Source organism: Mycena indigotica (assembly GCF_014461135.1).
Source record: "Mycena indigotica strain 171206Taipei chromosome Unknown Mind.scaff0001, whole genome shotgun sequence".
NCBI lineage: Eukaryota > Fungi > Basidiomycota > Agaricomycetes > Agaricales > Mycenaceae > Mycena > Mycena indigotica.
In genome coordinates this window covers 4861329-4973833 of record NW_023503000.1, presented here as the reverse complement: position 1 = coordinate 4973833, position 112505 = coordinate 4861329, and the positions used below count along the sequence as shown (strand labels likewise).

At 52.5% G+C, this 112505-nt stretch overlaps 36 protein-coding genes across 36 annotated transcripts; 17 read left to right on the top strand and 19 right to left on the bottom strand.

The window, feature by feature from the left end:
- Window positions 1-6441: 6441 nt before the first annotated feature.
- Window positions 6442-7615, bottom strand: MIND_00138000 (WD-REPEATS-REGION domain-containing protein; the record flags this gene model as incomplete). The annotated part of the gene is made up of 2 exons (XM_037358310.1): window positions 6442-7461; window positions 7508-7615. 2 exons carry the CDS (start codon window positions 7613-7615, stop codon window positions 6442-6444), a joined length of 1128 nt encoding a protein of 375 aa, XP_037226220.1.
- Window positions 7616-12714: 5099 nt separating this feature from the next.
- MIND_00137800 (NAD(P)-bd-dom domain-containing protein) lies at window positions 12715-13768 on the top strand (the record flags this gene model as incomplete). The annotated part of the gene is made up of 2 exons (XM_037358309.1): window positions 12715-12786; window positions 12839-13768. 2 exons carry the CDS (start codon window positions 12715-12717, stop codon window positions 13766-13768), a joined length of 1002 nt encoding a protein of 333 aa, XP_037226219.1.
- A 185-nt stretch (window positions 13769-13953) lies between these two features.
- MIND_00137700 (uncharacterized protein) lies at window positions 13954-15547 on the bottom strand (the record flags this gene model as incomplete). Its single annotated transcript, XM_037358308.1, has 5 exons — window positions 13954-14610; window positions 14656-14782; window positions 14829-15181; window positions 15230-15389; window positions 15447-15547. 5 exons carry the CDS (start codon window positions 15545-15547, stop codon window positions 13954-13956), a joined length of 1398 nt encoding a protein of 465 aa, XP_037226218.1.
- Window positions 15548-16595: 1048 nt separating this feature from the next.
- MIND_00137600 (uncharacterized protein) lies at window positions 16596-18043 on the bottom strand (the record flags this gene model as incomplete). The annotated part of the gene is made up of 2 exons (XM_037358307.1): window positions 16596-17770; window positions 17824-18043. The coding sequence occupies 2 exons, from the start codon at window positions 18041-18043 to the stop codon at window positions 16596-16598; spliced, it is 1395 nt and encodes a 464-aa protein (XP_037226217.1).
- Window positions 18044-19097: 1054 nt separating this feature from the next.
- On the top strand, window positions 19098-20497 carry MIND_00137500 (Mitogen-activated protein kinase; the record flags this gene model as incomplete). The annotated part of the gene is made up of 6 exons (XM_037358306.1): window positions 19098-19376; window positions 19429-19489; window positions 19543-19865; window positions 19915-20175; window positions 20231-20357; window positions 20412-20497. 6 exons carry the CDS (start codon window positions 19098-19100, stop codon window positions 20495-20497), a joined length of 1137 nt encoding a protein of 378 aa, XP_037226216.1.
- A 374-nt stretch (window positions 20498-20871) lies between these two features.
- Window positions 20872-24243, bottom strand: MIND_00137400 (uncharacterized protein; the record flags this gene model as incomplete). The annotated part of the gene is made up of 22 exons (XM_037358305.1): window positions 20872-21661; window positions 21713-21798; window positions 21846-21893; window positions 21944-21982; window positions 22032-22139; window positions 22192-22214; window positions 22265-22318; window positions 22369-22395; window positions 22441-22705; window positions 22754-22794; window positions 22842-22859; window positions 22913-23060; window positions 23109-23242; window positions 23291-23345; window positions 23380-23478; window positions 23525-23587; window positions 23637-23672; window positions 23722-23760; window positions 23809-23833; window positions 23890-24005; window positions 24056-24098; window positions 24146-24243. The coding sequence occupies 22 exons, from the start codon at window positions 24241-24243 to the stop codon at window positions 20872-20874; spliced, it is 2355 nt and encodes a 784-aa protein (XP_037226215.1).
- Window positions 24244-27745: 3502 nt separating this feature from the next.
- MIND_00137300 (Chch domain protein) lies at window positions 27746-28342 on the bottom strand (the record flags this gene model as incomplete). The annotated part of the gene is made up of 4 exons (XM_037358304.1): window positions 27746-27772; window positions 27823-27890; window positions 27943-28288; window positions 28337-28342. The coding sequence occupies 4 exons, from the start codon at window positions 28340-28342 to the stop codon at window positions 27746-27748; spliced, it is 447 nt and encodes a 148-aa protein (XP_037226214.1).
- A 195-nt stretch (window positions 28343-28537) lies between these two features.
- Window positions 28538-30154, bottom strand: MIND_00137200 (uncharacterized protein; the record flags this gene model as incomplete). The annotated part of the gene is made up of 1 exon (XM_037358303.1): window positions 28538-30154. One exon carries the CDS (start codon window positions 30152-30154, stop codon window positions 28538-28540), a length of 1617 nt encoding a protein of 538 aa, XP_037226213.1.
- A 755-nt stretch (window positions 30155-30909) lies between these two features.
- MIND_00137100 (uncharacterized protein) lies at window positions 30910-33673 on the bottom strand (the record flags this gene model as incomplete). The annotated part of the gene is made up of 5 exons (XM_037358302.1): window positions 32443-33673; window positions 32371-32394; window positions 31880-32323; window positions 31492-31832; window positions 30910-31440 (listed from the first exon to the last, which is right to left on the bottom strand). The coding sequence occupies exons 1-5, from the start codon at window positions 33560-33562 to the stop codon at window positions 30910-30912; spliced, it is 2460 nt and encodes an 819-aa protein (XP_037226212.1). The 5' UTR covers window positions 33563-33673.
- A 25-nt stretch (window positions 33674-33698) lies between these two features.
- MIND_00137000 (uncharacterized protein) lies at window positions 33699-35020 on the top strand (the record flags this gene model as incomplete). Its single annotated transcript, XM_037358301.1, has 5 exons — window positions 33699-34068; window positions 34113-34227; window positions 34277-34468; window positions 34516-34741; window positions 34796-35020. The coding sequence occupies exons 1-5, from the start codon at window positions 33708-33710 to the stop codon at window positions 35018-35020; spliced, it is 1119 nt and encodes a 372-aa protein (XP_037226211.1). The 5' UTR covers window positions 33699-33707.
- Window positions 35021-39745: 4725 nt separating this feature from the next.
- On the top strand, window positions 39746-41245 carry MIND_00136900 (uncharacterized protein; the record flags this gene model as incomplete). Its single annotated transcript, XM_037358300.1, has 4 exons — window positions 39746-39777; window positions 39838-40373; window positions 40423-40745; window positions 40796-41245. 4 exons carry the CDS (start codon window positions 39746-39748, stop codon window positions 41243-41245), a joined length of 1341 nt encoding a protein of 446 aa, XP_037226210.1.
- Window positions 41246-41857: 612 nt separating this feature from the next.
- Window positions 41858-42810, top strand: MIND_00136800 (uncharacterized protein; the record flags this gene model as incomplete). Its single annotated transcript, XM_037358299.1, has 3 exons — window positions 41858-42032; window positions 42087-42244; window positions 42298-42810. The coding sequence occupies 3 exons, from the start codon at window positions 41858-41860 to the stop codon at window positions 42808-42810; spliced, it is 846 nt and encodes a 281-aa protein (XP_037226209.1).
- A 364-nt stretch (window positions 42811-43174) lies between these two features.
- Window positions 43175-44872, top strand: MIND_00136700 (uncharacterized protein; the record flags this gene model as incomplete). The annotated part of the gene is made up of 9 exons (XM_037358298.1): window positions 43175-43194; window positions 43240-43258; window positions 43301-43616; window positions 43677-43735; window positions 43785-43807; window positions 43864-43885; window positions 43940-44410; window positions 44776-44798; window positions 44863-44872. 9 exons carry the CDS (start codon window positions 43175-43177, stop codon window positions 44870-44872), a joined length of 963 nt encoding a protein of 320 aa, XP_037226208.1.
- Window positions 44873-47145: 2273 nt separating this feature from the next.
- On the top strand, window positions 47146-49897 carry MIND_00136600 (uncharacterized protein; the record flags this gene model as incomplete). The annotated part of the gene is made up of 7 exons (XM_037358297.1): window positions 47146-47162; window positions 47216-48207; window positions 48251-48337; window positions 48390-48437; window positions 48494-49006; window positions 49058-49377; window positions 49430-49897. 7 exons carry the CDS (start codon window positions 47146-47148, stop codon window positions 49895-49897), a joined length of 2445 nt encoding a protein of 814 aa, XP_037226207.1.
- A 101-nt stretch (window positions 49898-49998) lies between these two features.
- MIND_00136500 (uncharacterized protein) lies at window positions 49999-50487 on the bottom strand (the record flags this gene model as incomplete). Its single annotated transcript, XM_037358296.1, has 1 exon — window positions 49999-50487. One exon carries the CDS (start codon window positions 50485-50487, stop codon window positions 49999-50001), a length of 489 nt encoding a protein of 162 aa, XP_037226206.1.
- Window positions 50488-53151: 2664 nt separating this feature from the next.
- On the top strand, window positions 53152-55012 carry MIND_00136400 (uncharacterized protein; the record flags this gene model as incomplete). Its single annotated transcript, XM_037358295.1, has 7 exons — window positions 53152-53316; window positions 53369-53453; window positions 53501-53832; window positions 53883-54050; window positions 54103-54456; window positions 54503-54661; window positions 54710-55012. Exons 1-7 carry the CDS (start codon window positions 53170-53172, stop codon window positions 55010-55012), a joined length of 1548 nt encoding a protein of 515 aa, XP_037226205.1. The 5' UTR covers window positions 53152-53169.
- A 452-nt stretch (window positions 55013-55464) lies between these two features.
- MIND_00136300 (uncharacterized protein) lies at window positions 55465-57165 on the top strand (the record flags this gene model as incomplete). Its single annotated transcript, XM_037358294.1, has 11 exons — window positions 55465-55547; window positions 55595-55749; window positions 55804-55905; window positions 55955-56197; window positions 56253-56482; window positions 56538-56626; window positions 56677-56705; window positions 56757-56827; window positions 56875-56932; window positions 56986-57083; window positions 57139-57165. 11 exons carry the CDS (start codon window positions 55465-55467, stop codon window positions 57163-57165), a joined length of 1185 nt encoding a protein of 394 aa, XP_037226204.1.
- Window positions 57166-57295: 130 nt separating this feature from the next.
- On the top strand, window positions 57296-59729 carry MIND_00136200 (Zn(2)-C6 fungal-type domain-containing protein; the record flags this gene model as incomplete). The annotated part of the gene is made up of 10 exons (XM_037358293.1): window positions 57296-57394; window positions 57446-57489; window positions 57540-57670; window positions 57722-58099; window positions 58147-58259; window positions 58309-58355; window positions 58408-58544; window positions 58590-58643; window positions 58694-59375; window positions 59429-59729. Exons 1-10 carry the CDS (start codon window positions 57308-57310, stop codon window positions 59727-59729), a joined length of 1974 nt encoding a protein of 657 aa, XP_037226203.1. The 5' UTR covers window positions 57296-57307.
- A 1300-nt stretch (window positions 59730-61029) lies between these two features.
- MIND_00136100 (uncharacterized protein) lies at window positions 61030-61459 on the top strand (the record flags this gene model as incomplete). Its single annotated transcript, XM_037358292.1, has 3 exons — window positions 61030-61042; window positions 61084-61379; window positions 61430-61459. 3 exons carry the CDS (start codon window positions 61030-61032, stop codon window positions 61457-61459), a joined length of 339 nt encoding a protein of 112 aa, XP_037226202.1.
- Window positions 61460-61619: 160 nt separating this feature from the next.
- MIND_00136000 (SHSP domain-containing protein) lies at window positions 61620-62202 on the bottom strand (the record flags this gene model as incomplete). Its single annotated transcript, XM_037358291.1, has 3 exons — window positions 62042-62202; window positions 61771-61990; window positions 61620-61718 (listed from the first exon to the last, which is right to left on the bottom strand). The coding sequence occupies exons 1-3, from the start codon at window positions 62182-62184 to the stop codon at window positions 61620-61622; spliced, it is 462 nt and encodes a 153-aa protein (XP_037226201.1). The 5' UTR covers window positions 62185-62202.
- A 2225-nt stretch (window positions 62203-64427) lies between these two features.
- MIND_00135900 (RING-type domain-containing protein) lies at window positions 64428-66355 on the top strand (the record flags this gene model as incomplete). Its single annotated transcript, XM_037358290.1, has 5 exons — window positions 64428-64437; window positions 64487-65569; window positions 65619-65666; window positions 65714-66085; window positions 66132-66355. The coding sequence occupies 5 exons, from the start codon at window positions 64428-64430 to the stop codon at window positions 66353-66355; spliced, it is 1737 nt and encodes a 578-aa protein (XP_037226200.1).
- Window positions 66356-66711: 356 nt separating this feature from the next.
- On the bottom strand, window positions 66712-67962 carry MIND_00135800 (uncharacterized protein; the record flags this gene model as incomplete). The annotated part of the gene is made up of 3 exons (XM_037358289.1): window positions 66712-67103; window positions 67151-67319; window positions 67366-67962. 3 exons carry the CDS (start codon window positions 67960-67962, stop codon window positions 66712-66714), a joined length of 1158 nt encoding a protein of 385 aa, XP_037226199.1.
- Window positions 67963-70398: 2436 nt separating this feature from the next.
- MIND_00135700 (Extracellular GDSL-like lipase/acylhydrolase) lies at window positions 70399-71980 on the top strand (the record flags this gene model as incomplete). Its single annotated transcript, XM_037358288.1, has 6 exons — window positions 70399-70566; window positions 70617-70965; window positions 71015-71102; window positions 71153-71263; window positions 71324-71445; window positions 71505-71980. Exons 1-6 carry the CDS (start codon window positions 70432-70434, stop codon window positions 71978-71980), a joined length of 1281 nt encoding a protein of 426 aa, XP_037226198.1. The 5' UTR covers window positions 70399-70431.
- Window positions 71981-73245: 1265 nt separating this feature from the next.
- MIND_00135600 (uncharacterized protein) lies at window positions 73246-73561 on the bottom strand (the record flags this gene model as incomplete). The annotated part of the gene is made up of 3 exons (XM_037358287.1): window positions 73246-73313; window positions 73367-73511; window positions 73559-73561. The coding sequence occupies 3 exons, from the start codon at window positions 73559-73561 to the stop codon at window positions 73246-73248; spliced, it is 216 nt and encodes a 71-aa protein (XP_037226197.1).
- A 145-nt stretch (window positions 73562-73706) lies between these two features.
- On the top strand, window positions 73707-74640 carry MIND_00135500 (uncharacterized protein; the record flags this gene model as incomplete). Its single annotated transcript, XM_037358286.1, has 3 exons — window positions 73707-73815; window positions 73858-74003; window positions 74053-74640. 3 exons carry the CDS (start codon window positions 73707-73709, stop codon window positions 74638-74640), a joined length of 843 nt encoding a protein of 280 aa, XP_037226196.1.
- A 3009-nt stretch (window positions 74641-77649) lies between these two features.
- MIND_00135400 (Signal peptidase subunit 3) lies at window positions 77650-78380 on the bottom strand (the record flags this gene model as incomplete). The annotated part of the gene is made up of 5 exons (XM_037358285.1): window positions 77650-77773; window positions 77820-77929; window positions 77979-78055; window positions 78109-78173; window positions 78226-78380. 5 exons carry the CDS (start codon window positions 78378-78380, stop codon window positions 77650-77652), a joined length of 531 nt encoding a protein of 176 aa, XP_037226195.1.
- A 221-nt stretch (window positions 78381-78601) lies between these two features.
- MIND_00135300 (uncharacterized protein) lies at window positions 78602-79773 on the top strand (the record flags this gene model as incomplete). Its single annotated transcript, XM_037358284.1, has 5 exons — window positions 78602-78853; window positions 78903-79309; window positions 79362-79551; window positions 79608-79718; window positions 79768-79773. The coding sequence occupies 5 exons, from the start codon at window positions 78602-78604 to the stop codon at window positions 79771-79773; spliced, it is 966 nt and encodes a 321-aa protein (XP_037226194.1).
- Window positions 79774-80562: 789 nt separating this feature from the next.
- On the bottom strand, window positions 80563-80992 carry MIND_00135200 (Copper chaperone; the record flags this gene model as incomplete). Its single annotated transcript, XM_037358283.1, has 5 exons — window positions 80563-80589; window positions 80639-80742; window positions 80792-80852; window positions 80901-80930; window positions 80990-80992. 5 exons carry the CDS (start codon window positions 80990-80992, stop codon window positions 80563-80565), a joined length of 225 nt encoding a protein of 74 aa, XP_037226193.1.
- A 334-nt stretch (window positions 80993-81326) lies between these two features.
- On the bottom strand, window positions 81327-83690 carry MIND_00135100 (F-box domain-containing protein; the record flags this gene model as incomplete). The annotated part of the gene is made up of 1 exon (XM_037358282.1): window positions 81327-83690. The coding sequence occupies exon 1, from the start codon at window positions 83640-83642 to the stop codon at window positions 81327-81329; it is 2316 nt and encodes a 771-aa protein (XP_037226192.1). The 5' UTR covers window positions 83643-83690.
- Window positions 83691-84039: 349 nt separating this feature from the next.
- Window positions 84040-85735, top strand: MIND_00135000 (uncharacterized protein; the record flags this gene model as incomplete). Its single annotated transcript, XM_037358281.1, has 13 exons — window positions 84040-84122; window positions 84172-84235; window positions 84304-84320; window positions 84375-84478; window positions 84535-84777; window positions 84828-84877; window positions 84939-85058; window positions 85108-85196; window positions 85243-85271; window positions 85323-85396; window positions 85443-85500; window positions 85557-85654; window positions 85709-85735. The coding sequence occupies 13 exons, from the start codon at window positions 84040-84042 to the stop codon at window positions 85733-85735; spliced, it is 1056 nt and encodes a 351-aa protein (XP_037226191.1).
- Window positions 85736-94173: 8438 nt separating this feature from the next.
- Window positions 94174-94844, top strand: MIND_00134900 (SHSP domain-containing protein; the record flags this gene model as incomplete). The annotated part of the gene is made up of 4 exons (XM_037358280.1): window positions 94174-94196; window positions 94254-94424; window positions 94476-94695; window positions 94746-94844. The coding sequence occupies 4 exons, from the start codon at window positions 94174-94176 to the stop codon at window positions 94842-94844; spliced, it is 513 nt and encodes a 170-aa protein (XP_037226190.1).
- Window positions 94845-98253: 3409 nt separating this feature from the next.
- On the bottom strand, window positions 98254-101014 carry MIND_00134800 (uncharacterized protein; the record flags this gene model as incomplete). Its single annotated transcript, XM_037358279.1, has 3 exons — window positions 98254-99263; window positions 99314-100633; window positions 100678-101014. 3 exons carry the CDS (start codon window positions 101012-101014, stop codon window positions 98254-98256), a joined length of 2667 nt encoding a protein of 888 aa, XP_037226189.1.
- Window positions 101015-101212: 198 nt separating this feature from the next.
- On the bottom strand, window positions 101213-102133 carry MIND_00134700 (NmrA domain-containing protein; the record flags this gene model as incomplete). Its single annotated transcript, XM_037358278.1, has 1 exon — window positions 101213-102133. The coding sequence occupies one exon, from the start codon at window positions 102131-102133 to the stop codon at window positions 101213-101215; it is 921 nt and encodes a 306-aa protein (XP_037226188.1).
- A 217-nt stretch (window positions 102134-102350) lies between these two features.
- On the bottom strand, window positions 102351-103922 carry MIND_00134600 (Longevity assurance proteins LAG1/LAC1; the record flags this gene model as incomplete). Its single annotated transcript, XM_037358277.1, has 9 exons — window positions 103694-103922; window positions 103322-103644; window positions 103216-103270; window positions 103007-103169; window positions 102878-102956; window positions 102757-102833; window positions 102642-102707; window positions 102459-102596; window positions 102351-102411 (listed from the first exon to the last, which is right to left on the bottom strand). The coding sequence occupies exons 1-9, from the start codon at window positions 103719-103721 to the stop codon at window positions 102351-102353; spliced, it is 990 nt and encodes a 329-aa protein (XP_037226187.1). The 5' UTR covers window positions 103722-103922.
- Window positions 103923-104238: 316 nt separating this feature from the next.
- MIND_00134500 (uncharacterized protein) lies at window positions 104239-105378 on the bottom strand (the record flags this gene model as incomplete). Its single annotated transcript, XM_037358276.1, has 3 exons — window positions 104239-104718; window positions 104773-105011; window positions 105072-105378. 3 exons carry the CDS (start codon window positions 105376-105378, stop codon window positions 104239-104241), a joined length of 1026 nt encoding a protein of 341 aa, XP_037226186.1.
- Window positions 105379-105894: 516 nt separating this feature from the next.
- MIND_00134400 (SHSP domain-containing protein) lies at window positions 105895-106545 on the bottom strand (the record flags this gene model as incomplete). Its single annotated transcript, XM_037358275.1, has 3 exons — window positions 105895-105993; window positions 106044-106263; window positions 106310-106545. 3 exons carry the CDS (start codon window positions 106543-106545, stop codon window positions 105895-105897), a joined length of 555 nt encoding a protein of 184 aa, XP_037226185.1.
- Between the last annotated feature and the right edge of the window lie 5960 nt (window positions 106546-112505).

Here is a 112505-nt window from a genome sequence, read left to right as displayed (position 1 = left end):
CATACCGGCCGATATGGCGAGACATCTGAGGCCACCAGTAGTTCCGGGAGACCAACTCCAGGGTCTTGAAACGACCTGCGTGTCCGGCGACTCGGGTGTCATGGCAGAGCTCGATGATGCGTCTCCGGAGGTCCTTGTCTTTTGGTACGACGATCTTTCCTCGGAAATGGAGAAGACCGCCGGAGACGGCCCATTCGTCAGAACGTGAGGAGCGGGGGCCTCGAGCTTGACCTTGAACCTTAAGAAGTTGCCGGGCCGCTAGTGCGACGGGCTCCTCCAGGTCAGGCTCACCGGAGAGGGCATCACGGATGTCACGGAGGAGTTCAGAGCCGGGACCGGAAACGGAAACGCCCTCGAGTGCGCGGACGTGGAAGAGTTCAGGCCGCAGAAGGACGACATCGGAGTTGTCGGAATCGACTCCGTGGTCGGGTCTCCGGGAGACGGCGTCAGGCCGACCCATATCGCGGCCAGGCTTGTGGTGCAGCGTGAAGTCGAACCGGGAGAGGTACAGAGACCACCGGGCCTGTCTCCGGTTGAGGTGCTGCGTCTTCCTGAAGTACTCCAAATTCTTATGGTCAGTCCAAATCTCGACGGGATGCGCGGCGCCCCCGAGGAAGTGTCTATACTCCTCGAGTGGGATGATGATCGAGCATCTCCTTGTCGTGGATTTCGTAGTTGCGCTGGACATCATTTAAGCTTTTGGAATAGAATGCTACAGGGTGCCACTTCCCGTCCGGGGCGGATTGTGAAAGAACCGCCCCGTCGCATAATCAGAGCTGTCCGCCTCGAGTCGGAAAGGCCGTGTGTCATCCGGAATCGCCAGGACCGGTTCCGAGGTGACCGCGTCCTTGATCGCTTGGAACGCGGGAGGCCTCCGTCGCGCCCCAAGTCCATTGCTGGTCCTTCTTGGTGAGCACGAAAAGAGGGCGCGCAAGGGTCGAGAAGTCCCGAATGAACCTGCGGTAGAAGTTAGCGAACCCAAGGAACTGCTGAATGTCCTTCTTGTTTTCCGGAGTCGGCCAAGCGGAGACGCCTGCAACCTTGACGGGGTCCATTTCGACGTGGTTGTGGGAGATGATGACTCCGAGGTACTCGATTGACGATTTTTCAAAGTCGCACTTCTCCGCTCGAAGGTACAACTTGTGCTCCCGGAGTCGCCGTAAGACCTCCTGGACAATCTGCCGGTGTTTCCAGAGGTCGGAATGGGCGATCAAGATGTCGTCAAGGTAGATCATGACGTCTCCGGAGAGGATGAGGTCCTGGAAAATGTCATTCATCATCGTTTGGAACGTCGCGGGAGAGTTTGTCAGGCCGAAATACATCACCAAGGGCTCGAACAGGCCTCGGTTAGTCCGGAAAGCCGCTTTCCACTCGTCACCTTCCTTGATCCGGACGTTGTTGAAGCCCCAGTGGACGTCGAGTTTGGTGAAGTAACGAGCGCCTTTGAGCCGGTTGATGAGGTCGTTGATCAGCGGAAGGGGGTACCGGTTTTTGACAGTCATCGCGTTGAGAGCACGGTAGTCCTGGACGAAGCGGAGTCCGCCGTCCTTCTTCTTGACGAAGAAGACCGGAGACGCCATCGGAGACTTGGAGGCGAATCCGGCCCGTCGAAAGCCCTTCCTCGATGAACGCGTCGAGCTCGCGTTGCTCGAGGGGCGAGATGGGGTACACCTTGCAGTTGGTGGGCTTAGCGTCGGGGACGAGTTCAATGGCGTGGTCCCAGGCTCTCCGCTCCGGTAGCGTGTCGAAGGACTCCTTGTTGAAGACGTCCTGGAACTCCTTAGCCCAGTCCGGGATCTCGGAGGGCGGAGGGGCAGAGTTCCTGGCAAAGGCTTCGGCCAGGCGTTGCGAGACAGTACTGCCAGCGTATCTCCTCCGAGGGGCGGAACGAGGTGTAGAAGATGCGGTCACCATCTTCAAGCTGACCATCGTCATCGTCCGTCGTCGGAGTCCGGCGTCAGATCAGGCAGGCCGGAGTCGTCACCGGAGACGGAATCGTCTCCGTCATCAGACCCAGAAAGGTCCATGGCGCAGACCGAGGGGAACGGGCCGGAGCGGAGACGCTTCTGAAGCGACCGGAGTCGCCGCAACTCGGTCCGTTCGACGCACTCTTCCTCACGGCAGGTCGAGCAATTGCGGGGGCACCGTGTCATCTTGACCTCCTTGGTTTCCCAATTGATCTCTGGGTTATGTTTCCGCAACCAGGAATACCCCAGGATGAGGTCTTGCTTGCCAAGATGGGTGACGGCCAGCTGAACTTCGCTCGGCATGGCCCTTGTAGCGCAGGACCAAGTCCGCGATCTGTTTGATGGAGCCAGCGTCATTGGGGGTGCCATCGACATTGAAAACCGGAATCGGCTGATCGAGGGTGCGGACCGGAATGCCATTCCGAGCAACATAGTTCGTGTCAATGAAGTCGGAGGTGGCACCACAGTCGACAAGCCCAGAGAGTGAGAGCTTCAGCGCTGGTGGTGGACTCGAGCTCTAACGGGAGGTGGAGGGAGTTCGCCCCAGGGGCAGCGGCAACGGTGTACTGCTTGGGCAGTTTCTTTTCCCAGGCAGTGAGGCGGCGGAGGACGATGACCGGAGTCGCGGGCGGAGTCGGAGACGGAGTCAGCGGGGGCAGGAGAGGGTGTGTCTTTCGTTTCGGGCTCATTGTAGGGCAAGGAACTGCATTCATCATACAAAGAGGCAAAACGATTTATAGACGCGAACGAGGGCACACCAGTCACTCGTCGCGGGGACAAAATCCTCTCCGGCCATCGACTCCGCTGCCGTCTCCGGCAGGGCAGCTGTGTCCGTGTAGCGGGCGATCAACTCCGCTAACATCTCGTCACCGAGTTGTTGGATCACCTCGTCGAGGATGTCCATTGAGCGGACATCGGCGGGGAGGGGGCAATCCCGGGCGAGATGGTTTGGGTCGCCGCACCTGAAGCAGGCGCGACGAGGGGCACCCCGAGCCCTGGTGCGATCCAACTCCATAGGGACGGGAGCTGGAGGCGCCGGAGGCGGGCGCGGGCCGGCGGTGGCACGACCGGAGCCACCGGGCGGAAAGGGGCCGGAGCCGGGATGCGGTTGACCGGAAACGGAGTCCGAATCAAACCGCCAGGCGTCTTGGGGGCGGCTGACTTGATCAGCTTGGCTCGGACCAGGGCCTCGTATTGACAGAAGGCCCGGGTGCGCCAGCTAAGGTAATCCCGGAGGTCCGGGGGGTCGTTCGAGGACGTGATTCCGTTATTGATCAGGGGGTCAAGTCCGTGGCGGAACTTGGTCACCTTGACCAGCGCGTCTTCGAATCCGGCGAGGTCCATCAGGTCCTCGAAGTCGTCGGTGTACTGGTAGACATCCTTTGTACCCATGTGATAGGCGGAAGTCTCCAGCTTGGAGAGAGCGTGATCTTGCTCATTCTCCTCGACGAACCGGAGTCGAAACTCGGAAACGAACGAGCCCCAGGACGGAAACGGAAACGGGGCTTTGCTTCCGTGGCGCTCCGCCCATTGCTGAGCGGGTCCTTCTGCCATAAACGACATGGCATAGCGGACAGCCTTTTCCTCGCCGCCTCTCCGTTGACCACGAAGGCCTCAGGGGCAAGGCGGGCGTAGGTGCGGACCGCGTAGAGGAACGCGCGGCCGCATTTCCGGTCGCCGTTGAAGGTGAACGGGGGGTTTGGTCGCAAGACCAATTTTGAGGCGAGGTTGATGTCACCAAAAAGGGCTTCGGAGTCGCCCTGGACCGGAGTCGGAGTCGGAATCGACGTCTCCGGCGATGGTGTTTGGGGTCCGCCAGCATTATTAGCGGCGGCAGCGGCAGCGGAAGCCTGGTTGGTGAGTAAAGCAAGGGCCTCAGTTAGGCTATCGATTTTCGCCTCGAGTGAGTCCAGCCGGGCGTCTGCGGTAGGAGTGACTCCGGACGGCATGACGGGTGCGGGGACCACAGGAGTAGAGGAGGAGGGGACAAGTGGCAGGGGCGGTGACGAGGGCGGAACGGACTCGTACTCCGAGCCTGAGTCAGCGCCGAACCTGGCAATCTTGTCCGGTTGATCCCGTAGAGAGTTTCTTCTGCTGTAAGGGCAACCCCGGAGGCCTGAGATCAAGGTCCTAGCAGGGGAGGATCCAAAGGCGTGAACATTGGTAAGTGAATACAAATGAAGCTGACCTAGCAGGGGAGGATCCAAAGAGAAGAAACTCTAAGGGTCCGCCTGCTAGGTAGCTGACTATATACTGCTTGTCCGTAGCTGCCGCTGTCGGGCACAGAAGGCTTGGGCGGCGTCGCAGGCGAGGTCCCAGGGCGACCGTCGGGAGGGCGTTGACGGATCGGTGATTGTGCGGGCGAGATGGAGGGCCGGACCGGAGACGGAACCGGAGTCGGACCGGAATCGGAGGCGTCTCCGAGGGGCCGAAAGGGAGGTTCCCCTGACAGTACTTCAGTTTGTAAATTAACGTTGCTGGTCTCTATCTCCCAGCGTCGTCTCGACTCCGCTCTTCCCTTCTTGTCTTGTCTTGGTCAACTGGAAGCCCCGGTCACCCAAACATCCTTCTGTGGTGTTCCGCCCCAAGTGCTCTACGACTTCGATTCCGTTTCTGATTTCGACTCCGTCTCCGTCTCCGTCCCCGTCCCTTTGGTCGACACGGCACTTAACAATAGGATATAATGCAAAGGTAATATATATTAAGAAAGAAATTTAAGCATACATTGTATTTATAGTGTCAGATATCAGAATTAAATGAGAGGGAATTTCTATATCCCCATAGGGCAAAAGGCTGAGTGTGCCCAGGGTGCAGGTGTAACATCCCCCCATGTAATATTGAAGATCTCCCTAGGGACATGTTATTTATGCACAGGGTGCTATTTATTATTTACCCAGTGTAATTGTAGAGATGTGCCCTGTGGATTCAAGGTGAAGTGCATGCGACAGGCCTGTCTCATGTCTCATGTCCCATCACCAGATCAAGCGGTTTTCTGGGGCTATTGATGGTGCATATCACGGGACTGATGAGTCTCATTTCTGGGCTACCCTAAACACAAACGAACTGCGTTCTGTTTGTGAACTACTACGCAGGTTCAAAATCTGGCTGAATATCACCAACAAGAGAGCCAAATACATCTCCGATGTAATTCATGGGTTTCACTCCTGCAGCAAACCTACCATCCCACTGATGATTCCCTCCCATAATGTGTCCCATTGATTCCAACGAGATAAAGGTTCGTCAGCGACGACGCGAAGCCCGGCATAGGCCCCAGCAAATTTTCTATGATCTTTTGCGTAGCGTATGGCCGGTCAAGGTCAGATCCGGCGCTACGTAGTACGCTTCCGATCCAGGACCATTGCGGTCATTTCAGAGACTGTACTTGCGCTACTTGCGCTAATTATGCAGAATCCTAGGGGCCGCAGACAGGAGCCAAGGCAGTGCTAAAACTCAGCCGTATATAAAGATAACAACTCAAGTGTCTCTCATTGAACGAATTTTCCCTCCACAATGGATATCGATATGAAGACCTCGGCTCGGCGTCTTGTCCTTCTGATTATAGCCACCCAGCCGGTGCTCCAACTCTCCTGGGTGGCTCTAGCAAAATGTGTTCTTGCTCTGGTTTTGTCAACGACAGCTCCCTCTTTCCGTATCCGGCGACTATATCCGTTTTGTTTCATTTTGCTATACTGCCTTTACATCGGTAGGTCCCTGCTACTCTCGTGTGTCGCCAAAATGACCCGCCACAGCTGATCTTGCCCAATTTTGTTCTCAAAAAGGAACAGAATGGTGTGGCCAGCATTATGTCGATGTTATCATCCTCACCCTCACTATCCATCCGCTGGCTTGTCTTACTTTTGTCTTTGCCATCACCACGATGAACCAGATGGAGGATCTGGGAAAGCTGGGCGAGTTTCTTCTCATTTTGCGCAACTCGCGAGGTATGATGTTCAGCGCATTTTTAACGGTGCGTGGTTGTCTCCGAAATGTGTCATACCGTTTATCCACAACCAGTCCTGCGAAATATCTCAGGAAAAGCGAGGCTATTGCCACTGCGATAGATGTCTGTCCAACGACTCTGTTGAAAAACCCACTGAAGATATCAATTCGGCGACCAACAAAGTAGAAAGGGCGGTATAAGACAGTCAATATTGTTTTGTAAAAATTGTTGACCTTTCAAGTCCTTGCTATTCTTCATTTGGTCGTTGTGTCCTGTAGGCTGTGGGTCCTGGTGAATATAACAGACAACCAATAATGAGATATAGTTATAGTGCGTCCATTGTCAGTTTCATTGCAGTTTTCTTGGCAAGAGGAGCAGTAGGTTTGATTTCAGGCTTGTGTGGCGGGAGCGTGGAGCTGGGCTTCAAGACAGCCTGAGGCACTTAAATCACGGGACCACTCGGTCTCATTTCTGGGTGTTCTGTTTGGTCTGTCTGTTTGTGAATGCGAATTAGTGAATGTGAACCAACTCTAGCTATTGATTACTACATGCAGTGGGTCCAAAATCTGGCTGGATATCACCAACAAGGGAGCCAAATACATCTCCGATGTAATTCATGGGTTTCACTCCTGCAGCAAACCTACCATCCCACTGACTGATGATTCCCTCCACCACCTTGATCCCAACGAGATAAAGGTTCATCAGCGACGGTGCGAAGCCCGGTGTAGGCCCCAGCAAGTTGTCTATGACCGTTTGCGTAGCGTATGGCCGGTCAAAGTCAGATCCGGCGCGCATGACGATGACGCGACTAAAATCCAGCAATCCCGCCAATGTCGCCCGGAATAGAACGTTCAAGGTCGCGTTATCTTCTTGCTGGGTCGTGCAATAGACCGCATTCCCATTTGTGAGCACTTTTGTTGTGTTTTCGACCATCTCACCAAGTAAATCGCCACTCCAATATGTGTCTGATGTCGCTGTGTCGCATAGGACAATTTTAGGGTCGGTCGCGCCAGGCGCAAACACAGATGCGGTGCTATACGGCGCTCGGGCAGCTTGAGCAGTGACACTATCGTTTAAGATAGCAGGCATTGTCAAGTTGAAGGCGGCTTGTCGCAGAGCATCGTTCAGTTCGAATACCTCTGTTCCGTACCACCAATCAACACTAGGAGGTTGGCCAGGCCCAGTCGATCCTTGAGCAAAATAGCCAGTAGAAAAATTGCTTGGAATCTGTCGTGCATCCACCTCAAACTGTACGCCAACCTGAACCGCATATCTCGCAAACGTCACTGCGCCAATTGTCGCTAGCTTGGGGTTTATTCCCGCAACGCCTGCAACGAGGAAGTAGGTTGAAGTGAGGTTAAAGTTTCCCGAATAAACAACGGCGGAGATTGTGGACGCTGCGTTGACTTCGGCCTGCCCGGTCGTCACAAGACAGATATTCCCGTCGTTGGTGCAATTGACACTGGGATATTTCGGCGGGAGTCCAGGAAAGACGAGTTTGCGGTCAAGGGTGAACTCGGGGATATTGAACCATACTTGTGCTTCCAGGTCGAACTAAATCTAGTCAATCTCGTCGATAGTCCATTGCGAGGCGGCGCACCATCGTTATAATGAACACTTTAGGATGGATTCGCCCATTCTCGCAGGCATTGCTGCGCAAAGCAAGAACCAGGCAGAGAAAAAGGGCAAAGAACACCCGGAAAGCCATGGAGGCGATGGGCGGCGCACGTAGACGGCATAAATACCCGTCTCAGCAGCCTCAATTCCGTGATGCTTTCCTCTAAGAGAACAGGGGCCGGTTCTGGCGGCATTTTGCTTTAGGAAAAGGTGAATCTTGTGGGCTTCCAGAGTCAAGTATCGATGAGACACCATGACGATACCCATTAATAATTCCCAGGCATTTTTTTCTTGAGAATTGGCTTTGCTGACCGCCGCTGGAGATAAGTACAAGGCACCGCATCAGAAAATCCTTCAACCTCCGAGTCCGAGAGCCTTTGCGACACAGTTGGTAGTGCCAAAGTTCGGTTTACTATCCGTTAGGTATGGAGTGACGTTCGACATAATCGGCCCCCCCGCGAAAGCCTTTAGAGAGCTCTTCCCGCAACTAACGACTGTCATGACGTTGGACGGGCTTGCTTGGTTTTCCCTAGTCTGTTTGGTCCAACTTTAGTTTCAGTGGAGTTTCAGAGTAATGGACCAACCAACTATTTGACGTTCTGTCAATGGACATGGAGGGTGGGATCAAGCGGACAATCGTGATGAACATCAATTTTCTCCAAGTGGTTCCTGACCCTTGTAGGTGGAGACGAAAAAGGTAATCTTTATGAGTATTTCTTGCTGGTTCTACACTAAATATAGGGTAATATGATACAAAAAACCGTCCTGCCCAGAAGTTACAGCCTATCCAGAGCACATCAGGCAGTCCTCCTTGTTCTCCAGCGCACAGAGTAGCTTAGCTTCGTCAAGCTTTCGCTCCTCCAACTTCTGAAGCGCCGCCGCGAATTCGGGGTCTTCAGCAGCCATTTTGGCAAGCATTTCGTTGGCCTCGGCTGCCTCGTCATTGGCAGTCGTCTCCGCAGGAGCTGCCGGAGTGGCCGGAGAAGCATCATGCGAAGATGAGGACGTTGATGGGGAAAGTGCTGGTACGACTGTCGAAGGCTTCGCCTTTACTGCCTTTGCGTTCTGCAATTTCGCGTCGTTCAAAATAGACTGATCGACGGTAAACTGAATCGCCTGGGCCGCGGGCTTCGTCCGCAAGTAGTACATGCCTGTCTTGAGTCCTCGCTTCCAACCGTAGAAGTGCATGGATGTCAATTGGGAAAGCGTCGGGGCTGCTAGATGGACGTTCAAGCTCTGACTTTGGCAGATGAAAGCCCCCCGGTCTGCCGCCAGCTCAAGCACTGTCTTTTGACTGATTTCCCAGACCGTCTTGTAGATCGCTTTGACGTCGTCGGGGATATTCGGGATGTTCTGTACCGAGCCATTGTGTGCGATGATAGTGTTCTTCATATGCTCGCCGTCCCACAGACCCAGGTCAACCAGTTCGCGTAGTAACCACTGGTTGACTACCTGGAATTCGCCAGACAAGACACGCCGGGTGTAAATGTTGCTCGTATATGGCTCAAAACATTCGTTATTGCCGAGGATTTGGCTTGTGGACGCCGTCGGCATTGGGGAAGTAAGCAGGGAGTTGCGTAGACCGTGTTGTGCGATCTTGGTTTTAAGTGTGCTCCAGTCCCAAAGCGAGCTTGGCGTAACGCCCCACATGTCGTACTGAAGAACGCCTTCGGACGCAGGACTGCCTTGATAAGTCTCGTAGGGTCCATCGGTCACCGCCATTTCCATGCTTGCTTCCAACGCTGCATGGTAAACCGTTTCGAATATTTGCTGATTCAACAGTTTCGCTGCAGGCGAGTCAAAGGGCATGCGTAGAGCCTGGAACGTGTCTGCAAGCCCCTGGACACCAATGCCGATTGGGCGGTGGCGCATATTCGACCGTCGAGCCTCGGGAATTGGATAGTAATTGACATCGATGATGCGGTTGAGATTGAAGGCGACAACTTTGGTGATATCGTGAAGCTTCTTGAAATCGTAGACACCATCAACAATGAAACTGGGAAGAGCAAGAGACGCAAGGTTGCAGACCGCGGTCTCATCCGGCGAAGAATATTCGATAATTTCGGTGCAAAGATTGGACGATTTGATGGTCCCGAGATTTTTCTGGTTTGATTTGGCTGCGGCACTTGTCAACGAAATATTAAGAGGTGCCTGAGACGAAGACAGACCGTTAGCAGCGTCTTTGTAAAGCATGAAGGGTGTGCCTGTCTCGATCTGAGCCTCCATAATAGCGTACCATAGCTTTTGAGCAGGGATGGTTCTGCGAGCACGACCCTCCTGTTCATAACGCTCATACAGCGCTTCGAATTCGGCGCTATGAACCTCATGCAAGCCGGGGGCCTCGTTAGGACAAAATAGAGACCAATCACCGCCAGCTTCAACACGCTTCATACTGTAGTCGCTAAGCTGATTGCTAGTTCAAAAGATGGCTGCTCACAAAAGATCCGGAATCCATAAAGCAAGGAACAAGTCGCGAGCACGCATTTGCTCCTTTCCGTGATTCTTGCGAAGGTCGATGAAGTCGAAAATGTCATCATGCCACGGTTCGAGATAGATGGCAAAGGCGCCCTAAAACCAATCATGATGAGTTGTGTTCCCTGAGATGGAGTACATCCATACGGGTCGTTTGTTGCCACCTTGGTCAACGTATCGGGCCGTAGCATCGAAGTTTCGGAGCATTGGCACTATGCCGTTTGAATATCCATTAGTCCCAGCAATGTAAGAACTGAATGATTAGCCGGAGCCTCGAGCAAGGAAGAAGATTGACCAACCCTGTAGCGCGTATATTGTGAATATTGATTCCAATTCCGCCAGCACTCTTGCTTATCATGGCACAGTTTTTGAGAGTGTCGTAGATGCCTTCAATCGAGTCATCCTTCATGCACACGAGGAAGCAGGAGCTCAGTTGAGGATGAGGTGTCCCTGCATTGAACAAGGTTGGCGTTGCGTGAGTGAAATACCGTCTTGACCTTGGTATCGGATAGATCAGAACACGTGCAAACATATAGGAAAGGCAAACATTAAGTCGTAGGTCTCAATAACCCTGTCCACATCGGTACCATGGATGCCGACAGCAACGCGCATCAGCATATGTTGTGGCCGTTCGACGATTTTCCCGTTGAGGCGGAGTAGATATGAACGCTCAAGGGTTTTAAAACCAAAGCTATACCAAAAATCAGTCCCGCAACGAGAAATGCTCCAGCACGCACAAATTGTAGTTGAAATCCCGCGAGTATATGATAGCGGCGTCTAGTACAGCCGCATTTTCCATGACTGCATTATAAGTCTCGTCTGATATGAGTGCCGCCCGTTTGCCCGTCTTGGGGTTCACTAACCACGTCAAAACAGTAGGGAACGACAAGACTACCACTCACCGAAATGATAGAGATCCGATATTACTTGGGAGAAGTTTTTCTTGGTTTCCTTGTGGAGATTTGACACAGCGATTCGAGCTGCAAGGAGGGCGTAATCGGGATGCTTCGTCGTCAAGTAGGCCGCAGTCTCTGCAGCGAGATTCTGAATGATTGTCATTTGGAAGGCACAAGGGGGTTCAAGGTACACATACATCAAGCTCCATCGTGGTGATACCGTTGTAGACGCCGGCCACAACCTTTTGTGTCACTTCCTGCGGAACAACAAAATTTTGGTTGAGGCCATAGATGAGGTTTTCTATCCGCGACGTGATTTTGTCAAACTGCATCTTCTCTTTGCGTCTGGGTACCCATCAGGACGCGTTTTTGGCGCGTATTTGCACGCACCCATCTGAAAGAGAGGTCAATGGTAAAGCAGCTGAGTGTCATCGTTAACACCTCTTTTAAAGACGAAGGACATATTGCCGGTGATCGTTGGCCTCTTTCACAGTTGGCTTGTAAATCAGCGTTGACCAGCTGATGAAGGCGAAAGAAAGAAACGTGTATTTGGTCTTGTTGACTCTTACGCGACCACGGTCTCCGCACGTGACTCCAATCGAAGCGGACAGCAAATTTCGAGTACATATGCATGTTCAGGATTGTATTATATATGCATAAAATAGCTCATCGGCAGCACTGTAGTCCTTCAAAACATCGGGTATGAGTGGAATGGGATGTGGAGCCATATTAACTGCGAAATTGGGATGACTCGAAAACGAGCTAGGTTTCGAATCTAAGGAGTCATTCACAATGCTCGTATAGTCGTCCACTATCGTCCCCGAGAAGCCATCCAAAGACATATCCGGTTGAGAGACGTTAATGGGCGATAAGACCCTCGGAATGCGATCCATTGATCGACTTGTGATACTGGATGGTAGATGGGGTCGACGGGTGTTCTTGGGGCAAGCTCCTTGTAGATCTAAGCGATGGCGCTTGCCTGTGTGAATTTGCGGTTTACAGCGCAGTAGCTGGATGCGATGCAGTAAAGCAGCACGAGCGTCGGCAGGTTCGAGTCTTGGTGAGCGCGGCATTGAATGTGGGAAGAGCTGGAATTTTCATGCGACTTTATACGATTCCACGGAAGCAAGTTCGCTTTGTTACTGAAACAACCCTTTATGCAAGTAAGGCGGGAAAAGGAGTATGCACAAGCTTTAACGACAGTCAAAAGGATTGCGAACGGCAGCTTTCACTGCCTTTCAGGTTGGAAAATCGCGTCTTTGACTCGCAGTTGCCGGTGAGAACATTTGAAAGACCATGAGAACATCTTTCTTTGCTTCTGGAGCTGTCCGTTATACATCTGCTCTTTGTCCTGGGTGCACTTGCGATGCAGTGAAACGGTCAAAGTCGTTTTGATCAGATCAATCAGTGATCATGACACGTGACATCATGTTCTTTTCCCCCTCGACTTCGATGTCTAGGACATACTTCCACTTGCATCTTTCTCGGTCTTGCCAACATATCCTAGAACCAACATTAAGTCTACCGATTTGTCATATGCGCCGATTAACCGGAAAACCTGCTCGCTGCATGCAGCATGGGCCACGCTGTTAATTCGTCACTTTTTTTCAGTTGGGATCCGCAATTATAAGCTTACGCATTGCTACGACCGCCCTCACATGCGTGGCATCGCTCACCTCAGACAACACGCAAGCCTCCTGTCTTCGGCATCTCTGGTTGATGACTCAGCCTTCAGCATATTGCGCACCGTTTACCCGACTGTCGACTACATAATCCGGAATCAAACTAGCATCGTATCCCTCTACTCTGTTTTCAACCTCTAATGTCTCCTATCTTCGCCAAAGACCAAGCAACCGGATTCTCTAATCGCATTGAGAAAGTCGCCATCGTTGGTGTATGTGCTTTTATTCAAGCTTTATCCGAGTCAGATTCACGTGGCTTTCCAGGCTGGCGGCACCATCGGGTCATACTTCACAAAATACCTCCTCGCCACTGGTAAACACCAAATCACGGCCCTAGCCCGGGAGAATAGCAAAGCCCACATCCCCGATGTTGTTCATCGTATCATCATCGATTATGACGACGAATATTCACTTGTTGAAGCCCTGAAAGGTCAAGATTTGCTTGTGATTACTCTGGGCGTCAGTGCCAGAGAAGAAGGTGGTGCCGTCGACACCAAGCTTATCAACGCAGCTGCGAAGGCTGGTGTGCCCTACATTATGCCTAATGCATATGGCCCAGATCCCCTCAACGAAGGTTTCGTTCGCACTGCTCTTACCGCTCCTGCTGCCCTCATCGAGAAACTCGGCGTGAGCAAGTGGATCGCCTTGTCAACGGGGTTCTGGTACGAGCTGTCGCTTGCGAGTGGGAGTTTTGGAATTGATGTCGAGGAACATACCGCAAAAATTCTCGACGATGGCAATACGAAAATCACTGTCTCGACTTGGGACCAATGCGGCCGTGCCTTCGCCGCCTTGCTCAGTCTCCAGAGGCTACGAGAAGACGAGAACGACAAAGCTCCGGTCCTGGAAGACTGGGCGAACAAAGTCGTCTACTTCTCCAGCTTCCGCGTCAGCCAGAATGATATCTTCGAGAGCGCCAAACGTGTCACAGGCACATCCGAATCGGACTGGAGGATTGAGTCTATCCCATCCGCGGTGCAGTACAATGATGCTTTGGAGGCCGTAAAGAAGGGCGACAGGTCGGCGTTCACTCGTCTACTCTATGCGAGAGTCTTGTTCCCGACAGGCGAGGGTGATCACACTCGCCATGGTTTGGCGAATGAGGCGTTGGGACTGACGGAGGAGGACTTGGACGAGGCAACTAAGGCTGCTTTGCGGTATGGCAAGGCAGCGGCTCAGAGCTATGGCCGTTGAATCTCCCAATCACATGACCAAGTCAGCCACTGTTCCATCATCTCTGGTTTCATTGTAAGCTTCTAATAGGAATACAAGTAGGTAAGGATAATTGCAGGGTGTTGTACAAATGCGTTTCCGGGTTCCAAAAGGGGGGATATAAGAACGAAGGTAGATGCCAAAAGAAAAAGAAGTCGTTCAGTAAGCTACGTGATGCGCAGGAGCACTCGTGCTTTGAGCTCATCAGTACCCATTGACACTGAGACTTCAAAGAAGTATTTTAGGGTGATTCCGCCCCAATTTATGCTCGGGAGCATATCTGGTTTGAGCGGGATTTTGTCTTTGAACAAGCCGTCTGGTAGCGAACGATGCGCGTCCAAAGACGGGTGGGCTTTCCCATTGCTGCCGTGTCGTGGGCGCTTGGGGAAGCCAATGACCATGGTCTTGTGCACGAGCTGAGTATCAGAGTATATTGACGGCTTTGGCGGAGGCGGAGGCGGCGTGAGTGACGGCAAGGACTTGAGCTGCGGTGATTCGCTCATAGAGGAGGAGGCCAGTGATTCGTCCCCATCGAGATCCACGGAGCGATTGGACCAGAAGGTTGTTGCTGATCGCATGCGCTTGACAACTTTTCTTTTCATTCGCGACGAACGCGAATCTGATGAATGCATTGTGGCAGTCGGGTCAAGGGCCGATGGCTGCTCCTCCTCCCGCCAGAAGAACTGGGACGTTACAGATATTGAAATGGTAGCATCCGTTGCGATCTCACGTGCCAGAGAGGCGGACCGTGGAGTAGTTGTGAATACCACGAAGAAAGGGATCGAAGACGTCCGCGAAAATGTGAGTGTGCTTGGGAGGGTGATCTAGCTAGAGTTCAACTAGAGGGTAACGAAAGAGAAGACACTAACAGCACACCGAACGGGTACAGGTCGTTGTGCCTTGAGCGGTATTTCGAGCCAGGAGTCCTGTTTTCCGGGACTTCCATCAATTGAGTGGAACTCAGGATCGGGTTGAAGGATGATGGGGATTTGTATTCTGTAACAAAGTTAGGAGGCAGGAGGTCGTTGTGGCAGCGACCCACATTGAAGATTGATAGGTCAGTAGCGAAGGCGTCCAGGTAGCCATGAGCTGATAGGACAACTCGACAGGCATCGAGGTGGAACCGGAGGAGCAGAACGTGCCCGGCAACATCTTCTCTGGGTGGTTTTGGCCCAAATCGAACACGAAAGGGAATGTACGCGTCTCAAAGCTTGCGGTACTGGCTCTGCCTTTCCTCCTAAAGACAGAGCGGAGACTGTTGGGAGAGCTGGGGGCAGAGTCGGATGTCACCTCTATCGTGCGTGAGGCGTAAAAGAAAATGTATCGCTGGGGTTCAGGTTTCACGTCGTTGATGGTTTTCTGAGCCACTCGTCTAACGGAGAATGTCCCAGTTAACTGGGTGGAGTCAGTAAATTGGTTTCCGGCAACTTGCAGATGACGCACCACAAGAGAAATTCTCCCGGAGCGACAACTTGGGTCCATAATGATCTTCCCACTGACACTGTCGTGGTCGGCGTATATCGGCACGGTCCGGTTCATAGGCCAAGACGAATGCTCGGTGGCAACATGCGGAGAATACAACAGGACCTCGAGTTGTGGTGAGCTTGTGGGCTAAATTTGAGCACCGGTGTGTTCTAAAACGGGCGATAACGTTGTTTACCGGAAGCTAGAGACGCGCGGATAGCTTGGCGTGTACGTCGGGGCCGGTATGGGTGACTTCGGAGAGTTGTGGACAGGGCTCTGGATGGTACTATGAGGCATGACGAGGGCAAGCGTGTAGTCGACGGAGAGAGTCCGTTCGCATAGTAATTATAGCCGGCTTGCGCGATGGCAACCCACCAGACTTTCGCATAGCTGTGATCGTTTGGCAGAAGCAAGTCCACAAAGGGCAGAGATCCGGACAACTCAGTATGGTCACCCGATTCCGCTTTTGTTGATCTGTCAAAAAAAAAACTTTTGAGTGTGTTTATCTTTGATGTTCAAGTTCACCAACAACTCCCAGCGATGGCCAGGACGATCCGACTCGAGACATAATTGACTCTCCATGAACGCCCTCCAAAACCAACTCGGGCATACGTCGGACTGCAGAAGACTGAATAAAACACTTCTTGACCTCCGCGGCTCGTCGGCGCGGTCCGCTTTGTTGAGTTTTCTACCTGTCCTTTTTTTCTGCCCGATATCTATCCCGCGATGACTTCCGGAAGACCTAGTTGATGCGCAATCCACACGCACGAGCTGCTTCCCCTTCCCACTTGTCATCGAGCGTGTTTGTGTCTGAGCCGCAGAATCAGCTGTCTTGAGGGAAAACTCACAGTACGAAGGCGCGGACCTATTTCTCGCTGGCCAAGCAAGGCCCTGGCAATTGTGAGCGCCTTCTCTGACTAATCCCCGCTGTGCTGACATGCGAGAATGAGCGCTACTTGGCCCGAAAAGCACCGACTTTCAATTAAGAAAAAGTGGCAGGTGGTACCTGGTTGGACGTCGGGATTTTCAGCTACGCCGGGGCCTGCCAAGGTTGACCGGCGCGGACGATGGAAGGCAGAGCGAGGAAGGGTCCTTGGGCAAGGGTCCTTTGCCCGTACCAATGCCAGAACGCCGATACGGTACGACTCTAATCGTGGAGCGGTAAGATCCATTCAAAAAAGTGGAAAGAGAGAGAGAGAGTTATCACGGACCCGATAACGGTCTGATCAAGATATTAGCCTGATCCTAGACTAACTTCGTTTTAAGCGACAACTACTACGACGAATTTATGTAGGGTGGTCCATACAGCTATTTTTTTTTTACTTTTTTCCGGCCAAGAAAAGCTTCATGCACGAGCCGCGGTTTGATCTACTTTCCCCACGATAAAGACGCCTGTGAGGATGCTTGCAGCAGCCAACATAACTGAGCAGGCGCTGAGAACAGTTGTTCGTGCTCCAGCACTCGCGACACCAGTGAGAAGACTGACGACCACGAAAATGTTGAGTGGGACACGGAAAAGAGCACTCAGTGTTGCGCGTTGTTCGTTGGCGATCAAGGTGCCACGAAGCATGCCTTGTACAGGGTAGTACATTCCAACGCAGGCTTCAAAGAGGCAAAAGGCCCAGAAACGAGTGCGTTCATCCTGTTGGGAGACGCTAAGAGCGAGCGAAAGTCCGGCAAGTGCGCAGACTGATGACGATAGTTTAGCGTGGGTTATGAGCGTTCCTTCTGACGAAGAAGTGGAGAGGAGAGTGTAAAAGAGCGACCCAAGCATCATGGACAACATGAAAGCCGAAAATATGTAGCCCAATGGAAGGAGGGTTAGAGTCGAGAACTCCTGTAGAGATGGCACCCAAAGGAACACGAAAAGGTACATGGAGCCTTCGAAACATGTCTGTGTGACGCCGAGAACGAGGAGACGTGTGTCTTCCGAAACGATGCGAAGGGCAATACTCAGACGACCGAGTTGGAAGGGATCCGCGCTGGCCTTGTCCGAGGCACCACCAAAGTTTTCTGTCCACATTGCGCGAATGACGAACCACGCGACGATAAGGAGGGCACCACTAGCGATGAATGGGGAGGCAAACGATCCGGAGATGCCGACAAGTTGGTTGCTGAAAACCCCAGCAGCGGTTGCGATGAGCCCGTTGACGAGGGTTGCGCGACCCATGATGAGGGAGAGGTCGTTTTGGGGGATGGCATGCGAGTTGGCGGAAGATATGAGCCATGATTCGAATGCAGAGAAGAGAATGGAGGTCGAAATACCACCCAGCACTCGACCAAAGAGAAGAACGGGCAGGATTGGTACAAGAATGCAGAGGCAGGCGCAGGTGTAAGAGGCACAAAATATCATGCAGAGGCGTTTACGGCCATGCTGATCCGCCCAAACTCCTACCAACGGCGCAGCCAAGCCAGCAGAGATAAATCCCGTTACGAACAGAATGGCGACCATGTTTGGTGCTAGCTGGTATTGCTCACTGTAGAGGGAGTAGACGTATGGACCTTGCAGCCAGTCCGCACCTTCGTGATCGTCAGTTCTCCCTTACGCGAGAGGATAAAGTACGACAACTCACCCATGACGATAGCATATACGGTTAAATATTGTCTTGTAAGCGAAGCTAACGAGCCAGCTGTTCCAGCGCTACTAATCCCACCCTCGGCACGTTCGTCTTTCGAATCTTTGACGGTTTCACGGCGACGACGTGAGGAGGCACGGTGGTCGGCTATGAGAGCGATGAAGCAGCCAATCGCCAGCCACAAGAGTTGGTACTCGTAGAAGTAGTGGGCCTGCATATCTACAGGCGTTCCTGGAGTTGAATCGAGGACAGCGAGCTCACGGCGGCTTCAGGTTGTCTGAGTTGAATCACGGAGGATTCGGATTTGGGAGAGTGAGGTGGCGCTGTTCCTAGTACATGACCGCAGAAATGTTCGCACGCTGTCGTGCACGTGACATACATAACGCGGGGTCAGCAAACTCTTGCTCTTGACGACCAGTGGTCGCCCTAGCAACTCAGCAACAGGTTAATATTAATAGTGCTATCAAGCTGGCATACGATGTTCAACAGATCTGGCGGATGTGTCTCAGGCTTTCAGAGGCGTCTTTCAACTTTCAAAGCCAACGTGAGGCAATGCTGGTCCGAACATCTTATGAAAGATCTGCACGGAAGGAAACTCGTTCCGATAGCTGATAGGAGCTAAAGCAGCCCAGTCGCAACGCAACCTCCGTTTGACCTTGGCTAACGTCGAAGAGGTAAAGTCGAAGAGGCAAAGTCTTCCTAACCGCAGCATCAACATCTCTTACTCATCGACTCCGATCTGACTGCAGCATGTGTGTGTCAAGGGTCTTCGACAGCAGTAAAGTAACTCAGACTCTGTGCTCTCACTGCCTATCATGGGGTTACCGCCTCCAATTTCGCCTTGAACACAGAAACAGCCGCCGACCCCGTGTTCTGATCTGGTTTTGAAGCAAACCCGGGCGAATTGGGACTGAATTTGGTTCCCGATCTTAGACTGAAGGCCAGCTATCTTCATCCCCAAGTTTATCGCGATAGAATCGCTGTCATTAGTTGTGGATCAAATCTTGTTGTCTGTCTTCACAAGTTCGTCGTTGAAATGCGTCTGGGACAAACATAGTGACTTGGGAAGTTTGAATCGCGTCGCGAAACGTCCGACTTTTAAGTCGTTTCAGTGCGGCATACATATGGCGGTGTTATCGCTGGCGGAATCAGTGTTGGGTCGATGGGAACTAAGGCAAAGGGATCATCGCCATGGCAGAAATTTCTTAGCACGCGTTTTGTTGTCCCTTTTATTGACACCATCATCTAATTCTTGTTGTTCTCTCCCCCCCATGCCTGAAGCCGCTACCCAAGCAAAGAAGCCGGCAGCCTCCGCTGCTGCCGCCCCAGCCCCAAGAAAGGTTCGCTTCAATGTGGGGACACAATACCAAGTCCTCGATGTCGTCGGAGAAGGCGCCTATGGAATCGTATGTTCCGCCGTCCACCGCCCGAGCGGTCGCAAGGTTGCCATTAAAAAAATCGCCCCTTTCGAGCACTCGATGTTCTGTCTTCGCACTCTGCGAGAATTGAAGCTGCTCAAGTTCTTGTCGGAGGCCGGGGTCAGTGAAAACGTGCGTAGTCCGTTCATGCTCTCCCCCATTTCCCTGCATTCAACGCCTCAAGATTATATCCATCCTTGATATCATCAAGCCTCCGTCCATTGAGCAGTTCAAAGAGGTCTATCGTGCGTGGAACGTTTGTTACCCTTCCGGCATACTGAAAACAACAACTTCCCAGTCATCCAAGAACTGATGGAAACCGACATGCACCGTGTTATCCGAACGCAAGACCTTTCCGACGACCATGCCCAATACTTCATATACCAAACTCTTCGTGCTCTCAAAGCACTCCATTCCGCCGATGTAATTCACCGCGATCTCAAACCATCCAATCTCCTCCTCAATGCCAACTGCGACCTCAAGGTCTGCGACTTTGGGCTTGCCCGATCGGTCAAGACTGCTGAGCCCTCTGGGACGGAAACCGGCTTTATGACCGAATACGTTGCTACACGTTGGTACCGGGCTCCGGAAATCATGCTCACATTCAAACAATATACCAAGGTTCGCTGTTAGCCTTCAATCTGGCCTTTAAACTAACAAATGGTTATAGGCGATCGATGTGTGGTCTGTAGGCTGCATTCTCGCCGAAATGTTGTCGGGAAAACCACTCTTCCCTGGACGCGACTATCACCACCAACTGACGCTTATTCTGGACGTGCTCGGCACCCCTACCCTTGACGAGTTCTACGCGATTACCACCCGCCGCTCCCGCGACTATATTCGTGCCCTTCCATTCAGGAAACGCCGACCATTCTCACAACTATTCCCCAACGCGAACCCCCTGGCGATCGACTTCCTCACAAAAACGCTGGTGCGTCTTTTGCGCAACGAGTCTAGTAATTGATATCAACATCATTCTTCTTTAGACCTTCGACCCGAAGAAGCGCATAACAGTCGAAGATGCGCTAGCCCATCCTTACCTCGAGGCATATCACGATCCAGAGGACGAGCCAGTGGCTCCCCCACTTGATCCCGAGTTCTTCGAGTTTGACTGTGAGTTGTCAACTGATTTGTTTACTCTGTCGGACGTTGAGAATTCTCTCTCAGTGCACAAAGACGACATCAGCCGCGAGCAGCTGAAAGAGCTGCTATACGAGGAAATCATGTCGTTCAACCCAGTGTCCATGACATGATGGACGGGTGTGTTTTCGTTGGATCTCGTATGCAAAATCATGTGCTGACTATCTTCTACTTAGCCGCCGATGGTGACTAACTCCGTGAAACGACTGCGACGACAACCCTCTCTCTTACTTGCACTTTTGCTATCTCCCATGTAACTCGTATCTATAGAAGGAAAGAAATTCAAGCACGGACAATTTGTACTTGTTACAGTGCCGGAAATCAGGAACAACTGAATGACTGTACGTAGGTTTCTTTATTCCAATGACAACAAGCTTCAAAAGTTCAAACAGAAGAGAGATTACAGTGCAACGTTCATACAAGTGTTCTACAACTTCTCAAGTTTTCTTGTTTCCGAGTCTACACCTTCTTTCTGCATTCGCTTCTTCTACCACCCCTGGCCATACGATGGTCCTTGTGGGTACCCTCCACCCTGCGCATTCGGGAACTGGGGAGGCCCGCCATAACCCTCAGCACCAGGGAAGCTGGGACCCGACGAGGGGAAACCCGGTCCGGGGCCCCCAGGGAAATTCGGCGCTGATCCGGGGAAACTAGGACCAGATCCGGGGAATGATGGCGGCGCATTCCCATATTGATCCGGCCCACCAGGGAATGATGGCGCACCGCCATACCCCGCAGGCGGAGAATACGATGGTGCATACGACCCGGTTGGCTGCTGGCCCGGGAAAGACGGAGGTGGTCCGGGAGGTGCTCCATAGGAAGGTTGCTGCGACTGGCCTGGGTAGCCCGGCGAGCCGTGGCCGTGGCCGTGATTACCATGAGCAGCAACGGGAGGAGGAGCTCCACCGCTACCACCAAAGAATGTGTTTGCTTCACCACCACCACTTCCTCCCGGCATATCCCGACGGCCATGCCCACCACCACCGCCAGACCCAAAGAGTGCCGCGGCCTGAGCAACACCCGGAATCTTCCCTTGTGCCTGGCCAGCGAGGTAGTTCTGGAATTGATGTGCTTGGCCAGCAGCGAACGAGCCCTCTGCCTCGTTTTTGCCGCCCTCCCCGGCAAGGCGCACGTTCTGGTGGTTGCGCACAGCGTTCTTGGTCAGCCGTTGAATAACAGTCGTGCGTCGTCCACCAAGTCCCTCCACCCATGTCCGCATGTGTTGCATCATCTCGCGCTGGATCTTCGACTGCGGGTTGTGGAAATCAGGGTGAAATCTTGGGTTGATAGAGTCAGGGTCGTTTTTCGCAAGAGAACGGGTATCTCACAAGCAGGACAGGATTTCTTCGCTCATGTGGTGCACATTCACAGAGTTATCATCCCAAGCCTTGACCACCAGCGTCACCGTATGGATCTATATCGCGTCAAGAGCACGCTAATCGGAAGCTCTGGCTTCCTTACCACAATAAGTCGTGCAATGTGACCAGCAGGCTCGTTCAGAAGCAGATTCTATAAACACAAGTCAGTGAGGCTGTCTCAACTTGAAAGTGCTGTCATACAAAATGATCTTTGCTCAAGAATGAGTGTGTAGGGTCCGACTGAAAGAAGAAGATGAGAAGGTGGAAAACACGAGAATGTTCAACATACCGCGCGAGGGTCATCGAAAACTTGGTATTGGTCGTGTGAATCAATGACCTCGGCCGAAACAGATGAGAGTTGCGTGGTTGCCGTCTTCATAAGCGGACGGAGGAAGGGCTGCAGTGAACGAAATCAGCGACCATGCTACTAACAAGAGGAAACAACAAACTTCGAGGGTGGTAAAAACGAAGACTTGGCAAGCGCAATCAACTACTGAAGCAAACCGTGGTTGCACAACCTACCAGAGATCGAATCCATGAGCTTGTCAATGAGCGGGCCAAGACCGGGAATCTTTTCTAGAAATATATGTGTTAAGCCTGACTGTAAAGGAAAGCGAGTGCCCAACCGATCGTGTTCGAAATTTTCTTGGAGACTAAACCGGGATCAGTATAGTATAGAAGAATGCAAGAAAGCATACTTGAGTCGCGGAAACTCAGTACCTGCCATAGAACACTGTGCAACTCTTGTGGAGTCATATCTTCAGGCCGCTTGCCGCCTTGCGAGGGTCCCGCACGAATTCGCTCGATACCCTCCATCTCTCTCGACATTTCAGTTCCTCCGCCTCCTGGAATCGAGAAGAGCAGATCCCGCAAAGTGTTGCTAGGTCCACCCGGTCCTGAACGAGTGTTTGATGCGCGAGCTTTCTCGAGCTCTTTGTTTAGATCGGAGACTGACGCTTGACTCTGTTTGAAGGGTGAGATAACGTTTCAAACATGGGAGTAGCGGCTAACCAAATGGTCGCCAGCTTCTCCAAGTAACGAATGGATGAAGTCTACCAGATTGGTTGATAACGAGATGTGAATGCACACAAGTATTCACCATTTCCTCCGAACGAGCCTACAAATGAAAATGAGACGTTCTCCCGATATATTGCAGTAGGGGGTGCGCACCGGTTACAAGTGGTGCAACCCACTTTCCTTGGGGCGACTGGATACGAACTTGATCGCCGACATGGACAAACACCTCCTGGTATCCCATCGAAACGAGCGAGAGCTCACAGAAATTGGAATGCGCAGAAAAGTCCTCCAAAGTATGGAGCTGTCAGATAACTGTTAAATGAACACCATTAAGAACAAGAAAACGAACGAGTTGACCAAGAAGCCGGTATGCCTCGTATTCATCTTCTTTTCGCCCAGAGGAGCGATGTTGGCGACCAAAATGGACGCATTGGTCTAGTGTTCTCCGCACCAATGCTTTGGATGTGTCCCAGTGACCGTTTTCTGCGGAGGTTTATTTCAAGTAATGGGAAATAGGGTAATCAAGCCTACCGTTGGCGATATAGTTCTTCATACCCGTTCGAGGGTCTATCTCAAGCTCAACTGGCTGCAAAAAATTGAGTTGAAGGCCAATATAAGACTGTTGTTAGACATGCATCGACAGGTCCTCTCAACTGGGGATGATATTTGCGTGGATCTTCGCCCTCTCCATAGCCTTTAGGGTTGTCTATGTGTTCGGTCTATGGCGGATTTTAACCAAGAACCATGCGGCATTCGAAAACCCACTGGAAGATATACGCCCAGTCGTTCAAAGGTGACTTCAAACTCGGCAGTGGCATATCCATGAGCCTAAAGTTGGTTGTTGAACGCTGTTTCAAGAAGCCGCAGGACAACTAACGAGGAAGCCCAGAACCATGCAGAGGTTGAGGATGGTCTATCAATAGATCAACGAATGGAGAGGGGGAGTGAGCCGGGAGCGCGACCTGTGGCTGAACCTTCTTGAGAGCCGCAATATCCATAGCCTAGAAAACCTGAGGATGCGAAGGAAGGGCGATAAAGAGACGACTGACTTGACTATAGTCCCGAAGCCAATTGCTAGAATGAGCACCTCGTCAGGATGTTGACAAACACAACAAACAGTCCGAACGCACCCAAAGTAGACGCGTTTAACATCCAACCCTCCGAATTTGGATCCCTTCGAAAGCATATTGGCAAGCGCAAAGCCCCCGCCACTCCCGCGTTTGATCAATTCGCTCAGCGCATCTTCCTAAAAGCAGTTATTGAGCAAGCCAGAGATCGTGGGATCGAGTGACGGACGATGTCTCCATGCCGGAACGCGCGGCCTTCGGAGTAGGAAAACCTGGGCGAATCAGCCAGATGCTAGACAAATGAGCAGCAGAATCTTACGAGGGGATGTTTCCTGCTCCGAACGCGTAGACGCCCGACGACGAGAGGCACACAAAGAATAAGACGAGGAGAAAGAGCACGGTGGTCGCTTTCGGCATGGTTGTGGATCGTTGCTGAGTACCCCCACTTCGATTTATCTGGAGCTCGGGAGCAAGGCAGTGTTTGGCACAGGACCTGACGTGTAGGAGGAGATCTGTGCTACTGCAATTGAGTATATGTCAGCATCGCCAACGGAACAAATGGCGAAAGCCGCGCCTCAGAGATGCAGTCGTTCCCTGACCTCAAAGTTGGTCGGAGGCAGAATATTGTTGGGTGTCACGTATCTCACGTCATCGTACCATCAGCGTTAATTTAAGAGTCGCGTTTCAAGTAAGTAAAAGTACAAGGTTCGTTAAGATACACAAGATAGTCCAGAGTCAAAAAAATAAAGTAAGCAGCCTACTTACGATGGCGCGAACCTAAGGTAGATCGGCTGGGACAAGTTGAGCAACAGTAGAGGTGATTCAAAACTTTTTCGGCTTACCGACGAAGGACCATAAGCAGTGGAGAAGGCCTGAATATCTCCCGTTATCAGGACCTGATTGAAGGGCGCATACACGAGGTATGTCTCAGCGGTGCCTAGAACAAAACTATCAACGACCTGCATTGCAGAGAGGTGGAAGTGCTCACTTCCGTTGGTGTTGATCCAACGCGGCGCGATAATGCGCGTAACGGGGTCATAAGTCCACTGAGACGGGTGATTATTCAACGGAAATCATGAGGAATGAGACTCGACGAACGATGGCCGACTCAGATTTCCGCGCGACTGGATAGGAGTTGGGGACAGATTGAGGCGGGGCCCCAGGCCGAGCTGTGGCGTGCAAATAAGCAAAGAGTACTCTAGCTCATGAGGTGCTCACTCTGTGTTGTGCCCTGAATGAAAACGTAGCTGTAAAGCGGATTAGCTTTTAGCAAATAAAATGTCAAGTCAAGATCTGCGTACTTGGAACTTCCGTTTGAAAGGTCATCGGAGCTACTGCGTGGCCCTACGATACCTCCAGCATATGGGAAGTTGCTTGCATATGTAGTATTCTAATTAACCCATTAGAATCAGGCGAACGCAATTATTATCGTGATACAGACCACAGCAAAGAGATCCAACTGAGAGCCTGCGACTGAAAATCCAGTCGCAGGTTGGAAGAAGACAGCATTAGCAGGGTTTGTGTCCAAGCCCAGATGGTTGAAACCAGAGCCCATCGAGACGAAACCCAGGAAGGAGTTGTTAGTAATCTGGAAAGCGAGTAGCCTTCTGCTGTTATCAGTCGTTATTGAGGGACTTGGCATCGGAGACTGAGAGGATGTCGGCTGGACGGAAGACGAAGAAGGGCCCGGTCGGGCCGAGCTGGAGGGGCGGAAAACAGGAGGGCGTTGAACAAACTCAAAAGACAAGTCCGCTATCGAAAACTTCAGTTTCAATGAAAGACAGAGTGATGAGGGACTCACGGCAAGCACCATTTGGCGCCTGCATGCACGTCGCAACTGGATCACATCCCTGACGGGTAGCAACGCATCCCGAGCCGGAGCCACGGCCCGAAAACGGCGTCGATCCAGAGCACTTGTAGACAAACGAGTTGTTGTTCTTTTTCTTCGTTGCCCAGCCACAGCATGCACCGCAAACACCCCTCATGCCGGTTCTTCCGGCAAAGCGACCCGACGGAGCGCCATAACAAAAAGTTTTTACCAGCGTCTAAGGAGTTGATTTAGTCCACATCCAGATTGTTTTTTGTTGTTGGATACACACAAGGCTGGTAGCTCCCGAGGTAGCACGGCAGCTGCGAAGTCGCACCGTCAGTGGGAACGTAGCTTCCGTTGCTGGCCTTTATGCACGAGGTTTGACCAGGCGCTGAAAACCAGTTAGAGCTCTAAAAACTAGGATAACCGCCCTCAAACCTGGTTGGAAAGTGCCACTGGTGCATTGTTTCTTGCTTGCGGTGTTGCCAGCGCAGTAGTGGCCAGGCTCACAGCGCTTGCATGCGCCGCCAGTTGTAATTGTCGTGTTGAAGTAAGTCCCTTCTGGACAAGGCGCCGCACGCCTCGCAATGAGGTCGTCCGTGCTGGAGAAACAATGTCAGCGACGAGATAATTAAGGTGAGGAAAAACGGACCTTGGGAAAGCGGAAGTGGTGGTTGTGGCCGCAAGGAAAACAGCGGCAAAGCCGAAAAACGATGTCGTGCGCATTTTTCTTGCGGATTGTTGGTCGTTAGCGGTCGTTCCTGTGAGCCCTCCCAGAGAGGAACCTGAACTCGTCTCCCTCAATCATTGAGTTGTTTTATGGCTGCTCCGGAAGTCAGAGGTCAAGACAGCGGATACGGCGGAAGTGATTTAGTGCATTTGAGACGATGAGTGAAATGGACGAGGCCAGACAGAATATCGTCATTGCCATTCAGTTAGGAATGGAGGACCATCCATGCGGAAGAGGGTACATAGACTGTTGGTTCAGGTTGGTTCCGAATTGTTGTGTCACAAGCGTCACTGTTGTCATCACCCTCAAGTTGATCCATCATCCAAATCACAAGTCTACTCACGATGCCCAAGTTCAACAATCGAAGGTCTGTTTAATATACTCTTCTAGTACTTTCTCCACCTGAGATTTAGCCAATCCAACAAGGCCACTGTCTAAATCAACAATTGCGAGGGTGTCTACTTACCCAGAACCACGAGTCAGGCCAGGGCATGATGTCTGCAAGTATAAGACAAAGAGCTGAGATAGCTATAACGCAGGCACCGCCGGAGATCCGCTCATCGATGTGAGTGGCGGTAATGCGCGCCTAAGTGAGTGGAGTGAAGAGGTCTCAAACCACGGTCACGTGCCACGAGGACAGGACTCTGGGTAGAGTTGGACTTGCCATTATCCGAATCCCTGAATCTCCTTCGCCGCCTCGGAGATTTTGTTCATAGGTCCACCCAGTAGTTTTCCCTGGCCATCTGACGAAAGTGCGGGCCACCGAAGCTCTGAGCTGACGCGGGAGTTACGCAGATGCCTGAAGTCAGCGACACACGAACAACAGCTGTGAAATATGGAGACCAATATCCTTTTAGCATCTCGCTCTTCGGGCAATGAGTCGGGCCAGTCAAGGAAAATATCATTTTTGGGATTCAGGGAATGAACACGCTGGCCAACATCTCACGCGGTTGGGTGCCAGAAGTACTCGTTCACGTGAGCACCACTGGAACGGAATTCAACACAAATCGAGTGAACATATGGACCTTTACATACTCTCAGTGTCCACTTCCAAGCAGAAGCCGAGGGCGGTTGTAGCTTCAATAAGATACTTGTGAGCACAAGAGAAAGAAAGAAAAACAAGAAAAAAGTCCAAGATAAACTGTGAAAAGCATGACAGCCAATGGTAGTGATGAGCACTCAGGGTATTGCGTAGGAAATTTGGGCCATCACGATGCGTAACGCTAGCCAATTGAAGGCTTCATAGGCGAAGCTGCCTAGGTATCCTGTGGCAGGACATGCCGCAATGAATTCCAAGCTTCTTAACGAACGACGTTGGTCACATTGAGTAGAGATGATTTTGAGCGATGCATTGAAGTGTACCAACAAACACCGTCTATCTAGTAAGGCTTGGCAGCAGCCTGGCACTACACGCCAATTCAGCTTCCCAAAAAAACGAAAAATCGATAGCACTCACAGCCTTGAGCTGCTCAAGATACCACGTGCACGACTGCATATCCGCCTTCTCAAGACAAAGTGTGAAATCTGGCATCTTCGTCAGCGGTACGGTCCTCCGTCACCCAAATCAAGCACTTACCCTTCGCGGGCTGTTCACAGCTCATAACACCCTGTCCCTGTTGAGCTGCAGCCGGCGCTGCTTGCTCAGCAGCCGCAGCCTTGTCTCCGCTGCCAAAGAGGACGTTCGACAGGCCATGGCCAACGGTGCTGCCGATTGCTACCCCGGCAGCAGTCGACGCAATTTGCCCGAGAATTCCCGGGCCCTGACTGGCGGCCCCAGTTGCAGGGGGAGCGGGGGCGGCAGGGGTCTGGTATCCGCCAGCCGGGGCAGCAGCGGTGGTCGCACTCCGGGTTTGTGCTGGCGCTGCCGCTGGCTTTGTTGGGGCGGAACGGGAAGTGGAGGTCGAGCGGCCACGGGATTGACGCTATGAGGAGATTGGCACAGGCTATGCATGCGAAGAGTAGAATCTCACAGGCATTGAGGTGAGTGGAAGGACAGAGAAAAAGTCGAATGCCGAAGGGACGCGTGACCGAGTGCCGAAAATACCGCCGGCTTGATGGCCGATCACATTTGACTTGGTCGTCAATGTATCGACATCTTCACTCATCTTCAACACTTTACATAAAACAGAATGTGATTTGTTTGTGCATATGTAGGGATAGAGATATGTCAACTACTTCCTTCCACCAAGCGCCTCCCCAAACGACGCAAACGAAGTTACCTGGGCAGACACAGGCGTAAAACACAACGTCTGCTCCAACACTGGGCTCGATACCTGTGCAGGACTCTGTGCCAGCACCCTTCTGAGTTCGCTCGTCGACACACCGTCCTCTTCCATCTCCGCAATCGCCTTCCGACCCCGACCCCGAACTGGCGGACTTTTCGCTCTCTGAAGCTTGTCGGGACTAGCCGCGCGTTTCTCCGGGCTTTTACTCCGACTGCGAGCAACACGCATCGGAGCAGGCGTGTAATTGTCCTTCTTTTGCGATTTGACAGTTGGCCACCGAAACACATCCGCCCCGCGTTCCTTTACAGGCGACTCGCTCATAATCCTAAACCCCATCCCAACGCCAGATGAAGACGCTCTTGAAAGCACACCCGTTGTAACTTTTGAAGTCATCCGTGAAAGATCAGCCTGCGCATCGGAAAGTAGAACATCCGAATTGTGTCGTCCATGAGCTGCCCAACTCGGTCGTCGAGCAATCCGAGCATTCTTCCCATCGTCACTGTCGTCTTTCAGTCTTTCGAGCATGCCGCGTTTAATACTCTTATGGCGCAATGACTCCCAAGGAACACCGTCATTGACGTCAGGTAAATCAAGATAGAGCGAAGTCCTTCCAGATGGTGTTGGAGACGTGGCGCGAGTCGTCGTACTAACAACGGATTTATGTCGCATTGGAGGATTCAATGCGGTTTGGGGGTGAAGAAATGCTCGCGTTTCCGGCTCTTCTTCTTCAAGTTCTTCCTCGTCTCCTTGAGATCGGCGTTTCTCCTGCAGCAGCCCTCTGCGACTGAGCCACTCTCCTTCCTCGCTGTATTCTTGCGGCATTGATGTGTGGTATTCTGGTCCAACCTCCAATGTTCCGTAGCTCTTGCGACCGCGTCTTTGTCTTGGCTCTTGATCACGAGCTTGCGAACGCCGTTTGATGCAGCTATAGACCATCCAGGCTGTCATTCCACCAAGAAGCAAGCCCCCGACCGCAGACCCAGAGACGATGTAAATAAGGTGTGCGGAAGACATCATGGCGAGCTTTTGTGGTGCATGGTACGCAAGGGTCGAATTGGTAGCTGGAAGCGCCATTATAGTCGACACAGGAGTGGAGATAGCCGGAGAGTCGCTTGGAGTTGCAGAGGAAGGAGCGCTGGTGGGAGTCATGATTGAACTTGGCGAAGGAGGGATGGTGGTGGCGTCTGCGAGCGAGAATGCGAAAGCAGGTGTCGTTGAGAGGAAAAAGGCGGCTTGGGTCGGCGTTGCGATGGCGATCGGTATGGTAGTTGGGGTACCCGCTGGAGGATAGGGCCACCAGAAGTCGTAAGAACTCGTCGGGGAAGGTGGGAATTGTCCATTTAGATTGAGCTGGCGGGCGAGGTGGTGCGGGTCCTGCATCAGCAGCTGGCGGGCGTAGTAGTGATTGACGTGATATAGAAAGTGTTGCTGCCCATGGAATTGCCACTCTTGTTCTTGTCGATATTGAGCGTGCTTGTTGGCGGTTGTAGTCGTTGTGGACGCTGAGGCGCGCCCGTGACCAGCGAGGAGAAGGGCGAGAAGCACATGCATTCGGGCGAGCATGATAAAAGAAGGACAGATAAACGAGTGTGGGTGTGGTCTTGGAGGGAAGAAGACAAGTTCTGACTGTGTGGCTGTGTGATCGATGCTCCTACAAGCGGCCATGCAAGTCGATCCTTACAATGTTACGCAAGAAGGATGCATACCTTGGCCATAAGAGCAGTTTGAATCAAAGGAAATGCCCAAGAAATGCCCCAAGTCAATTCCCCAATACGGGTATACACTAGTAGTACATCCAAACAATCAAGATTTAAGAGAATTCACTCTCTTTCCACTTCGTCAAGGCCTCCAAATAACGTCTTCGTTATCTTTGATGTCGCGGATATCATCGTGTGCATTCCACCATTTTGTTTTCCCAACGCCGAAAGAAAGGTTCACATTTGCCTTTGTTGGTTGCTAGTGCTTGACACAATATATCGGGATCATCCGAGTCTTGGTGGAAATTTGCGGCCCATCGAGCCACAAAGAAGCGAGCGTAGAGGTCGTTTACAGGCGAATGAAGATGTGTGAGCTGAGCCGACATGAATTCAATACCCCAGAAATTTATTGGTGAGCACATAGACCATGATGGGTGTTTAACGACGCGTTTCGTGGGGCATTGAAGCCATACCACTTAACTGCGTTTTGGGCCTGATGGTCGTGGTTCTGGTCCACCACCAACCGACAGAAGTGGTGTGTTCCTCGACACCATTCCGATGTTGATGCCTTGACTTATGAGCTTGGTCCTTTCGGCACTGCTTTCTCGTAGATAAGATAGATTACGCGCCAGAACTAGGAATCATAAGACCCATGTAACTTCCCCACTCTGCCAACACTTCCATGAAGTCAGCAACCCCACAATAAGCGAAAGTCATAAACAACAACCGCATCAGTTTCTCCTGTTTGTCCTTGTCCTTGTCCTCGTCGAACAGTTTGTAGATTTTGATCCGTGTAGCTTTGTACGTTCTCCTTAAATCCGACAACTTGGCATTCCAGCGTGCGAGGAGGGGTGCACAGTCGCATAGGAATCTCCCATAACGCTCCAAGTCTCGATCATCGTCACTGCTCAGTTGGGCGATCGTGTTTGTCGCTGTCTCTCTGTCTCTTGTTAATTTCTGGCGGAGCGCATCGGCATATCTTGATTTCTCTCGGAGCTCTGGTCGTGACGGCGCATCAGCATCACGATGGTAGGCGGCCGCCCACTGGGTGACGTAAAATTGGGCGTGGAGGTCGTCCACAGGCGAATGTAGATGGTCTGTGTCTGACTCCAAAGTTTGCCGTAAAGCCATCGACATGAACTCGAACGTTCCCTGGGAGGGATGATAAAGACATGAAACAAATGACAATCGTTGAATCCATACCGAGCGGGTTGCATTACGAGGAGAACCAAACTCGTGCCATTTGACAGCATTGTCACCGTCAATAATAAAGCCCAGTACCTCAGATTCCACGTCCAACGTCCCCAGCAGTTGTGTGATGCGACGGGAGTGCATAGCATAGTTTAGATCGATGATTGGCTTGTTCTTTCCTCCCAAGGTAAGCTGGTCGATCATTTCAGCAAGACCATTGTCTGCAGAGTTGAACTCGACAAGCGTGTGGTCTAGCTTGAATGGCGCCATTTTAGCTGCCTTTTGCAAGCGGAGTATGTTGCCCATGCTTGGATCGCGGTGGAGGAAACCCAATTGGAACATTCCTAGCCACCCTGAGCCCCGTCAGATACTATAGAACCTTTGAGATCAAAGTACACACCCAGCATTCCATGCAGGACTGACATGGCAAGCAGCCAGGGTGTTTCGCAAAGCACAAGTGATGAGCCAACCAGAGAGGAGATGTGCAAAGAGACGCTGCGGAATTCGGGTTGGTCGGGGGGCTCCTGGTCGAATATCTTCCAATGAAACTGGGCCTTGTCATTCAACACTTCTTCGGGGGTGGGCAGATAGAGATGGTTTGTAGCGGGGGACCCATCTTCATCGACTGGGAGGAACGAATAGTGATGGTTGGGGCAGCCAAACAAAGAGCTGCACGTTTTCAGAAGTTGGTCCTCGATTGACTTATGTCTTGGGTCATCCTTAACGAAACTTCCTTTGAGCACAACATATTGTATCTGCTCGTTATCGACAAGACCGCCGGAAAATGCCACGTCGCAGAACTTGAATGGCCCAAGAGGATGACTGGCAAGGTCGTGGCGAATCTCTGGAACGAAAGTCAACGATGACAGTGCCCATCAGAATTGAACGCACGATCATTCACAGACACAACTTTTTCTGTGGCCAAAGTAAGCAGACATTCCCGCAGGCCTGTTGTAATTGTACCTCTCTTGACTTTTTCTTGATGATTTGACCATGTTTCCGCACTTGACGATAAGGAACCGCTGTCGGAGTCGATTAGAGGCAGTTTTGATTTAATGGTTGAAGGTGGGAGATTAACGGTAGAAGGAGTCAGTGAACAGGTATAAGATAATCCGAAAACATGAGTAGCTCGTCCGCGAGAACGAACGTCAGCATGTAACATTTTTTCGACGACGGCATCGACGAATCGTGTGGCGTTGTTATTGCTGTCGATTGTGATAGGTAATTTGAAGGAGGCCCCGTTGAACCACGAGGGCAGTCCTATGTCGCGATGTGTCTCGCAGGTACTGAGCGCAAGCATAAAACGCATGCAAGCTTCTCGGCCAGATCGTTCTCGCAATTTGAGGGCACGAGAAGAGGTGAGACCACCGCGGTGGAAGATGAGGAAACGCAGTTCCAATGTGCTCTGGTTGAACCCAAGTACAAGAGCCGATCTACGAAAGGGCGAAGCTGCAAATACCGCTCGGGAGTAAGCGACAGCTTTGAGCACCAGCGCTGGCCAAGTGGCCTTGACTTCAACAGGAATATCGATCAGGATGTCTTGCTCCTCCTGTTTACTCCAGAACAGTTTTGTGTCGACGGAAACCTGCAGGGTCTCTTCATCATGGGGAGTGGTCGAGTTAACACCGGCAACATCTGGTTTCAGCGGCGTGGCACCGGAAATACCGTCTGCAGTTGGTCGATTATAGACAAGGAACATGAGTTTCGCATATGAAGAGGATTCGAATCCCGGCCAAAATTCGCGCGCAAGTTGTAGGCAGAGGTTGAGGAATTTGCTGAGGGCAGTGTAGTGGACGAGACCTTCTGCTTCCCCCGTTGCTTCCAACAACTCTTGTAAAATGGATTCACAAGCCGGCTCGGGATCTTGGCAGCATTGGGAGAGGGCCGTTTGGAAGGCATCGGTGTCACTTGCGCAGGCGTAGAATTCCAGCCTGTCGACCTTGGATGACATACCCTCCGTCCAACCATTTTGCTCCATTACCCCCTGTATTAATCTGTCCGAGTACCTCGACTTTTTACCCAACATGCGTGCAACTCTGTCGTCCGGAAGCTGCCAAGTATTCCCATTAAGTTCCCGAGTCATTGAGCTTATAAGGTCTTGCTGGTTGTTGGAAGCAGATGAGTCAATAATCGCTGGCAACGTGCCGCAAGTTTTGTCAATTCTAGGAGGGAACTTGAGTTGAGCGCGAAAAAGCTGAGAGTCACGTGTCGATCATTCGGCAAATTCTATGCTCACTTCGACCGTGTCTGCAGGATGCTCGCGCAAGCTGAGGCTCGTGCCGGTGTTTTTACCTCTGCAAAGATGCTACGCAACCACTTCCGCGGCGTCGAAGAAGGCGAAGAAAAAGCCCCCACCGTCCCCGACTCCGGCGCCGAAACCGTCAACGAGTAAAACCAGCCTGAGGAATAGGATGCTGCTTGCAGCATCCAAAAACTATCAGGCCGTCAACCGGCGTCCACCTGAGCCTGAGGCGAAAGAAGATATGAATGAGGAAGAGCAACTCAAACATGTTGAGGCACTCACCGAACAGCAAAGGTGGCTGGAAAGTCAAGGAAGAGAGGTGCTGGGTGTGCAAATGCCTATGCTTGGTGATCCTTATGTTTCCCTCCCCTTCATAGCTGACATTTTTTAGATCTTATGGTGCCCTACGCCGCCGGTGTTCGCAATTACTCAGAATATGGCTCAATACGCGCACTGTACCGACAATGGCTGCAAAATCGAATAAATGACGGCAAGAACGCGTTCTCGTGCGTGGAAAAACTTCTTCCAAAAGCCTTTTCATTCATTTTTTCCAAGAATGCGACATATTGCAGTTTCGGACGCGTTTCCTGGGGTTGCTATAAACCGCCAGATGGGTTGGCTTGAGTCTTTTACCACCTACTCGCGACGGGCATTCCAAGCACAATCTCTCAAGGCCAACGCATGGGTCGCTCCGATGCGGCAGGAGTTTTTGGATCGGTACATCAAGCTGAACAAAGCTATCGTCCTGTGCGACCTTTCGTTCCTGTGGGATTTGCTATCTCACTTCTAGCCAGGAAAGAGCCTCTGAATGAGCTTGCGATGCGTCCGTTTATTGATGAGTTCTCTGCCATCGTTCGCCAACGTGCGCTGGACAACACATATTTCTGGAACTTCCATCGCGAAGTGTCCCCAACGAGGATACTTTCCCTTCGAGCAGTGGATGGTGATTTTGGGAAGGAGATGCCCGCGACAGGCTCACGTATTGCCATCCAAGCGTTGGTCAGATTCGATACCGAACAGGTGAGTCTGAGTTGTTTAATCCTGCGTCCAATGAATGAATGACATGTTGAACAGAGCGTCGAAATCTATGACCGGCACGGGAAAGCTCTGCATGAAGTTGGACCTGCGGAGGAACAACAGCAGTCCGGGAGAGGAGGGAAAACGTTACATCGAGTGGCAGCAGTCCCGAAGCGGGTGACAGAATACCTTGTGTTGGACCGTGCGATGTATTTGGTGGGCTCGCGGTGGCGATTTAGAGCACGAATTGAGGCGTTGCCGGGTCGGACAGTGGCTATTTAGGAATAGACTTCGGACCACGTTGCCGGCTAACAAGATTTTTGTCCTCGTGATTGCCTCACACCTTGCACGCTGCTTTGGTGAGGTTGCAGTTGTCTACCAACTACTTCCATGGAGTCGTAAAGGCTCCCTTCCTCCTTCGTTCGCTTTACCACTATTCATGCGCAGGCAGCTAACGTGGTATAGATTTATGCCCTTGGTGGTTCTCGCACTTCCCCTTCTGCCATTTCCTATTACGCCCAATCTCTCTCTGACGACCATGTTCCTCTGGGTCTTCGCGGTGCTGGCCCTCTTCCTGGCCGCCACCCTCCCGCGTCTCCGAGCTATATCTGCCTTCGTTCGCGCCAGGGTCCGGTTACCCGTCTTGCCTCTCATTGCGGGGACTGCCCAGTCAACTGCTGTCGTCCACGTGCCTGCACCAAGAGGCCGACAAGAAAGACGATTCAGTGGCCTGCTTGCTGGCTTGCGGAGGGCACGTAGTCTTGACGCCGTCTTGCCACGATATCACCCACCCGCGACGCCTCCCCCAGATTTACCGCTCAGTCCAACCGCAGTCCCGCTGGTCGACCTATCTGAGCACGGTCATACCCGGAGAGCCTCAGAGGGTTTGTCACGCAACAGTCTCAGCTGGGCCTCAATTTCGTCGGTTTCGCTTCATTCCACCAACCGAGAACACGACCTTGCGTCAATGCCGACTTCGCGTGCGGCCAGCCCAACCCCTTCGTTCACATTACGGCCACCACCTGCTGCCCATCGACCCAGCCATCCTCACGGTGACAAACCTGAGCTGGATCTGGTTGATGCACAACTGGTTGACTATGACTACGAGTTGGTGGACGTGTCTGTCCCCGCCTCTCCCGCGCCATGGGCTGCAAAGGCAGGTGAATGGGCCATGCTTGTTGCTCGCAAGAGTGTAGAACAACGCGTCGAGCCAACGGCCTTGGTCAAAGACGAGAAGTTCCCTTCCCCAGTCCAACCTCAAAGCCATCTCCCTTCGCCGCCCCAGTCGCCCGTGTTACTTCCTTCTCCCATTACGGTTGAGATTGATAGTCATTCGGAGACAAAGCCGGAGGACCAAGATGTGCATCACGACGACGACGTGGATTCTATTCCTGACGAGCAAGAGTATCAGCACCTGCTCGACACGGGAATTCATGTGGACTCTGAGTCGCCGCCAGCTGGGCCGGTCTCTGCGATGGAGGATATTCCAGACGAAGTCGAACTGGTTGTGGGCACACTTGTGGACGTAGAGGCTTCGGATGATTACTCCCAAGAAGCATCAACAGAAATGGCAAATCCCATTGACGAGCCCTTTGACTTGGATCATCCCGTTGTGGAAATGAGCACGGGGACTGCTGAGGTTTCCGAGCCCATTCCAATGGATATCGACAACTTCAAGTTTGCCATGGACGCGGTTGTTTCCGAGCCAGAAGCCGATCTCGACGTTGTTGATTCGAAGGCAGCGGATCTTCTTGACGGCCCTCTGGCTTTCGACGACCGCGCTGAAGAAGTCCACGAATTCCGTCCCGAGGTTGTTGACGCCTCCAATGTGTTTGAAGAAGCAAAACCGACTTCCCCTCCGGCCATTGACACGACCGAACAGGAAGCTGAGCATGACGAAGCGGGCATTAACGACATTTATGAACATCATGACAACAACAACGACCAACCAGAACCAAAACTCGAACCGCACGAGTATGACTTGACCTTGATACCGGATATTCCGACACCCATCGAGGCCACAGTCGAAGACCCATCGGTTCCGGAGCTTCCCCCTTTTGCCACTAATTCTGGAAGAGAGTGTACCAGACCCGGAGGAGCTGCCATTGCCGCTCCCGCCGGTGGTGACGCTGGCGCCAGTTCCTGATCTTCGCATCGACACGCAATCCCCTCCATTGAGCCCTATGGTTCTGGAGCGAGAGCTTGTGTCTGCAATTACGGTGGCCACAGAAGATTCTGAGGCACTCGATCCTCTGGTGCCAGACGCGAATGATGGCGTTTCGCTTCTTCGCCAACGACGCAAGGCCTCCTCTCAAAACTTGAAGGAAGCTGTCTTGTCGGAAACGGCACCAGAAGCTGACTTGCCCGCTGAATTAGCCGTAGCCTCGAAGCCAGCCCCTCCTGCTCCGACTTCGCTGGTAGCTGCCTTTGTGCGCCGACGCTCCCCGCTGGATGCTGCACTGGCAATGCAACTCCGGCCCGGATTCGGCATCGGGGCAGACGGCGCCTGGCTTGTGCGGTTCTTGATGAGCTTCTTTGGGTGGCTCGCGGTTTTGGTCGCGGGCGGGCGAGAGGGTGGCATCATCGCGGATGCCATTCGGTAGAGGTTCTACTTATTTGGTCCTTTTTTTGCTTTCTGTTTTATCGCATTTTTTTTTCTTTGCATGCATTCTTTTCGTTCTGTGGATACGTCCATACCTATTTGCACTGGCGCGGAAACACATTTGGTCACTTAATCGCACACTTTTTTGCATGTAGATACAGCTTATTGGTACATACGCGAACTCGCAGTAATTTAATGATTATGAGGGCGCATGCATGCTGGGAACTTAGTACAATCTAAGCATCTGATGACGTAGAACGATCTGCGCTGAATCGAACTTGATGCCAACGCCCACCAATAGGTCTGACCCAAAACGGAGCCTGAGGCCCACACTTGGGCCCACAACAGAACCGAGCCTTCCGAAAGCTAGCGAGCAGAATTTCCGCCCTTTGGACTCAGGAGAATCACAACGAGGCGGGAGTGCTGGTCAAGGTGTAAAACGTCAAGCGTCAGCCGAGTATTCTGAGGAAAGCTCAGAACCCAATAATTATAAGAAAAGCAAGACTCACTCTGTCCGCCTGGGATTTACGAATGCAGCAAGCCGAAAAATCAAAGCTTCTGGGGAGGGGCTTTGTCCCCAATGTCTCGTCGTCGTCGGCGAGCACGGTCAAACGACTCACCTGGTGAACGCAAATGTGTCCATCTCGAAGAAACAGGCCCGTTGATATCTCTTTGAGTTGGATACAAAGTTGATCCTCTTTGCAGAACTCGTTGGCAAGAAAGCTGAGGCTGATGTCGAACGACCTCGACCCCACCGCTGCCACCAATGGGCTTTATAGTGCGTAGCCTTCGACTGATTATTAGTATTCACGGTCCTCAGTGTGCCTCACATGTCATCATCAACTCGACCACGGTTTCTTCACATATACCCCCCCACTGAAGATCGTGAAGGCTATCGCTACCGAGTGGCTAGCGATCCCATACCAAGAGCGTCCGCTTATGGGTGTCTGGATTACCGAGAACTTCGGAAACTTCGGGCACCTATATCACTGCTTGAAACTCTCTCCTGAATACCTACCGCGTCTTCGCCGACCCACCTCCCAAGAGGCTCCCCAGGTTTTGCGACCACAAGGACAGCCTTTGAAGCACTTCAATGTATTTTCGACCCATATCAAGCATGCGAAATATCGCTTAGCGGATGGTGACGGCGCGGATCCCATGGACCGCGTCAACTTCGACGACGAGCATCATCAAAATCGACTGTGGCATCTGCCAGGAGTCGATTTCCTCAATATCCTGGCCTTGCTGTTCTACACTGTCAACAACGGTGATTATCAACCCGAACCCAACACGTTCAGTTCTGCAGTTTGGCGATACATCGATGCAATCAGAAGCGTTGTGCAATATGAACGCGCAACCCAATCAAGCCTCCATTTGCGGCCGCTACAACTCAAAGTCAGCCTTCCAACTCCAACCATGGCAGACGACTATGTTAGTGATGCAGATGCGGAGCCTCGGTTTGTTGGCCAGCCTGGAACTCTGACGAAAGACCTTGGAAACAACCCAGGAGGCCGTGGTGGAGGTGATGACGAAAGAGATGCTGGACGTGATGGCGGTGACGATGCGGCTGGAAATGGGGGCAGCAGTGGTGGTGGTGGCAGCCGTGCTAGACGCCCTGGAGGGAACGATGCAGGCGATACTGGTCATGATGCCGCTCAAGGAGGGGATGGTGCTGAAGGAAGTGTTGATCAAGCCGGAGCAAGTTCACGTTCATCCGCTTCAGAGGAAGATGCAGTATCGGCAATGACAAAGCTTGGAGAGGAAGATGGTTGGGTTTACAAGCCAATGCATTGGCGGTGGGGTCCGCAATCCACCGCGGAAATGGCAGTTGCGAAACATCTCAAAAACAAAGCGACGGGAATAGAGATATATTAGGCTGTTTTTTTTGAACTAACCACGAGTAACTCTTCATAATAGATAGAATACCAGAACCAGTATATGTAGTATGTTGTAGTGATAATGGCACTGTTGTCCGAGCGGACAAGAAGACGAGCTCAAAAAGCTTTCGTTGCACTTTGGCGCAACTCAAATGCTTAGACTACTCACCGACCATTCAGCGGTGTTGACCATCTCATTATCAAATTCAATATTCTGCCTCCTGCTCTTCTGGCTACCGTACACGTCGAAACTGCGTCCCTAACTCTCCGCCTTGATGCGATATCGGCCCGCCCACGCCAAGCACAGGTCCGAACTTGCAGTGTTGATTGGTCATCCGCCTGTGTTCCCACAACTCATTTTTTGACCCAACTACTTCCCATGGCTTCAACTCTGCGAAGAGCCGCTTCTCCATCGCAGTATAATATAATCCAACTCTCTAGATCCCAATTGTCTTTGCCACAACCTCGACTTTCCTGAAAATCGATGCAAGATCCAACTCCAAGTTCTTTCGATGGCCGTTGGACAGAATGACAATTTTATCGATGCCCTGGACCTCAAGGTGGGCATACAACCCGGCCTGGCCTTCGCCACGCTTGTCGCACGCGTTAATTCCTCGTAGTGCTTGCCAAGCTCAGGCTGATGCAGCCAGAAGAAAGTCACTCGACTCGTCTCGAACCTGCCGGCTGCTTTTTCCGCAGACCAAATGTACCCCACGACTTGAAGCGGTTATGGACTCTTCGCAGATCGTGGAACGGAGGATGAAGCAATCCACACCTTATCATGTCGAAGACGGGTTGTGCTTGCGGGGCCATACTGAGGGGAGCTTAGCGCTGAACGATACCTGGGTCAAAGGCGACCCTGACGGGAAGAGCATTGAAATGAAGCCGAAGGACGTTTGCCGCGACTCATTTGACTGCCCTCGGCACTGTTATTCGATTTCCCCAGCAGACGGAGACGATGTCTACAACACGAACCATCTATACCTTCCCGCATCCGAGCAGAACAGGGACGAATTTCATTGGAACATCTCCAAGCCCAAGCCCCAGCCAGCATACCGCGGCATTTCTCTCCGTCTTCCCGAAATCCAAGGTCGATCTCTCGTCCTCTGCGAAACTCCGTCGTCTCTTTTCACGTCAATTCGTCATGCGATGCTCGGTATGTCCTTCCGTTGCGTTCGATATGACAATAGTCAATATACTCCCAGGTTGGCTCTCGATGTTCCAGAAAGGCTTTCTCCATCGTGACCCTAGCATCAACAACATGCTTGCCCTCGAAACAGCAGTCGAAATACCTCCCTTCGAGATCAATCATACCTTGCTTGCACACGGTTCGAGCATGAAAGATATCGAATTTCCCGCGGACCTCAGACGGGAGGACCATGACTATCGGGCGCAAGCAGAACGCGTCGAAAAACTCATTCGGATTTTGGATGTGGGGACACAAGCGACTGGGATTCTAATCGGCATCGATGACGACGAGGCGGCGAAGTGGTTTGAATCCAATGCGCCGCAGAAGGCGTCGCGTTCAGTAAGCATTTATCGTGCACCTTATCCATACGCTCACCAACAAATTTCTAGGGCACAATCGAATTCATTTCGGCCCAACTCACGGACGCGATCACCTTCAAAAGAACACATCTTCGTTCACCTGTGGACGACCTCTACGCTTGCTTTTTTGTCGCTCAATGGGCCGCGGTACATCACAATTCCACCGGCATATTCATCGGGGATTTGCGAACACAGTTCAACACCCACAGAGAGATAGCGACGGGCACAATCAAGGACCTTTGCTATAGGCCCGGATCACAAGATTTTGAGGACTACGGTGGCTTCCTCTGCAAATGCGGGCCTCTCTTTCTAAGCTGGGACGACAAGATATCCAATATGAGACGCAGCTACAAATACGCACTGCGGTACATCTCCGACAACGAAGAGCCCCTGAAGTCGTTGTTCATCACTTACGCTTTTCGCGGAGTTGCCGACTACATGGAGGTCTTGGCGGAATGGAAGGAAAGTCAATCCGCCTGATTGCTTGTATATGGCCTCTTTGAAGTTCGTTGTTGTTGTAGTTATTTGCTGCCTGAGTTCAGAATCCAACTTTCGCTCTTCATCGTTCCGCCGAACAACACTCTGACGCTCGTGCCCTTGATCAAATCACACTACGACAAACGGTGTGCTACTTAGCAGGATATGAACGGGAGTCCACTCAAGCCTTCCATCAACACGTGACGCGCACAAATTCTTCCAATAACCTGATTGACGATGGTTTTTTTCGCAGCCTCAACGAGGACAGGCCCTACAATATGATCTTCCTCGGTCAAAACACTCGGCCATCAACACCCACTTCATCCTTGGCTTTGTGGAACCTCGACTTCAATGTTGAGTTCGGACTTCAGCTGGAGGCTACATAATGGTTTTTCCCTTGCAAGAATCAAAGGATGCTGAACGATATCATCTTCTTACTGAGCTCCGGACCTCCAGGTAACCACCGGCCTCAACTTGTACACGCTTTTCTCGTGTATCGAGTTTGCCTTGTGCATTCCGCGCAGCTACTGTTCACGAGCCTCACAAAGCGAAGAATCCTGTTTGTTTCAGAGGGCTGACTGCTTTAAAGACGAGGCGGACGAAGCTTTGGGTGACATGTTGCAAGACGGGACTGCTGTTTATCCCATTGAACATCGCGAGACGCAAAAAGGCTTGAACGAAACTACTCTCCAAGACCCTGTCAAAGAGCAAGGCGTAGTGCGTATAGCTAAGAACGATCCCGAACGGAAGAGCATCGGAATCGAGTGGAGGAATGGGAGATGCAGGCTAGGTGTGTTTGCTTGACTGCCATTTATACCACTCACTGGCAAGTATGTCATTGCAGACGTTCCGAAACCTCTCAGACGGAGGGACCATGACCATGCGGCACAAGCGGCACGCGTCAAAAAGCTCATTGGGATGTTCAATGCTGGATTGACTATGGATGCGGACGACGCGTTCAAGTGGTATCAGTTGAAAGGCCCGCGAAACGCATTGCGTTTGGTGTGTGCCATTGTTCCCTCCAAGTTCAATGTGCTCACGCCGTCAAACTATAGGCCACAATCGAATTCATGTCCCTTGAACTGAGCGGAGCTTTCACTTCCCGTCAACCATATCTTCATTCCCCTGTCGACGACATTTACTCTCACTTCTTCGTCGCTCAGTGGGCAGCGGTGTTTCACCGACTGCCGGCGGAACATGATGTCGACTCGATCAGCTTGAATCGATTACGAACAGAGTTAAGCACCCAGCAAGCTGCAGCGACGGATAAAATCAGTGGCCTTGCCGTTCATGCCCCAGATGTCGTGAAATATGGCAGCTTCTTGTGCGAATGTGGATCTCTGTTCAAAGCTTGGAAGGCCAGATTAAGCACGTTGGACACAGACTACAGAGGAGCAATCTACAAAGTCACAGACCTGAACAAAAACAACGAAGAGCTCTTGAAGTCGTTGTTTATGACTTACGCGTACCGTGGAGTTGCCGACTACATGGAGGTCTTGGCTGAGTGGCGGTTGACGAAGGATGATGATTTGTCTGACGTCGAGTCGGAGCCTGAGCCTGAGGATTAGTATCGTTGACATGGTCGTTGTTGCAAATTAGTACTACTCGCAAATACATTTTGATTGGGCTTTGGAAAGCAACTTTTCCTCGCAAACTAGATCACCACGTGACGCGCGCAAATTCTTCCAACAACTCGATGGCTTTTCCGAAGTCTAAGCTCTACTACGGCGACAGGCCATAAAATATGTGGCGTGTGCATAGGTCAAATAAATCTAAACCCAGACTCAAGGCCCAAAACCCACCGACATTGTGCGGCTGCCTGTTTGTCTTTATTATGGCTCTTCCCTTGCAAGCACTCGCATCCAGTAAAACACATCATTGTTTCCCTACCGAGTTCCGGATTTCAAGACGTTCACCGGCCTGAACTCCTCCATGCCTTTGTCGCGCGTTAGGTTTGCGTTGTGCATTCATTGCTGCTGTTTGCTAACCGCACATAGGGAAGAATTCTGTCCTGGAGTGGCTGGTTGCTTTCCTCACAAACCAAACAAGACGAGGTAGACGAAGCACCGCGGGAATATGGATGATATGTTGAATGACGGGACACCTATATTTGGCGGCGATGGTATCCTCGAAGCTGCTACACCCCCCACTCGTCTCCCGTCTCCGGCGCTCTCCACAATTCCAAATTATCATGCAATTAATCGTTGGCCGAGTAGAAAATTCAACGCGCGGAGGAACACTCACGTTGATGTCCAAAATCTCGAGGCCCAAAGCGAAACCAGCCTCCAGGAAGAGCGAGGCGTCGTGCGGAAAGCCAAGGACGACCCTGATTGGAACAACATTGGAGTTCAGTGGAAGAATAGGCGCAGGCTAGGTGTGTTATTTGACTGCCCTTTATTCCACGTAAGCTCAAGGTATCTGCTCGTTCTGGCAGATGAAAACGGAGACTGCGTGTCCGCCACCAATCAAGAAATCAACGCGAAAATCCAAAACGTTCGTAAGCATCTTAACCGATGGGACCATGACCATACAGCGCAAGCAGAAAAGCTCACTCGGAAACTCGACGTGGGTTTCACCCTGGGCGCCGACTTGAATAAGACCAAATGTATTGGGTTCAACAGTCCACGAATGGCGTCACGTTTGGTATGCACCATTGTTCCCTCTAAGTTCAATATGCTTACGAGGCAATCTTTGCAGGATACAGTCAACTTCATGTCCCCAGGACTCACAACAGTGTTTGCCTCCAAGGAACCATATCTTCATAGCCCTGTCGATGACTTTTATGCCCACTTCTACGTGGCTCAATGGGCAGCGGTCTTCCATCCAACTACTGGTACTTTCAAGGGAGAGAAACTTGACGCATTGCGAACGCAATTGAGCACTAACAACAGTAGAGATGGAGTGAAGACTATGGTCACGACCCTTTGCGTCGCCCCTGCAGATATTGAGAATTTCGGCGGCTTCTTGTGCACATGCGCATCTCTTTTCGAGCTCTGGGATGCCAAAATAAGGAAATTGTGGAGAGAGTACAGAATTGCATTCCGCGAAGTTGACCACGTCGAAAACAACGAAGAACTGAAGAGGTCGTTGTTTATGGCATACGCGTCTCGTGGGGTTGCGGACTACATGGCGGTTTTGGCTGAGTGGACGAAAACCAATCCTACGGAGGTTTAAGTAGCGTTGAATCGCGCACTCGTCGTTGTTGCAGTATTCGTAAATACAGTGAATTCCGACTGAAGTTCGCTTTGTCCAAACAACAAACTATCCGGTGTATGGCCAACTTGATGGAAGTGGTATTCTCGCCAAACCAAAGCAAGGAACACAGCCTTCCAACAATGACTTGTCCGCCTAGCGCTACACGAGTTCACACGAACCGATACCAGTGAAGAGACGTTCTGGTTGGATAGGCCGTTTAACTGGGCCATGTCGGGCGATAAACGACGCGGCTGCCATTGAAGAAAGCAACCAGGATGTTTCGGAGATGTTGACGTCGTCACTGCCAGCCTGTGGCCAGCCTCAGACCAAATTCACAGTCTGACTGCGGGAGACAAAGCCTGTGAGTCTTTGGACCAAACCAGTTCCGAGTGCCTTCTCTTGCTTTGTTAATTCCCGAATCTCAGGGTGGCATAATCCAGAAAGCCCATCAAATAGTCAATTCATGGTCGATTCGCATCGTGGAGCGACTGAATAACGCGGGTTATCCTACTCAATGACAGGACTCGACTTGAAGTTTCTCGAGCATCCCAATCTCACCCACACCCTCCGCGACGGAAAGCGGACTCGTGGCCAAACATTCCGAATCTCAACACTGCCGAAAACAAGACGAATCAAACTATTGGTCGATGCGCTGCTAGATGTTGCAGGTTTTCTCTCGCCGAAAGTGAAGAATTCGAAGTGAGTACATTGTGGGGAAACACCGCATCTCTGACAAGAGATTCTGAATCTTTGGATCTCACTGTGCCGTGAGGCCTGAGCGCTCTCTGCTTCCGAGTTGAGATCTGATCTTTCAAATCTCAATAGATCTCACGCCAACACTACTACTCGTCAGAATAGGAACTTCAAGTTCGTAGTCTTGAATCCCCAGGGGTACTAGGTATGTGTTATTATTATCCCCCATGTTCAAGGAATAACTTGGCGATATTAGCATCAACATGAAGAATTGTCCTGGTCTCATCAACTTGAAGGTGGGCGAACCACGATATCAGACATCAACGGCGTTTTACCAATAACAGGCGCCGAGGAGCTTCGGGGTGTCATGATCAAGGCCATCCCTCGTGCATGATCTGACGCTCAGTACTTCGATATTTTCCGAGCCTCGCATGTTAGTTGGAATCTGGCGATGTCGACTTGATTCAAGACTCCACAACTTGAAAGTTTGTTGTGTACAGTACGTACTAACATCTGCCTCGTTTTGTGTACTCAATGGTTCAATTGATGGTTCGAGGTACAAGTTGATTGCAATTCACTGCACTCAGGCTGCAGCCCCATGTGGTCATCTCTGACTCTAAGAGCCCATATCTTCACTCTTCTCGGGCGGTTGACCCGAATAAGCGCTCTTTCTCTGATTCTATGGCATAATAGGTTCTCCACAAAATCCTTAACTTGACCTGGAGAGATCGTTCACACCCGATAGAAAGCGTTTCGGCATATCTAATCAGAGGCTCTGGCCGAGATCGCGGCGATTTCCTGTGCAAATGCGTGTCTCTCTTCGACGTCGAGAGACAATTTCACTACCGACTCGATGTGCGCCACAGCAGAATCCTGGATGTCGAAGATAACGTAGAGAACTCTTTTGGTCGTCACTCACGGTCAATCGCACTGGAAGAGGCTGGCGTACTGACTGAACTTGTCCAGCGCGAAATCACTCAGTGTTCCGGGCCTGAGTCCTCACGGCTGCAATACTTATTATTATTTCCCACCCACACCCTCCGTGATGGAATCTTAAACATTCCAAATCGTTATCGCGGTGTATAGGCACAAGGACCAAGACTGACCAGCTTGTCCAAAACATGGCAAGTGTGAAGAAGCTGAGGATCTAATCAAACACCCAATGTGATAGCTCATGTCGCGTGTACCACTGGCAGTGTCTGTGTGTGTGTGTGCATGCGCCGGCGTTTGTGTGTGTCGTCAAGTCAAGTAAAGAAGCGAGTACATCGTTGTAAAATCGGGATCTGTGACTTCTTGTCTACATATGGTCTCTCGCTCTGGATCTCAGATGCAGAGCCTGAGGTGTTGGCAAAAGAAATCAAGGATTTACTAGTACTGGCAACGAGTTCACAAAGGTGTATTGGTACAATCATGATGAGACTTTCTGTAATATTTACGATGCTTCGGATATTTAGGAGCCTCTCCGTATGCCAGTGCTACTGTGAACATTAACCGGCCTTCAATGGCAAATAAAAAAGAAATCTCTTTTCAATCTGGACCTCGCCGATGGCTTGAACTTGAACTTCGAGTTCTCACGACGGCCATAACTGATGTCCCAGTCTTGCACTATGACTCGTCAGGCAGTGCGTATTAAGTGTGGATTCGATTGCTGGGTGGGCATGTACAGTGAGTCGGAATGCCAGTGTAATTCTCAGGCTGCAGGCTTGTGCCAGACTGATGATTCAGACCTTCCAGGACTATATAAGACCCTCGTCTGTAGACCGAGGGACCAACTCTCTCGAGTTATTTCCCCCAGTTCCTTCCACTTGCAAGAATATCTAACTAGCAAATGGTGACCTCAAACAAACACCCCGTCCCTGGTGTGACACAGAGTCACACCGGCGGAGTCACACCAGGTCACTCAAGACCGTCAACTCCAGTTGACCGCAGCCGCCCCCCTACGAGTGATCACGGTTCTGCTGCTCCTGATTCACAGAAAGAACGAAAATTTAAGATGGGCACCGAGCTTGGCATGAATGTCTGGCAATTTCCAGTGCGTGACGTGACGCGAATGCTGAGTCGGAAGACAAGACTACCCGAGCCAAGGATTCAACAGAAGCGGGACCACTTGAAAGCGGGCGGCGCATTGATGACAGAATTGGACCGAATGGACTTCTACGACGTCGAATGTGACAGCCCAAACTTTGCTAGCGCGCTCACGCAAGCGCGGGAAAAACTGCGACAAGAATTCGAAGCTATAGCTGCGACTCTCTCCAGCGTCACTGGGAAACCGGAGGGGATGGTCCACTACACGCCGCTTGCTAAATTCCTTAATCTTTGCCTCACACACGGAATGAATTCTCTCACAAAGGCAAAAATAATAAGCAAATCCGACTCAGAGTTCTCCTACACCAACTCGAAGTTTTTGGTGTATGCGCGGCCAACTGCGGACGGCGTTCTAAAGGAGGCACCATTACAGCCTGACATAGTACTTGTTCCGAAGAACACTGGCCATGATAGTGCGAAAATCCGTGTCCGAGATGGCATCCGTCTTGTTTGGAATCGCCTCGATTCCAAGGATATACAAATTCAAATTGTTGTCGAGGTAAAGAATGAGTGGACAGAACTAATTCGTCAGGCGGCAACCTATGGGCGCGCCGCCTTTTCTGCATTTCCACTTCTCACATGGGTTTTGGCTATGGGATACAACCAAGCAACTGGGAAGCTTCGTTTCCTGATCTTCCATAGAGGTGGCTTGACCTGCTCTCCTCCACTCAACATATTCGATGACGCTGGTCGGGACGATTGTCTAAAGATCATCATGGCGGTCCTCACTTGTAACACGCCGTCCGCCCATGGATATGTGGAGTGGTGCGATGGGCCTCGTGTTCGACTTCCAGTCTCGATCAACAACGCGCGCCAAGTCAGTGAATATGTCGATGCTAGTATCAAAGATGTTCTCCACAGCGATACTTGCTGTCGCGGGCGAGCTACACAGGTGTATAGTCTGACATACAGTTGGCCGCCGGCGAATCTTACTTCAGAATCTTCGCCAACTACTGGAACCGCACAACACTGGCTTCACACTGCTCCCGAAAGTGATTCTCGAGTACTCAGATCCGCAAATCCACATTTAAAAAGGGACACCACGTGAGGCTCAAACCGCAACTCAAAATCCTCAACAGTCTGGATTAGCCCACTCTCCGACATCCAATGCCATGGCATCAGGTACTTAGAGCCGTCTGAGTGATCCCAGAAATGATTTGCTCATACAATCCAGATAAGGGTCACGGTGATTCCGGGTCTTCGAGTTCTGCTGGCGGTAATCGTAAGTCGACCCTAATGCGCACCTAATAGTACTGTCGTGCTAACTGTAAACTTCAGAGGCTGATTCGCCTGAAGCTAAACCATCTAAATCTGTCTTTCGCCCGGGGCTTCCTCGCTATCCCCTAAAAAATCTCAATGTTCACAGTCACACGTTCACCAAGGGTCTTGACAATCAAGTCAAAGATAAATGTGTAGTGCTCAAAGCTACCTGGGCCAAAGACCACCCTGACTGGAAGAGCATTGAAATGGAACTGATGAATGTTTGCGGAAACTTGTTTGGCTGCTCGCGACACCATTATTCGATTCTCCCGGCAGACGAAACTGGTGCCCCCAGCACGAATCATTTGTTCCTTCCAACTCCAGAGCAAAACTGGGATGACTTTCATTGGGATGTCTTCCACCTATCCACGCCGACTGCATCAAAGACGAAAAATCAGAAATCAAAGAAAATCGCACCCATGCCAGAATACTGCAGCCTTTCACTCCATCTTTCCGATCTCAAAGGTAGATCTCTCGTCCTCTGCGAGAGTCCGTCATCCCTTTTCACATCTGTTCTTCATGTGATGCTTGGTATGAGTCTCCCTCTTGAGTCTTTTGTTATGAGAACTCAGACGCTTCTAGGATGGCTTTCGATGTTTCAGAACGGCTTCCTCCATCGTGACCCTAGTATCGGGAATTTACTTGCCCTCGAAGCCGCAGAAGAAATGCCTCCCTTTGAGATCGATGATGCCTTGCTTAAAGGCAACAAGAGCCTAGAGGAGATCGAAACGTCGTTGACGCAGCTTGAACCAAAGGATCACGACCATAAACCGCAAGCAGAACGGATCAGAAAGTTTATGCAAGTACTGGCTGTGGGGACGAAATCATCCGCAGTTGCAATTGATGGTGACAACGCTGTGAAGTGGCATGAATTCAATGCTGCACGAAATGTGTCGCGTTCGGTATGCGCTTATACAAACTCAGCTCTATGTGCTTATGAGAAAATTTTCCTAGGGTACAATCGAATTCATGTCCCCGGAGCTCGTGACAGTGTTCGCTTCCAAGAAGCCATATCTCCATAGCCCTGTCGATGACCTCTATGCCCACTTCTATGTGACTCAATGGGCAGCGGTTTTCCACCCAACTCCCAAAGGAGAGAGACTTGAAGTATTGCGAAATCAGTTGAGCACTAACAACAGTAAAGATGGAGTGAAGGCCACAGTTATGACCCTTCGCCCCGCCCCCGCAGATATCAGGAATTACGGCGGCTTCTTGTGCAAATGTGCATCTCTTTTCGACCTCTGGGATGCCAAATTAAGGAAATTGTGGCCTGATTACAGAGCTGCTTTCGAAGAAGTTAACCAAATCGAAAACAACGAAGAACTGTTGAGGTCGTTGTTTATGACCTACGCGTATCGCGGGGTTGCGGACTACATGGAGGTTTTGGCTGAGTGGAGGGAAGCCAATCCGTCGGAGGTTTAGTATTCAGTAGCTTTTGTCGTCGTTGCAGATTAGCACTCGCAAATACAGTACTACTAGTAGTGAATTTCGATTCGAGTTGTCCAAATGACAGATTGTTAGGCTTACGGCCAAGTGGTATTCTCGCAAACCAAGCAAGGAACATCGAAGCCCTTCTCCAGCAACAGTGCATGAATTGAATCAGCGGCTCGGACAGCATTGTCCCTTTCCGGCCCCGCGCGACACGAGTCTGTGCGAACGCCGATGAAGAGATAGGTGGTTGGTGTCGTCAGCTCTTGGGGTGCAGGTGGCGTCGCATGTTCGTGTCGATAGGAGGCGGGATGCAGCGCGTTAACATCCACCCGGCATTTTGTGAGGATCCGGGAAGTCTCAGCACGGATGGCCCCGCCCTGCGCCTCCCAAGCCTCGGGAAATGCACCTCGGCCGAACCCGGTCAGCAAAGGATATTGGGGTTCCCCAGACTCGAAATCGAACTTGTGCTCTGGTTGGATGGGCCGTTGCTCAACATCCGTGCGATAAACGACGTGGCCGTCATTGAAGAAGGCGCATGGGCATTCGTTTCGAGTAGTTTGTTGACGGGACTCAGAGTTCATGACAAAAAAGATCGGCGCATCAATAACGCGTCACAGACATGGAATTGCAGCAAGCTAGAAATGTGGATGCGAATTGTAATACATATCTATAAGAAAACAGTGCAGAAAGAACCAAGGATTACAAGTCAAGGCGAAGGGAAGGGCTTGGATTCGTGCTAGTGTACGCTATGCCGCATGAATGATCAACAATGAACAAGAAAATGTTGCAGAACGACTCACGAGTTCGTGTCTTTCTGCGAACTGATGATTGATGTTTCCGTGGTCGGCGCAGTGGAGTTTCAAAGGACAAACGTGGCATCTTCAGGGAATCAAGGCTAGTGTCCGACGCAAACGCTTCATGAGCAGATCTCTTGGAGGTGAGTCGCCGTTCGAATATTGGACTATCGAGCAGCCCAGGATCGACTAGCCAGGGATTTTCACGCATCCAAGGGAGGGGGCTGAGAATTTTCGCTGGATCGATACCGCGGCTCGGGGTCACTGGCTCGAAATCTGTTGGTGTCTGTCGGAGTAAACGCACGGGGGAGCCCAAGACAGAGGGTTTGGGGAGTTGAGAAGCAGAATCGAGGTTATGGTGGCGAGAAGGGCTCTTGGGTTGAAATGAAGGCGACTGCGAGCGCGGAGGTGACGAGCGAGGAGGCAGTTGGGAGAGTTCGAAGAGTTCAACAAGTGTAGGCTGCGAAACTGACCAGAGATTGACAAAGACATCCGGGTCCGCGGCGGCCAGCGATGAAGCAGAGGTGTGGAGGACATCCATGAGCTGTTGCAGAATATCTTCGTCGTTCAGGGGACGCCGCTCGACTCGCTTTGGCGCAGACTTGACACTTTGGCCACGCAGAGACGAGGACTGGTGGGAAATTGACATGTTCTCTCCGTTTGGGTCTGGGTAATGGGATGAGGTTGGCGTCGCGGTTGGCAAGCGAGATGGAAGCAATGTGGTCGCGGGGTTGTTGGACATCGTACGTGGATTGAAAACAGCGGGCGGGTGGCGGGGAGCTACACGGTATACGTTTTCCATCAAAGGCGTGGTGGTGGAGGTGGTGCTTTTCATTGAAGTGGCATCGTTGATGTCGAATGCAGGATGAAGAGAGCGGGCGAGGGGGGATCCTTTGAAAGGCGCACTGGTGGGCGGGACGTGAAATGTACGAAGATGGCCTGGTCTAGACATAATCAACGTTGGAGAGAGCAACTCTTGAACCCAGAAGAAAGCACGAAACAAGTTGGTCGATGTGACTGGGAAGTGACAGCCGAAGGTTAACTGGAGTTTTAGGGTTAGGGTTATCCACTTTGAGCAGTTTTTATTCTAGCTTCGATTCGAAGGCAAGCCAACGAATAGCGCAAACCGAGCGTTATCATAAGCCGGAAAATGTAGGAATTTGCCAACGTACTTGTACACTAAACAAGGCGAACTTAAATATCCAGTCTAAGCAAGGCAGAACAACGTCCAGGAAGGAGTAGGTGTGGAAGTACAAATAGAAAGGGGCATGGCGATAAGGTCAAATGGTAAGGAGATAAAAGATCTTCACAAGAATGGAGACTCTTCGCACACTGAATGAATATTTGATCAGTAGTTATCGTGTCGCGAGATACTCACTGGTAGGCGGAGCGCTGCGGACCAAATTATTTGTGTCTTGTGGAGAAAACGAATCCGAATGACTTGGACCAAATAAACGCGGTATCTTGGAGGAGGTAGAACTCGAAATCGGAGTGTCCGACGCAAAAGCTTCTTCAGCAGATCTCTTTGAGGTGAGTTTCCGTTCGAATATTGGACTGTCTAGCAAGCAAGGATCCACTAGCCAGGGATTTTCACGCATCCAGGGAAGGGGGCTAAGAATGTCGGCCTGATTGATTCCACGGCTTGGGGTCACTGGCTCAAAATCTGTGGGTGCTTGTCGGAGAAGACGGACCGGAGAATCGAGCACAAAGGTTTCGGGGAGTCGAGAAGCAGCATCTGTCGTTTCGAGGCTGTGATTGGAGGAAGAGTTTCGGCGGGAAGACGGAGACGAATGCGACCGGATAGATGACGTTGGACGGAATGGCACGATGGGAGGTAGTTTGTTGAGTTCAGCGAGCTCAGAAGATGAGGGCTTAGCAATTGACCAAAGGTTGACGAAGACGTCTGGGTTCTCTGACGCAGATGATCGAGCAGTGTCAAGCGATTTCACAGACGGGGTCGAGACATCCTGATTGTCGGTCTTCTTGCTGTGCTCTGAGGCGACTTCATGGTTGCTTGAGAATTCGGGGTCGGCTCGCCGCGGCGTCAGCCTCAGAAAAACGCGATTGCCACGACAGATCGACGTCACTGTCATTGAGAGGTTTTCCTTGTTTGAGCGACTGGTCGTGGTTGTCGTCGGGCGTGTCAAAGCGCGTGAGGCTGGAAGGTCCAAGACTGGTGGCGAGAAGGATGGGAGTGGGGAATAAACGTTTGGGGTCATCGTTGCGCTGTTGTTGTTGACTCGATTCTTCTGCGAGAGGTTGGATAGTTTGGTGGGCTCATGATTTCGCTCATTCAGATTGGTGAGAGGCCGAAAAGGGGATTTTCCATGTGTCGCGGGGGGCTGCTGGGTGGAAGGACGGAGGGGATTGGGCAAGGACATGGAGGCAAAGAGCAACCCTGAGCAACCTAGCGTGATGGGTTCGTGTGACAGCCGTGCCTTTCTTTGCAGAACGCCCACAACAACCAAAATGCTGCCTCTAGATCTCCTTCCTTTGGTCTTGGATCACATTAGCGAAGATCGCACAACGTTGCTCAAATGCTTGCTGACGAACAGCCAATTCAAGCGGGCGACAGCAAGTATTCTCTATTCACAAGTTGTCCTGCGACCAAAATATGTAAAACGATCTCAACAAACATCGCAACAGCAAACTAACATTAAGGAGCTAGGGCCAAACAACTGGCATACTCGACCGTCTGCTCTCAGCAACACTGCATTGTTACGCACCATTCGTTCACTCGTTCAGCGTTCAAGGTGTGTAGCATCATCTTCTTTAACCCACGACTGACTTTCTTCTGGAGGCCTTTTGTTAGAGAATGTGGTGGCATCTTTTCCGATTGCAGAGACGTTGCTGGCCGCTATCAAGGCATTTGTCAACCTGAAAACCTTAGAACTTGTCCCGGATATATATCCCGATGATTTCTTCACACCAATTCTTCAACAAGCGCTTGAACTCTCGTCTCTCCAGATATTAAGGGTCAACTCATCCTGCATGAGTGAGGCAGATTCTGCTATTCTTGCCAACCTGGTTCGCTTGCGCGTCTTGGAACTGCGAAGTCCAACACGAGCCATTTTGAATATTCTGCCAGACTGGCTCACGAAGATGGATCAACTCACGGAACTCCATCTCACCGTAAGCTTCTTTATCTCTATCCGCGTCCTACGATTAATCTGATATTGAAGAGTAATTGCGGCTCTGTAACTCCGGGAGTTCTTCGCCAGCTTGTTCCATTGCTACAAAACGTCACAGCAATAGCTTTGGGACTATCATACTCCATTATTGACGACGATCTGCTCGAATTTCTGGGAAGTCTCCCCAATCTAAAGAGTGCGCAACTGCAACATTATCTGGTATGATTTGGTGCTTTCCCCTCTTCCCCGTGCTAACATTGAAGACATCTAGCAATATAAACGGCCAGCGAACGAACTCGAAATGCGTCAATTGCGCTCTCTAACCGTCCTTTATAATTATATTGGCCATGCCGAGAACATGGACCGTTTCTGTAACTGGGTTTGTCGTGTGATCACTGGTGCACCTATCGAACACGTCAAACTATGTTGCGACGAATACGAAGAGTCTTCTTTAGCGCCTAGGACCTTTGATACCCTGCTGAAGGATCTTGCCTCCGCAAACTACGAAACCCTCCATACCCTCGATCTTGGTGGTTGGCTTGTCAGCGTCGACGCTGTCTCGTTGTTCCTCGAGAAATGCAAACACCTAGAAGAGTTCTCTGCGGCGTTGGACCAGCCAGGTTTTGTGCGTTTTAGAAGTATTCTTATACTTTCCAGCTCACATTTACCAGGAAGGATTCGAACGTCGTGTGTCGACAATGACGTGTCTACATACTTCAGTACTCAAAATTTATGCCGGAGCAGGCTTGACCACCATTGAGAATGCTGAGCGTATAATGAAGAAGAGTGTCGCGCTACGGAGGCTGTCGCTCAATGAGTTGAAAACGGAGGTTTGTACTCTGATGAACAACTCTTAATATTCCCTAACAGCCCGACAGGGTTCATGGGTCTCGCACAATGGCGAAACACTGTTCGTAGTTCGGGAAATTGAGCAAGACGTCGAAGACCTTCCGGATGGCTCTATCGCCACCGATTCCACCGACAGAGAAGATTCACCAACGCCTGATTTGGATAATATTGTCAGGTCTTCTGGCATTATTATGGGTGCAATCTTGGAAGAGGAGGAGGATGAGAACGAGTATGATATGCCGAAAGGAATCCCTTTGAGGGCACAACTTACGCTCGAGGACTGGTTGGCCGAGATGAATCCGGAGTCAACGAGTGAGATAGTAAGTGAATAGAGAAGGGTTTTCATGGGCCCAGATCTCGAAGGACTGGCGATGAAGTGACAGCACGGGCTTGTGAGATGATTCTGACGCGTGCTCGTAGGCTCTGCCTAGTAACTTGAGGCCGAGTAAGTACTAGAGTCTAGTAATCCGGTCCCTGGCAATTGTTAACAGAAATTTAAATCTCTAAGTGAATGGTTTTGGACCCTACAATAATATGTGAGGAAACCTCTATGAGAAAACACGCCCTCTACAGGCTGTAAGTATCTGTAACGAAACGAGATCAGAAATTATCTAGATGTCACGATGTGACCCTTACTACTACTACGATAACATGACTTGACGCGTCCACCTCAACTTGGATCTGAGACTCGATCCGCGCTGTCTCCAGAATGGTATAGAAACCTCGCCCCAGCTCAAATCCTCCTTGTCTCTTACCCTCATCTCGAGTCCTCGTTCACCGCGCAATGTTCGCCTCCAAAGCCGCGTCGTTCTTCACCCTTGTGGCCGTCGTAACGACGGCCACAGCCAGCGAGCACGGCTCCTTCAAGTGTGTCTTCTCGCTAAGCTGCCTTATATCAGGACTGACATTCCTAGCAATCGGGCCCACGACATCTTTCTTCGTGCGGCGCCTTGTGCTGCGGGAAGCTACGCCAACTCTGCTGGGGTATGCACTCCTTGCGAGCCCGGCAACTACTGTGCTACCGCTGGCGCGAGCAAGAAGCAATGCAACAGCGGCACGTACCAACCAGGTGACGATTTCTTCCTTTCTCGCCATGCGTCTTTTCACTCATACTCCCTCCCAGCCTCTGGTCAGACCTCGTGTATCCCCGCCACGAACGGTAGCTATGTCCCCAACAATGGAGCCACGTCTTCAACGCCATGCGCTGCCGGAAGCTATCAGCCCCGTGCGTATGAACGTCTCGCTTAATGGCTTTTGACTTAATCTTATTGTAGGCGCTGGTCAGAACTTCTGTTATGGTGCCCCGTCTGGTCGTTTTGCTAGCCAGCCTGGGATGAGAGGCGTCTGCGGCGCGTGCTGTGGCTGGACGACTACCCAAACCAACTACAACACGGGCGTGGTCAAATGCTCGGGTTCGACTCCGTTTTCTGGTCGTGCTTCTGGCTCGGGTTGTGTTTCGACGCGTCAAGGTTGTGACCCAGTTGCGACTTGCGCGCAGGCAGCGAATGGAGCTTGCCGTGAGCCGCCTTTCCTCAGGCTTTTACTTGCGCTGAGCTGACGCGTATTCTTTAGCCGACCAATCATTCGAATTCGTCGGGCCGGCCCCAACACCGTTGTCAAGAGTGATCCAAGTCTTCAACACTAACACCAACGCTCCGTTGGGTTACGTTTCACAGACCCAAGGAACATATGCTGCCTACGGTCTTTTCGTGATCGATGCCGACCCAGCCAACGCCATCCTCTTCGACATTCAATTAGACCCATCTCTGCAGAGTGGAAGTCAGCTGAATATCAAGGCCACGGTTCGTAATTTGTAGCACTGTCTTCTTCATCTTTCCCCTGATACGGTTGGGTCAGACAACGACATATGCTGCCACTTATCCGTTCATGGGAGGTATCGTTGGGGTGGCGTCTGACTCGAACGACTTTGCATCTGGAAGCTCAAAGTAAGTGTCAGCGGGCGTTGACTTGTAATTTTATCAACACTCGCCAACAGCTATGCATATGTTCAAGGCACTTCTCAGAGTACGAACCTTGATGTCTCTTGAGGATTTGTTTTCTAACACAACATGACAGCGTCTCCGAATGCTCCCCCTCAAAGCGTCCCCAACTCCTTCCCATCGCCCGCGAGCTCTGAATCTGCCATTGTTCGTCACTGTTGCGCTGATTATTCCTTCTGATTGAAATGTCCCAGTGGTCCTTTGATCGCACATCACTGGTCGTCCAACCGGTCTGGGTCAATACCGATGGAAGTAAGCCTCTTGAGCCTTGCAGACCGCGAACCATAATGATATTCCCTTCTTAGCCAAACCAACAACGTTCCTGATGTACGTGGATCAAACCACTTCCATCGCGATAACCGGAGACGTGCAAGCGTTTTCTGACCGCTTTGGTGGCGCTTCGGTGAGTAGCTCGTGTGTTTGAAGCCATTCATTCTCTCTAAATCGAGGATTTTTAGGCAATTTACTTCAAATATATCCCTTAGATGTTGATTAGATACCTTGACGTGTAGTTTTCGGGCTGGATGAGGGTTTTATTGGGACCATGTTATCTTATCTTTCCCGTGACTTTTGTGAGCCATTTCCGATCATTCTGCGCTTGTCATTCCGCTTCAATCACATTCCATCATGCCCTCTTCCAACGACAACTTGAGCTCAAAGAAGCTACCGGCCTGTGACTCCTGCAAGGCCAAGCGAGTCCTCTGCCATCCTCAGGTAGTTCTTTTGTGTTTAGCTTCTTCTGACCAGTGAATGCAGTTCCCCTAGCCGGATGGCCAGTCTTGTCCCCGATGTGTAGAGAAGCAAATATTGTGCGTGGTCTTCAATCGTTCGCTCATTCGCAACTCAGTGTTTGAGAAAGATGCAAAACGACGTATGTACGACGAGGCAGACCCAAGAAAGCTGAACCCTCCTCCCAACTCTCTGTCACCCCTGCCGATCCAGCGGTTGCTTTGCTGTCCAATACCGAAGTCGTGAAACATCTATTCAAATGTGTGCACGTTTGTCTACCTTCCTACTTACTCGTCTCACTGTCTAGTCAAGGCTTTACCAAACTCGCTGAACATTGTCATGCCATGTTCCTCGACCTCCAGTTCGAGAAAGTCCTCACTGCAGCCTCCTGGCGGCTTGATCTTCTGCAGCCGCAGGCTTCGGCCCTTGCCCATTGCATATGTGCCGTCGCTGCGACGATGGCTTTCCACCCAGACATTCTTGGCTCCGACCTAGAACTGCCGGAGTCCCTTGCCGATACCGTCTTTTTCATTCCTGGCAACGATTTTCGTGCGTATGGCGCTCGGCGGGCCCATTCTTGTCGAATATTATACGAGCGGGCCCTGCGTGTTGCCACAGAGTCGTGTGTGCAGGCAGAGCCCTCAAAGTACAACACTTTGTCGTGTTTCTTGTTGGACTCTCTTGAAGATTGTGCGCGAGGGGTCTTTCATAGTGGCTCACAACTGACGTTTTTGAAGACGTGGAATCAAGCTCAAGACCATGGGCCGCGAGCTATGTCTCCCATTATCGCACTTTTTTGTCGGCACTGCTGGACACCCAACCAGACAGACCACTGTGGGAAGGTTACCTCGTGAGTGCTAGAATCGTTTTTTATCTGACTTGTACTTATCAAACTACAGCTTTCAGAGTCCCTGCGAGCAGTAATCCATCGAAAACCCGTTCTTATGTCAGTGTTCCGTTTAATATAGTCTTTCTTTGAGGTTTAATGGGTATTGTAGAACACTTGCCGACCAGCTTTCCGTTTCTCAAGGACCACCACGCACCTTGGAATCACTCCTGGAAGCTAGTCGTCAAGAAGCGGTATCGCCGTCGCTCAAACACCGCTCACATTTTGCTCTTGAATGTATCCGCTCATGTAGGGTCATTTGAAAAGCATTCATCATTTTCTGACTTGATTTAGTCGTTTACTACACAACGAAGCTTTGTCGGGACTTTTACGAAAACATCTCAGGCGGTTTGTTTCTCTCATAACCTGAGCAGTCATTTTACTAAAACGTGGATTAGATTATGCCAGACGACAACCCATTTCCGATGTTGCCTTGCGAGATACCATCGAAACGCTTACCTCCATGCAGGCGCTCATTTCCTTCTGCTTCAGCGATATGAACTTCCCCAATCAAGCAGCATTGCAACAGCTGACGGAAGTGTCGCGGCAAACCCAACGTCCGGAAACATCACACAGCGTTCGCACATGTGCGTTCGCGATGTCCATTATGTTCGCTGCAATGGCTTTGACTCTTCATACGGAGCTCGAGAAGAGAGCGAATGAAAACCCCGCATACGAAACAATTGCCGCGCCACCCTCTGAATCGACTACTTCAAACAAGTCTATCCACTCCCATTTGACCCAATCGTCTTGGGCGTCTGTCCGCACTTTTTTCCGAACTCATAACCCCACCTCCACCCACCTCCATTCCACACAATCGCCATGGACGTCATCCCGCATTGCCTTCCTACGGTCTCAGGCACACGATCTTGTCCTGAGCGCATTACCGGACCTGCGCCGCGTCCTGATGTTGCAGGACTTCCCCCTTCATGGCTTGTCTGCTATGTGGACAAATATCATGGGCTGGGCAGAGTTTTGTATCGAAGAGGCTGACCGCGCCAGAGGCTTGGCTGGTCTAGGCGGGACACCGAATGCACGCGGAGAGGTCAGCATCGAAGAAACTGTCTCAACCTATGAACAGTGTGTTTGTTGACTTTTATTGCGACGTTTCTCTGATATGTGGTTGTTGCTAGTATTCTTCACTGGCTCAAAGGCCTCGGGTACACTCATTCCAGCGCGCGGCTCGACACGCTCATCACGCGGATGGAGGCGCACCTGACCGCGTATCGCCAGGCGTCGCAGAGTCCTCCTGACCTGGGCGACATGTCGATGTCGATGTTTACCGAGCCTGCTGGACGGGAGCTGTTTTCTGCTGCGGACCCTCAGATTGACCTGGAGATGCTTGCGCGCTCTGGGACGGACATGTCTTTCTTACTGGACAATTGGATGGCGATCCAGAGTGGGTCGCACGCACATATGAATATGCAGATGTAAGCTGTTATCGGGTGGGGACAAAAGTAGATCTTATTGTAGTCCTGATTCGTATAATTTAGAGTAGCACTGTTCTTATTTTGTTGCTAGCAAGACAAGGTTCAAGCTGGATATATTTCTGTGCGTAGACTACCTGGTAACACAAGGACCATAATTGTCACACGAAGCTCTCACATCTTGCTCTTCGCCTCCATGTCCTGGCCCACTCCCCTTCGTCCTTCCACCCAGCAGCCCCCCGCGACCCACGGAAAACCTTTTTCTCGGCCTCTCACCAATCTCAATGAGCTAAATCATGAGCCCACCAAACTATCCAACCCCTCGCAGAAGAATCGAGTCAACAACAACAGCGCAACGATGACCCCAAACGTTTACCCACCACCCCCATCCTTCTCGCCACCAGTCTTGGACCTTCCAGCCTCACGAGCTTTGCCGAGCCCAACGACAACCACAACCAGTCACTCAAACAGGGAAAACCTCTCAATGACGGCGACGTCGATCTGTCGTGGCAATCGCGTTTTTGTGAAGCTGACGCCCCGGCGAGCGGACCCCGAATTCTCAAGCAACCATGAAGTCACCTCAGAGCACAGCAACAATCAGGATGTCTCGACCCCGTCTGTGAAACCGCTAGACACTGCTCGCTCATCTGGGCGCGGCGAGAACCCAGACGTCTTCGTCAACCATTGGTCAATTGCTAAGCCCTCATCTGAGCTCGCTGAACTCAACAAACTATCTCCCATCGTGTCATTCCATCCAACGTCATCGATGCAGTCGCATTTACCTCTTTCTTCTCCTCAAAGCTCTTCCTTCAATCACAACCTCGAAACGATAGATTCCGCTTCTCAATCCCCAGATACCACTCTTGTACCCGGTTCTTCAGCCCGTGTTCTCCGACAAGTACCGGCAGTTTTTGAGACAGTGACCCCGAGGCGTGGAATCAATCAAGCTGGCATTTTCGGTCCCCATCCCTCTTGGCTAGTCGATCCTCGCTCGCCGGATAGTCCAATGTTCGAACGGAAAATCACCTCAAAGAGATCTGCTGATGAAGCATTTGCGTCGGACACGAGTTTTACTTCCTCCAAGATACCGCGTTTGTTTGGTTCCAGCCATTCGCATTCGTTGGCTCCGCAAGACACAGAGAATTTGGACCGCAGAGCCCCGCCTACCAGTGCGTACCTCCTTCACTGTTGGCGGCACCTAAACTCACCCCTACCAAAATAAATCGCAGCTCCCTTTACTGCAGCTCCCTTTACTGCACCGTCTCCTGCTCCAGCTCCTTGTCACTGCTCTTTAACTACGCCCTTCAATGGCCGGCCGAGGTTCCGCAAGTTCGAGTCGGTCAACTCTAGAATCTACTCAGGTCCAACACCCTCTCCCACAGCACTACTCGCATCGTTTTATTCTTCTAGACACGACGATCTCGACTTCCATATCAAGGAGATGGTTGCAATTATCCTTGGTCCCACTCCCTCTGAAGTGTTCGTCAACCCCCAGTCCATCTCTCAACCTTCGATCGATGAATCCGCCAACATACCCCCTGCGGCTCACCTGCACCAAATGCAAGCCGACTCGGATGCGCTGTTGGAATCTGAGCTCACCTGGGCTGATTCTATTCAGGCAAGTCCCAGTGGCATCGTCTACCAGTCGTCCGTTCATGTAGGTGCTTTACGATGCGACCACTCCTCTTATTGATCTTTCTGGTACAGCCTTTCCAACCAAGTCACACAACGAAGTAGTACGAGCTAGATTTTAAGGGCGCTTGATGCGTGGACAGTACAGCAGGATATGTACAACGATTTTGTTGAGAAATGCATCGGTATTCTTTCCGTATGACTACAAAAATGTTGAGGAAATGATACAGTCCGTTATCATAACAGTGTCCAATTCGGAGACCCTTCAAGCAATTGTGATCTTCTTCGGCGTCTGCTCAGCGGCGGTCTTTGGGAAAGTGACCGTCAGAACACCGTTGTCCATGCTGGCCTTGATCTCCTCCTCCTGTACGACATCGTCAACACCCAGCTCTTTTCTCGAATAGGAGGAAACTCACCTTGACGCCGTTGGGCAGCTGGAGCGTGCGCGAGAACTTGCCAAAGCGGCGCTCGCGGATGGCATACCCGTCCTTTTCGTGCTCCTCCGAAATTTTGGACTCGGCGGAGATACGTAGACGGCCGGGGGAGGTCTCGATGTGGACGTCCTCCTTTTTAATGCCGGGCAGCTCGAAGGTGGCGGTCACGGTGTTGGAGGCGGCGTTTTCGTGGAGGTCCATCCTGCAATACAGGTTAGTAACCTAAACTTCCAGGTAGTAGCTGAGGACGTACTTGGGCCTGAATGCCTGAACAGCGTCGATATGTTCAGCGGTGGGCCGCACAAGCTGGCTGTTGTGGTTGTTGGTGCGAGCGCGGAAAGCGTCGTCGAAGAGGCGCTCAAAGTCGGTGAAGGGGTCGTAGTAGAAGACAGACATTGTCGTTGTGCTTGTGCTTGTGTTTGTGCTGGCGGTGGACAGCGGCGACGAGGGTTTTTATACGTCGCCAGCGACTTGCTCGAACATTCGGTGGCCAAGTTGGGTCATGTTGCTAGAATATTCTCGAAAAATAGCTTGATGGTCATAGTCTTGCAGGCCGACTCGGAGGAGCTGGGTCGAGTACTCGGAAAGACTGTCCCGAAGCAGGACGACAGTGGATATCCTTGTTGCGGGTCAAGAGTGGTAAAAAGTTCAGATGGTCACGGGACCCCGGCCCGGCCATCGCATCCTTGCACCAAACTTCCATCTCGTTCAACAAAGCAATCGTCGTCATTCATACCGACTGCGCCCCTCCTAAAATTCAAACGCAAGCTCTTACCTTTTTCTCGTCCCAGTTGTCAAGTTTCAGACGCTTATGCAAAACCTTCGTAACCCACATCCATTCAGCAACACACTGGCATACGGCGTAGGCTGCGCGTCGCTTCGGGCCATTGCAAGAGAGTGGAGTTGTCACCACGTTGATGGACGACTCACAACGCCATCACGTCGCCGTGGCCTGGATTTTTCTAAATCCAAGATCCACTCTCGTGAAATATTATGGCCAGCAAACGATTCAGTCAAAAAAGCATTGTTTACAGATTTTTGACACACACGGGCCTCTCTCTCTTTGGCCTCCTACTGACCGCTACTCTCTTCCGCTCTCGTGCCATCGACCCACTGTCCATCGCACGTTCCCACTTGATCAACCTCTCTTTCCAAGAAAGTATCCTTGGCCCTCGTATATTTGTCACTTGGACTACCATCTTCTCGGTCTCGATGTGCTCGAGTTTGCTTCCGAGAAAGGGAACCACTATGGTGCATGAAACTGACTGTGCGATAGACTCCACTCTTCAAAACTCTTGTTGTTGGACTTTTTTACCATTTTTGGGGACGGCGCATTCTACCTGGCTCCCGAACAGACATCGCTTTCAACTTCCAATCACAGTGCGGCCATGAAGTTGAATCATCATGAACGTTGACCGTCATCTACCCGTAAAATTGAAGGCTATTCCTCATGCATGAGCATCAATCGCTGCTGTTAGTGATGCTCATACCCGTCGCACGGAAAGATCTAACCCAAGATTTCATTGCAACACTAGCTCCAGCCATTGTAAAATTCGGGACTGACGTATTTCGTGGTAAACCGGATAACTTTCCGACGGGACGGTGAGGCAACACCGGCTTACAATGACATTGTGTTTAGAATGATACTTATTACAGCTGTTTTCAAAATAGTTGGCCACGGCCCGATTTTTCGTCACACATCAAAATTTGCACAAAATTGGTGGTCCGAGATTGTGGAGGCTTGTTCTCACTCAAAACCATGTATTCCTCTGTAAATTTTAGCATATTCCGAATCTACTCGACGAGCCGGACCCAACGGTGTGGCCTACTGGCCACCTACATGAGCATTCTGTCTCGCAATTGAGGAGGTTTGACGGATATCAATGCTTGGACCAAATACTTGTATTCTCCAAAAGCAGGGTGGCTGGCAGCCCAAACGACAAACCAGGAGATTTTAGGGTGTGAATTGAGAGCTCCGAGAATGTTGGCGGCCATAGACAGGTGAGAAAGGTGCCGAAATGGATCAAGGTCAAGAGGAGGGACAGCAGAGCTGTTCGCGGAGACTAGATAAGGCCAGCCTACGGTTCACAATCATTTGCAGAAGCTTCATACTCACTAATAAACCATATATCTGTCTTTTCTAAGTCAAAAGCTATTGTGTTATAGAGGAATGGAAAAAACCACGCTGAAAATCAGGTGAGGCAAGAGATCAGTCATATCTGGGTATCTCCTCATGTAGGCCACACCGTTGGGTCCAGTTCGTCAAGTAGATTCCAAATATGCTAAAATTTATAGAGGAATACATGGTTTTGAGTGAGAACAAGCCTCCACAATCTCGGACCACCAATTTTGTGCAAATTTTGATGTGTGACGAAAAATCGGGCCGTGGCCAACTATTTTGAAAACAGCTGTAAACCAAACGCTGTTCGGTGCCACTTGCCATACTAGTGACGTACTGTAGCTGTAGCAAGAAAATATAACCAAGTTAGAGCACCCTCGGACTGCGCAGGACTCTCAGAGGCCCAAATTTCGGCAGCTTCGGGCAATTTTTGTCAGCACTGAGCGTCAAGGATAACGCCGTCGGTGACTAAAATTATCTTTGTCACACAGACTTCACAGCATCTTCCTTCTTAACCGCGATGGCCTGGTGTAAGAGCAGTCGCTATTCTGCGGCCAGGCGTGCTAACGATGGCGACAGACCACGCTCAATTCTCTGCCCGTCGACTTGGGCCCACGTTTACGCAAAACCCGGTGGGGCTGACCACGCTTGGCCAAACGGACCCCAAACCAGCGACGGGCACCCCCGACTCCCTCTTTGGACCGAACATTGGACCCATCCAGCCAGGGCCTGCATGGACAACAGCAGCCACCCAGCCAAAGCGACTTGTCGAGCCAGACGAGCTGACGACGGATACCGTCCGGACATGGATCGAGAAATCCAAGCTTCCCACGACACCGACAACGACGCTCCAGGCACTCGTCAACCTTCGTCGGCCGACTTTGCGGCTTTCGCCAGTCGCTGCTGCCCCCGGATTGCGCTTGCGTGACGCCCCCCACCTCCTCGAATTTTCGTTCGACTGTGCATCAGCGCAATGTGGAGTACATGTCCACGTCCATCTCCCTTCAACCCATCCAGATGCCCCCGCCCACGGTGGCTCACTCAGAGTCTTCGAAGCCGTTGTTCAGGGTGGTTTTGGCCGGACTCTAGGGCCTAGTGATGCTGCGATCATAGAATTGGCCCGGTTCGAGAGAATCCCGGCAAACACGACCACAAATACTCTCGCTGTTCCCGCGGTACCTGCAAATACCACAGCTCCAGCTACTGCACCCGAAACAGCTGCCACTCGCAGAAGATTCACTCCCTTCCGCTTGCGTCGTGGACAAAGAGAAGTCAGAGCCGCTCCCACTGGTGCTGCCGTCGCGGTTGTCGACACAGGCGATAAGAAGGGCGATGCTGCCGAAGAGGAGGATGACGGCAAGGGTGTTCGTGTGACCATAAGGCTTGTCGCTTTGGATGCAGAAGGCCACGAGTTGGATGCACCGAACGAGCATACCGTTTATCTTGTGGTTGGCCGTCTTGGTGCCGTGCCCATTCCTCCCACGGCTACGACCACGGAAACACCCGCAGAAGACACTGAAGCTAAAGACGCAGACGGCGAAAATGATAATACGCCAGACCCTGATGGTCGGCCATGGCTTGTTCGCGTCGTCAAGCGAGAGGCCACTATCGGGCCACACACATTCCATTTGCATGAAATTTATGGCCTCAGTAGTGCGGCAGGTGCGTATTGCCGCTGCTCGCTACCTTGTTACTAATTTCGGTTGTTTAGCAGCCACTCCAACGCCCGCGGCCACTCCTGTGACATATCCGCCTCAGCGTTAGTTTCCGATCTCCAGTCTTTGTTTTTCTCACTCTTATTTCCAGCTGCAGCGGATGAGCCTCCCGAACGTGAATGTTTGCTCTGTCTAAGTGCTCCTCGTGAAGTTGTTCTCCTTCCGTGTCGCCATCTGGTCGCATGTCGTCCTTGTGCTGTCAACATGGTCGAATTTGGCGCTGGTGGTGCAATCGCACCAGAAGAAGCTCCCGCGCCGACACCGGCTCCGGCTTCCGCTCCGACTCCCGCTGAAGTACCGCTCCCGCCAGACAACGAAGGCGAAGCAGAACCCGCCGAGGCCTCCCCGGCTGATAATGCTACACCCGTTCCAGCCGCAGCTACAACCGCTGCTCCTGCTCCCGTCGTCACAACCAGGAGGAAGCGCAAGGCCAAGGGCTGGTTCTGCCCCGTCTGCCGCCAACGTTAGTAATGTTCAACAGATAAACGAAGCTCATCCCATTTGCACAGCTTATACCTCTCTCCTCCGGATCACCACCAGCCCGCCACCGCCGGCCGATGCCGCCCCGACATCCCCGACTACACCCGCGGTGGCTCCTCCAATGGCGCCAGCAGCGATTGAGGAAGCCAATTCGAATGGGGGCGGGCTGTTGAGCGGTTTGCGGCCCGCGTTTTTGCGCGGCTTGTCGATTCGCGACCGGGCACCGCCGAGAGATGTGGAGGCGCAGGCGTAGGCTGTTGTATATGACTTGTAAAGTGGTGTAATCGTAGGAAGGCGGACTGTGAATATTATGTATTTATCCTGCTTTTTTTCCTGCGATTTTGGTGGAGGGAATGTCTCATCAATGATACCATCAGATTACAGTGATGGCGGCGATTTTGACTTGTTCCTCCTTCGGAGCGATTGGAAGACATACGAGAATAACGAGACATCCTCTAGAGCCAGCGACTGTAATCAGTGACAAGGTTTGAGACGACCTTGTTCTGCTGGGTGGTTTTACTGACCAGTCTCGAAGTCGGATATGATTACATGCTCTGTACATACGTTATATATGTTATGCTACAGCCCAACCAAGTCCCAATAAATAGTCTAAGGAATGTGTAGTAGGAGCGTCAAAAGGGAAACGAGTGCGAGCGCCAGCCACTGTAGCGCCAAGGGTGCACGTGCTGCGCTGCTCTGCTTCGGCGCGAGCGTCGCATAGGCCGGGCCACAGTCGGCGACGGCGATCTTGGCCGCATTGGGGTATGTGGTCTTGAGGCTGCTCTGCGTGTCCAGGGCGCTGTAGTACAGCGTCATGAGGCTCTTGGTGCATGCAGAGCAAGAGGCGATGGTGTTGTTGGGCATGTTGACGCCGAGCGGGAGGGAGTAGAAGTACGTGTCGGAGGGGTTGGAGTTGTGGACCGCGTCGAGGTAGCAGTATGAGTTTGTCGCGGGGTTGATGAGGCAGGCCGCGGTCCGCATGAGGCCATATGCGTGCAGCGCTGGAGGAGTTATTAGGTCAGTCATTCTGGTGGTAGAGAAAGCATACCAATTTGGGCGTTGACTGCCATACTGTTTTGGTCCTTCAGGTCTGCAGCACACGCCGATTCAAGCGTCGTCGAAAACCACGCCATATTGGAGGCGCATGAATTCGCATCCGTGTTGGTGTTGCACGTTCCCCAAACCAGCGTGTTCAGGTAGTTCAAGTTTGATTGGGCCTGCATGAAGTCAAAAAAACCCATCGTACGAAGCGCCAAGACGCACCGAAATGAACGCATCGGATGCTTGAAGCAGGAAAGAAAACGGGCGGCACGACCGGAACGGCGCGGTATTCGTCATGTTTTGGAAGAAATTGAAGCACGACAGACTGGAGAAGTTCTGGCTCAGCCCGGAGTCGAATGGCTGCGGAAAAGGACTGGGGAGCGTTGGCGGTGCATTTGGGACGGGGGGCACTGTTTGCTGGGATGGAGGGCCTGTTGGATTGGCGTTCGCGGCAGAATTGGAAGAAGAGGGGGTGGAGAAGACGTTGGAGAGTGAGCCTGACGGGACCGATGCAGCCCGACCCACGCGTTCATGTCTTCTCCATGTTTCCTGCTGCGAGAAAACTTGAGGAACTCGGCTTTGCGAAAGGTATCCGCCATGGACAATAGCAACAACAAGAGCGAGTGGGATCAGAAAAACGGGCCACCTAGGCCATCTTCGCCTAGAGGAAGAAGGGTATTGCGGGACGTCGATGGATGTGGCAAGCGGAGGGGGTAAGCCAGGAGATGGTGGGGGCGTGAACATGAAAGGGAGTAGGCGGCCTCCGACGACGCGAAGCCCAAATCTCACATGTGCATCAGCATCAGGCACTGTAAGCATTTATTCCCGGGCAAGTTCACGTTAGACAGACGCGACACTGTCAGACGGCGCTACCATTCACAGGCGCTGGGCGCCCCCCCCCCAAAAAAGTTCATCCCAACACACTAATAGGTATAACTGAGACTCATCGGCACGTAGAATGTCGTCTGAACATACGAATTCCGATCCCCAAAATTGAATCTGCGAGCAAATCACACGGCTCCGGTGGTTTGCGTTCCTGTTGGCTGTTCCAACTTGGCAGGTGATCTTCTTGTCGAAGATTGAAGGGCGAAAGAAGTCAGATAGTAGTCAGATGTGCCGCCGCCTGAGTCTTGTGTCGTTGGTTCTTGCTGTCCTCGGTCTGACAAGACGCTAGCCGTTATTACTGAAAATGTTGAATGCCCAGTTTCTGAGTGGCGCGTACTTGCGGGTTGGCCGGCGGGAGGTCTTGTCATACACTTGAAACGCCGTCGCTGGTCGGGCATTCAGTGAGAAGGCGCACAATTGAATCAATGATTGGCCACACCTGCAGACGGGTCTGGGCCCTCTCGTGAAAAAGATATCGGATCCGGGTTTGATTCGGCGCTCAAAATGTTGGTATGTAGCCCACCTGTTCAGCTAGCTCGAACAGCATTGACACGAACGGCCAATCGAACATTGACAAGTGTATCGCTGGCCGGAGCGCCAATAGCCCACTACGACTTGTGGAGCTGGTCAACAAGAAAGTGGCACGTGCACCATCAGTCAGAGCATCATGATGATCATGAGTCACATTCCAAGTTGACTTTTGTCTTTCAACTGCACTTGGCCGTGAGCATGCATCTGCGCCCATCCTATTGCTTCGTACAGAGCATTATTTTGAGTCTTGCAGCAAGCAAGTCGCACCTGTGGATTCCTGGGCATCAACCTATTGAGGCCGAATTCAAGTTTTTGCATGCAAGGAATCGCCACTCCTGGGTCGACTCTTACTCACGCAAGCCTCAACACTCGTTCTTGAGCCCGAAAAGTCTTCACTTCTGGTTTTTTGTCATCTCGGCACCCTCTCTTCAAAAAGGTTCCCGACCCGAAGGCAAAACAGTGAGGTTATTTGTTTGTGTATACTTGAAACAGCCCCACACTGGCCTACGGATTGTACACGATGCCTCGGGAGCGGTGCAACACGCACCTCTACTTGGTATCGTCAAAGAAAATCTGGTTCAAGCCAGCCCTAATCTTAACCGTGCAAACTTTGTCAAGACGTCTTCAATTTCCAAACTTGAAATCGATCGTTATCCGGCCACGATGCGTCATATCTACACTGGCTTCTCGAGACCACAACTGCATTACAACGCCATGCATTGCGACTATTATAAGAGGGGGCGAGCCATCCTCAGGCTCTATCTGCGCGTTCTCCCCGTACTTATCTTACTTCCTCCGGGTAGAGCTGCGTCACAGCAGTATGACGCAGAGCTGCCGTTACAGAGTCTAAACGTTCTGCGAGTTGGGCAGATTCACTGAGACGGGACAGGACGCCTTCTCTTCTATCGGCGCGTTCTGGACAATCGCACTATCGTGCGCGGAGGACGTCACCGACTGGGATGATGTAGGATCTGTCGGGGGCTTCGAATTCCACTCGCCAACGAAGTCGCGATAGCGTTCGTTCAATTTTTTGTCGCAGATAACGGTCTTACATCATAGGCTCCCCAACAACACCGGTCCTAAATATGGGGCAGTCATACGGCATGCGTCGAGATCGTTCGTTCGTTATCGTGGACGCTATTGATGACGCGGACAATGACAGAAACGGCGCAGATAACGCAAACGCGACCATAAATGCGGCTGGGACCGAGCTTTGTGTTCATAGTCGTGGACTTGTAAGTAAGTTGTAACAGCATTTGGACTCCCTCCCAGCGCTAAGCGAGCCCAGTCTAGTTTGACAACTTGAAGTTCAGCGTTTTTCTACTAAAGTCGACATTTCAGAGGGTGTATATGTAGGTGTGGTCTCCTAACTCATGTCAGCTTGCTCAAGCTCGAAAGTTTCTGCCGGACTGTGCTAATAGCCCGTCGCTTTTGGATAAGATTGCGACACGACGATCATGATGATTGCGTAATCGGAGTCACGAGACCATTGGCTTCCTATGTCGACCAACGAAACAGTAAGCGTCTCGTCGGCATCTCTTCCCACACGTATCAATGGCTCCGCCCTTCGTTTCTCCGCGTCAAGCATACCGACTGAGGATATTTTACAGACTTACAAATCTTGGTTCCCCGATTAATGTTCCCAAGTTGCTACTGCGAGTTTTTGAACAACGAAACTGCTCTTCAGATTTGTCCAACATTTGCATCTCGTCGAATGCGAAGGCTTTCACCACGTCGGGCCGTCTCGGAGTGCTCAGCTGGTCTGTCAATCACGGCTCATCGTCGGGCGCATGACCTCTCTTTTTTTATTGCGGCGGCGCGTCATTCCCCAGTATAAAGCGGGGCGACTGGCGGGAAATTTCCTCTCACACGATGTTCACGCCTTTTCTTTTGCTTCTCGCTGGGGCTGCTGCCGCCGCGAAGAAAACCGCAACCGCACGATGGATCAACACGTGGACAGCGATGCCCCAGTTGACCGAGTTCAACAACCTGCCCCCAGCTCCATTTGTGTGTTTTCTGTTTCGAGTAATGGCGCCTTCTGACGCGCGTGTCGAAAGAATGGCACGACGAATGTGTTTTTCAACTCGACAATCCGACAGACGCTGCACATGTCGATAGGGGGCGACACTATTCGCATCCGATTCTCGAATGCCTTTGGTGTCAACAATCTCAATATTGCGGCAGCGACAGTTGCGCTGCCGGCTGGCGGAGTTTCTGGCGCATCGGCCGTGATCCCCGCCTCGATCCAGCCCTTGACGTTTAGCGGAAACCCGACTTTCTCGATTCCCAACGCGGGCATCGTCGTCAGCGACCCGATTTCGTTCCCCATCAAGCCCCAACAGACCATCACGGTGACTCTGTATCTGGCGGGCGGGCAGAATGGATTCAGCATCACATCGCACCCAGGTGAGGTTCGCTGGGAACTGGGGAAGATGTCTTTTTAACTCCCTCTCAGGCAGTCGCGCGACGACCTGGCTCCAGCTTGGGAATGCCGTGAGTGCGGAGAATATTACGGGCCCCAGTGTAACGAGCCTGGCACATTGGTGCCTTTCTTCCTCTTCTTTGATTTTCCTTGTGTGACTGGGAGCGACAGGTACTTCGTGAGTGCGGTCGAGACACTCACAACACCTTCTGCATCTGCATTCTTCATCGTGGGTGACAGCATTACGGATGGACGGGGAAGCGACACGGATGGGAACGATCGGTGAGTCCACCCAAGTTAACCCCCGCGTATTCTCCCCCCACTCACTCAGGACCATCGCAGATGGCCCGACCTGCTTCTAGCGCGGATGCAAAAAAACGCGCCAACAAGCCTGATTTCGGTCAACAACCAAGCAGCAGGCGGCAACCGTATACTCGCTGATGGACTCGGACCGGCCGCCCTGGGTAGGTATCGCGGACTATTTGTGGCAGACACCCGGCTTATCTCCAACATCTTACTATAGGCCGCATTGAGCGAGACGTGCTTGCTCAGACGGGTAAAGTCAAGTATGCCATGATATTTGAGGGCGTCAACGACATTGGCACCGCAGACACCAGCGAGACGACCCAACAGGCGGTTGGGGACCAACTCATTGCGGCGTTCAAACAGATATCAACAATCGTGCATGCTCAGGGGATACCCTTCTTCGCGGGCACCATAACGCCGTTCAGTGCGCCTGCGAATGTGACCATCCAGCCCTACTCGAATCCCATCCGAGAAAAGCAGCGCCAGCGTATTAATACCTTCATCCGGACGAGCCCTGATGTCTTCGACGCAGTCGTGGACTTCGACAAGGTCATCGCAGACCCGCAGATTCCATCACAATTAGCCAGCCAGTTCAACTCGGGCGATTTCCTGCATCCAAATGTGGCCGGGTACACGGCAATGGCCGCGGCATTCCCCCTTGACCTGTTTGCGAAATTCGCTGACGGCGTATGAACCCGGGACGTTGGTTGGGTTCAAGCTTAGACTCTTCCTTTCGTCAGGGCCTCTCCCGCGGCTAACAATCGCCATTTCATAGGCACTAGTCCCGGGCAAACCCTGTTTTAGCGCCTTAAAGCCAAACAAAAAAAAACCTGTAGTACGGGCCCGACTATCTGTTTGCCTTTGCTATCCTAAAATAATCGCAATGCTGATTCGCGCAATCTCGCCCCCCAGCCATCAGACACAAAACGTCGCTTCTCTTCCCCGCCTTATCGTCGTGGGAACGTCGGGGCAGTCATCGGAAGCGCAGTTCTCAGTGGGTGAGCTCACTGGAAAGGCCACATATGGCCGTGTTGCGCTCGATGCTGCCAGTCAGTCGGCGGCGGCGGCAACAGGACGCGATGAGCGATGCGACGAAACGGATCGCGTTTGACAGGCCAGTGTGCCCATTCGGTTTCGAGGGAAGAAATTCTGTCGGATGCGAGTCACACTTTGAGAGCTTCTTGTGCGTGACGGCGCGCGGGAACTGATCTACGAGGGGGCGACCACTGCAGCCGCTAGACTGGGTGCCGAGTTTACATCTTCTTGTGGTGGAGTACAGCGGTCCTGTAAGATCCCAGCAAGCAAGAAATAGAGGGTTGGGCTGTCGTACGCCTCAGACTCCCGCTCCACCATCTATCGCAAACACGACTTTCTGTGGCTTCCTTCGTGTGATGTAGATTTTTATGGCCACGCGTAGGCAATGCAGCCAGACGCCGTGCCGTAGGATCAAAGCTGGCACGTCGAATTGAGAAGTTTGGTGGGAGAGAAGGGGTGATGGGATAGGTAGGCATGGCTGGCCACACAAACGAGAAGCTGGAACGCCCCCTTTCGGCGGACAATGGCGATTCGGAGGTCGGCGTTGGCGAAATTAAAAGGCCGCGGCCGTCAAGGAAGAGAAAGAGCCAAACAGACACAAAGACGGACACGCTATAACGGGACGTGCTGGGGAAAAACCCGCGAATGCATATGCGTTTGACGCTTCGATTCATGACAAGTATGGAAAAAGCACGAAAACGAAAGAAACCTGGACCAAGGGAGTGATTCTAGCGAGTTGACAGGTGCGTTGTGAATTTTTGTTGGGGGCTTGTTGACCGTGGCGCTGGCGTGGGTAGAACAGGGAAGAAGGATGGGGAGTCCGACGACAGAAACAGAACGCTAATTGGTGTGGGTCGGTGGGTGGGTGCAAAATGACAATTAAGCCTGGAATGGTACATGTTCGTTGTAAGGCAAAGTAATGGCTATTGAATGAGCATCGTCGCAGCCATGATCAGACACGCGAGGGACACGTATGGAGAGAGTCTTTCGCCTGTTCATAGCTCGGTTACCGACGATGAAAAAAGATACAGCAACCAAACGCACCAATGCGAGCAGACATGAAGAATAGGCCAAGAAAACCGGTCTTGTTGCGGTCAATCAAACTCGGGAAGAGGGCACGGACGTATGTGCACGTGCAAATGAGGAGAAGTATCACCAGGAGGAGAGACTGAAAATTGAACAGGGCGGACTGGCCATAGATTGAGACATATCGAGCAGGCAGAGAACGTTGCTCACCATTGAAGGGGTGTGACTTTGTAGGTCACAAGTCACTGGGCTAGAACGCCGTTGCGCCTTTCTCGGTGAGCCCAGACTGAGAGTGAGAACGCCTTGAGAGTGTCAGGCCCGCCACGCTATCGCCATCCATAAATGCGCATCAATTGCGATGGCCGGTTATCGAGCTAGCATTGACTCGCAGAGGGAAAAAACGAGCAAGCAAATCTCAGATTCGACAGCTGTGAGAAACCGATTCAATTGTGCCGTTATTCAGGCAAGTGCCCAAGAAGAACTTTCCATCAAACCCCGTTTGTTTTAAGACCTCGACCTCGATGGTCTGACTGGTCTTCCACCACCTCCCTCTCCTCCCAACGACGACGCCAACCCTCCCATTCCCCAGCCACTAACTATGAGCGACTCTCCACAATGGTGCTCAGACTCGTGTCTGACATGCTCTAACCTTGTGGTGAGTTTTCTTTGCTGCCGCCCTGCCTTTTTCTGACTTTTCTACGCAGCCCAGCGGTGCTACTTACTGCTCGCGCGCGTGCCAGCCGTCAATAGACGCTGAAACTTCATACTTCGATGCGCAATTTTCCTGGTCGCAACACAATACGGCGAAAATTAGCGCGTGGGCTTTCGAGGTCGACTGCTCATCGTCGCGGCCCTCCCCAAAAACCATCCGCTCTACCGCTTCCCACCCCGTTCTCCTCAGTGGACTGAAGCAGCAACAACGCCCCACTGCCCATGTAACCCTTCGCACAAACGACAACGACCTCCCCTCCCCATCATCCCCCATATCCACCAGGAGTAGGAACACTGCTCTCGAGTCCCTCTCGATAGTCGCTTCTTCCCTCCCCTATTCCACTTCCTCTGCTGCAAAACGATACCTCAGTCTCGGCAGACGAGGTTCATGTCCACCCGTTACTGCTTCACCGGAGAAGCCTCACCGAACACGACTCCCCTTACTTCTTCCACAAAAGTCGACTGAATCGACCTATACGCGGCCCACGACGCCTTCAACGGGCTCGCCAACACTCGTCGCAGAGGTCAATGGAGCCGATAAGTTCCATTGGGCGCATGCAAAGGCCGCAGGGAGAGTTTAGATATTGCCTTCAACCGCATTAGACGCCAACTGTTTGCTGGCATTTACCATTCGCATTCGATTCACCGACCTACATTATCACGTCCTGAACACGCTCCTTGGACTCTATCTATCCCATCATTACACCGTAGACGCACTCAACCCAACTCCTGCATTGTACTCATGTTGTACTAGTCTTATGCGCATTAGCAACTGACTTGTGGATTCCCGCTCTTTCTCACTGCCTTGAACTCGTAAGCCAAACGACGGGGTCTCCTTCCGGAGCTCAGGATCCAAGATGGCGCAATCTTTGTCAAGCAAGCCTGCAACCTAATCTGGGCGCTTGCCTGATTTGGCCACCTCTCTCGGTAGGTCCCGCGGAATCTGATGGGCCCGCATCGTCCGAGTCGGGCGGCGTTGGGTAACCTTCTTCACGGGAAGCAAAATGGAGCCTTATGAACACTTGGGGGATTTTCGCTGCCTCATCAGGTAGCTAACTAGGCTTCGAACTCAGTCGCGCACACAAGGCGCATATTGTCCAGCAAGCCAGCCATCTCAGGAACTGAGGCACCTAGTTCAAGCCTTCAAGCGCGCCATGCTGTTCCGTGATAAATTCATCAATAAAAAACTCTAAATTTTCTGACGCATATGTAGGGCCCGAGCTCGTGGTTGGACCGAGCAGATCCCGTTCGGATAGGTCAGTCAAGTCATTTACAATGTCAATGTTAAGTACTCGGAAAAGACAAGGAAAAGGAATTGTAAAGACAAAAAAAAAGAAAGGACCGAAAATTGTCTGCTCGGCGCATTATTGGCCGAGCTCTTTGGCCGGCAGTTCCCGTCCATTTTGATTCGACCTTCCCAGTAGTCCTCCCTTGCGTGTTGCTGCTGCTGCGGGTGCTGGCAACACCCATCGACGTAGCCCGACGCGCAACTGCAACATAGTTCCGTATAAGCTGTAAATTCTTGGCCAAAAGGAAAAGAATATCGAAAAACGCGGACCCGGGCGGGCTCACGCAGGTCAACGTCGCTCATCGGTGTTTACCGGCAACCGTCGAAGCCTTCTTGGAGGCGCATCAAATGATCAACACGTGAGATCTCACTGATTCATGCGCAGCGCTAACCCGCCCGAGACCCGTCATTTATGGTAACGAGCGCATCAACCGCGTCGACAGCTCGCGTGAAACAAATCAACGAAAAATCCGGCGTCTTGAAAATTAGGCGGCTAAGCAATGGCTAATAAGTGGCTTGGTGACAATGGGACGTCGGCTGGCGGGACCTCGACCCTCGACGGAAAGTGCCGAAGGGCGATAAGCCAAACGACCGCGATCTTGGGACTGTGGCTGCCAAATTGCAAGTCCGAGTGTGTGCGTGAGTAATTCGCAAAGTCTATGTACTGCCAGGTATCAACCAGGAAGTAAGCCTAGAAGTTCAAATTGACCAAGCATCTGGTCGCCTTGTTCACGAGCCAGAGGAAGTAACCAGCGGGTCATTCCCGTCCGACCCAAAGCCAAAATGGCAAGCCCAAGCGCATCACGGATGCAACTTGGGCATCGGATTGCCCCCGCTCCCTGCTGATAGTGTGGTTACTAGGGATATAGACCCCGTCGCGGTACCGAGTTGGAAGGCAGAACCACCCGTTGCCCCAGATGCTGGTAGTCGCTGCGATTGGTCGCTGTCGGTCTGGATCCTGAGGTGGATAGGATAGGATATCACATCGAACTTGCCCACGAACGCGACCGACGACTGACAGCGAGAGACTAAGAGTTACTAATTAGCAGGATAACGAAACAATGGTATGTCAAGAACAATGCCTGAATTGGGCTTGCAGACGGGGAACGAAGATCCGCGTTTTGACATCTGAACACCGTATGTGGCCGTCAAAACTGTAAAAGATTGTGGACCCGTCAGGCGCTGGCAAAAGAAAGGCCAAGCACATCACTGGAAAGCCTAATGCCAGAGTGGGTGCAGGAATTAGCTTACCAGACCGCGCTCCATAGCCAACTGCGATTGCGACTCCACCATCTCGGTGATTCAATTGTTTCTGGAGGCCCATTCCTCATGTCGTGGATCGAGACTGCGTGAAAACCGCATTTTGCTCAGCCTCTTGTGCGACATCGGGCTCCTCCTTTGGAGTCTGGACCCACTGTAAACAGCTAAAGTGTGGAGCCCAAGCGCATCACGGATCCGTGGGCAGTATGATCTTGCATTCGGACGAACTAGAAAAATTAAAGTTCATCCATACCCAAGAGAGAGAGAAGGGGGCAGGAAGGCACGTGGAGAAGCAGCAAGATCCACTTCCCGCTCACGAAACAATGCAAGAGTGGAGAGCGGGATAACGAAACAATGGGACAACAGAAGATGGAAGGTTCACAGGCGAGGCGAATAGGATTGAACGGCGAAGGGCCAATAAGGATCTACGCCTTGAGGTCTGGTCGCCGTATGCATAACAGCGACGGCGACAGCGCCAAGCCGCGACCACGCACACCGACCGCGTCGCCGTGTCAATGTCAACCCAATCGCATCGCCAGGGCAAGGAACAAGCAGAAGCGGCCATATGATCAGATGAGCACTTTAGATAATGAGAGGCAGGGAAAACCCGAGTTATCGGCACGAGAAGGGCGCAGTCCGACTCTCGCAAGACTCTCCTGTCTCCAGGCCAATCGTGTAAGTCGAAAAACAGTCCTCAACGCCAAGCGACGTGAAGAATGAATGTGCAAGAGAAATTCCTTTCGTATGGTCCGACCATAACACTGGGTTCACAGATACCTGCTGGTATCCATCTGCGAAGGCTTTGAAGCTGCGCGACCAAGACATGGACCTCCGGCAACGGTCAAGAATACACCGAAGACCCGGAGAGTAGAAGACAAGGAAAGAAAACATCGAATCCCGTCGCAAAAAGTGGATGTTGTCGGGTCTCTGCTCATGAATCTGCCAAGCAGTTCCAGACCGTATTGCTGGACTATAAGAACGTCAAAAGAAGTCGCTGAAGAAGTTGAGTAGCTCGTCTTATTACACCCGGATAGTTTACACTCTAAGAATGGTTGATCATGGGCGGGAACGGTACAGTGACATTGGTGCTGCCCGCCGTCCCGTAGGTCAGTGCACCAACCCATGGCATCACATTATACCGCAGAGTATAGATTGCAGACGCGTCTCTGTCAATTCAATAAGCGAATGTCAAGACCTTGGCAATAACCTTACCGGAAGCCAGAAACATCTTTGAATTGGTACTTTTGACGATTTTTTACTTGAATGTGGGCGTCCTCTTTCCGACGAACGATGCGGTCCCAGATGACAACGGCGTTTTTGACCTAGTTGGTTGAGGAAAAAGATGGCAAAATCAGGTAAGAGTGCACGGACCCCCTTTGCGTTTGTGTACTCCGCATCCAGATAGAGAAAGAGCTGCTTCGTATTCCAGTTGAACAGTGGGGAGAGGTCTAAGTTACGGCGCGTTCAGGTAAAGAGAAACAGTGGTTGGATTGACACGAACCGGAGTCAATCTCGAAGTCAACGAATGCGTGCTCGAAGCGATACTGCCTCCCCTTCCCATGCTTTCTATATTCCCGTTGATATTATTGGGCTCGACTGAGTTGCTTTAGTCACTTACACTTTGACGCCATGAACCGTCACCGAACCGCCCTCCAGCGGCGCTTCGAAGTACGAGACGAATATCGAGGAGAGGGCTATGGCCGCCAAGAGGCCCATGACACATGAGGAAAAGAGTGCAGAGATGTTGTTTATACGAGCGAATATTGTGTGCATGGTGTGGTGGGCAGAAGGAGACGTGTAACGTGTCCGATTTTGGGGGTGATCTTCGTTCCCCCTTGCCACTCCCCATTGACCTGTTGAATACTACCACTCTCATTAGTTGTCGTGTGCTACTTTTACGAACGGCCCCCCGTTCACTCTGAAAAAAATAATTTCTTGTTAGCGAGAGGTATCACTTGCTCTGATCACGCGTGGAGTATCCTTGTTTCTTCGCCATGTCCTCGTCGCCCATAACGCAGGTTTCCCAGCATGCTCCCCCTGCTCACTCCAACCTTCAACCCCAGCTTCTAACCCGTCTCTTTCTCGACCTACGTGGTCGTCGCTTCGAGGTCGACCGGGAAACAATCATGAACTTACCGGAGTCTGTTTTGCTCTGTCTCTTCCCCAACGGCCTGGTCCTCAGCAGACAGAGTGTGGCTCTCTCTGACGGCGGAGACGAGGAAGACGACGAGGTCTATGGTGTTGACGTGTGTCCTTACTCCTTCTTTTGCAATATGGGGCGTTGACACCGTGTAGTTTGACCCCGACTGCTTCCAATACGTCCTCACCTTCTTCCGGACCGCCTCAGAGGCCTTCTACGGAAATGCGACGACCCCTGGACTTATTTCTTTCCAACAACATCTACTGGACGCCTCTCCGAACGGGTCGCCTGGCGCTGCTGACCTGCAGAGCCAAAATCCGCTCCTGGCCAAGCAGGCCATAATTGTCCTGCGTGAAGAGCTTGAATATTTTACTATTCCCCCGAAGAATACTGCCGCCGCCACCGACGCCAACGGTATTGCCAACGAGGACCTTATCCAAATCAAGCGTGATGGTGGGGAGCACCTCATGGAGAAGCGCAACATCTTCACCGCCCTCCAACGGAATGTCAACAAAGAAAATAATGTCGCTGAGCAACACCTCATCGACATGCTTTGCATGAGGTGCGTTATGACCCCCAGTTGACGCCCTGGATTTGGTTAATGGATTCCAAAGTGGCTTCAATCGTGACGACGAATGGGGCTTCCGCGCCTTGGAGCCCTCGCGGTCGTGCATATCCTCAATTGCACTCGTCCTACTAAAAACCGGCATCAACCACTCGCCCGACCACAGCAAGCCTGTCGAGGTCGATTACGCCCAGATGGCAACTGCCCAAAAACTCCTGCTCTTCTGGCGGAAACCTGCCGTGCGTCATTCATTCATTCTACCCGCTCGCGTTTCTGACATATATATGAACAACAGAGGAAATGCTGGTGGGACGGTCTAGAGGTCGACCTCCCAGAGAAGGACGGCCGACCGGCACACTCGTTTAAGCTTTGGGCCCGTCGCGTTTGGACACTGGAGCTCAGTCTTGTACGTTGTCCTCTTTTGGTGGTCGCCATGCCATATTCAACCAGCCCAGGTCTAACTCACCCACCCTCCTTGGCATACACGTCTTAGCGTTTTCTCTGCTGGAATGGATACCAGTACTCGTAGATTGCAATATAATACCCCTTCATTTGCACCTTTTCCCTGCTGCCGTCTTTCTATTATTGTCTGGTGAAATCGAAGTCATCGTTGACCACTTATCTCTTCAACCTTATCTGCGCCACGGCATCACACAGAGTCCGTGTCTTTTGCCCTGGTCAGATACTCCGAGCCAAACAGTGATGACGCCAGCTCTCGATAAGGAGGATGGGCTGAGAAGTGCATGCTGATGTGCAAAAAGGCGGTCCGGCGCTTAAGTAAAGTTCAAAGAATATCATTGAGAAGGGACTATATACACTAGGGTTAGGGTTAGCGCCGCCAACCGGCATAAAAAAAAGAGGCCCGCCTAGCCGAGTGGCCGTGGCAGGACTGGAAAATATTGGGACGGTGCATGAGCCGAAGCCCATACAAACCGTGGGCGCTCTCTGTGTGGACAGGGTCGCCGTGCAATGGAGAGATCCCGCAGCCCACAGCTCCAGGTATCTGAAGGGAACTGTGCCATCAAGGTAAGTATGAAGATCAACAACGACCAGCGCGTCCTTTTACGGCGCGCGTTGGCGCACGGACCATAGCGCGATCACGTGCACAAATTGATCATTTTCTCATCGACTCTGGTCTTGGAACAAAAATGTTGATGAAAACATTGGCTTAAGTAGTCTCCGCTGAACGCATAGACATTCACAAACACGGTAGTATTACAATCACTTATATCCTTCAAATCCATCGCTATTCAGGACACCGTTTCCCCAGAACGAACCTGGTGCCGATGAGACCATACTTACTTAGTGCGAGAAAGAGTCACCCACCTCCTTGCCGGTCTTCTTGATTCGAGCGAGGACATCCTCGTACGGGATGGTGCCTTTAACCAGGACTTCTTGGGTCTCGAGGTTGACAGTGTACTCGGAAACGCCTACAAAGAGCATTGTCATGAGCATTAGGGTACTGTTGTCACGGTATACCATCTGTCTTGGCCTTCTCTAGGACGCGTGAGACGGCGGTAGAACAGCCAGGACATGTCATCTGTGATCGCAGATGAGCGAAGTGCGGGTTAACCGCTCTTGGACCTACCTTGACATCGAACTTGTAGGTGTGTTCAGCCTGCGAGAGTGATTATTGGAATTCGTCGCAGAAATCAAGGAGTCAATGTTAAGACCGACCATGGTGGTGGTGGTGGTAGGAAGAGAACAGTATCATTGAGATGCAGCAACATGATCGCTCCCAGGCTGGATTGATGTTTACTTCCATTTCAAGTTGCGAGTATTGCAGCTACTCGCACGGCACCCCCATATCGTCGAATGTCACGCGCGCTAATGGCAAAAGTAAACACACTTTAGCGTGCTGTATTTAATTTCAAGGCAGTAAGTACACGTCTACACTTACAGCAGTCTTATTCTTATGCTGCTTATTCGATATCTGGCAAAGGTCTGTAAGCATTCTCCCTCGGAGAATTATAGAGAAATACCCACTTTACATTTAAGATTTGTCGACCCCTGACTAGTCGAAGAAGAAGAGGCTGTCCCGCTCCCGCTCGTCTTGGCCCAGGCCCATCCACGGCGACATCGACACCCGCGGGTGCTTGTCCGGGTACTTGAGATCGAGTTTAAGGCCCTTCTCGGCCCCTTTCACAAGCGCCTTCAAGCGCGCCGCTTCCTCCGACGTCATCTTCTTCCTCTCCGGCTGCTGTTGCGGCGGATTGACGCCCCACGAGCGCGGATTGTAGCGCTGGAAGTGGACCAGCACCTTCTGCAGACTCGAAAGGCGCTGCTCGATGAACTGGAGCAGGAACGACTCCGAAAACCCAGCACGTGCGTGTATCTCCAAAGTATGCAGTTCGGGGAGCGGCATTACGTCTTCAATCGGCAAGAGCGCGGTCAAAATCCCGTCTCCAATCGGAGCGCCGACCTCAAATGGCCCGGGGCCGTGGCCAGCTGGGAAGCAGAGTATACGCAAGGTGGGCGGGAGGTTCGAAATGAGACCGATTAGTTCAGCTTCTGAAAACATCCACACCCCGATATGCACCGATTTTAGAGCGGGAGCCAACGTCAAGAAGTTTTGGGCAAAAAATTCGTTTGTCATGTCGATACCGCCAGAGCTGCCGTCGAGGTGGAAATGAAGCAAACCCGGCAAGTGCAAGTGCGACCCAATCAAGCGGAAAGGCGATCGTTGTGGGGGAGTGGTTCCGTTGTACCCCGTCGAATAGGAGAGATGGAACGTTTCGAGCTTCTCTTGCAGGACCCGGCCCTCGATATCCACCGCGGTAGGCACAAATAGGTCCTGGACCGTTACCCGCAAAGTGACCAGATTTTGACATCGACCAAGAAGTCTGACGACCTCGCGACTGGTAACAGACCCAACTCCGGGAAGACCCTGCTTTTCAAGATTGAGCTCGGTCATTTGGGCCCATTGGATTGGCAACTCAAACAGATTGAATGCAGCGGAAGTCAGTGAGAGTGAGGAGAGGATCGGGGCGGTAAGTATGGCAGCGGTCTCCCAAAGGGGTGGCTCAGGTTCGGGTTCAGTCGGGCCGGGTGGAGGTTGGCCAGGGACACCAAAAATTGTATTCCACGGTTGAGGGAATCCAAGATGCAAGTTGGGAGGAGCGGGATGGTGACCTATAGGTGGGTTGGGCAAAGGAGGATTAGCCGTAGGTGGGTTTAAGATGGGTTGGTTAGGCGCGGGTTGGTTAGGCGCGGGCTGGTTAAGCGCGGGTTGGCCAAGCGCGGGTTGGTTAGTTGCGGGTGGATTAGGTGCAGGCACGTTATTGATAATAGGCAAATTTAAAGCGGGCTGATTGGCTGGGGGAGGATTAAGTGCCGGTGGGTTAGGCTGGTTCGTTGCAGGCGCCGGTGCAGGTGCAGGAATGGCAAAGTGGAAGTTCATCAGATTCCCTAGCGCGACCTGCGGCTGCATTCCCATAAACAGCGGTGCCGCAGCAGGGTTGGCGGGGGCATTGGCGTTTGGGATGGGATTGGCGTTTGGGTTAGGGTTGGCAAGCGCTGCATTGGCGTTTGGAATGGGGTTAGCGGGCATTGGGAATGCATTGTTTGGCGCGTTGCCAGCTTGCTGCATTAACTGCATGAACGCAGCCATGTCGTCGGTTCTGGCGGTGGACCGCTCGAAAACTGCAAAAGAGCGAAGGAGCGGTACTTCCTCCCGTGTCATCGTTACAAGACACTTGAGTACATCGGAGTTCGTTCGGATGCTGATATGTTCCCAACGCATCGAGAATTCCCGGAGTTGGTCGAGAATGTCGGCAATGGAGCCACCGCCAGGAAGATAGAGGGAAATGGAAAGCGGACAGTTCCCTGAGTTGGAAAGCCACCAGTTGACTACCGCCATGCGCTGTTCCTGGATTTTTTTGAGTCTTGGCGATGGTGAGTCTGGGACATGGGTGAATCGCGAAAACGAGACGTTGTTGTTGGGGATGTAGACGTGAAGCCGGGACCATAGACGGGGCGTTTCATACGCCAAGCTGCGCCACGAGCTGCATACTCTCCCAAGCAGAAGTGGGGGCTCCGTGGCAGACATAACACAATTCCGCTCCTCAGGAAGACATTCGATGAAGATTCGCTCGAGCAAATCAAGGGGAAGGCGGCGAATGGGGGTTATGAGTGATTTATGAGCATCGATGTCGCCGCGAATCGTGTCTCGTTGAGCCACAAGCGCGTCCATGGCCTTTTGCATCTCAGCAATCTCCGATTCGGCATTTCGCAGCGCAGGCGAGACGCGGTCAATATACGACTTTATGACGTCAATTTCATCGTCCTCTGGGGTGTAGTTCGTGCCCAGGTGTTCAGTAAACGTTGACATGCTCGTGCAGCACTTAATCGGAGACGAGGGCGATGTCGGCGGTAAGAGCAAAGAGACTATCTGTCACGTGTCGTGATTTACTTATTTGTCCGAGCATTTGGATTTGAGAATAGCATCATATAGTGCCCACAGTGGATCTCTAAAGCAAACTACTTTCTCTAGTCCCACAAACCATCAAGCATATGTCGCGCGCAGCACTTTCTCTCTCGTCTTCCCCAAAGTCATATTGTGACTGTCACGGCAACATGACTTGACGGCGAACGCGCCCACTTTGGATTTCCGTCTGAGACACGTTCCGCGCTGTCTACAAAAATGGCACGCAAAACTTGGTTGAATACAACTCCTCCTTGTCTTCTACTTCCATCTCGACATCCCTCCCCCACTCAATCCGTCGCAAATGTTTGCCTCCAATGCCGCGTCGTTCTTCGTCTTGATGGTGGCTGCTCTGACGGCCACGGCGAGCAACCACGGCTCCTCCAAGTAAGCTTTATGTTTAGCTGACCTCGCCGTTTACTTATCCTCGCTGCAGGCACCACGACATCTTGGTTCGAGCCGCACCTTGTGCTGCCGGAAGCTACGCCAACTCTGCTGGGGTATGCACTCCTTGCGAGCCCGGCAACTACTGTGCTACCGCTGGCGCGAGTAAGAAGCAATGCAACAGTGGCACGTATCAACCAGGTGACGATTCCTTTCTTTCTCGCCATTCGTATTCTCGCTGATACTCCCTCTCAGCCTCCGGCCAGACCTCTCGTGTATCCCCGCCACGAACGGTAGCTATGTCCCCAACAACGGAGCGACTACCTCTACCCTATGCGCTGCCGGCAGCTATCAACCTCGTGCGTATTATCGTCTCGCCTAATGGCTTTTAACCTCATCTTGTTGTTACTTGTAGGCGCTGGCCAGAACTTCTGCTATGGTGCCCCGTCTGGTCGTTTTGCTAGCCAGCCTGGGATGAGAGGCGTCTGCGGCGCGTGCTGTGGCTGGACGACTACCCAAACCAACTACAACACGGGCGTGGTCAAATGCTCTGGTTCGACTCCGTTTTCTGGTCGTGCTTCTGGCTCGGGTTGTGTTTCGACGCGTCAAGGTTGTGACCCAGTTGCAACTTGCGCGCAGGCAGCGAATGGAGCTTGCCGTGAGTCGTCTTCCTTTTTTCTTCGCGTCAAGCTTATGCGTATTCTTTAGCCGACCAATCGTTCGAATTCGTCGGACCGGCCCCAGGCGCGATCTCCAAGGTGATTCAAGTTAACGATTTCAACACGGGTGCTGCGATGGGATACATCGCACAAAACCAAGGCAACATACGCCGCTTATGGCCTCTTCAATGTCGACCCAAACCCGGCGAATGCGATTATATTTGAAATCCAGCTGGACCCGACCATGCAAAATGGGTCCAAGCTGAATATCAAGGCAACGGTGCGGAATTCCTGACCTTTTTCGCTCTTATTGATCAACTTCTGGCTAGACTACGTCATACGCGGCGACTTATCCGTTCATGGGTGGTATCGTCGGCGCAGCCAGCTCGTCGAACGACTTTGCGAGTGGAAGTCCTAAGTAAGCCAACAGTCTTATGGACATACTAGAGCTGACTTGTCAACAGCTATGCATATATTCAAGGCACTTCGCAAAGTAAGAGTCTTGATTGCGATTTTTTTTGCCTTCTCTGACCTCGACTTGCAGCACCTACTGGTTCTGGTCCACAATCTGTGCCGAATTCATTCCCTGGCAGCCCGAGCTTTGCGGAATCTTCAATTGTGAGCCTTTTTTCTGTCGATGCTCTCTCGTTCATACTTATCGCAGTGGTCGTACGATCGTGTTTCTACGCGTGTGAGCCCGCAATGGATCAACACCGACGGAAGTGAGTGTTATTTACCTTCAACGTGGCGCAGATTCTGAATCGTTATTGTTTTCCAGCCAGCCCTGCGACATTCCCCATATACCTTCCGGACTACCAGGCGATTGCGATCACGGGAGATGTTGCGGAGTTCACCAACCAGTTTGGGACTGCGACGGTAAAAAGATTTGTCGCGTGTACTTATTGGCTACTGATTTCTTGGTTTTTTTAGAGGATATCCTTCACGTATTTGCCGTGATTCAAACTTTTAGTATACCTGGGACTATTTTTATTTGTTGGATTATTGTGTGTAACACTTGTCGTTCCTTTATAGAGAGTATTTTTGAGTGAGCCTCAATGTCGCGCTTAGTCACGTGCACATCTTCCTTCCATCCAGCGCCTACAAGCAATCCTCATTTCCATCAGGACTGCGACTTGCCTCCCTGTCTCGGCGTCAGCACATTGCCTCCACAATGCCACAGCCGCTACACCGCCACATAGTGGGAGCAACAGTCTCAGACCACATCCCGCTGCTGTGGCGTATGTATAAAGGCTCATGGAAACCTGATTACTTGCTGCCTACCGGCTATAAGAAAATCCTAACGGCAAACTTACGAACATAACGATATCAACAAGAAAACGACTGCAACGACGATGTACGCGGTCAACTTGAAAACGACGGGCTTCATGATATTCCTTGTCACCACCAACTTCCCAACGGTGTCTGCTGTCCCTAGGTGCGCATCCGCTATCTGGAGTCATCCTTCGTGTTAACTTCTATTGGAGGGTGGGTGAGCTGTTTGCCCGGGCTACGGCTTGTCCTGCGGGAAGCTACTTCAACACCACTATTAGAGCCGGCGGGGCTTGCACCTCTTGCGAGGCAGGAAACTACTGTACGGGCGGCACGAATGTGAAACGCCAGTGTAATAGCGGGACATATCAGCCAGCTGCGGGCCAGACTTTGTGCATTCCGGCTTCTAATGGGAGCTATGTTCCCAATAACGGCGCAATTGCTCAATTGCCTTGTTACTTGGGGAGCTACCAGCCTCGTGCGTGTTGTCATCTCCGACTTATACCAATTTCTTTATGGTATTTTCTTTACAGGCATGGGGCACTGGCAAAGCTTCTGCTTCGGTGCCCCGGCGGGCCGCTTTGCTGGCCAGACTGGGATGCGAAGAGTTTGTGGCGCATGTTGCGGCTGGACGACTACCCAAAGCAACAACAACGCCAGAGTGATGAAATGTTCCGGCTCAACCCCATTCTCCGGTCGTGCCTCTGGCTCCGGCTGTGTTGCAACTCGTCAGGGTTGTGATCCCGTTGCGAGTTGTGTGCAAGCAGCGAATGGCGCGTGTCGTATGTCCCTTCCTTCAAGCTTTATCTTATCGTGATCTATCTGATGCGACTGATCTAGCTGATCTGTCGTTTGATTTCGTCCAACCGCCACCGCCGTATATCTCAGCGAGCTCGTCGTCTCGCGCTGCGTCGAGCTCCTTAGCGCGGCCCTCGCCATCCAATTTCCTGCCCACCCCTCCCTTCCTCCGTTCGCGCTTCCTTGGCGATCTCGGACAGTATACGCCCATTAGGGTCCGCATCATCGCCGTCTGGCTCGGCTTCGGCTTCCCGGTCCGCGGTATCCGGCTCGGCTTTAGTGCCGAGCTCTGGCTCTGTGGCCCCATCGGTGTCGGTCTCTGCATCAGGCCCTGTTGTTCCGCCATCCGGTTCGGCCTCGCCCTTGCCGTCGTTTTCCGGGTCCAGCTCTGCAGTGCTATCAGGATCGGCCTCGTTTTCGCCGTCCGGTTCTATTTTGCCATCGAGTTCTGCAGTAGTATCGTCTTCCTCGCTCTCGCTCTCACCGTCAGCTGTGTCCTCCAGCTCAGCTGTGTTGCCGCCTGCTTCGAGTTCCCTCTCCATATTCTCGCCCTCCGTGTCGTCGAACTCGATCGCCTCTTCTGCAAGCGGATCGGTGTCCTCGGCGAGTGTATCTGGCTCTCCGGCGGTCTTTCAGTTTCCCTCTCGCTATCTGCGTCCTTTTCCTCGATTTCACTTTCTCTGTCGTCTGCGATCGCAAGCGGACCGGCGTCGGGATCGGGATCTTTCTCGGTTTCTGGTTCACCACCAGTCTCCTCTGCGAGTAGTGGATCCACATCGTCAGCGTCTTTGGGGAGTGCATCTGCCTCCGTCTCTTCAAGCAGTGTGTTTGCTTCGGCATCTTCATCGCCAAGTTCTTTCGGCATCATCGTTCTCTGCACCAAGCTCAATGTCAAGTTCGGCCTCGATATCGTCTGCCTCGATGTCAAACTCTGTGTCCTCTGCTGCTTCATTGTCCTCTGCAGCGCCAAGTGCGTCGCCTTCTCTCGCCAGTCAACGGTGAGCCGATTGATTTTATGTTTTCCATGTTGGTTACTTACCGTCCTGTAGATTAGACGGCGTTATACGGATATACTCGCCGGCAGACGAAGAGTTCATCGGCTTCCTTGGTTTCAATAATCCCCAGTAAGTATATCCACATAAACTCTGTGACTCGGGAACCGACTGTTCCACCAAGACTCAGTACATCGTCAACCCGCTCTTAAGTATCCGGCGCAAGCCTCTTCACCACCACGTACAACCCTACCGGCCCGAACGCTGACATGCTGCTTTTCGACTTCCTCGCGCCGACCTCGCGGCCGTACCTCGCCGGGCTCATCTACACGGGCATCAACCTCGCGCCGGGCAACGGCCGCGACGGCATCCTCGGGGGGCTCCCCTCAGAGTGCGTCTCTTCACAGTATGCTGACATAATGCTGATCCCGCACGTGACAGCTACGCCGAACACGACCCCGAGCTATACCGGGCCGACGTCGGTCTTCGGGCGGAACTACGAGAGCGCAATCTGGACGTACGACGTGGGCTCTGGCACGGTCGGCGCCAACTGGTTCAACTACGACGGAAGTGCGGCACTTTTCTTCTCGGTTACCATTGGTGCTGACGAGTTGTTGAATTTGCAGGCCGCCATGCGCTAGGCTTTGTCTGGGACGCGGCGGGGCAGACGGTCTATATTACCGCAGACGTGGAGGGCACGCTGCAGAGGTATCGGAACTCGATTGAGATTGTTTCTTCGTTTTCAGCCTGGTAGTGGTGCGATGTGTGTTGATGTCATATTTGCAGACATTTGATTTCGTGAGTTAGAGCAGGTTGCTGTGGATGTATATATGACTTTTACTCTAATGCTTGACTAAGAACTTGCGCATTTTATGTCTTGCGAAGCATCGAATCGCAGCCATCATAACATCACCGGCCTTGGTTTTTCTTGGTGTGACCCACTCTTTTTTGCTTTTTTCACAGCCGTGATTCAAAAATGTTTAGGTGGGAAACGTTAGTGGGAATATATAAAATTTTGCAATTAATTTTTTATTGTGTAAAAAACTTTGAGTTTTTCTGCCCAAAAAATGTTGACTTGGCTGGGGCAACAGGATTTTTAGGACCAAAATATTTAATGTTTTGCAATGAGTTTTTGGGCCAAGAAAAAACTTTATATATTCCCACTAACGTTTCCCACTTAAACATTTTTGAATCGCAGCTGTGTTTCGACTTGTTCAACTACTTCCTACCGAGTAGAATTGAAATCGTTAATGCGACATCGACTTTCTTGACCGCAAGGCGATCACCACGCTCTTCGCGCGCCATTAGGTTTGACTTGACGTATTCCTTGTAGTGCTTGCCATACTTATGCAGAGCAAAGCCGATTGTCTCCAACTTCATGTTCCCAGCTCAGTGCTCCTCAGACCAAAACTCGAAGCGGTTGCAAACTCTTCGTTCCGCAAGTTGCCGGTGTGCAATCCACACAGGACAAATGAGCACAGACATGCCCGTCACGGTGTTGAAGACGGATTGGACTTCAAGTTGCAGTTGCAGGGCTGCGATAGAAGCCTCGCTGAAGGACACCTGGGTCAGAGATCAGCTTGGCCGGGAGAGCAATGAAATGGAGCTGGCGAACCCTCAACGCCATTATTCGATCCTCCCAGCAGACCAAGACGATGCCCCCTACAGGGCCAACACTAATTATCTATTCCTTTCGACTCTCGAGCGGAATTCTCCGCTCCTTGTACGCCAGCCAGCATACCGCAGCATTTCTCTCCGTCTTCCCAAAATCCAAAGCCGATCTCTCGTCCTCTGCCCTCTTGGCGTTCTGGCCTGCACCCCCATCATGTCACGGCATGTCTTGGCTGCCCGGCCGGCGAGTGCTTTGACCAAGCTTTGACTGGGTTCTCTCCACGCTGTCATTCGGCCTCCGGAGTGTGTGTGAGAGTGGCTCGGCGTCACCGTGAGGCGGGAGGTGGGAGGCGGAGGTGGGAGGCAGGAGGCGGGATGGGTGGCCGGAGCAAGAAACAGAGAGAAAAATCCATAAATAAATTCAAGTTTTTTTAAAATAAAAATATAAATAAATCCAGATAAAAAAACAAGGGCTACACTACTGAGTGCGACTGCTGTCGGTCTTGTCGCTTTTCGGGAGAAACAGGTATTATACGAGCACGCTTGGAATCTCTCTCGTCCTCGTCATCGGCACGCTCAGGTGCTCGGCGGACGCGTGATTGCGTCGTCTTGTGGAATGAGATGTCCTGCGGCGCTGCATGTCGGTTAGAGCGCAGTGTAATTTGAGTTTGAAGCTCCATAAAAGAAGCGGGAGTGGCATCGCCGAGTCGCAGGCGGCGTTATGCTCGGCGAGCCCACGGACACGGAGAATGGCACCGGTCGGTGGATGCACCGTAATCTCGAGATGGGCAGGGCAGTCCGTCAGCGGGAACGCCGCCGTTCGATTCTTGCTGTTTCGTTTTGTGTGGTCATAGCCACAAGTGCTGAGAAGGAGAATAAGCAAGAGAGTTGTGCAGAGCATGTAAAGACAACACACCAGACCATAAGAATGTACTTGATGCTCCATATGGCGGGAGGGCTACTGCGGTCCTTGTGGTTTGACCAGGCAATAGACCAATGCCCTGTTGGACAAGGACCGTCAGGATCATGGTGGACGTTGTAGCGGGCGAGATGTGAGATGGCATCGACCTGGGCTGACGGGTTGGCGGTGTGGTCATAGACTAAGTTGAATACTAGGTGGCTCTTGGCCACTATCGCCGCCGCTCCAGCATCAGAGACAAACATTTTATTTTTGGGTAGTTTGCGATTGATGTCGGCGGCAGTGAGTCGGGGAATGCCATTTGGCGGCAGGGTGCGGTCCTTCGGTTTACCAGGCATCAGGAATGAGACGGGGTAGAGATGGTGGTTTGTGGTGGTTTTGTACAGAGTGGCAAAGTTTGTTGGGAAGTCATATTGGGCGGACAATGGAGGTCTGGCGAAGAGGGCGTCATGGGAAGCGGAGAGCAAAGCGACAATCCCAAAATGACATTTGACAGCTCTTGCCGAGCGTGCCGTCGTCCGATCAGCCGATGATGGGGGTGCGGGCCCAAAAACCAATGAAGAGCTCTTCAAGTTGAAGTCGTTGTTCATGACTTACGCTTTTCGCAGAGTTGCCGACTACATGGAAGTCTTGGCGGGCTGGAGGAAAGACAATCCGCTGGATTGATAGTACATGGTTTTTTTTTTGTTGAAGTTTTGGAGTATTTGAATTCAGAAACAACTTTTGCCCCCAAACAATCGCCAAACACCTCAGATCAACACGTGACATGCGCAAATTCTTCTACTTACCAATGCCATTGCCAACCCAATGACCTTTTTCGTAGTCCAAGCTCTACGCTGACGAGCCATAGGACATATGATATAATTCAAGCCCACACTCAACGCTTAAAGCTTACCTGCATCAGTGTGCTTGTTGAATGTTCGTCATGAAAATGTTGACCTCAAACTTCGGTTGGAGGCTATATCCCCTGCAAGCACCCGCATCCAGTAAAACACAGCATTGCTGCTCTCCTGTTGAGCCCCGGATTTCAAGATGTTCACCGGCCGGAACTCCTCCATGCCTTTGTCGCGCATTAGGTTTGCGTTGTGCATCCCTTGCGGCTGCTGTTTTCTCACCGCACATAGGGAAGAATTCTGTTCTGAAGTGGCTGGTTGCTTTCCTCACAAACCAAAAAAGACGAGGTAGACGAAGCAACGCGGGAATATGGATGATATGTTGACTGACGGGACACCGACATTTGGTGACGATGCCATCCTCGAATCTGCTACACCCCCCACTCGTCTCCCGTCTCCAGTATTCTCCGCAATTTCGAATTGTCATGCGATCAATTGTTGGTCGGAGGGAAAACTTAACGCGGCGGATGAATCCTCACGCTGCTATCCAAAATCTCGGGGCCCAAAGCGAAACCAGCCTCCAGGATCCAGTCGAGGAGCAAAGCGTCATGCGGAAAGTCAAGGACGACCCCGATTGGAGGAACATCGGGGTTGGGTCGAAGAATGGGAGCCGCAGGCTAGGTGTGTTATTTGACCCTTTATTCCACGCAAGCTAAAGGTATCTGCTTGTTTTGGCAGACGAAAAACGGAGACTGCGTCCCCACCACCACCACCAATCATAGATTGCCTGAAATCAACGCGAAGACCCAAAATATTGGAGACGTTCCTAAGCATCTTACCCGATGGGACCATGACCATACGGGCGCAAGCGGAACACGTCGAAAAGCTCATTCGTAAACTTGATGTGGGTTTCACCCTGGGCGCCAATGACTTGAACGAGACCAAATGGATTGAGTTTAACGGTCTACGACTGGCGTCGCGTTTGGTATGCACCATTGTTCTCTCCAAGTTCAACATGCTTACGAGGCGACCTTTCCAGGTTACAGTTGAATTCATGTCCCCAGAACTCGCGACAGTGTTCGCTTCCAAGGAGCCATATCTTCATAGCCTTGTCGATGACATTTATGCCCACTTCTATGTGGCTCAATGGGCAGCGGTTTTCCACCCAACTCCCAAAGGAGAGAGACTTGAAGCATTGCGAACTCAGTTGAGCATTAACAACAGTAAAGATGGAGTGAAGGCCACAGTCACTACCCTTCGCGCCGCCCCTGCAGATATTAGGAATTACGGCGGCTTCTTGTGCAAATGTGCATCTCTTTTCGGACTCTGGGATGCCAAATTAAGGGAATTGTGGGCCGACTACAGAACTGCATTCGACGAAGTTGACCAGATCGAAAACAACGAAGAATCGTTGAGGTCGTTGTTTATGACGTACACGTATCGTGGGGTTGCGGACTACATGGAGGTTTTGGATGAGTGGAGGGAAGCCAATCGCCGTTCGGAGGTTTAGTATCCAGTCGTCGTCGTTGTTGCAAATTACTAAGTACTCACACATATATACACCGAACATTTTTGTTGCCAGTCGAAAAGAACACTGATGAATTTTTGGAAAACGTTGTTACGCTACACTACCTCGGCTCCAAATTGCCACAGTTCAACCGCAGTTACACATTTTCAACTGGTGCTTCAGAACTTGAATCCTTTCATGCGACTTTGTTGTGCAACTTTTGTTCTAGTAGGGAAGGCTACATCAGGAATATCAGTAAGAGAAGTGGTCGCACATAATGCACCTACATGAGCGGACAACCTTCCGGTCTACCCGGTGTTTGCGCGGTCGTTGTGTGGGCTGGGTGGCAGAGCTTGGTTGGGGTGTGCCACAACATCCAGTTGCGATTGACCAGTAAACACGAGGTTGCTGCAACCTGGGCTGAGTATCCTTGACTGATCGATAGGAGTCACAGCAGCAGCTGGCAATGCTGGTAGAAGACGCCACGCACTCTGGCTTGCCATAGATCTTTCCGTGCAGCGATTGATGTTCATGCATGAGGAATAGCCTTCACAATTAGATGACGGTCAACGTTCATAGCCGCACTGTGATTAGAGGTTGCCAGTGGGAGCGATGTCTGCTTAGAGCCAGGTAGAATGCGCAGTCCCCTAAAATGGAGAAAAGTCCAACAACAAGAGTTTTGAAGAGTGGGTCTGTCGCACAGCCAGTTTCATACACTGTAGTGGTTCCCTTTCTTGGAAGTAAACTCGAGCACATCGAGGACGAGAAGATGGTAGTCCAAGCGACAAATACGAGGGTCAAGAATACTTTCTTGGAAAGAGAGGTTGATTAAATGGGAACGTGCGATGGACAGTGGGTCGATGGCATGAGAGCAGAGGAGAGTAGCGGTCAGTAGGAGGCCAAAGAGAGAGAGGCTCGGGTGTTAAAAATCTGTAAACAATATGTTTTTGATTGAATTGTTTGCTGGCTATGGGATTTCACAAGAGTGGGTCTTCGATAAAAAAAAATCTAGGCCACGGCGTTGTGAGTCGTCCGCCAACTTGTCACCACGACTCCAATCTCGCGCAATGGCCCGAAGCGACACGTAGCCTATGCCATATAGGCCGCCAGGTTGCTGAATGGATGCGGGACACGAACAGCGTTTTGCATACGTGTCTGGAACTTGCGTTCATTGACAGCTGTAGCCTGTGGCGAGACAAAGGTAAAAGTTTGAATAAAGGTTTTGCATTTGAAATTCAGGAGGGGCAGTCAGTATGAACGAGATGGAAGTTTGGCGCAACATGCGAATCATTGCGATGGGTCCCGTGACCATCCTCACTTTTTACCACTCTTGCCCTCACCGACAAGCGGCAACAAGGATATCCACTGTTGTCCTGCTTCGGGACAGTCTTCCCCAGCACTCGACCCAGCTCTTCGTCATGCAAGACTATCATCATCAAGCTATTTTTCGAGAATATTCTAGCAACATGGCCCAATTTGGCCGCAGAATGTTCGAGCAAGTCGCTGGCGACGTATAAAAGCCCTCGTCGCCGCTGCCCACCACCAGCACAGACACAAGCACAACGACGATGTCTGTCTTCTACTACGACCCCTTCACCGACTTTGAGCGCCTCTTCGACGACGCTTTCCGCGCTCGCACCAACAACCACAACCACAACAACCAGCTTGTGCTGCCCACCTCTGAACATAGCGGCGCGGTGCAGGCCTTCAGGCCCAAGTATGTCCTCAACTACTACCTCGAAGTTTGGGTGACTAACCTGTATTGTAGGATGGACCTCCACGAGAACGCCGCATCTAATACGGTGACCGCCACATTCGAGTTTCCCGGCATTAAAAAGGAGGATGTCCACATCGAGACCTCCCCTGGCCGCCTGCGGGTCTCCGCCGAGTCCAAAATCTCGGAGGAACACGAAGAGGACGGGTATGCCATTCGCGAGCGCCGCTTTGGCAAGTTTTCGCGTACGCTCCAGCTGCCCCATGGTGTTAAGGTGAGTTTCCTCTTGTTTGAAAAAGAGCTGGCACTGACAATGTTGTGCAGGAGGAGGAAATCAAGGCCAGCATGGAGAACGGTGTTCTGACGGTGACCTTCCCCAAGACCGCCGCTGAGCAGACGCCGAAGAAAATCACCATTGCTTGAAAAATTGCACTACTTATGACCTTCACTGTATGAGTCTGTATCACTCTGATAGTTGTATTCTCCCAATGAAACATTTGTATTACTCACTTCACGTTGAGTGCCTTCTGGATCGTGTCATTGCGCACAAATGCAGGTATCTTTTTTACTTTGACTTGAGGGTTGTCTACTACGTCTTCAGCGTGATATATTCAGCGGGGCAATCGTGAATCTTTTTTTTTCGTGATTGTGGCGGTCGGTCACGTGCACATCTTCCTTCCTTCCCTTACACCCACAATCATTCGTTCTGCTGACACAACGGCCAACCTGGCGCGCTCCGCTTGCGTTCCGTCATGAGTACACGATGTAAATGCCCGCGCTACCACCCGGTAGGCGCCGTGACCGTGGATTCAAGTTTCCAAGATTAGATAAGTACCAGTACTATTCGAGAGCCTCTACACTGTCTCGGCGCCAGGACATCGCCTCCACAACGCCAAGGCCGCTCCACTGGTGGGCAATACAATCATTGGGGAGTAAGACTTCGCCTTCAAGTTGTCTCAGACCGCCGCATCCGTCTCCCGGTCTCCGTCCCGCGGCGTATAAGTAAAGGCCCAGCCTGGCCCAGCAGGACTGCTACTTACCAGCTACACGACGCTTCTGACGACAAAAAAGTTGACCAACCTTGCGATTAACAACACGACCCAACGACGATGCATACAACGAACTTGAACTTAAAAGCCGCAGGCTTCGCCGTGTTCCTTGCGAGCGTTAGCTTGCCAACGGTGGCCGCTGTCCCTAGGTGCGCCACTCAATTCGTCCAAGCTCCTGTCCTGATTTTTTTTTCTCCTTTTGTAGGATGGGTGAGCTGTTTGCTCGTGCAACAGCCTGTCCTGCGGGAAGCTACTTCAACACGACAATCAGAGTAGGCGGCGCTTGCACCACTTGCGAGCCGGGAAACTACTGTAGCGGGAGCACGAGTGCGAAGCGTCAGTGTAACAGCGGGACATACCAGCCGGCTGCAGGACAGATATCTTGCATTTCGGCCTCGAATGGGAGCTATGTCCCCAATAACGGTGCAACTGCTCAATTTTCCTGCAACCAAGGGACCTACCAGCCTCGCATGGGACAAAACTTCTGCTTCGGCGCACCAGCGGGCCGCTTCGCTGGTCAAACCGGAATGCGCGGAGTGTGTGGCGCGTGTTGCGGCTGGACGACTACCCAAAGCAACAACAACGCCGGAGTGACGAAATGCTCGGGATCGACCCCGTTTTCCGGGCGTGCCTCCGGCTCGGGCTGCGTTGCGACGCGTCAGGGCTGTGATCCCGTCGCGAGCTGTGTGCAGGCGGCGAATGGCGCGTGCCGTATGTTTTCCTTTCCTTTCCGCCTTATCTTATCGCAAGCCATCTGATGCGATTGATCTAGCTGATCTCTCTTTTGATTTCGTCGAGCCGCCGCCGGCGTACCCCTCGTCCGCCGTTCTAAGCCCGTCGTCATCTGCCGCATCAAGCTCTTCGATGCGACCCTCGCCATCCAACATCCTCCCGCCCCTCCCGTCGTCAGTTTCCTCCGCTCGCCCATCTTCCGCCAGCGCGTCGGGGTCATCGTTGTTGTCCTCAACTCCGGCTTCATCAGGCGCTGTGTCACCCTCTACCTCTGTTGTATCGCCTTCTGCATCATTGTCACCATCTGGTTCAGCCTCGGCTTCACTGTCTTTATCAGGCTCTGTCTCGTCAGGCTCTGTCTCGCCGTCTGCCTCGATTTCGGTGTCAGCTTCTGGATCTGGGGCGTTGCCTTCAGTGTCCGGCTCCAGCTCTATCGTGGTGCCGTCTTCCGGATCTGTCGCTTCGCCATCGGGCTCTTCTTCACTCTTGCCCTCCAGCTCGGTAATTGTGCCGTCGGCTTCTTTGTCATCGAGTTCGATTGTCCTGCCCTCTGCTTCTCTCCCAATCTCGAGTCAATCCTCGATAGCATCTTCGTCAGTATCCGCGTCAGTGAGCGCATCAGTTTCTGGTTCGCTTTCAGCATCGGTGTCTTCTGCAAGTGCATCTGGCTCTGCTTCGGCAAGCTCCTTTTCAGCCTCAGTGTCCGTCTCTTCATCAGTCAGCGCATCAGCTTCAGGTTCTGGCTCGCTACCAGCGTCAAATTCCGCCTCTGTTGCATCATCTTCTTCATCCGCCGCTCCCAGCGCATCGCCTTCTCCCCTAAGGTCGGCTAATCAACGCTCCCTGTCGTTCTTGCTGACCGTTTCAGTGTCGACGGTCTTATCGGGGCATACGTGGGCCAGAGCCGGACGCCCATCGGCTACCTCGGCCTCAGCGCCTCCCAGTGCGCTCCAACACCTCCCACTTCCCGTGCAAGCTGACTTATTTTCCAGGGACCGGTACATCGTCACAACGTCGTTCTCCGACGCCAGCATCTTCGCGACCACGTACTTCCCGGGGCCGAACACGAATCTGCTGTTGATGGATTACGCCGCGGTGTCGGCGGTCCGGCCGTACCTCGCGGGCATCATCGGCGCCGGCATCAACCTTGCCGCGAGCAACGGCAACTCCGGCGTGCTCGGCACCTCCGCGCAGAGTAATTCCATTATTACTTTCATCACGCGCTGGCTGAGTCAGCTACCCAGCGTCGCCAAACCAGCCCCCGCAGTCCGCCGGGTCCACCTCCGGCTCTGTGTCGATCCCGGGCGGGTCCTACGCCTCCGCGATCTGGTCGTACGCCGGCAGGGATCCCGATTGGCGCGGGGTGGGTCAACTTTGACGGGAGTGCGTGCCTTTCCCTTACCGTTTTTTTTTTCGATGCTGAATGCACTGTGCAGCCCAGCCACAGATCAGCTTCGTCTGGGACCCTGTCGGCGCGACCGTCTTCTTCACTGCCAACCCTGCCGCGGTTGTGCTCAACCATCCCGGCGCGGTTGAGATTGTGTGTGCTCTGTTCTTCGAAGTGTTGTGGAACTGATTTTTTATGTTGCAGACTTTGGCGCTTTGAATCAAACGTGTAATTAAAGATACAAATGTACTAGGAGGACAAGTAGGAATCCCGAATGTATTCTCGTGAGAAGCAAAAAATTCAAGGCTTGCCAACCACAATAACGTTAACAGGTCGTATATAACCAATCAGCTTACCGATTTCATTTTCAAGTTCGCCTTATGGGTCTGGTCTTGAACTCTGTGAAGAAGTGTCTTCCTTGGGTGCTTGGGTGCGATAGGGAATGTGTAACATTGCAAGATGCATCGCAACGCCAGAACGCTGTCGCCTTGAGATTCGGCAATTCATGAGCGAGGAGCCAATTCAACTCAATGCCAATCAGCTTGATTCAGGCGTGTTCCACACGACTTGGCCTAATCAGGTTTTCGAGGGATTCAGACTAGATCGCACATTCTGGATACGTTTCGTAAGTAGATCCCAGTTGCAGTAGTCGTGATTCTACCCTTCAGAGTAACATTCCCGCAGCTTCCTTTTGCAGCTCTTCTACAGACCCAGCAAAACCCATTTCCAACAGGGCCGCCCAGACAAATGCCCCTGCCTTCTCGTACATCCCCTCCCACTCATCGCGCTTTGCAGCGAGCTTTGCGTTCAAAAACGCCATCGCGATAATGGTCGCGACGACACTGTCGCTTGCGCCAACCGGCAACAGCGTCCGAACCGTCGCTGCATCGCAGCCCGGCCGCAGGTCGACCAGACGCAGGAGGGCGGGCAATGATGTGAAACCTCCATCGAAGGATTGCATCCTGGCGAGTGCTTCAAGCGGGTCCTGGATAGCTCGGGAAGCCCCTTCGGCTTGCGCGGCAGCAGCGACACGAGCACTCGTGCTTGGGGCAAGTCGCTCCATAACCAACTCTTCTTCGTCTGAATCCTCGCCGTCCCCAGACTCCTCTGCCATTCCTTCCCAATCATCATCATCATCATCATCATCATCATCATTTCCGCTAGAAGGTACGGGTGCAGGAGCGGCAAACATCATTCTTGCCAGAGGAGGTGGTGGCGGAGGCGGAGGCGCAAATCCAGTAGGTTGGGCAGTCAGCAACCGACTCCGCATCGATCCCACCACCCCATCCAAAGCGGTACCACGCAGAATACTCTGTACTTCCAAAACCGCCGAGTTGACAATGTCCACCTCGACCGGGCGGACAACCTCGGGGGTGCGGTCGTCGACAGCCACGAAGGAGGTCTGAGACGAGGCAATCGAATAAGCTACGCCAAGCCGCGCTATTTGGGCGTTGACTGTCCGTGCAAGGAGATCAGGGTCTTCGATAGTCTTCGCCAGCTCGTGGCTGCCATCTTCGAGGTCCTGCACGAGTTTGCGAGCAGCGAGCGCGTGGATGGCGGACGGAGCGGAAGGATCATTTGGAAGGCGGCTAGAAGTAACCGAGATTGGTAGCTCGATTTCCGAACCCGACGAGGTCGAGCCTCGCAGAATAACCGTCTTCGGGACACTTTTCCCTGTCTAACATTAGACAATTCGGTCAAGTTTTTCAACAATAAGACTTTACCTTGAAGGATAGCATATATGTTCAACCGTGTTCCCGGGAAAAGATTGTTTATTTTGAACGGCGACTGTTGGACCACTGGTGGAGGCGCCAAAACAACAGCGGTTGGCAGGGGAACAGAAGTCTCTTCGAGAGAAGAGGGATGTATGCTTTCGTCAAAGAGATTGAGTTTAGACTGTTGTTCAGACTCAACCATTTCGAAGTCCTCCTGTTTAGGCATTGTCAAAGCATCATTTGACCTGCCCCAATCAACTGAAATATCGGAAATCAAGGGTGACTTGGTAGCCTTCAAAAGTCGCGCAATTTTGCCAGTGAAGCTTGCTTCACCGGGACCAACGAGCATACAAGTCCCGTTTCCAACCCTCGCGATCCCCTCGCACATCGCTGTCGACACTGATTCGCCGATCCCGAGGACCGAAACGCGCAACGGCGTTATCCGTGCAGAAGCTGCAACCGCTCCTTTGACGGCATCGAGAACACCAGACACGTCCCACGCGTCGCCATCGGTCAACAGCAAAACACTCGTCTGCCGATCTGACTTGCGTCGCGCAAAGCAATATTCGAGGGCGGATTTGATTTCGGTGCCGCCATAGTTTGCGTGCATTCCGTCGACATGTCGGGTCGCCTCCTCGAGTGTCTCTTGGTTATACGAGCGGCTATTTGCCCACAGAGAGGTCACTTGCGTGCCGAACGAGACGATTTGGAACAGTGTTTCTTGGTGAGGAAGGGCACGGAGCATGATTATAAGCGCTTTGCGTGCTGCCGCCATCCTTGCACCCTCCATCGAGCCGCTGCGGTCAACAAGGATGATGAATTCTTGACGCGGAACATCAGGAAGTGTGAAGCGCGGGACAAGGCTGAGCGATAATGCAACGCTGTCGTCCGTTGGATGAACCTCTGCAACACAACGCGGCGCATCAAGTCCAGCAGACCCGATTGTAAGGACAAAATCTCGGTCCCATGGGGTGTCTGAACTGGCGGAAATTCGAGCGTAGTTAGAGAAAGGTAGAGTGTTGGAATTTGGGAGGGCAGGATCCGGGCCCAGCTCGGTCGAGATGACATGGGAAGGCGAACCGATTTTGACTATCGGAGAGACTGTCTCTATGTCCAGTTTGAGACCGACAAACGAGGAGCCAGAGGGCAATGGGTCTGCGAACGGATTGTTGGGTGATAATGGGGGTTTTCCGTAGCGGACTCCGATGTGCATGGGCAGATGGAATCGAATCGAGTCACTTTCCTCGTCCTCAGTAAGCTCGGTGGCATATATGAGCTCGACCTTGATTTGCTCTTTGGGCGGGATGTTGCCAACAGAGACTTGGAAAACTGGAAAAAGTCAGCCGACAGTAAACTCATTCGTAATTGCGTACCATCTGGAGTAACCTGTTCAAGTAACGAGGCTCCTTTCCCTGCTGATAATGCCTGGTCGTACTCTCGTCGCGCCGCTTGCTTCTCCTTCACTATCCCTCGTATTTGTGTGCCGTCTTCCCTTGTCATGGCAAAACTGCAGACAGCAGCACGCGCCGGAATGGGGAAGCGGTATATCGCTTCTACCGGGAACGCCTCGTTATGGCAGTAGGTCTGCGTGAGCTTGACCTGTGCCGCAATGTCTTTAATGGCGCTCTCAACACCGACGCCGAGAAGCGGCAGCGCGATCAGGCGGTTTTGGACCGGATAGAGATAGCAAAGGCCGAATGGTGGATTCATGGTGATTCACCAGACGTCAGGGTCAGGCGATTTTATAACTAGTCGTGAATGTATTGTTGAGGCAGTGACTGACTGAGACTGACATTGACGGTGGATCGAGAAGGAGAAAAAAAAAAGCTGTCACATGACCCGTTATCATCACTCACTCGGGTTGTCAATTGACGCGTTCATTGCTGTTGAAGACTTGTACATAACGTCTTATTCCAAGTTCAACGTCTTTCGAAGAGCCACTTTCTCTCTTTCCAAAAACTCTTCAAATGTGGTCAACCGCAGCCCCAGCTTCTGCAACTCTGTCGTGTCGCTCTTATTGCTCCTTGGCCACCAAACCTGCACTTCGAGCGCCGGAAGTGTCTTGGTCGCCTCCCTCGTCTCTTCCTCCGAGCGATACCTGACCTTGATTTCTGTACCAGCCGCTGCTGACAACCTTTGCGCTATCTCTTTAAACGTCAACGGCTCGTGATGCAAGTCGATCTCGCGACCAGCGAAGCCCCGCGGGTCCAGCAACGCCTTGGCAGCAACCTGGCCAACGTCCGCCGCGTCGAACTGCTGCAGGCGATACTCTGCCGGATAGCTGACCGTCAACACGCGCTCCTTAGGGTAGTCGGGGAATGAAAACCGGACCGCGTCGCCGATGAAGTTGTGGAAAAGCATCCCTGGGCGAAGGATTGTATACTGGAAGCCAGAGTCACGGACCGCCCGCTCGACAGACGACTTGCTCGTGTAGTAGCGCGCCAGAAACGGGAACTCCCCCGCGATGGTCGTCCAGTCGTCCACATCATTGGCCCCAACGACAGTTGAGGCAACGATGGACTGGACTGTGCCCGCGGCCTTTGCAGCAGCAATAGCGTTTTCCGCTTGCGGCAGCTCGCCCAACGGGTTTTCGAAGTCGGGAAATGTGTTCAGGAAGACAGCAGAGACGCCTTCGGTTGCGGCTGCGACTGCGGCAGCATCTTTCAAAGAGCCTTTGAAAAGACGGGCACCAAGCTTCTGCAGGGCAACCGACTGGGGAGCGGTGGGATCGCGGACGAGTGCATTGATTTGGGCCCCGCTCGCCAGAAGGATCTGTGCGGTCGATTGTCCTTGGCGGCCAGTCGCAGCAGTGACTAGGAAAGTAGGCATGGTTCAATAACTAAAGGTCCTCAGCTTAAATACATGTCTCTTGCGCAATTGCGCCGTTGGCCGACGCAAGCGGTATTTGTCAGCTGCTGAAATCACTGACTCATTCTCCACATATACTCTCAGAGTCAAACATCATGCCGGTCTTTTACAAAACAATGCCATGATTATCATTAAGACTTATGCCCAGTTGCATTGTAGGTACGTACTTGTAAAAACCTCATGCTCCTTCATCCTCGTCATCTGAACGCTCATCGTCCGCTTCTGCCGTCAAAAGAGCTCTATAGAAAGTTGTCAAAACCAGTGGAACCAGATAAAACAGCCTTACTTCACAAGTATCCTCAATACCAGTGCATACCAGAACATATTTAACAACTGCAGCGCTGCAAGTGGCGCGAGGATCCAGTATTTGAGCCACCACGTCAAGTAAGTTCCGTCGGCAGGGGACCATCGCCGGGCAGAAGCACTGGGATGGTGTCAGATGCATTGAGCGAGCTGTGAGATGGCTTACGGGACGAGGTCATACTCAGAGTACACCGACCACAAGATCAGGATGTTGAGATAGTGTCGGAAATAGCTGACAAGATATCAGCAAGGGAAGCAACCAACGATGGCAGGTAACGCACGTCCAAACATAGGTGAAGATTGCGAGGGAGACGATCTTGGCGCGATCCATGGCAAGATAGTTGAGAAGTTTAGAGAACTAGGGCAGGTTAGCACCGAATCAAGATCAGAGAACAAGCTCACAGAGAAGAAGACCTCGGGTACATCCATGCTCAGATAGACTGCATGGCCAATTAACGTCAGATTCATGAGATAGCTCCAGCTGTAGACAAGGCCCTCAACAACCAAATAAAACCAAAGGAGAAGAAGTACCCGATGAGCCAGATAGTGACACAATGGTGCACGACGAATTCATTGTGGTCTTTGCGCGGTCGCTCTAAGTGGAGAAGGAGGACTAGTACTTGTTGGATCCAGTATGCGGCCTGCACGAGGTAATACGCCTTTAGCTGAGGCGTCATAGCCCAATGAGGATATTCTGCACCCAGTCAGCCGTGGACCAATGGGGGGAACGAGTATAATACCAAGCCAGAAGGCGGCAGTGTGGTACCACCACGTCGGCAGCTCTCGCATAACGTGCTACGAGCAAGTTAAAGCTCCGTAAACAGCCCGTAAAAAATGCAAACTCACCAAACCCCACGCGGAGGCGATCGAGTAATAAACAAACGCGTAAGTTTGCTCGCCAAAGCGTACCACTTTGCCCCTCTTGCGGACCCCGAGGTATAGCGCAGCACGCCGCCCTATTGACACGACGACTATTTGGCGGAACCACGAGAAGAAGACGACATAGTACGCGACGAACACCAGGTCCAGCCAGCTTTTTGCGTAGCGGGTGCCGTCGACTCGATTGGATATGGTATAGAAGGCGGAGAAGGGATTCGGGCGCGTCGGAGAAGCCAGGGACCAGACCGCCGAGCCAAGGAGTGGGGCGACAAGAAGTTTAGCTGCTTGGACTGGGATGCGGAATCAGTTGTGAGCAGGCCAAAATGAGTGTGGGCTGACCTGGCTCCACAGCCCACCGAGCCCACATGACTTGGCTTGGCCTCCTGGCGCATCGTCGAGTTATACCATGTTGGATGGGCCGAATGCGATGGTGAGGAGTGTCAGTGGGCCCAGTGGGCCGATGACAAATGTCGATGACGCGGGGCTTCTCAAAGATTTGGTTCAAGAGGAGAGGAATCCGAGTCTCCACGTATGTAGAGCTTTGGTAAACTCGACTGCGATGTGGATGCGATGCATTGGCAGCCTTGTTGGTTTGTGGTCATGTTCCTGTGAAAAGTCTTGAAAAGTGCGCCGTGGCTGTGACGCTTTCTGCTGTCTTCTTGGTCGAAAGATAATTTTCACACAAATACTACTACAACAGAGTCAACAAAGGCATGAAAGGATTCTGAAGCACGAGTTGAAAATGTGTAACCGCGGTTGAGCAGTGGCAGTTTGGAGCCGGCTCTGAAGAGGTAGTGTAACAGAAAATGGCAACAAAAATTTTCAGTGTATGTGTGAGTACTAATGGCAACAACAACGACGACTGTAACAAAAGCTACTGAACACTAAACCTCCGAAGGATTGGCTTCCTTCCACTTAGCCAAAACCTCCATGTAGTCCGCAACCCCACGATACGCGTATGCCCTAAACAACGACCTCCGAGTCAATAGTTCTCCGTTGTCTTCGACGTGGTCAACTTCGTCGAATGCAGTTCTGTAGTAGTCGCCCCACAATTCCCTTAATTTGGCATCCCAGAAGCCGAAAAGAGATGCACATTTGCACAAGAAACCGCCGAAATCCCTAATATCTGCAGGGCTGGCGCGAAGGACCGCGACCATGGCTTTCACTCCATCTCTATTGTTGTTAGTGCTCAACTGCGTTCGCAATGCTTCCTTTCTTTTGAAAGTACCAGTAGTTGGGTGGAAAACCGCTGCCCATTGAGCCACGTAGAAGTGGGCATAAAAGTCATCGACAGGGCTATGAAGATATGGCTCCTTGGAAGAGAACACCATTGTGAGTCCTGGGGACATGAATTCGACTGTATCCTGGAAAGATCACCTCGTAAGCATATTGAACTTAGAGGAAACAATGGTGCATACCAAACGCGACACCATTCGTGGAATGCTGAACTTAATCCACTTGGTCTCGTTCAAGTCGTCGGCGCCCATGGTGAAACCCACGGCGAGTTTCCGAATGAGCCTTTCGACGCGTTCCGCTTGCGCCGTATGGTCATGGTCCCATCGGTTGAGATCCTTAGGAACGTCTCCAATATCTTGGATTTTTGCGTTGATTTCAAGTAATTCTTGATTGGTGGTGGACACGCAGTCTCCGTTTTCATCTGCCAGAACGAGCAGATACCTTTAGCTTACGTGGAATAAAGGGTAGTCAAATAACACACCTGGCCTGCGCCCATTCTTCCACTGAACTCCGATGTTGTTCCAATCGGGGTCGTCCTTGACTTTCCGCACGACGCCTCGCTCTTCGACTGGGTCCTGGAGGCTGGTTTCGCTTTGGGCCTCGAGATTTTGGATGGCAGCGTAAGGATTCATCCGCGCGTTGAATTTTCCACCCGGCCAACGATTAATTGCATGATAATTTGGAGTTGCGGAGAGCGCCGGAGACGGGATACGAGTGGGGGGTGCAGCAGATTCGAGGATGGCATCGTCGCCAAATGTAGGTGTCTCGTCAGTCAACATATCATCCATATTCCCGCGTTGCTCCGTCACGGTCTACCTTGTCTTTTTCGGTTTGTGAGGAAAGCAACCAGCCACTTCAGAACAGAATTCTTCCGTATGTGCGGTTATAAAACAGCAGCTGCAAGGAATGCACACCGCAAACCTAACGCGCGACAAAGGCATGGAGGAGTTCAGGCCGGTGAACATCTTGGAATCCGGAGCTCGGTAGGAGAATAGCAATGATGTGTTTTACTGGATACGATGATATAGCCTCCAACTGTGGGTGGAAGGGAAGGAAGATGCGCCCGTGACCGAGGGCCACAATCACGAGGGAAACGCCAAAAAGACGATTGCGCGTTGAATATCAGCAGCCTGGAGACATGCCTATGGGGCCTGGGCAGCCCTCAAGTCAAGGGAAAAACATTCAATGTTCTCAGAACACAATCCAAAAGGTACTTAAGTACAAAGTATGCCGATACCAAAGTAATACAATTGGGAGAGTACAACTATCAGAAAGTGATACAGTGAAGGTCATAGTACAGTTTTTCAAGCAATGGTGATCTTCTTCGGCGTCTGCTCAGCGGCGGTCTTGGGGAAGGTCACCGTCAGAACACCATTCTCCATGCTGGCCTTGATTTCCTCCTCCTGCACGACATCGTCAATACCAGCCCTTTCCCAGACAAGAGGAAACGCACCTTAACACCATGGGGCAGCTGGAGCGTGCGCGAGAACTTGCCAAAGCGGCGCTCGCGGATGGCGTAGCCGTCCTTCTCGTGCTCCTCCGAGATTCTGGACTCAGCAGAGATGCGCAGGCGGCCGGGGGCGGTCTCGATGTGGACTTCCTCCTTCTTAATGCCGGGCAACTCAAATGTGGCGGTCACGGTGTTGGAGGCGGCATTCTCGTGGAGGTCCATCCTGCAATACCGGTTAGCCAACTTCGAGGGAGTTACTGAGGACATACTTTGGCCTAAATGCCTGCACAGCGCTATTCTCCGATGTGGGCCGCACAAGCTGGTTGTGGGTGTTGTTGGTGCGAGCGCGGAACGCGTCGTCGAAGAGGCGCTCGAAGTCGGTGAAGGGGTCGTAGTAGAAGACAGACATTGCCTTTGCGTGTGCTTGTGTTTGTGCTGGCGGTGGGCAGCGGCGACGAGGGCTTTTATACTGCGCTGGCGGCTTGCGAGAACATTCTGCGGCCATGTTGCTAGAATTTTCTCGAATGTCGCTTGGTGATCACGATAGTCTTGCATGACGAAGAGCTAGATGGAGTGCTTAGGGAGATTGTTCCGAGGAAGGAAACTGGTGGATATGTCGATGCTGCGGGTGAGGCGGATGAGGATGGAGGCAAGAAGTGAAGATATGAGGTGTCACGCGACCAATCACCCCCGACTTCAGCCGACTTCCATGTCGTTCACTACTACTGCTGTTCTTTCAAACCCCGCATACAGCGGTGCAATGAAGCCCTGGCCCTCATCGCCTCCGATCCCTGTGCGGCGCTCCGAAGGGGATGGCCTCACCGTGCGGGTCTGCACCATTCGGCTCACGGCACTTTTACTCCCCGTCTATAATGCCGGACGATAAGTAACTGGAAACTGGGATCCGAGTCCCCAGCCGGTGCATCCCCAGGTGCACTTCCGCGCCATTTACACGCGTCGGACTGGATCGCATGAGCACTGGTCCCGGCGCGGGCCGCCCGGCGTCGGCCCTCGGGGCATGCGTGGTCACGTGTGAATCTTCCGTGTCCGCGGCGCTGGTGTGCTGCACCGCCCCGCCCCGCGCACCGCAGTGGCAGCGGCGCTCGATGACACCCGGTGAATAATTTGGAGTCGTGTCTTGGTCGTTTAGGGCGTGGAGCACGCGTCGATGCCTAGCGTGGTACTGGCCATGGGCCCTGTGGCCGTGTTGATGGTCACGTGTTGATCTTCCGCGTTGATCAGCTCTCACAGCTTGGCAGCCAACACCACTGCGCGCCATCTTGCTCATGCTGCTGCTACCGTAACGGAAAAACTTGGCGGTCTCGCCGACACCCGCTGTCTTAAACCTTTGCCCTGGGCGCTTGGGCGAATGCACTTAGCTAAGCGCTCCTCTGTGGGTCTGAGACGGGATCCGCCGCCAGACCCGCCCCGCGGAATGGAGAGGTGCCACTCGTATAAGAAGCGGGGGGCGTTGGGGCGCTGCACCTGCCAAGGCCCAGCGTCCCTTCCTGAACGACCCATTGACGAAACTTGACGACCTCATTCTTAACGACCCCATTGAAAAGCGCGCAATGTTAGCGCTCAACGTAAAAGCGGCGGGGCTCGCTCTGCTCGTGCTGGCGAGCAGCGTCCCCGACGTCTCCGCGGCGCCGTCCCGCTCCTGGTGAGTGGCCGTCTTCCTTGCTCGCTTACCTAACCCCCGACAGGTTCGGCGACCTCTTCTCTCGACAACTGATCTGTGCGCAGGGACGGTACCGGAACGCGGCGGGCACGTGCGTGCGGTGCGAGCCGGGGAACGCGTGCCCCGGCGGGACGAGCCCGAAGACGCAGTGCACGCGCGGCTTCTTCCAGCCCGCGCCCGGCCAGACGCAGTGCTTCCCCGCGTCGAACGGGAGTTATGTCCCTACTAACGGCGCCACCTCCCAGACGCCGTGTTATATTGGGAGTTATCAGCCTCGGTCTGGTCAAACGTCATGCATCAGCGCTACTATCGGGAAATTCGCGGGCAAGACCGGGATGCGAGGCGCGTGTCTGGCGTGCTGTGGCTGGACGACGCCGTCTTTCTACAACAACGCTTTCGTGTACCGCTGCTCCGGATCAACGCCGTTCGCCGCCGCCGGGTCGACGCAGGGCTGCACCTCTGTCCCGCAGGACTGCAATGCGCCCTCGGCCTGCTCGCAGTCGCCCAACGGAGGATGCCGTGTGTTCTTTTCCCTCTCTTTCTCATCTGTTTATTGACACTGTTTGACAGCGGACGAATCGGTCGACTACCAGCAAACGCCCATCCCGTTCCGGCCCGTGACTACCACCCCGCGTCCGCCCACTTCTAGTTCTACCGCCGAGTCTTCGAGCGCGTCGCCCCCGGCATCGTCTTCCTCGTCTGTCCCGGCCTCGCTCTCCTCGTCCTCCGCCCCGGCCTCCAGCTCTGCGCCGTCCTCCAGCGCCAGCGCCAGCGCCTCGCCGTCGCCGTCGCTCCCGTCCTCGAGCGCCTCCCCCTCGCCGTCGGCGTCGGCGTCGGCGTCGGTCTCGAGCGTCTCGGCCTCGGCCTCTGCGAGCGCCTCGGCGTCGTCCTCGCTCTCGGCGTCCTCGGCGAGCGCATCCGCGTCTGCATCCGCGTCCGCGTCTGCATCTTCCGCGAGCGGATCAGTCTCGGCGTCGATCAGCGGATCGGTCTCAGCGTCTGCGAGTGAGTCGCTTTCCGCGTCGGCTTCCGCGTCTGCGTCTGCTTCCGCCCCGTCGGCGTCGTCGGCGAGTGGCAGTGCGAGTGCGAGTGCGAGTTCGAGTTCCAGCGCGAGTGTTAGCGCGAGTGATTCGGTTTCGGCGAGTGCTAGTGCTAGTGCATCAGCTAGTGCTAGTGCGAGCGAGTCCGCTTCGGCTTCTGCGAGTTCCGCATCATCGGCGTCCTCTGCGTCTTCGGTCTCTGCCTCTGCTTCGGAAAGTGCATCCGCATCAGCATCAGCTAGCGCATCTGCAAGCGCGTCTGCAAGCGCGTCAGCTTCAGCATCATCCTCCGCCTCGCTCTCCGCGTCCGAAAGCTTCGCGTCCTCTGCCTCCTTCTCCGCGTCGTCGTCGTCGTCGTCCGCTGCGGCGGTTTCGTCCAGCGAGTCTGCTTCTGCAGCAAGCAGCTCGCTGGCGGCGCCTTCTGCGAGCGCGTCGTCGGCTTCTTCGGCGAGCGCGTCGTCGGCTTCTTCGGCGAGTGATTCTGCGTCTTCTGCGAGCGCGTCGTCGGCCTCGTCCGCGAGCGATTCTGCGTCGGCGTCTTTGTCAGCATCATTGTCCGCATCATCGGCCTCGGCTTTGGCCTCGGACAGCGCGTCGGCGTCCCCGTCGGGCTTCCTGCCCTCGTTGTCGTCGTCCGCGGCGGTGTCGTCTTCTGAAGCGGCGTCTTCTTCTGCTGCCGTTTCATCATCTGAAGCGGCCTCGTCGAGCGCTGCTGCTTCTTCTTCTGTTGCTGCCTCTTCGTCTGAAGCTGCTTCGTCCAGCGCTGCACTTTCATCGTCCGCCGCCGCATCGTCCTCTGAGGCTGCTTCGTCATCGGCTGCCGCGTCGTCTTCTGCTGCTGCTTCGTCGTCTGCGTCTGGTGCGTATTTTTCCATATAATTGTTAGTTGATTATTGACTTGTCGGTTTTTCCCAGCTTCGTCGGCCTCGGCCTCGGATAGCGCGTCGTCGTCTGCTGCTGCTGCCTCGTCGTCGTCGGTTGCCGCGTCGTCTTCTGAGGCGGCTTCCTCGTCTGCTGCTGCTTCGTCGAGTGCTGCTGCCTCATCCTCTGAGGCCGCGTCTTCGTCAGCCGCTGCTTCGTCTTCAGTGTCTGCCTCAGATAGCGCTTCGTCCTCAGCCGCTGCTTCGTCCTCAGCCGCTGCCTCATCCTCTGAAGCCGCTTCCTCTTCAGCCGCGGCTTCGTCGTCCGCTGCCTCCTCGTCGGCGTCAGCCAGCGACTCCGCGTCGTCCGCGTCTGGTTCGTGCTTCGTGTCCGACTTTTGCGTGCCACGTGACTGATTAGTGTTTTAGCGTCGGCCTCGTCGGCCTCGTCGGCCTCGGCCTCGGCGTCCGATAGTGCTTCGTCATCGGCTGCTGCGTCATCGTCGGCTGCTGCTTCGTCGTCGGCTGCGGTTTCGTCGTCTGCCTCGGACAGCGCGTCGTCCTCGGCTGCTGCGTCGTCTTCGGCTGCAGCCTCATCTTCTGAGGCGGCTTCGTCGTCTGCGGTTGCGTCGTCCTCCGCTGCGGCTTCGTCATCTGCGGCAGCCTCTTCATCGTCTGCTGCAGTGTCGTCTTCCGAAGCTGCTTCGTCATCGGCCGCTGCGTCGTCATCGGCCGCTGCGTCGTCATCAGCCGCCGCGTCTTCGTCTGCATCAGCGAGCAGCGACTCTGCATCTGGTTGGTGTTTTTTGTTTACAACTTGTGCCACGTGACTGATTGGTTGTTTAGCGTCGTCGGCTTCTTCGGCCTCAGCTTCCGCTTCCGATAGTGCCTCGTCGTCGGCCGCTGCGTCTTCGTCCGCTGCGGCGTCATCGTCTGCATCTGGTGCGTGTGCTTGTTCAGTTCGTTTGATGGATGACTAATTGATGGATCATCAGCGTCGGCTTCGGATAGCGCGTCAGTGTCGTCGTCGGCTGCGGCTTCTTCGTCCGCTGCTGCGTCGTCGTCTGCTGCTGCGTCCTCGTCCGCTTCTGACTCCGCGTCGTTGTCTGCTGCGGTTTCCTCGTCCATTGCCGCATCCTCGTCTTCGGCTGCAGCCTCTTCGTCGGCGTCTGACTCGGCGTCGTCCTCGGCTGTTGCGTCGTCTTCCGCTGCTGCTTCCTCGTCGATTGTTTCTTCGTCATCAGCATCAGATAGTGCATCGTCCTCGGCTGCCGCTTCTTCCTCACTCGCGGCCTCGTCTTCTGCCGCAGTTTCGTCGTCAGCTGCTGTGTCGTCTTCAGCATCGGATAGCGCTAGCGCGTCGTCGTCTGCTGCTGCATCTTCATCTTCCGCTGCTGCATCATCTTCCGCTGCGTCTTCATCAGCTGCTGCTTCGTCATCTGCCTCAGCATCTGACTCGGCGAGCGCGTCGTCGTCTGCTGCCGTTTCCTCATCAGCCGCTGCGTCGTCTTCCGCTGCCGCTTCATCATCCGCATCAGATAGCGCATCGTCGTCTGCTGCCGTTTCCTCATCAGCCGTAGCATCGTCTTCCGCTGCTGCTTCATCATCCGCATCAGATAGCGCGTCCTCGTCGGCTGTTGTTTCATCATCGGCTGCTGCATCGTCGTCGGCTGCGGCTTCCTCGTCGGCGTCTGCGAGCGACTCTGCGTCTGGTGCGTGGTTGTTTTCTTGTTTGGTAAATTAAATAGCTGACTTTTGGTTTAATAGCGTCGTCTTCAGCTGTAGCCTCGTCGTCTGCGGCAGCGTCTTCGTCTGCGGCAGCCTCGTCTTCGGCGTCTGATTCGGCTGTTTCATCTTCTGCGGCGGTGTCTTCCTCCGTAGTAGCCTCGTCCTCAGCGGCTGCTTCGTCCTCGGCTAGTGACTCTGCCTCTGGTTAGTGCCTCCCTCTTTTTGTTGTGACATTGTTGTTGATCTGAACTTACTTGCTAGCGTCCGCCTCTGTCTCGAGCGCGTCTGCTTCTGACTCGGCCTCGTCGTCTGCGGCGGCTTCTTCGTCAGCGGCGCCCTCGTCTTCGGCATCTGATTCAGCATCGTCCTCGGCCTCGGCAGCAGCGTCGTCCTCTGCGGCGGCTTCCTCGTCAGCAGCTGCATCTTCATCAGCGGCATCTTCCGCATCTGATTCCGCATCAGCCTCGGCATCGGACTCGGCCTCGTCGTCTGCTGCGGCTTCCTCGTCAGCGGCGGCTTCTTCCTCGTCTGCAGAAGCGTCGTCGTCTGCCTCGTCGTCTGCAGCAGCCTCGTCCTCCGCTGCAGCATCCTCATCGGCGTCTGATTCGGCCTCGTCATCAGCTGCGGCGTCGTCCTCTGCAGCCTCTTCATCTTCTTCCGCTTCCGCGTCTGACTCGGCCTCGTCTGCGTCTGGTTCGTGGTTATTTGTTGTGTTGTAAATTAATAGCTGACTTGGGTTTGATAGTGTCGTCTTCAGCTGCAGCCTCGTCGTCAGCAGCAGCCTCGTCGTCAGCAGCAGCCTCGTCGTCAGCTGCAGCCTCGTCGTCAGCAGCGGCCTCATCAGCGTCTGATTCGGCCTCCGCATCCGCGTCGTCCGCATCAGCTTCTGACTCAGCATCATCTTCCGCTGCTGCTTCGTCCTCCGCTGCGGCTTCATCGTCTGCGGCAGCGTCGTCGGCCTCTGATTCCGCATCAGCGTCGGCTTCTGACTCGGCGTCCTCCTCAGCGGCCGCCTCGTCGTCAGCAGCGGCTTCATCCTCCGCTGCAGCTTCATCATCTGCGGCCGCATCATCTGCTGCTGCGTCATCGGCTTCTGATTCTGCTTCTGCCTCCGCATCCGACTCGGCGTCATCTTCGGCGGCGGCTTCGTCCTCCG